Source organism: Dendrobates tinctorius, unplaced genomic scaffold, assembly GCF_039654945.1.
Source record: "Dendrobates tinctorius isolate UK_male_01 unplaced genomic scaffold, ASM3965494v1 ptg000067l, whole genome shotgun sequence".
Taxonomy (NCBI): Eukaryota; Metazoa; Chordata; class Amphibia; order Anura; family Dendrobatidae; genus Dendrobates; species Dendrobates tinctorius.
This window is the reverse complement of record NW_027361735.1, coordinates 4,244,911-4,389,089: the sequence shown is the minus strand read 5'-3', so window position 1 is coordinate 4,389,089 and position 144,179 is coordinate 4,244,911. Positions and strand designations below refer to the sequence as shown.

At 42.9% G+C, this 144,179-nt stretch overlaps 1 protein-coding gene across 2 annotated transcripts; it reads left to right on the top strand.

The window, feature by feature from the left end:
* Positions 1–49,352: 49,352 nt before the first annotated feature.
* Positions 49,353–101,530, top strand: GABRA6 (gamma-aminobutyric acid type A receptor subunit alpha6). 2 transcript variants are annotated; one of them, XM_073581009.1, is made up of 9 exons: positions 49,353–49,612; positions 49,733–49,848; positions 50,037–50,104; positions 53,184–53,404; positions 56,964–57,046; positions 75,178–75,321; positions 81,103–81,255; positions 83,152–83,408; positions 96,928–101,530. In XM_073581009.1, exons 1-9 carry the CDS (start codon positions 49,572–49,574, stop codon positions 97,216–97,218), a joined length of 1,374 nt encoding a protein of 457 aa, XP_073437110.1. In that variant the 5' UTR covers positions 49,353–49,571; the 3' UTR covers positions 97,219–101,530. The 2 variants fall into 2 exon arrangements, with proteins under 2 accessions (XP_073437110.1, XP_073437111.1); XM_073581010.1 differs by lacking the exon at positions 81,103–81,255.
* The last annotated feature ends 42,649 nt before the right edge of the window (positions 101,531–144,179 follow it).

Sequence of the window (144,179 nt, the reverse complement as noted above, 5' to 3'; positions counted from 1 at the left end):
GCCCAGGATTACAGCACTTGCAAAGTTGAAATACTGTGCAGTGAGATGGAAGATGGGGACGACGAGGAGTCCAGACAAGTACAGGGATTCCCTAGCGAGGAGACTTATTTGATTGTTTTCAATGTTGGGACAGCAATTTTTGGGGAGCACTATACTCTGGAGAATGATAGATGGGGCCCACCATACACTGGAACATTCCAAAGGTGGACATCAGACACTGGAGCAGCATTTACAGGGCCCATTATACACTAGAGCATTAGAAATGGGGCCCATTATGTTTGGAGCATTATTTGGGCCCATAAGACAGTGGAGCTTCATCCATGGGGACCAACATATACTGTAGCATTATGTGGAGCTCATCATATACTGTTTCAAACATTATATGGGACCAATGATTCTGTATGGAGAAATAGATGGGCCTCGTCATGAGATGTAAAAAGTGCGTTATTTTTCATTGTACTTTGCCGCTATTTCTCTGCCGTATCGGAGCATGATGAGTTGTGGTATGTGTTAAAGGGGCGCTCTTTCACCCAGGGCACATGAAAACCTGGAGCCAGCCCTACCCCCCCCACAACTTTAGCCAAATAACCCCCATTTTTCAGTGCGTAACTTGTATTATGAAGTTAATTAAGGTTGACAAGCTTAAGTAAGAAGAATTGATGCTTTTGGCATTCGAATGGGCACTGTAAGTGTGTTTCCTGTCCTCCTCTCACTGCCGACTTTTATTCCCCATTGACTTACATTGGGTTTCGTGTTTCGGGACCCCGACTTTTCCCTATAATCGGACGATCTTGCTCGACCCGACTTTTGGAAAAGTCGGGTTTCACGAAACGAAACGCGACCCTAAAAAACCAAAAGTCGCTCAACTCTAGTCGTCATCCTTCATCATTTTGGCAATGCGGGGGTCCCTTTTTAGGATCCGCAAGGCATAATCGCACATGTGGGCCAATGTTCCAGGTGTCAATAATGCACTGCCACTGCTGGGTGGATGAGCACTTTCTGGAAAATCCACATCCCTACAGTCACGCACAAACCCTGTACCTGATCTTGGAATGCCAACATTTTCTCTTGCCCCATGAGAAGCATCCTCCTGCCCAAAATAATCATCCCCCTCATCCTCCTCCTTCTCCTCTTCCTCCACCTCGTCCAGGACAGGTCCCTGACCAGACAAAGGCTGACTGTCAGCAAGGCTCTCCTCCTCCTCCTACACCTCCTGTTTCTCCTCCGCTGCAGACGCCTGTTCCTTAATGTGCGTCAAACTTTGCATGAGCAGACGCAAAAGTGGGATGCTCATGCTAATGATGGCATCATCAGTGCTTACCAGCCGTGTACATTCCTCAAAACACTGAAGGACTTTATAGAGGTCTTTCAGCTTTGACCACTGCACACCCGACAATTCCATGTCTGCCCTCAAACTGTCTGCCTGTGTATCCTCCCACAAATGCATAACAGCCTGCCTCTGTTCGCACAGCCTCTCAACCATGTGCAGGATGGAGTTCCACCTTGTTGCAACGTCTATAATTAGGCGGTGCATGGGGAGGTGAAGCAATCGCTGCAGCTTCTGCACACAACTGGAGTGTACGGGCGAGCAATGGATGTGCGAGCACAGTCTTCACACCTTATGGAGCAGGGATGTTAACTCCAGATAATTATTAAGGAAGCACTGCACCACCAGGTTCAAAGTGTGAGCCAGGCAAAGTATGTGTGTGAGTTTTGCAAGGCCTATGGCTGCCACAAAATTACAGCCATTATCACTGACTACCTTGCCTGCCTCAAGATGTAGGCTGCCCAGCCATGACTCAGTTTGTTGCTGCAAGTAGTTGGCCAGTACCTCCACGGTGTGTCTGTTGTCGCCCAAACACATCATCTTTAACACAGCCTGCTGATGCTTACCACTAGCTGTTCAATAGTGGGACACCTTGTGTGCAACACTGCCAGCTGCGGATGGAGTGCTCGTGCGACTGCGCTCTGTGGATGAGCTTTCGCTTATAGAGGAGGAGGAAGCTCGAAAGCCTATAGGAAACTGTTTTCTATACCGTAGGCTAGGCAGCACTGTTCCACCGCTGCTGTGCCCTGTGGAGCCTGCATCCACCACATTAGCCCAGTGCGCAGTGATGGACACGTAACGGCCCTGGCCAAGCCTACTGGACCTTGCATCTGTTGTGAGGTGTACCTTTCCACTCACTGATTGCTTGAGGGCATGAACAATGCGGTCTTTCACATGTAGGTGGAGGGCTGGGATGACTTTTCGAGAAAAGAAGTGCCGACTGGGTAGGTCATAGCGTGGGACAGCGTTGGCCATGAGCTCGCGGAAAGCTTCGCTTTCAACCAAACGGTAGGGCATCATCTTTAATGAGATTAGTTTGCAATGTAGGCGTTCAAACACAGTGTATGCGGATGAGAGGATGAGTACTTTCTTATCCTACTCAGAGTGTCTGGTAGGGTGAGCTGTACTGGAGAGCTGTATATGGGGGAACTAGTGGTGGACTGGACGGAGTGAGAGGGGGTTGTTGATGTTATTGGTGTTGATGGCCTAGATTCAGTGTTGTGTTGCAAAACCATTGTGATTCCCTGAGTGCATTGGCCTTGCGACGACACCTCAACATTTTGAGCTCGTGGTGTGATTAACGGTGGCAGTGGTGTTACAGTGGGGAAGTGAAGGAGCATTGCTGGCTACCTTTAGTCGGAGCAGGTGCACATGTGCTACCTGACGTTTTGTAGTCCATCCACGCTTGCAAGTGCATGTAGGTTGAATGTCTAAGCATGCAACTGGTATTCAAATTTCTGAGTTGTTTACCTCGGCTAAAGGTTCTTCCGCACTTCTTACAGGTAACCTTTGCCTCATCAGTAGGATTTTGGACAAAGAAGTGCTACACTGCACTCTTCCTACTATGGTAGACATTTTCTGGCCTTACAAGCTCTGCTAACTAACTTGACCGTCTGGCCAAGCTGTCCTGCAACTCTTTTATTTTTTTTCCACGTTTTTGGACAGCTACGGGCCTGCCAGATAACCGCTGCTGCGATGTCAATGCCTGCTGTGGATCCTTCTCCTTATCTGAACTATTGCCAGCACCACCCTCCTCCCGCAATGGATGCCAATCCGGGTCAAGAACTGGGTCATCCATCACCTCCTCTTCAAAGTCATCTGCACCTTCCTCTTTTCCTTCCTCTATGTCACCGTGTAAGGTGGTATAGTATGCTGGAAGGGGCACCTGAGTTTCATCAGGGTCAGATTCTGGCTCAGTAGAGTGCGAGGGCAATGTAGTGGTCTGGGTCAATATACCAGCAGAATCGCCTAGCAGTGGCTGTGCATCAGTTCACTCCATGTCAGATTCATCTTGGACTGGGGAATTCAGGATTTGACTGGATAACCCAGGCATGGTATGTGAAAAGAGCTCCATAGAGTAATCTGAAGTGTTGGCTGCCGCATCCTTCACTTTTGGTGGGGGTGAAGGACACAAGGAAAGGTGTTTTCCTGACCAGAACCCTGCACTGATGACTCCGTGTTAGCAGGTTTGGAATGTTCAGAAGAGGAGGCAATAAAGCTGATGGCTGTTTCGGCAATGTATGCCAAAACCTGTTCCTGATGCTCCGACTTTAAAAGCGGTTTTCCTACTCCAAGAAAAGGTAACTTTACAGGCCTTCTTTGGCCAGACGATGACACAGGCTCAACACCTCCTGCCTTAGCTGCTATTGTGCTTTTGCCAGAACCAGCCGATGCACCACCACCATCAGTACCAGCCGCGCCCCCCTGCCCACGTCCGCAGCCTCTTCCACCATACTTCCTCTTGTTTGGGAAAATGTACCCAAAATACCAGCAGAGAGATGGTACTGTATGAGCAGCGTCCAGCTGTGTAAGGTGTATTAAAAAAAATTAAATCTACGTTTATCTTTTGTTAGTCACAGACGCTCTCCCAGTATGTATTTGACCGTAATACAACAAGCAGATATACGGTACTGTATCAGAAGTGTACAACTGGATAAACTTTTTGTGTAACTAACAATCTCCGTATATGTATTTAAAGAGTGTCACACACACCCACTGTCTCTGTACAGTTTTGACCATTATCAAACAGCACATATACTAAACTGTTTGCAAAGCCGACAGCTCTGTACGGTGTAGGTCTGGAAAACTGGCAAATCACCTCGGCTTATTTCACACACAGATAGCTTTTATTTGTCCGTGATCCCAGCCGGTTCACGGTAGAGTGTGAGGAGCGTACACCGCTATCCGGTGTCTGTATGGAAGATTGTAAATCTCAGGCTATGTTTATACGGAGTGACACACGCTGTCTCTGTATAGTTTGGACCGTTATCAAACAGCACATATACTAAACTGTTTGCAAAGCCGACAGCTCTATACGGTGTAGGTCTGGAAAACTGGCAAATCGCCTCAGCTTGGTTTTCCAGAGTCACACAGTTACACATAGCTTGTATTTGTCCGTGATCCCAGCCGATACACTGTACTGTGTAGGGAGCGTACACCGCTATACGGTGTATGAAAAAATGAACGCTCGGTAAATGAGCAGCGCAAAATAATAAAAGTTGGAGTGCTTTGAAAAAAGCAGTTTGAGCAGCAGTGTGCACACACCAATGCAGCTATCAGGTAGCCTTAAAAGGCAGCCTAATCACCACCAGCGCTGCTGCACACAACTAAAATCCTCCACATTCACTGCACAATAACTGTTCAGTGAAAAGTGCTAGCAGCAGAAGCTATTTTTTTTCTTCTTCCCTGCCTAACGCTCTCCCTATTCAGCTTCAGCAGCAGCACCTCTCCCTGTTCTAAGATCTGCAGAAGTAATATGGCGGTTGATGGTCACTGCCTTTAATTGCCCCTGTGACGCCACACAAAGCCAGCCAATCACTTCAATGCCCTTCTCTAAGATGGTGGTGGCCGCTGCACATGTCATCGCGTTGCCCACAGTGTGCGTCCTCCATCATTGGCTGAAAAAAGGCGCTGGACACATTATTTGAAACGCGACTTTGGCGCGCGGATCGGCGACCTCATGGCCGACCTCACGCTATGGTCGGGTTTCGTTTCATGAAACCCGACTTTGGCGAAAGTCGGTGATTTTTTAATTTAACCGACCCGCTTCACTCAATTCTATCTGCAGCGAAAATGCTGAAAAAAATTGTGATGCTGCAGATTTAAATCTGCAAGTTAAAGCTAACTGTGGGACATCGGGATTCTCATTCACTTTTCTGGCACCAGGAAACATGATTTTTGTGTCGAATCTGCACTGAAAAAATGCAGCAAAAATGCAATCCTTAAGGATGAAAACCTCCACTTTAGATAGTTGAGTTGAGCTACTCAATTCTCTTGACCACTATGGATGCAACACAATGATTTGTTAAAAAAAAGCTAATAAAAGACGAAGCATAGAGCTATTATATTGGGAAATGTGGATTATGCTAGATTAGATTATGAAGGCTCTTTTCAGAATCATGTGCTGGCATAAGCACAACACTATTTAGCAGCATATAATGGGAGTCTGCAGGTGGTATCTTCTACCTTTTGCCATGATATCAGAGCCAACGCTGGCAGAGAACATACATCCAATGAAACACATAAAACCATAACTGGAAACCTGAAAAAAATCTACACCTTTTTTGTTCCCAGCTGCTTAGAAAAAAAGACATAATGAGTGGCTTGCCCTAATGAGATATTCATTTTTCCATTGTCTAATTCTGTTTTCTTAGATGTCTCTTCAGTGTAAGGTATGGTATATATGGTTCTGTCATAACCATTAAATCTATGACTAAATTGTAAGACACACTTGGTACTTTCTACTTCAGTCTTTATACTACCTTGCTTAGCTTCTTCTGTACATTTCGAATGAGATGTACTCTTTTGTAGTAGTGTTTTGCCTTTGAACAAATTAATTCAAGATTTAAAGGGGCCTTATGACTCAACACTTCCTTATGGTGCTGAGGAGTGAGTATAAGGCTCGTTTCACACTAGCGTATGGCCGAGCTGCGGAGGGCTGAGGACTTCCTAAGTGAAGCTCCGCCCACGGTTGCACCTCCTCCAGTCAGCTCCGCCTACATTGGCATGTGGCCTGCGTACCTTTCTTTAACATTAGGTATGAAGGCCGCATGCCGATGTAGGCGGAGCTGACCGGAGGAGGGGAGGCCGTGGGCGGAGCTTCACAGAGGAAGTCCACAGCCCTCCACAGCTCAGCCATACACTAGTGTGAAACTAGCCTAAGGATCTTCCTGGATGGCAGCAATAGTGACTGCGGCATCTAGAAGACTCCCTCATTAATCCATAACACAGAGATCATGGGGTGCCTATGGTTGCCAACCCTAGGCCAGTTAATGGATTCAGAGTCTGCCAGCTATAGTGACCTGTTAGTCCCTGCCATAAGCAGGGTCTAACAGTCGATGCATGAATATGAAACAGGTCTAATGAACTGCAAAGCACGTGTATTGCGGTGTTTAGACCAAAGTAGTTACATAGTGGAACTAAGTAAAAAAAAATGAAAATGAAAAGTTAATTTTATAATTTTCTAAATTTGTTTAAATATGAAAAAACACAAAATAAAGAACAAAAAACAATTATAAATGAAGAATATCATATTATTATGGTCACATTATTTGAAGAAGCTCTCTCATGAACATTTTTTTTCATTAAGCCTGTGTATTTGTTTATGCAGTTTAGTGTGATTGTGTTAATATACTCACATATCACTGTGTTCTCTGGTATCCAGCACCACTACGGTCCCCTTCTAAGCAACGTCACTGCTCGTCCTCAGAACGAGGCACCATAGACCTAAATTCTAATGCCACATTCACACGTTCAGTATTTGGTCAGTATTTTAATCCAAAAAAAATATTCCAAGTACTACTATGTTAAAAATATATAGATTTATTAATAATTAAAACATGATTACACAAAAATATATACCAAAAAGATGATGTACACAAGAAATATAATTATAGTTAAAAAATCTTTATTAAAAAATATATGTATAAAAACAAAAATCATATACGTGTGATGTAGCGGTAGCGAAACGCGCGTTGGAGTGGTGTGTGTGTGGGGCAGTGGATTGCCGAACTGGTTGGTATTTGATTTTTTATCCACTGATACAATTGCACCATTGGACCTTATCTTATTAATTACGGTTGATCAATTTTAGTATATATTTTTCATATCATGTGCACTTTATTTTTGTATGGAAATTAATTATCATTATTTGATCATGTTATTCACTTATATTTTTCCCATTATTTTATTTAATAACTAGCATATAATTTGTCACATGGTAGTTCACCATTGAATCATTGCACTTGTGCACTTTTTACTTTTTATATGCAATAGTATACACTGATATGTATTTCACATATAATACTGCTTATATATGATTTATACTTCTTATATATATATGAGATTGATTTTTTACTGATTTGTCTGCCATTCCATGCCCCTTAATAAAAAGTATATGATATTTGTTTTTATACATATATTTTTTAATAAAGGCTTTTTTAACTAGAATTACCATATGTTTCGGACTAAAACACGCAGCGGACCAAAGATGCACCGCAAATTTTCAAAAGGAAAATGGGGAAAAAATGGGTCAAATGGGGCGTGCGTCTTACAGTTCTGAATTCAGCTTACCCGGGGGGATCGGCAGCATTAGTGACAGCAGGGATTAGGTGATTCTTTCGGTGGTCCGATGCTGGGCGGTGATCTCGCTCCCATCCCAGGCAGGTGCGGTGGTGCGGGGGACTCCGACAACATTTTACGAAAGCCTGGAGCCCCCACACTTCTATTGCCTCGATGTTGTTGTCTCTGGGAAAATGGCCACCGGAGGCGGCGCATGTGCAGATTGAGATCTGGGCAACGAGATCTCTTCCCGAGATCTCGGGAGACAAGATCTAGGAGCCGATATCTCAATCTGTGCATTTGCTGCCTACATTGGCCATTTTCCCAGTGGCCACAGCATCGAGACAATAGAAGTGCGGGGCTCCGGGCTTTCATTAAATGTCGCCGGAGTCCCACGCAACACTGAGCACAGCCACACCAGGCTAGGATGGGAGCGAGATCATCACACTGCAGTGTCGGAAAACTGGAAGAATCGCCTGACTCCTGCTGCAACCATGCTAACTGTAAGTACATTCTAACTATAAGATGCACCCCCGTTTTCCCTGCAAATTTTGATGGAAAAAAGTGTGTCTTATAGTCTGAAAAATACGATATATTTTTTATGTACATCATCTTTTTTGGTATATATTTTTGTATAATTATGTTTTAATTATTAACCCCTTTTTGATCGCTGATGGGATAGTACATCAGCAATCAGACTCCCCTGCTTTGATGTGGGCTGCGGCGGTGAGCCTGCCTAAAAACTGCAACATGTCAGCTGTGATAAACAGCTGACATGTGCCCACAATAGGCATGAGCAGAATCGCGATCTGCTTGCGCCTATTAACTAGTTAAATCCCGCTGTCAAAGCTGACAGCGGGCATTTAACTAGCACTTAAGGCCACCGGGCCGGAAGTGAGCGTATCGCCCCTGGGTCGGTGATGCGTTGCCTTGACAGCCAGAGGTCTCATAGAGACCTCTATGGTTGTTGCAGGCACATTGCTATGAGCGCCGCCTGGTGGTCGGCGCTCAAAGTAATGCAGTAAATCTGCTACATATGGGCAATCTGCAAGTGGGGTATTGCTACACTTGGGAGAAATTTGTTGATTTTTTCTTAATTTCTGTTTTGAAAATGAAAAATGTGGATTTAAATTGACTTATTTGTAGAAAAAGATGAATTTTTATTTTTTTTAATCCATTGTGTGTTAATTACTGTGAAGCACATGAAGGGTCAACAAACTTCAGAAGCTTCTCAACAAGCCAAATCAACTGTCCTGCTTTGCACTGATGAGCGGGAAACACCCAATAAAACATGACTGCAAATGGAGTTTCCGGACGTCATATAGCATGGCTCTTAAAAGGGTTTGATATTGACTTTTACGATTGCTACTTCAAAAAGGTGGCACTAGAGTTCTAGGCCTCTTCATCTCAGAACAGGCAATTTGCATATATTTCCCCTTAAAGGTGTTTTCTGATCCAAATCGATAAGTCTGCAGTCACTCTGTGTGACTGCAGAATTATGAATCTCCCCAGCGCATGCACTGTGCGCTGCGGGAATTCACTGGTTTCTGAGTCGGGATGATAGGGTATGTGTGAGTCATACATTCTCCTGGCCAGTGGCCGCGGTGTACGGAGCGCCCACTATACGGGCTCTGGCCAGGAGTATGCATAATTGCATACATACTCTCCAGTCCTAACTCAGTAACTAGCATGAAGTGGGACTCCATCCATGACAGTTAGCTAATTAAATGCAACTGTCAAAGATTAAAAGTGCACAGACTTTTCAACGCATCATTCTATGAGCCCATTGACGTTCTCGTGACGCAATCATGGGGTTCCATTGGGTTGTAAAGAACGCCGGAGATCTGTTAAAGACCTTCGTGCCTGTCATGGAACTCGCTTGAAACCCAGCCTATGACAGGGATTCAAAGTATACCAATCTGTTTTACTGTTGCTGCTTTACTATGGCATTTCTGTATATAATGCAAGTAATCAGATGATCGCCGGTTCTAGTCCACTGAAGTGACTAATAAGTGCAGTTAAAAGTAAAATACTTGTTTTTTTCGTTGACAAAGTGCCACAAAATGATCAAAATGTCAAATCTATCTCAAAATGGTATCCATAAACACTTTTTCTTGTTCTGTAAAAAATGATCCCTCAAATATCTCTATCCATCAAAAAGTGAAAGCGTTACAGGTCTCGGAAAATAGTAACGTAATCAAAAATATTTTATTTTAAAATTTCTGATTTTTTTTTTACCACTATAATATTAAAAAAAGAGAGTCCTATAGCCAGGTCATTTTTACCACCCAATGTGCACCGTAAAAGCAATCTCAAAAAACAATGTCAGACTTGCTTTAATTTTTGCAATTTCACTGCACTTGGAAATTTTTCCTGTTTTACAGTAGACTACATGGTAAAATGACTGGTGTTTTTGAAAGTGCGACTCATCCTGCAAAAAGCAATACCTCATTCATCTATGTGAACAAAAAAATAAGAAATGTTATGAGGAGGAAAAAACTAAAATGAATAAAGGAAATTTGCCGTATCGGGAATGGGGAAAAAAATAAGGGTACTTTTTTCCCTGCGTCCATAAAAGTGAATTTTTTGAAAATATAAAAATGATTCAAATCATAAAGTTATTATATATTAAATATAAAATAATTTACTTACATTCAGTGCAATATTTGTATTGCTGCTTATGCATTAATTTGAATGGAGTTGTGGAGAAAAGAACAAGATAAGGATGTGGGTATTCTAGGTGCAAGTAGAATGAGCATCAGGATCCAATATGAAGCAGCTGCTGCAAAAGCAAGTAAGGTACTAGGGTGCATAAAAAAGAGATAAAACATGTAATCTCAATTACTCTATTACATTATTAGTGTTCCGGCATTGCGCTGCTGACACCTTATTCTCCACTCCAGGGCAGCAAAGTGACAGCAAAGGTACAGGTAGACAGGTGAAAAGTGTCAGTGAATCACATAAATAATTATGTGCTCCATCCATCACTGAGAATGAGCACAACAATTATTTTGAAGATTAGATATACCACTAAAATCTACCGAAGAACATGTAATACTCTATGGATAAGCAATATAAGTATGAAAATTTTTTAATAATATTTTGGAGGGTTAGATATCCCCAAAATGCACCCAAGAAGGCATAAAATCCTATGGATGAGAAATATAATGCTGATACATTTTTAACAAGTTTTTTGAGGGTTATATACCTACAAAATGTACCCGAAAACACGTTATACTGTGGGGATGAGCAATATAATACCAATAAATTTTTGAATATGTTTTTAGAGGCTTTAATAGCAACAAAACATACCCAAGAACACAGTATACTGTGTGGATGAGCAATATAATACAGGTATATTTTTAACAAGTTTTTTGAGGGCTATATAGCAAAATAATCCCCTCAAAAACAAGTCATACTATATGGGTGAGCAGTATAATATGGATACATTTTTTAACAAGTTTTTAAAGGGTTATATAGCAATGAAATGTACCCAAGAACACATTATAGAATGTAAATATTTTGAAAGTGTAGTTGTACTTATATAGTCCTATGGGCTTTTTAAAAGTGCAAAGCCAGGCAAAAATTTTAAGGAGGGTCATCCATAGACACCTGAAAGGCAGCAACTGGTAGGCCTCATTTAAATATTGAATATTTAAAACACATTATGTGCTGCTATCATCTGGTGGTGTGGAAAAGTGTGGGCTAATCCAGGCTTTGTTCATTTTTAACAGCGTGAGCCTGTCAACATCCTCAATAATCATAAATTGGAAAGTTAGCGTGCACTCTAGTCAAAATAACGAGGTGCAGGTGCAACTGACCAATAGGTCCCAATCTCAGATTAGTCTAATTCACCGCACACTCAAACAGATTATATGCAAATGGGTGTTCATTTTATTACATGTGGCAGCTAGAGTTGAGCGATACCGTCCGATACTTCAAAGTATCGTATCGGATGGTATCGGCCGATCTTTAAAAAAAGTATCGGTATCGCCGATTCCGATACCGGAAGTCCCATTCAAGTCTATGGGACTTCCGGTATCGGAATAAGAAAAACCCTTTCCTGCCCTTGTACAGCCTCTCTGGGGTCTGTACGGGCCTTTCGGGGGGCTGTGCCGGCCTGCCAGGGGGTCTGTGCAGGCTCCGGTGGTCTGTGCCGGCCTGCCGGTGGTCTGTGCAGGCTCCGGGGGGCTGTGCCGGCCTGCCGGGGGGCTGTGCCGGCCTGCCGGGGGGCTGTGCAGGCTCCGGGGGGCTGTGCCGGCCTGCCGGGGGGCTGTGCCGGCCTGCCGGTGGTCTGTGCAGGCTCCGGGGGTCTGTGCAGGCATCGTCCGATGGGACTACAAGTCCCATCGGGCGATGCCTGCTACCATGACAGTGATTGACACATTAGCCAATGATGGGACAGTAGTAGTCCCATCATCCGGCTAATGTGTTAAATGTAAAAAAAAAAAAAAAAAAAAAAAAAAAAATTACATGCTACATACATACAACATGCATACTACATACATGCTACATTCATACTACATACTACATACATGCTACATTCATACTACATAAATACTACATGCAACATACATACTACATATATACTACATGCATGCTACATACATACTGCATGCTACATACATACCACATATATACTACATACATACTACATGCATGCTACATGCATGCTACATACATAACACATATATACTACATGCATGCTACATACATACTACATGCTACATACTACATATATACTACATGCATGCTACATACTACATGCTACATACATACTACATATATACTACATGCATGCTACATACATACTGCATGCTACATGCATGCTACATACATACTACATACATACTACATGCTACATACATACCACATATATACTACATACATACAATACATTCATACAATACATACATAGACATACAGTACATATAACATAGAGTAACATACTTACCAATACTTGTCACATTGTTCCCCGAAGCCATTGTCTTTTCCGGAATAAATATTAACATAACAAACCACAAAAATACTCACCCACGATCCGAAGCAGTCCACGAGTGTGTCCCACGACGATCTTGGGTAGAGAACTGCAGCATCAGCTGTTGCTGCCGTTCTCTACGGGCTGCAGGAATCCAATGACGGAAGGTAGGTATCCTTCCGCACTGTATTCCTCCGCCACTTAAAAAAAAAAAAGTCCCTAGTCTCACTTTATGCCATTGCTGTGTGGGAAATGGGATGCTGCAGTTCTCTACCCAAGATCGTCGTGGGACACACTCGTGGACTGCTTCGGATCGTGGGTGAGTATTTTTGTGGTTTGTTATGTTAATATTTATTCCGGAAAAGACAATGGCTTCGGGGAACAATGTGACAAGTATTGGTAAGTATGTTACTCTATGTTATATGTACTGTATGTCTATGTATGTATTGTATGAATGTATTGTATGTATGTAGTATATATGTGGTATGTATGTAGCATGTAGTATGTATGTAGTATGTATGTAGCATGCATGTAGCATGCAGTATGTATGTAGCATGCATGTAGTATATATGTAGTATGTATGTAGCATGCATGTAGTATATATGTAGCATGTATGTAGTATGTATGTGGTATGTATGTAGCATGTAGTATGTATGTAGCATGCATGTAGTATATATGTAGTATGTATGTAGCATGTAGTATGTATGTAGTATGTATGTAGTATGTATGTGGTATGTATGTAGCATGTAGTATGTATGTAGCATGCATGTAGTATATATGTAGTATGTATGTAGCATGTAGTATGTATGTAGTATGTATGTAGTATGTATGTGGTATGTATGTAGCATGTAGTATGTATGTAGCATGCATGTAGTATATATGTAGTATGTAGTATGTATGTAGTATGTATGTGGTATGTATGTAGCATGTAGTATGTATGTAGCATGCATGTAGTATGTATGTAGCATGCATGTAGTATGTATGTAGCATGCATGTAGTATGTATGTAGTATGTATGTAGTATGTATGTAGCATGCAGTATGTATGTAGCATGTATGTAGTATGTATGTAGTATGTATGTAGCATGTAGTATGTATGTAGCATGCGTGTAGTATATATGTAGTATGTATGTAGCATGCATGTAGTATGTATGTAGTATGTATGTAGTATGTATGTAGCATGCAGTATGTATGTAGCATGTATGTAGTATGTATGTAGTATATATGTAGTATGTATGTAGCATGCATGTAGTATGTATGTAGCATGCATGTAGTATGTATGTAGCATGTATGTAGTATGTATGTAGTATATATGTAGTATGTATGTAGCATGTAGTATGTATGTAGCATGCATGTAGTATGTATGTAGTATTTTTTTTTTTTTTTTTTAACATTTAACACATTAGCCGGATGATGGGACTACTACTGTCCCATCATTGGCTAATGTGTCAATCACTGTCATGGTAGCAGGCATCGCCCGATGGGACTTGTAGTCCCATCGGACGATGCTTGCACAGACCCCCGGACATCAGCACAGCCCCCCGGCAGGCCGGCACAGCCCCCCGGCAGGCCGGTACAGACCCCCACAGGGTGCACAGCCCCCCGGCAGGCTGGCACAGCCCCCCGGCAGGCCGGCACAGCCCCCCGGCAGGCCGGTACAGACCCCCACAGGGTGCACAGACCACCGGCAGGCCGGCACAGCCCCCCGGCAGGCCGGTACAGACCCCGGGCAGTCCACACAGCCCCCCGGCAGGCCGGCACAGCCCCCCGGCAGGCCGGCAGAGACCGCCGGAAGGCCCGAAATGACGGCGCATCATGATGCGCACACACCGCGCATCATGATGACGTCAGGCCGTCAATCAACTGAACTTCCGATTCCGATGCCGAATTCCGATATTGAAAAAATATCGGAAGTCGGTATCGGAATTCCGATACAGCAAGTATCGGCCGATACCCGATACTTGCGGTATCGGAATGCTCAACAATAGTGGCAGCCAAACAAGAATATACAGTATAGCACACAGTAGAAGCCATATAAATAATACGTTTCGGCTCAGCCCGAGCCTTTATCACTTTATCGCTTAATCTAAAGTTGGAAATTTGCATAAGGTGCAGAAGGAGAGGAAAATCTCCCAAGAAGACAGCCCAAGATAAGTGGCTAAAAATGTGCTTTGGAGGGAAGCGCTCCCGCGAATGTCAGTGATGGCATCCACAGCTATATATTCTTGTTTGGCTCCCACATGTAATAAAATGAACACCCATTTGCATATAATCTGTTTGAATGTGCAGTGAATTAGACTAACCCTGCATCCTCAATAAAACACCTGTCTGCTATGATCCCCTCCTCCCAGGAGCACTGAAAACCCACTCAGACAAAATGCTAGCTGCAGGGGAGCACAGCACCTGCAAGTCATAGAAGGACAATTCATACCAGGTGTTCAACTTTGAGACCCAATAGTTGAAAGTCGCAAAAGAAGTAGAAAGTATGCTGGTTTTGTCGACCAGGTATTGCATGACCATTTTTAAAAACTTTTCCTTCCTTGTCAAAAATGCCAGGTCATCAGGCCCTGGATGCTATACTGGAGTCATGAAATTGGCTCACACCTTTTACAGTGTACCTCTGTTTCTGCTGTGTGTCTCCCTGGCCTCTCCCCCATGGTTGGGTAAGAAAAATTGCCCCCTGCCGCAAGTGTTGTCTCATGGTATTTTTTTCAGCATATTTTCCACAATGACCTTCTGGTACAGCACCATTTTCGAAGACCTCTCCACCTCAGGAAGAAGAGATGCAAAGTTCTGTTTGTAGCAGCCGGTCATATGTGCCAAGCTCCATAGAGCCAACACTTCCCTATCTCCACCATGATGACGACTTTCTATCTCCTCATCTTCCTACCTCTCATCCCCCTCATTCCCATCATAAAACCATCCAAATAGGACATATGGGACAAAGGTTTTGTGACTACTAGCCTCTGGTGCACTAGCCACCAGCTCCTTTCCTCCTCTTCCTCATCCTCAGCATTTACCTTCTCATTGTTACCCAATCTGCTATAAACAGCTGAGATGAGGCTGGGCTGGCTAGAATTTCTCTATGTTATGTCTTCCTCCATCCCCTTCTGGTCCGCATGCAAAGTTTCATGTTGAATTGTGAGCAGCGACAGTTTGAATAGGCACAGGATTGGGATTGTTGCATTGACTATGGTGACATCGCTGCTCACCATCTTTGTGGAGTCCTCAAAGTCTTGGAGAATCAAGCAAATGTCAGACATCCATTCACAGTCTTCACATGTTATGTGCAGAGGCTGTTATGAGTGGCGGAAGACACTAAATAAAAAATAAAGTGCCTTCGCCACTCGGGGTCCACCGTGCGGTGGATGGAATAACCGCTGCTAAAAGAGGCAGAGCACTAAGGCGGTAATGTGCACAGGGTTTTAGCTGCACCCAGTGCACTGAAGCAGACTCTGTTATATGCACAGAGCTGCAAACAAAAACATAAATAACGCTGAGTCTGTACAGGGTCACAGACTTCCAGCGATGCAGATATGGTATTAAAGGTCACAGAAGTAGCCTTAAACACCAGGACTACTCCTTCTAGACCTACCGTAAAAATAGGATGTGGAACGTCGCAACTGCGAACGCCCGACAGGCTGCAACCGCAGCGTGGCGTGAACTGAGCTGCAGAGAAAGCACCGCTACGATGCAAGCGCGATGCAGGACGCTAGCTGCTGGCAAAGATGAAGCTTGAGCGCGCTGGCGCTAATACTGGCTGAAGCCCAAACACTCACACAGACGTATTACTGTATCAGAGGGAAGGGGTTCTTAATAAGTCAGTCACCAGTCCAAGCATCCATCACCATACATATAGCAGCCGTATGAAAATACTAGCGCATGGCGGAATGGCTATGCACGCTTTTTATAGCGTACGGGACCTGCCGGAAATCTCCAGGTCTCCAAAAGGAGCCAATAGGATCCGGAGCAGAACCTGAGCACCTGACTCCTGAATTCCAATGGGAGCTCGTCCCGTGAGCATGCTCAGAAGATGGCACAAAGGACTTAGCCTCTGGAGATAAATGTAAGAATCTGGATTCCTGCATAGGCATGCTAGAAACCAGATTCCTAACAGAGGCTGACCAGAATACCGACTAGCATGTTGAAATTGTTACTCGACTACTGGTCTCTGCTGCTCACAAAGCCTTGCCAGCATGTGCAATGTGGAGTTGCAGCTCATTGGGATGTTGCACATCAGTCTTTGATATGGCACTGGCATGTGCTCCTCCAACACTGTCAAAGCAGTAGCAGCTGTAGCTGACTTGCATAAATGGGCACTGATGTGGTGTACAATGACCAGATGCTCTGTCAAATCTGGGTAGGTTTTCAGAAACCACTGAACTACCAAGCAAGGTTCGTGTGTGAGCTTGCCAAGCTTCAGAGCCACCACCATGCTATGTGTATTATCACATACAACCATGCCTTGTTGGAGGTTCAACAGCAAAAAACACAGATCTGTCTGGTCTGTTATTTTTCCAAGTAACTCTGCTGCGGTGTGTGGTTTATCACCAGGACAAATTAGCTTCAGCAGAACCTGTCGCTTCTTTGCTGAGGCAGGGCTGCAGAGCTTCCAGCTTATGGCTGATGGGGATGGCATGCTCTGAAATAGCTCATTGGAGATGGAGGATGAGGAGGAGCAGGAAGCGTACAGGAACTGCAGTAGGAGGTGGAGGAAATCCTGATTATAGTAGAGCCAGCAATCCTCAACGATGGGAGCACATGTGCCATGTCAGGATGTGACTCAGCCCAGTCCTCCACTATGTTTACCCAGTGTGCCATCAGGGAAATGTAGCATCCCTGGTGACAAGCGCTCTTCCACGTGTCGGTTGTTAAGCGGACAATCCCAGTAAGTGCGTTGGTAAATGCATGAGTGATGTTTCTGGACACATGCTGGGAGAAAAAGAGGCAGTTGGAGTACTGAGTTGTGAGGGATGGCTGCCACAATGAGTTGGTGGAAATCCTAAGTGTCAACAAGCCGAAGCAGCATCATTTCTATAGCAAGCAACTTGGAAATGTGTGTTAACCTTTGGGCCTGCAGGTGGTTGGTTGAAAACTTTCTCTCCAAGGCCTGGGTTAGTGACAGTTGAACGCTATGCTGGGACAAGCATTTGGAATTGCCTGATGATGGTAAGACAAAATGTGCAGGATAGGTGCATGGCAGGAGGCATCTGCACCAGTGTTTTGGACAGCACCTAGCACAGGGGAAGAGGCAGTGGTGTAATCCTATGGCACTAATAGTGGACCCAGTCGTTTGGCTCACCGAGTTGGGTGCTCAAATGACAAGTCCTTATAAAGCTGGTGGTGGTTAGATTCTCAGTGGTCAGGCCCCTGCTGACCTTCGCATGGCACACGTTGCAAATGGCCATTTTGTTTGTCTCAGAACTCTCTTTAACCCCTTCGCACCCGAGCCTGTTTTTGCCTTCGTGACCGGGCCAATTTTTTCAATTCTGACCAGTGTCACTTTATGAGGTCATAACTCTAGAACGCTTCAACGGATCCTACTGATTCTGACAATGTTTTCTCATGACATATTGTACTTCATGATGGTGGTAAAAATTTTTAGATATGATCTGCACTTATTTGTTAAAAAAATCAAAATTTGGCAAAAATTTAGAAAATTTTGCAATTTTCAAACTTTTAATTTTTATGCCCTTAAATCAGAGAGTGATATCGCACAAAATAGTTAATAAATAACATTTCCCACATGTCTACTTTACATCTGCACAATTTTGGAAACATATTTTTTTTTTTTAGGAAGTTATAAGGGTTAAAAGTTGACCAGCGATTTCTCATTTTTACAACAAAATTTGCAACACCATTTTTTTTAGGGACCACCTCACATTTGAAGTGAGTTTGGGGGGTCATTATGACAGAAAATACCCAAAATTGACACCATTCTAAAAACTGCACCTCTCAATGTACTCAAAACCACATTCAAGAAGTTTATTAACCCTTCAGGTGCTTCACATGAATGAATGGAATATGGAAGGAAAAAATAAACATTTAACTTTTTTTCACAAACATTTTACTTCAAAACCATTTTATTTTATTTTCACAAGTGTAAAAAGAGAAAATGAACCACTAAATTTTTTGTGCAATTTCTCCCGAATACGCCAATACCCCGTATGTGGGGCTAAACCACTGTTTGAGCACACGGCAGAGCTCAGAACGGAAGGAGTGCCGTTTGACTTTTTCAATGCAGAATTGGCTGGAATTGAGATTGGATGCCATGTCGCATTTGGAGAGCCCCTGATGTACCTAAACAGTGGAAACCCCCCACAAGTGACCCCATTTTGGAAATTAGACCCCCCAGGGACTTATCTAGATGTGTGGTGAGCACTTTGAACCCCCAAGTGTTTCACTAAAGTTTATAATGTAGAGCCGTGAAAATAAAAAAAAAATCATTTTTTTTCCACAAAAATGATCTTTTAGCCCCCAATTTTTATTTTCACAAGGGTAACAGGATAAATTGGACCCTAAGAGTTGTTGTCCAATTTGTCCTGAGTATGCTGGTATGCCATATGTTGGAGAAAACTACTGTTTGGGCACACGGTGGGGCTCGGAAGGGAAGTAGTGACGTTCTGAAATGCAGACTTTGATGGAATGGTCTGTGGGTGTCATGTCGCGTTTGCAGAGCCCCTGATGTACCTAAACAGTGGAAACCCCACACAAGTAACCCCATTTTGGAAACTAGACCCCCCAAGGAACTTATCTAGATGTGTGGTGAGCACTTTGAACCCCCAAGTGTTTCAGTAAAGTTTATAATGTAGAGGCGTGAAAATAAAAAAATCATTTTTTTTCCACAAAAATGATCTTTTAGCCCCCAATTTTTATTTTCACAAGGGTAGCAGGAGAAATTGGACCCTAAGAGTTGTTGTCCAATTTGTCCTGAGTACGCTGGTACCCCATATGTGGGAGAAAACTACTGTTTGGGCACACGGTGGGGCTCGGAAGGGAAGTAGTGACGTTCTGAAATGCAGACTTTGATGGAATGGTCTGCGGGCGTCATATTGCATTTACAGAGCCCCTGATGTACCTAAACAGTGGAAACCACCAATTCTAATTCTAACCCTAACCCCAACACACCCCTAACCCTAATCTCAGCCCTAACCATAACCCTAACCACAAACCTAACACCAACACACCCATAACCTTAATCCCAGCCCTAGCCCTAGCCCTAACCCTAGCCCTAGCCCTAACCCTAGCCCTAGCCCTAACCCTAGCCCTAGCCCTAACCCTAACCCTAGCCCTAGCCCTAACCCTAGCCCTAGCCCTAGCCCTAGCCCCTGCATTTTTTTTTTTTTACTTTTTTTTTTTACTTTTTTTTTATTTTTGTCACAAGATCGCTGCCCTGCGATCTGACTCATAGTAACGCCACTTCACCTCTGATCATCTGTCAGTGTGAGATCAGAGGAGAAGCAGCATTACTATGTGACAAGATCGCTGCCTGGCACATAATAACGCGACTTCTCCTCTGATCTCACACTGACAGATGATCAGAGGTGAAGCAGCGTTACTATGTGAAAAGAACGCTGCCTGGCACATAATAACGCGACTTCTCCTCTGATCTCACAATGACAGATGATCAGAGGTGAAGCAGCGTTACTGTGTGACAAGATCGCTGCCTGGCACAGCTGTGCCAGGCAGCGATCAGCTGTGCCAGGCAGCGATCTAGTCACACAATAACGCTGCTTCACCTCTGATCAGCTGTCAGTGTTAGATCAGAGGGAGAAGCCGCGTTACAATGAGGGAGATCGCCGGGAAACAAGCAGCTTTCCCAGCGATCGCTCCCATTGGCTGCTGTGACGCTGATGTCATCGGGACCTGAACCAATCAGGTCTCGATGACGTCGGGGGTCCCAGCATGCATTGCGCACCGGGATCCCCGCGTTGGAAGGTATGTGGGGGTCCTGGGGGGCACAAAACCGCCGACAGTAGATAAACGTCGGCGCTGCACAAAGCCCAGCAAGCGCCAACGTTTATCTACTGTGGGCGGTCGTGAAGAGGTTAAAAAAAGTCCCAGATGGGGGAATACCTAGCTTTTTGATGGAGAAATTCAGGCCTGTCGGTGCTCTGCGGAACAGTTACGCACCTTCTCTCTCTTGCCACCCCACTGCCTCTTCCTATCTGTTTTGGTGTTGCCAAACCCTCCCCCTCAGCACTACTGACCTCACTCTGGCTGGGTCAGTGACTTTGTCATCTACCATCTCTTCTTCCATCCCCACACCCTGGTCCTCTTGACTTTGTGACTTAACAACAACAACACTTAGTTTGTGACTGTGTCTCATCATCATCGTACTCGTTAGCAAAAATTTGCCATTCCCCACCATCATCTTCGTGTAACAGTGGCTGCTGTAAGTGTTGTGCATCACTAAACAGAAACATCAAAAGATATACCAACATACACCAACCTGGCGCAAGCCAAAGAGACTTTCATTTCGCTTCCATTGAGTGAAATGCATATGAATATGTTTATCATATGTGCTGGGAGCAGTAAGTATGTCATACCAGTAAAGTAAGTATGGCATATCAGTTCTTATGCTGATATATTTGAGATAGTAAAGGAAAGTGATCGGGTGTCAATATCGCTTAGTAAATATGCCAGTTCTCTTCACTGAGGACTAAATTATAATGACTTTGCCTAGTTAAATGTTATTTTAAGATGTCTAAATCTAAATCTTAACAAAAGGAAAGCAAACATTTAGTCACACTCAAAGTAGATATAGAGGAGATAATTACTACTGGGAATATAAGAGTCAAAACAACGGCTTTTATTACTGCGTAAACAGAAACACAAACAATCATCAGATTCATCGAAAGTGCATATAGCTTGTTTAGCATGGTCTCCGCAATTTAGAAAAAGGGTTGTTTTTATCTTTCTCCTATTGTCAGTGGAACTTCATTGCTGCTTTTTAGTGTTCTTCATTGAAAGGCAATCCATTTCTAATTGTGTGGCTCCCACTGCGCCACACAGCAGAGGACATCTTTATGGCTTTATGTATGTAAAACTTATTTAGGCTTCACTTAGCAAATACATAAAAGCTGGGTTTTTCAGATTTAAAATTGTAAGAAACAAAAAGTCACCTACGTTTTGTAGATTAGCGAATTTAAAAATTGTTATATTTTTTTATTTTGTTTATTTTTTTTTTTTAAAAGGACACATTTTAATTTTTAAATATCTTTTCTATACCCCACAACCAAACTATATGCTGTTTGCTCTTGCATCCATGCAATGTTTTAGGGCTAGTTTGCATTTCTGGTCAAGAGTACATTAATTTAAAAGAAAAAGAATACAAACATTATAAAATTTTCAAATTGTTTTACTAGTTTGTTTTCATATGTATATGCGCCACAATAATAATGTTGCTTAGTGATGAGCGAGCGTGTTTAGCTCGATATTCGATTGAGCATCAGAGTGCTCGGCGCACTCGTTACTGGATCAAGAATCGGGGTGCTCGAATGCAATGTTCGAATTCCCCACCCCAGCATGTTAGCTCTTCCAGATTGCCCTGTTGTGGTGGAAATCAGGGTGTTATTTTTGGGGGTTGATGTCAGCTGTGAAATGTCAGCTGGCATCAAGCAGCAATTTACTGCTGTTCACACACACCGGAGACATATAGGTGAAAGTGTGAGAGTGTGGGGACTCTTTATTTAAATAGAGCATTTTTACTCTGTATTTTGTATTTAAATACTTGGCTAGTCTCTGATAGATGACTCTCTTTTACTGACCCCTGGTTTCCAAATGCAAGCACCACACCTCAAATCAACTCCAGGCCTTTTATCTGCTTAATTGAGAATGACATAACAAAGGGATTGCCCACACCTGTCCATGAAATAGCCTTGGAGTCAATTGTCCAATTACTTTTAGCCCCTTTAAAAACAGGGTGGCACATGTTAAGGAGCTGAAACTCCTAAACCCTTCATCCAATTTTAATGTGGATTCCCTCAAATGAAAGCTGAAAGTCTGAACTGCAACTGCATCTGAATTGTTTTGTTTAAAATTCATTGTGGTAATGTCTAGAACCAAAATAAGAAAAACGTTGTCTCTGTCCAAATATATATGGGCCTAACAGTATATATATATATATATATATATATACATATATATATATAAAAGACGCCAAAAAGTTCTATTGCATAACAGTTTTACCATTCCAATTTAACAAGTGTACATGCTAAAACAATATTGCGGTCTATCACTGCATCATACTTTATGAGCATCTATCTACCAACCAACATAGTATTCTTGGTTACAGTGTTTTATTGCGGATATAATAGTGTTTAAAAGACATTTATTTTTAATCATTATACACGTTTTACATACCAGTTCAAATATTCCAATTTGGCAAGTGTACATCAAACAACTATATTATGAGCTGATACAGGATTTTTGTGCCATGTTCCTACCTACAGACATTTGTTTTGACAATGTCCTTTTTAATCAGGGTTAATATCAGCTTAAGGGCTCGCTCACACTGGTATATAATACAGAAGAGTGCAATGCGAGCAAAGATCGCATTGCACTCGGGCCTATGTAATTCAATGAGTCAGTGCTCATCTGCTAGTTATTTCCTTAGCTCTAATCAGACTGAGGAAAAAAAATTGCAGCATAGAGTGATTGGATTCGAGAGCCGGATGCATTCACCAAGCAAGTCAATGGGTGCAAGAAAAAAATCAGATGGCAAACAGATCATGTGTGTGTACCGCCCCATTTTTACGCACACATCTCAAAAGAAACCCAACATTTCATCCACCAAGTACAGTATATTCACAGCCTGAACCATCAAAATAGAACAAATAGAATGGATATATATAGATATGGCCAGAAGCGTTGGCACATTTGAAATTTTTCTATAAAATGAAGTATTTCTCCCAGAAATTATTGCAATGACATATCATTTTGTTATACAAATGTTTATTTCCTTTCACAAAAAACTGAGACAAAAATGCAAATTGGACATAATTTCACACAAAACCTCAAAAATGGGCCACACAAAATGGTTGGCACCCCAACTTAATATTTGGTTGTACAACCTTGGAATAAATAACTGCAATCAATCACTTAGAGTAATGACCAACAAACTTCTTACAGCTCTCAATTGCAAACTGTCTCAGGTCTCTAATATTTAAGGGTACTTTCTCCCAAAAGCAATTTTAAGATTTATCCACAGGTGCTCAATGGCATGTAGAGCCGACCTCATTGCGGGCCACTTCAGAACTCTCCAGCGCTTTGTTTCCATCCATTTCTGTTTCCTTTTTGAAGTATATTTGGGGTCATTGTCCTGTTGGAACACCCATGACTTAGGGCACAAATCCAGCTTTCTGACACTGGGCGCTACATTGCAGCCCAAAATCTTTTGGCAATTTTCAGATTTCATAATGCCTTGCACACAGTCAATTCAACCAGTGCCAGAGACAGCAAAACAACCGCAAAACATCTTTGAACATCCACCATATCTGACTGTAGGTACTGTGTTCTTTTCTTTGTAGGACTCATTCCATTTTTTGGTAAACTGTAGAATGATGTGCTTTACCTACATTGGTCTCATTTGTCCACAAGACTCTGTCCCAGAATGATATTGGCTTACTCACATACATTTTGGTAAACTGCGGTCTAGCTTTGCTATGTCTCTGTGTCAGCAGTGGGGTTCTCCTGGGTCTTCTGCCAAAGTGTTTCATTTCATTTAAATGTCTATGGATAATTTGCACTGACACTGATGCAACCTGTAGGGCAGCTTGAATTTCTTTGGAACTTGATTGACGCTGCTGATCTACCATCCGGATTACCCTGCATTGTAACTTTTCATTGATTTTTCTCTGACGACCATGTCCAGGGAGACTAGCTACAGTTGCATGGGTTGTAAACTTCTTGATTGTGTTGCACACTGTGGACAAAGGAACATCAATATTTTTGGAGATGGACTTGCAACTTTGAGATTGTTGATATTGTTCAAAAATTTTGGTTCTCAAATCCTCAGGCCATTCTCTCCTCCTTTCTCTGCTCTTCATGATTAGTGTGTTCATTGAACACATGCGGAATCACCGCATCCTATACATAGACAGTGATATTTATCTTGTGGAGACTGAGCATCTCCGCATGATAAATAGACATGCTGGGGTCTATAAAGACGCGCCGCATGTGCGAATGCGCATGTTTGCCACCTGCATCTTTAAACGCATAGTGGAGATAGGATTTCACAAAATCCCATCCACTATGCTGTAACATCTGGCCGTTGCGGATTGGACGCTGCAGCTGTACGCAGCGTCCAATACGCAGCAAACACTGAACGTAGAAACATCCCAAAATATGTTTGCCTTATTTAACCTATTAAATAAATAATGTAAAAAAATGAATGAGTCCCCCCTATTTTTTGATAACCAACCAAGGGAAAGCAGACAGCTGTGGGCTTATATTATCAGGCTGTGAAGATCCTGGATTATTGGGCCCTTTCTCAGACTACAAATACATGCAGGCAGCCTTCCCAGAAGTGGCGCATCACATGAGTTAAGCAAATTCTGGTGCTTGTCTTGGCTATTACCAATTTCCCTAGTGCAATGTCAATTGGGGTAATGGTTTATGAGGTGGATATCAGCTGTCTAATGTCAGCTGGCATCAAGCCTTGGTGTTAGTGATGGAGAGATGTCTGTCAGACACCCCCATTATTAACTAAGTAAGTTCAAAGAAAAAACACAAATGTTTTATTTTAAAGAACACTCCCAGTCTTTAGCCCTGTTTCACCAATTTATTGAAAAAAAAAATCCAGTCCAGGAATTCCTACGTAGTCCACCGAATCCAAAGTAGCCCACAAATGGGAATCTGAAACACATTAAAAAGAGGCAAAGAAATCAAAATCAGAAACACTCCCTCATTCAGTTATCATTAAAAAATAATCCCTGCATTTATGACGTAATCCATGGCATTCCTAAAATGTCCACCGATTCTGTACTGCAACCTATAGAGAGTCGTTCTGTGAGCGACGCTTCACAGGTCACTCCCGATCATTTCTCATCAGAGATAACATCAGTAACTTACTTGGTGTGACCTATGGTTGCAGTACAGAATCAAAGTTGCAGACTCCCATGAGACCCGCTCATCAGAGTTGTTGAGTCATGCTGCCCTATATGAGACCTGGCGACTCTGATGAGTGGTGTAGTTACTGATGTCACCACTGTTCAGAGACACTGTATCATACCAGAGTGGGAAATGCCCAGAGTGCGACACAAAGGGAGGGGATGAGAGAGCTGTTAAAGGGGAACCCTGGTGGTAGGGTGAAAAGGAAGATGGTGACCACTCACCTTATGCTGACACCTGCGCTTTCTCTCACCCTAGATGGGTCATTCCCCCTGTGCGACGTTAATGCTTAAGCCCTGGCTGTCCCTGGGTCTTAGTCTTAAACAGTGAGCTGGGCAGCAAGACATTAGTCTTACTACTACAATAAGACAACACAGGGAAAGGGACAGACAGGGGAAGCATACAAACAAACCGAAATCCACAGAAATCAAAAGGAACACAAACAAATTCTCTTAGAACCCAACGGCTTCTCCAGGAACACACCACCTATTACAAGTAAGTAAGAATCAGGATAAAAAACCTATTGTTGCCATGGGAGAGAGCCAGAAGTGAGTTTAAATAGTGAAGGGGGAGTGCGCCAATAAGCAGCAGCTCAGACCATAGCCAAATGGAATCTCAGCAGAAGTAAACAAAGGACTCAACCCCTTCCGTACTAAAAGAAACAGTAAACCTGTACCACTCTAAGCTCCAAGGACCTGTGATCAGCTGACCTCTGTGATCTTCTGATCCCAGGTGGACCACAGGTTCCAGCAGGGTGCTGCACACTTGTGACACACTAGGTATGGCTGGAGACAGTGCCTTTGCAGCTGTACTGCTGTAACGGAGGCTAGGGAGGAAGTTATGGCTGACAGTGGCAGTACTGGCACACCCTGCGTCCCCGCCCACCACATTATCACATTGTAATCCACTCACTTGTAAATCAGGGTCTGTTCCAAAATTGTCAGGGCTTCTTTTCTTTTAGCACCACACAATGATAATCAGAGTCCAAGTTCATTTTCAGCAAAACAACTTTACTCAGCTCATCCAGTTTAGTCACAGAAACAGCACAACATTCTTCGCAGAATATAACCATTTTGTTCCCTGTACTGTCCCTCACTCCTCCAGTAATATCACATCTCCGTACCTTATCTGCCGGTACCACAGCTTCCTAACTGGTCAGACTAACCCGCTTCCCTCTCCGAAGGTGAAGTTGAAAGTAGGCACTTCCATTATTTTCAGGCCCTAGGCCTCCGACGTTTAGGGTTGTTCTCATGAAGCTAGCTGCTACCATTCTTATGCTGCCCTGATATTCCTTCATGACTGTGTGACTGTCAGCTCTTAGGCCCTGGACCGCTGGGCTCCTCTGCTTAAATGTTCCCCCGAACACGACAGTCCTGTCCTTGCTCCTGGCTCACACTAACTAACTCCAGAAAGCTCCCCAATTACTCTTTCCTAGCCCCTCCTAACCAGACAAATCCTCTTGTTCTAACTAATCCCTATCCTAATCTATTGTGCTCCCCATACTGGTCTAAGTCCTTCACTATCCCTATATCTTCACAACACATAAACATAGGTACAATGCAATATACAATATATCAACATTACACGCTTTTAACAGGGACATTTGCAAGGAGTGCAGGGCATGAAACTAGGCCCCCGTAACCCTTATACTGCAACCATAGATCACTATCAGTTATGTCTCATGAGAGATTATGTTACTGAGTTACTGACATCCTCACTCATGAGACATAACTGGGAGTGACCTATGAAACATCGTTCTGAGAATGACACTCCATAGGTTGCATTACAAAATCATTGGACATCATGAGAACGTCATGTAATACATCGGTGCTGCAGGGATTAATTTTTCTTCTTTTTCTTTCTCTATCTTTTTTCATGTCTTTCAGGTTCCCATTTATGGACTATTTCGGATTAAGAGGTCTAGGTTGATATTCCTGGACTGGATGTTTTTTTTTTTATAAATTGGGGAAACATGGCTAGAGTCAGGGGGTGTTTCTTAAAATGAAATATTTTGGTATGCTTTTTTCTTTTACTGGGTTAGTAATTGGTGAGTCTGATAGACATGTCTCCATTATAAACACCATGGCGAGATAAACAGCTGACATCGACCCCAAACCACATTATCTCAATTGCCATTGCACCAGGGAAGTCAAGAAGAGCAAAGGCAAAGAGCCAGAAATGGCTAATCAAATGTGACGCACCACATCTGAAGTGACTGTGGGCTGGTATTTTTAGGCTGTGAAGTGCCTAAAAACTATGGACCTTCCCAGCCTGATAATATAAGCTCGGAACTGTCTGCTTTACCTTGGCTGATTATCAAAAATATGGGGGAACCCACATCATTTTTTTTTTTTTTACAAATTATGTATTTATTTAATAGATTAAATAAGGCTAAACACCCTTTAGTGACACATGAAAAGCACTAAAGTGTGAAAGTTTACTATATGCAGGGGTATATGTCTACAGGATATCTATATATTCTATCAATCTATTTTTATATATAAGATTGCTTTATTAGATTGCAAATTAGCTTTAAATTACATGGAAAACCACAGTATGTAAAAATAATGTCGCAGCTATTTTTTATTTGCTGATGTGAGCATGCCCTTAGTCAAAAATCTGCAGACAAATTATTACAGTAGATTGAGACATTAAAATGTGTAGGGCTGTTTTGACAAACCTGTTTAAATTGTCACATTGGAGACACATTCACAAAACACCGATATTGCATTGATATAGATGTCAATCCGCATTTTTAATGCTTTTTTAAATACTACAGAAGAGCTTTGATTCTGCGCTTAAAAATACAACCATGTTTTTTTCCTTGTCTTTTTTCAGGCTCCACACAGAAGCCTATGTAGAAGAAAAGCACAAAAATCGCACAGTTCAGAGCATCTCAAATCACAGGGGGAGAAGTTTTCATGAAATCACATCCACTTTGCTTGGACATTTAGACTGTGTCCACATGTAGCGTAAATGCTGCATATTTTCTGCTGAATTTTTTGCACAGAAATTCTGCTGTGTTTAACTGTCCAAGTAATGTAAATGTGATTTCATGAAAACTTCAAGCAGTTACTTTTTTAAGTGCAGAATCAAAGCTTTTCTGTACTTTTCTTTTCTGCAATGAAGACGCATCAAATAAGAGGAAAAGGCATAAAAAATGCAGCAAAGATGCAATAACCAGAGAAGAATGTCATTGTGTAATTTGGTGCAGGCACCTACAGAAAGCAAAAAACACAGTATTTATGCTACGTGTGAACACGGCCTTACAGACATAACAAAGCCAGATGTTATATAGTGACACTACATAAAGATGAGAAAGTTCTGGCAGCTCCGATTGTGAATGAAGGAAAAAAAAAATAAATCCACAGGTCCCAACTAGAGATGAGCAGGACGCAGAGATGACGTTCCGCCAGCCCTAGATAATCAAAAGCCACAAGGGGAATGCTGGGAGGTTAGAGATTTGTGGCCTCCCATTCACCTTGTAAACTGGCAGCTATTAACCCTGTCATCCTCAACTGTCCAGTCTGCTACAACCAAAATTTAACATATTTCAATCATGGAGCACCCCGCGCCCCATGATCTACGCAGTATAGGTATTTCAGATGACCTGACCTGTTCTCTGATGTCTACTGTTGGTGCATTAGTCACTACGCTATAAGTAGACTTGTGTAATACAGGAATTCTAGACTGCCTTCTCTCTACTCCTAGACTCACCATGAGATTGTCAGATTCGCTGTTAGCAAGGGACAGATCTCCGCATTCCTCTGCATATGGTATCTGTTACTGGAGCCATTTCATTTAGAGTCTCTTCTTCATCTGGTGCAGTACGCTGATGAAAAGTTAGGACTGTTACTACTATTGCTTGATTTACTTGTGTCCACGTTCGAGGAAATTCTCCAAGTATAGTTTGAATCTTTTCTTCCACCTCTACTATGGGTTGTGGAGTGCCTTGGACTTCTTTCTTGTCCTTCAATTGATCAGGGCACATCTTTAGATGATCTTTTGAGACTGCTTTGAAGGTTTCTCCTCCATCTTTGCTAATGATGCATACTTTGGTGTTATTAAAGTCTGAAGGTATCACAGTGTATGGCTCTGCTTCCCACTGGTCATCTAGTTTGTGAACACGTCTCTTTCTTTTAAGTACTTATTCTCCTGGTGCCAAGGGAACTGCTGGGGCGTGTTGGTTGTAATTTCTTTCCTGCCTCTGTCTTGCTTGGGACAAACTTTTCTCCACACACTCTTGCACTTTGCGGTATTGTTGCTGCCGCTCTGTGTCCCAGTCTGCATCTAGTGATGTTGCCTCTGGTGTTAAGACTCCTAGGTCTAAATCAATGGGTAACTTGCCAGGTCTTGCTCTCATCAAGTAGGCCGGAGTGCAATTTGTGGAGTTTACTGGTATATGATTATATAGATCTACCAGATCTGGCAACTTCTCTGGCCACTGGTTTTGTTCTTCCAGAGGTAAGGTCTTCAATAAGTCAATGACCACTTGGTTCATCTTCTCACACATGCCATTTGTCTGTGGATGGTATGGCGTTGTTCTGATTTTCTTGCAACCATACATGTTACAGAACTCATGAAACACTTCTGCTTCAAATGCTGGACCTTGGTCGGTGAGCACTTGTTCAGGGTATCCGTGCGGTCGACAAAAGTGTTGCTGAAATGCCTTGGCTGCTGTCTTCGCTGTTTGGTCTTTAACAGGCACGACTACCAAGAACCTTGAGTAATGGTCCACGATGGTCAGAGCATAGGTGTAGCCATTCCTACTCGGAGTTAACTTCACGTGATCTAAGGCAACCAGTTCAAGCGGCTGTTTTGTGATGATTGGCTGTAATGGGGCTCGATGGCTGTTTTGGTCTTTTCTGCGCAGGTTGCATGGGCCACATTCTCAGCACCACTTCTCAATGGAACTCCTCATGCCAACCCAGTAGAACCTTTCACGAAGTAGAATTTCCAACTTCTTCCAACCGAAGTGTCCTGCTCCATTGTGGTATGCCACTAAGACCATTGGTGCATCCCTCTTCGGGACTACCACCTGCCAGACCAGTTCATGTGTGCGCGAGTTGATGTTCCTCCAACACAGTTTACCCTCATTGATGAACAGCTTGCCTCTCTCCTTCCATAGCTGCTGTGCTTCCTGTGTGTCATCCGGACCAGGGTGTGCATCAGCTTGTGCCAGGCACTCCTTTACGAGACGAACAACTGGGTCACTGTCTTGTGTCTCTGTCCACTCATGATGGGGTAATGGATTCAGCGTTACCTCTCATATGACAAAGCACTTATTCCTCACTCCTTGAGAGCGATGGGCTGCAATTGGACAGTGGAAGGCTGGTAACTCGATTTCTTCGAGTTCTTATGGATCTTCTCCCCCATCTGGTGAATTGGGCATCCTGGACAACGTATCTGCATTAGCGTTCTTATGTCCTGCTCAGTAATTGATGGTGAACTCATAGTTGGACAGCCAGGCCATCCATCGCTGCTCAAGTGCCCTGAACTTTGCCGTTTCAAGGTGGGTTAGCGGATTATTGTCCGTGTAGATGGGGAACTTTGCAGAAGCCAAGTAGTGCTTGAAGCGCTCTGTTACCACCCAGACTATGGTGAGGAACTCCAGCTTAAAGGAACTGTAGTTGTCGGGGTTCCTCTCAGTGGGACGAAGCTTCCTGCTGGCGTACGCAAACACTCTCTCTCTGCTTTTCTGTACTTGTGACAGCACTGCTCCCAATCCCACGTTGCTGGCGTCAGTTTAAAGAACAAATGGTTGGTCATAATCAGGGTAGGCCAGGACCTCATCTCCTGTGAGGGCCAATTTCAACTTGGTGAAGGACTCTTCCATCCTTTTGTTCCACTCGAACGGAAGATTTTTGTCCTTGGCCTTCTTGGATTGGCCCACTAGAAGATCTTGCAGCGGTGCTGCTATCTTGGTGAAGTCCTTGATAAATCTTCACAGCAGAACGGTTTCAAAGTTTTTATGCCAAGGCAGCATTCCATTAACCGCTGAAATGTCCCTGGTGCATTGCTGAGCCCGAACGGCATGTAGTTAATCTCGCAGAGGCCCATTGGTGTTGTAAACGCTGTCTTCTCTTTGTCTGCCTCTGCCACAGGAACGTGCCAATACCCACTGGTGAGATCTAAGGTAGAGAAATAGTTAGCAGTTCTCAGTGCAGCTAGTGATTCCTCAATTCTAGGCAATGGGTACGCGTCTTTATGTGTAATGCTGTTAATCCGCCTGTGTGGTGCCCCTGAGGCTCAGTTGCCAAAGAGATATTGCACCTTCTCCTAAGGTGTAGTGCCCCGCCATCCAGGTAAGGTGGGAATTCCTTTCCACACTCCAACACTCGCACCCCACACAACAGGGTAATTCTGCACAACCACAATGCAGCTCAGTGCTTAGAGAGTAGCAGAGCACCTCTGGTGGTTCCTTGCATTGAACACTGGATGTGCTGGGAGGTGGGTGGAGTTAAGATACATAAAAGAGTGGGAAAGTATAGGATGTGAGGTTCAGTATGGCAGAAGGTCAGGCGGGTAAGAAGTCACTCAGACAGGAGTGAGGATCCCTGGAAGATGGGATGGGGGAAGGAGTGCTGTAGCTGCCTCAGTGATCTGAGCCAGCTGGCACGGGAAAGGAACAGAAAGAGAAAGACATAGAACTGCAACCTAAGCTTCCATAAGAGAGAGAAGGATCAGTGCGGAACGAAGGAGTAGGAGAACAGAGAGGAGATGAGGGTTGGAAGAGGAACCCTGCCTATAGGTTCTCAGCGCAAGGCCGGGGCCCGGTCCCCGAGGTTGTATGGACACTTATGGTTCTGCAGCAGACACCGGTGGAGTAGTAGGCTGTAAATGCACTACTCCCATCTAAGACTTGGGGCACAACAGCAACTGAATAGAGAGCCGGGGCTCAGGAGAAGGGAATCCCCAAAGCAGGCTACAGCTGTCTGATATACGAGTAGAGTTCTTGGGAATATCTGACAAGAGGAACTCCAGAGTACCTCGGTACTGGAGCTCTTCACCCTTTAAGGCGCAATAGAGGAGTCGTTCAGGAAAGGTACATGTTGGTGGAGTGTTGGAGAGGAGCTTTCCATCTGGCCTGGAGGTTGGCTGAGTCTCTGACCAGGAGGACATGGCTCGGAGGCAGGCACCCTTGTGTACCGCAGACTGTGAGTAAAGTTTTTGAACTTCAAGCCTCGGTGTCTTCCATTCATTCTCGCACCAACCCGCTCAGCACCACTACATCTGGGTACCATCCTTTACACTGCCTGCGCCTCTTGACAACCATTGCAACTACACTGCCCTGGGACGTGGAGGGCTATACCATCACTGCTGCATCCTGCCATCTGTCCCAGAGGATTTGTCTGCAGCGTCGGCTTAACACCTCCCTTGCCGAGCACCACAGGTGGCGTCACGAACTATTCCATTCCACATAAACTACATATACATTCCGCCATTGACTTGGGTGCCCAGGGCCACGGTCTGGGTCACCGCTGCTGTGACACTTTCCCCTGACACCGGCCCGGTACCGAGTACCCCACGGCCCTGGGAGGGCGACCCACCTGTAGTCTACACACATTCTCATAGAACCGTCTTTATTCTTAACGAGGACTAATGGAGCTGCCCAGGGGCTACAACTATCTCTGATTACCCAAACCTCCTTCATCTCTCGCAACATACTCTTGGCACATTGGTATTGTGCTGGGGGTACAGGCCTGTGTCTCTCTTTAATGGGTGGATGATCTCCGGTGGGGATATGATGTTGAACCCCTTTTGCCTGCCCAAAGTCTAGAGGATGCTTGCTGAAAACCCGTTCAAATTCTCGAGCCACCCGGTAAGCCCCATGCTTTTGGTGTGAAGGGGTGGAGTCAGTGCCTACGTGTAGCTGCTGACACCAATCCTCCTGTTGCCCTTCAGAGCCATTCTCTTCCACCTTGTCAGATGGAAGCAAGGGTTCTAGTGTCTCGATTGCATTGTTACTGACGGTGAACAATTTAGCAAGGGTGGCAAACCGGGGTAACTGGACCGCTCTCTCCCCACAATTTAAGATGTGTATTGGTACTCTCCCCTTGCAGACATCAACTACCCCTCTGTCTGTCAGGATAGTGGGCCTACTATCAGAATACATGGGTTCTACCAAGGCTTGGTAATCTTGACCCCTTAGGCCTATTGCTGCCCAACACCAAATTAACATTTCACTTCTGAGAGGTACTGCAATGGGGAAAGGATCACTTACTCTGACACTGCCGACTTCCCTACCAGACAGCTCTAACTGTTGTCTCTGCATCAGGGCTCTGATCTCCTTTTTCAGGACCCATTGCTGACTGGAGCTGGCGGTCTCGGTTACCTGTTGTAACAAAACAATAATTTCTCCAAGACAATTTTCAATTCCATTAGTGCCTAAAGTGATCATAGGATGGCATTCTCATTTGCCAATATAAACTATTATCAAACCTTGCGATTGCATTCTACTCAGCCAATCTTGATGGTCACCTCTTTATATCCCATCTGAGGCAAGGGCTGACCATTGCTGGCAAAAATGGTAAGGTCTTTATCTGGGCTATTTGTAATGTCTGAATCTGCCCAGTACTGCTTAAAAAGAACATATGGTATCGTTGTCACCTGGGAACCGGTGTCCAGTAAAGCATTCATCGGAAAACCGTCAATCACAACAGGGAAGACTGGTCGTCCTCCTACGAACTTGTCTAGCCAATTTGATGGGCCTGGTCGTCTTAATCCTGGGGGTTGGCCCTTTGCCCCAGGGGTTGCTTGTTTAAATGACAGTATCTTGCTAGGCGTCCTGCCTTGTTGCAGCGGCGACAGATGGGCTGTCCGTCCTCGTCGTAACGATCACTGTCTCTCCCTCTGGTCGGTGGGATCCTCTTCTGCTGTTGCCACGGGACATCTTCTGGACTGGAGGCCAGCTGGATCTTCTTCTTTGGAATCACTTGCAGGGACTGCACAGTTTTTGTGAGTGTAGCCACACTTTTAGTTAGTTCCTTGACTTGGAGACGTAAGTCTGCAGCAGAATCATCATCTTGGGACAGCTTGTCAGTCTCAATAGAGGTCTTTGGAAAGGATGCTGTCTCCTGCTGGTATGTAATTGCAGGATGCTTAGAGGGATCTGTGCTGCTAGGATTCGGCTCAAGCAGCACTCTGATGGCTCTATCCTTAAAGTGTGCAAAGTCCAATTCAAGATTTTGTAGGGCCATTATGCGCAGCTGTGTCCTTTGGTTGTTAGACTGGAGTCCCTCTATGAACTGCTCTGTTAGCAATCTATCTTAATCTTGCACGCTCTCAGGATCAACCTGCTTTACAGCCCGTAGTGCCTCCTGAAGATTAAGGGCATAGTCCCGTATACTGTCCTGCACTCTCTGTTTGCACTCAAAAAATCTCATTTTTATCTCTGCTGCAGTGCGGGTATCAAAAGTGTCTTCCAGTATGGCTAAGATTTGTTTGACAGTCCCTTTATCAGTGTCTGGCCAGGACTTTACTTCCCTCTGAGCCACACCAGTTAACTGGCCAATGAGGATACTGACTTTTTGGCTTTCTGACAGGGGGTACTGTTATGAATGAGTCACCGAAGGAGGAAAAAGCAAAAATACAAGCTAAGTCCAGAAAACCGGAGAGGTTGGTAGCTATCGGATTGCAGACCCCTGATCCTATTCACACAACTAACAGTAGCTGTGGGGGGTTCCTACGGTGCCCTAGACCCCTCGTTCACAGCTGGAGAACTAAATAAGCCTAAAGAAAGGAAGGGGAAATCTAAACTGCCCCAGAGCAGACCCCAAAGCAATAGACAGCCCCCAACATGTATTGTCATTGAAAAGCAGATGAAAACACAAACACAGACAGAAAGACAGGTTGAGCAAACGATGGGACCCAACTAACTAAATAGGAAAGGACAGAAAAGATGCTGGCTGCAATCCGCAAAAATACTGCCAAAATAATGTCCAACACGTCTGATAGAAAAAAGGCCCTGAAGTCACTAGACTTCAAAAACACAATATCAGCACTCGGGTATATTCTGAAGACTGAGCAAAAGATCAACTTGACCAAAGACAAAAATGGAGCTCAGCCTGTACCAACAAGGGCAGGCAGAACACAAACACTAAGTAAACAGACAATATCTCATGGAAAAATAAGAGAGCAAATACTTAGCTTTCAGAAGACAGGTACTGAACTGGTTTGCAAGAGCTCAGAGCAGAAAGGATCACCAGCACCCCTGTAGGGCGTCGGCTGCCTTATATCCACTCAGTGATTCTGGGTGTCCAATCAGGCTCCACCTGTTCAGATAACAGGTTCTTCCCAACTCAATCAATTTCACTACCTCTCTTCACCAGCAGAGGGAGTTCATCAGACATCAACAGTGAAGGGGAAAATGAACTCACAACAGGGTACACTTTGAACAAACTACATAGTCTTTCTTTAAAATAGCTCAGGATGTGCGACTCCCCTGAGTACTGTGGTAACCAGGCTGCTCCTGGTATATACGGCATTGATAGCGGCATTATGGGGGCTGCAGCTGCGACCACTGCTGAACCTTCACCGGCGTTGAGCATTTTCTTCCTGTTTTTTCACTTGCTCACTAACGTCAGAGCACAGGCAGGGGCTTCGCGTCATGCTTTATTTCTGGCTCTGTCCACAATTGCACGTCCCTCTCTGCTTGCACGCACTGTATGACACAGTTATGGCGGTTATTTGAAGGCTCAGTAAAGTCTTTAGCATCCAATTTAATAAAGTCTATGGCGCACAGTACCCAGCTTTGCCAGGCTCCTTGTACCCAACTTTGCTAGGCTCGCTTAATCCTGTTTGTGACGCCAGTTGGAGCGCCCCACGGGGCCTGGGGGTATTCGATACCGGGCCCGTCGACTTCCATGGGGGACGGTGTCACGGCGGCGACCCGGTCCGTGGCCCAGAGGCGTCCAGTAATAAAATTGGGAAAATTTGTGTGGTATTTATGTGGTAAAAATGAAAATAAAGTTATTAGATGGTGAAATATGTGATGCCACCTGTGGTATTCTAGTCAGAGGTGACTAGTTGCTTCTCTGGGATGGATGTTGGGCGCAGCTATGATGTTGTAGCCCTCCACAGGTAGGGCTGAAGTCCCAGGGCAAAGATGTTAAATAAATAGTAAAAATGGCTGTAAACGTTGGGGTGCAGAAAAATGAGAGAAAGACACAGAGAGGTGCAGTTTCTTTACCTTTTACTTGTAATAGGTTGCAGTCCGGAGTACCACATACAGGTGATGGAATGAGTCCGGCTCGCCTGGATGCATTCAGGGGATCCACCTTGCCAGTTGGGGATTTAGGACCTTCCTTTCTGCACTTTGTGTGTGGGTCTCCGCTGTATATAACTATGCTGAGACCCTCTATTTGTGATGGTTTCACTAACCAGTACGGCTGTCAGCGTGAGACTATTCCACGGGTACCGTTCTCTTCACCGTCTGCCCCGGGCTCCTTATCCACTGTCGTGCCCTCAGGTGATTAATGTGCACAGGAATTTGCAATCCCCTGTACTTTCAGATTCGGCTATCAGGACGTACAATTCCTGTCAGCCTAGGACTCTGATGTCCCTTTTCTCTTTATTAGCGCTTCACTCAGGGGTCTATACTATACTATACTATACTATATGCAGTATTTTAGCTTCCCTAGAGTCTCTCAGTCTTTGCTTGTGTCCTTTTCCTCTTGTCAGATCAACTGCCTGTCTTGAACTCACAGGATCTTCCAGAAAGATCCTTTTACCTCAGGTCATCACGTTTAACTGTCATTATAATTTCTCCTCACAGCTCACAGCTGCTTTCGTTTCCATGACAACTCCCTCAGCTGATTTCTAGCTGACTCACCAACCCCCCCTGCTGGCCTGAATTTATAAGGCATCTCCCTTTTCTGACAAGCAGGAGGAAATTGTGATTAAATCTATGCTGCCTGGCATGGGGGTCCCTTTCTGCCTCCAAGCATGACTTTACGGTAATGTCACTGTGACAACCGGACTCTGGGGTGTCACAATTACATCACATAAAGTCTTGAGTGGGTGTTAGATAGCTTCTCCTTTACAATGGGAACCTATCCATTGTTATCCAAAGGAGACATCTGTAACAAGTAAACTGTGCAGCAGGAAACCTTCCTAGTGTGAAAATAGCCAATTCAGCCATATACTTCAATACAGCGAAAGCGTGATGCCAATGCCAGCCTTTGAAAAGCATGCCATCGAGTCTATCATCCTAATGAAGATTTGAAGACCTATTAAAAAATATCAGGATTTGTAAAAATGTAAAAATTGATGCACATGCAACAATCCTCTCAGGCTATACCATATGCTGGCTCAGTATAAATACTTTGTCAGGGATTTATTAATAATAAAGCAAAGCCATATGTTGTTTCATTCATAAATGCTTCCTTATGAAATCTGTCACAATTGGAAGTACAGAATGACCCCATCTACTTCTAGGGATGCTGTGCTTCAGTTCCTTAAAAGGATTGCTCACATTCAAATAATTTTCAGAAATATCCATATAATGTATTCTCCAAAGCATGCCAATCTCTTTACATAAAAAGTGCCCCCACCTTTCAGACAGTCTTCAGGGTCCAGAACATGTGGGTATGTGACCAGAATTGTCCATTTGGACATCTTATAGTCTTTAATGCAATGTGCAGTGCTAAGACAGCACAAACTTTATGAAGCTACATTTTCATCTAACCTAATTAAAACATAATTATTACTGTTTTTCAACTAAAATATTTCAGTCACATAAAATAAAATAAATTTTAAAGTAAGGCAGTGAACCTAAATATTAATGCAATATTTATCTCTGAATTTGAATGTTTCAATAAGTACAATATTAGACCACTGTCCATAATTCTAGCTTGCTTAATAAATACTATTGTCCAGGGCAGCGAAAACCACCATCATTACATGAGTACATCACCAGAAGCACCATCAGTACATGAATACATATCCAGAACCACCATGAGTGCAAGAATAAATCATCCGAACTATCATCATTGATACATGAATACAGTACCAGAACCATAAGCAGTACAGAAATATATCATCAGAACTCCCATCAGTACATAAATACAGCACCAAACTCAACAGGGCTGTTCCTTTCCAAAAAAAATCCATTCTCCAAGCTCAGTTTGTTAAAAAGACAAACTTGGCATTACTCATTGTTCCCAGGTCCACTGGTGAGTTTTACAGCTGTTCCACTGTCTGGAATTGGCTCCCACTTTACAAGAACAACAAAGTGCTTATCACTAAGAAACAGAACACCACCTGAGGTGAGATGTTCATCTTGCCTCATAGCAGAAGTGTACATGGATGTGAGTCATTCTGCAACTTCATGTCTTCTTGGGAACCTAGTAATCAGAAGTACCCAGGATGCTAGCATTTGAGTGTTGCTCTGATCCGGCTGCCATAGTGTTCTGACACATTTTGCCTGATCCAGCAAATTTTTTCACTCAACACTAGATGTTGGGCTTGCTTGCAATAAACTCAGTAACAGTAAAACAATCCAAAGAATTAGGGTAATAATGTCTATCAAATATATGTCACTAGATACAGCAAAGAGTAGATCTCTAAAGTATAACTTTTAACAAGAAGCAATAAAAAAGCCTCCTGGCTAAATATACAACACATCAGAGGCATAGCTAGGTATTAAGCTCAGGTAACCTTGATTACAAATATGGTGGTGCATAGGAGGTAAGTTGCAGACACAATATGGAGAGTGGGAAACATTTGAAGCCACAGTATGAGGGGCAAGTGGGGAGATGGGGTATGTATGCGGAAACAGCATGGGGGGCTGGGTGCATCACAGTATGGTGATTTTGAGAGATGGAAGCAGACATAAAATGGGCAGTATGGGTGCAAATGAAGTATGGGGAGTGAAAGGGGATGGGTGCAGACACAGTATGGGAGATGTGAGAGAAGACAGCATGAGGAGGGAGGGGAAATGTGTGAGGAAACTATTGAGGGGAATAATATAAGGAGACACTATAGGGAGAAAAGTGTTGCGGGCACAGAATAAAGACTGAGTAGCGTGGGGGGTAGCATGGGGGCATTGTAAAGTCACAGCCAAGGAGGAGGAGTGTGGTGAGGGGGCATAGTATAGGGGGGACACAGAGTGAAAAAGAGTCCCAGTATGGAAAGGACAGTGTGGAAGGTATGTACCATAATAAGCACAGCGTGGGGGTTATATTTTGTGCAGGGAACATAGTGTGGGGCAACTATTTATTCAGGGGCTCAGCATTGGTCAGATATTTTTATTCAGGAGCATTATAATGACACTGCTATGTTTAAGAACATCGTGTGGGGATGTACTGCACAAGACTGGAGAAGATTGAAGTGTCTGAGACGAGCTATGGATGAGAAAAGCCATCATGGTGTCTGGACAAAATGAAGATGAGAAGAAAGAGACGTCTCTAGAGTCATTCATCAAAAAAGCTACCTGGTTGTATATGTTTTTATTTCATACTATTTAATTTATACTATCAGCATTAAAGGTGTTGTTCAAGTTTGTGATGAGTCTTGCGTCATTCTATGTGACTGAAGGCTTCTGAATTCTCACAGTGCGCACTGCACTCTGTCAGGATTCTCTCATGCCAGCGATTTGCATCCATGCAGTCACATGCTGATTAGACATGAATGGCCTCACTCAATGAAAATGAATTGAGTGAGGCCAGACATGCATAGTCAGAATGGGCCAGAAGAATACAAATCGCATATGTGTGCTGATATGATCATCCACTCTTGCTACCGGCAATGGAGAATCCTAAAAATGTGCAGTGCAGGTGCTTTGAGAATTCGGAAGCCTGGACAAGCCCTTTAATTATAAAATAAAGCCCTGTAGCCATTCCTAACTCTGTGTCATATACACACTGTCAGGATTCAGCTATGCTTGCAGGTTCCAGCAGTCATTACATTGGCACTTCACTTAGGGTCACGTGACAACTAGCATTTCTTCCTGCTTCTCTCAGTTTTTCACTCACTGAACATTTAGAAAATTAGGGGGAGCAGTTAGCTGGCACGTGACAAAATGTGTAAATCGCATATGTGCTCGGTGGCTGTGTCATCAAAATGAATTCTTGCCCTGGGTGCCACAAAACCTAGATACATCTCCGTGCACCAGCTCCTCATCCTGCTGTCACCCTAACTTTAAGCCGCTGCTGCCGTATGTGTCCCAATTATTGCACCTGCTGTTTAACACAATAACAGTGCTCTGCTTACTGCCCTTCATAATATGCCACCACATCAAACTTACTATTTATTAATGCAAGTGGGCATTCCTATGCAGATCTTCTCTTACAATGCATTTTTGAGTATTAGTGTTACTGTAATGAATGTATTGAATGAGTTTTATATCAGTTGGCTCTTTAGACAGCCAGGTAGTGGATTGCAATTCCAACCAGCGCTAACATCACTATAAATGCTAGCTAATCAGAGTCTCCCCAATAAACATTTCCACAGCAGCATTATTAACAGCTACTGGAGCAATGGCGAGGGAACACTGCTCTAATGACCTTTTATAAACTTTTATCTCCCTCCAGATGTGATGAAACCAATAACTATGTCCTTCCTTGACCAAAAAATAGATATTCCTATTATATAATATGGCTATTTCTAAAGCCAATATAATGTGTGTTCAAATGAATTATTATTGTTCATCTCAACACACTGGAATAAATAGGTTACTTCACATTTTTTCACAAAAAATTACTTTAGACCCAATTTTTTCAAGGGTAACAAGAGAAAATGGACCCCACAATTTGTACAATTTCTCTTGAGTATGCCAGTACCTTATATGTGGAGGTAATCCACTGTTTGTGTGCACGGTAGGGCTCGGAAGGGAAGGAGCATCATTTGACTTTTTAAAAGCAAAACTGGCTGGAATCAAGAGCGATGTCGTGTTTTGTGAGCCCCTGATGTTCTGAGAAAGTGGAAACCCCCCACAAGTGACCCCATTTTGGAAACCATGCCCTCAAGAATTTTATGCAGGGGTATAGTGAGCCTTTTGAACCCACAGGTAAGACACAGAATTAGATAACATTAGGTAGTCATATTGAATATGTCATCATTAGTGTTGCGCGCAAGTGCTTGCTACTCCAGTTTGCATCAGGTGCTCGGGTATGCACCGAAAATCATGGGTGCTTGTGGAACATGCTCGAGCATACTCCATGCATACCCGAGCACTCGAAGTAAACTCAAGTAGCGAGCAATTGCGCTCAACACTAGCAGTTATATTGTCATCATTTTGTTTTTATAACTTTTAAAAAAACTCCAATTCTAACTCTAACCCTAACACAAACCTAACCTAAACCCTAACCACTCTAACACAACCCTAACCACCATCCTAACCCCAACCTCATTCTTAATAATAATAATAATAATAATGATCTTTATTTATATAGTGCAAACATATTCCGCAGCGCTTTACAGTTTAACAGTTTCAAAGCACAAGTCATATCATAAGTAAAAACTTTAACAATACAATAATTAAAGCAAAATAAGACGACCCTGCTCGTGAGAGCTTACAGTCTACAATGAGGTGGGGGAGATAAAGAGTACAGGTGTGTATTTACAATGGTGTATTTACAATGATGGTCCAGCCATCTTGAGGGAGTGAGGGATAGATGGAGATAGTGAATGGGCTACTCACGCACACTTACACATAGAATGATTTTGATTAGTGAACGTGACAGGCCGCTCTGAACAAATGTGTTTTGAGGGCGCGCCTAAAACTATGCAAATTGTGGATAGTCCTAATTTCTTGGGGTAGAGCATTCCAGAGGATTGGCGCAGCGCGGGAGAAGTCTTGGAGTCGGGAGTGGGAGGTACGGATTAGTACAGAGGTTAGTCGAAAGTTGTTTACAGAGCGCAGCGGTCAGTTAGGCCTATAGACAGAAATGAGGGAGGAGACGTAAGGGGGTGCTGCACTGTGGAGAGCCTTGTGGGTGAGAACAAGTACTTTGAATTGGATCCTATAATGAATGGGCAGCCAGTGTAAGGACTGGCGAAGAACGGACACGTCCGAGTACCGATTAGCCAGATAGATGACCCTGGCTGCTGCATTAAGTATGGACTGGAGAAGAGATAGTCGAGTAACGGGGAGGCCAATTAATAGAGCGTTGCAGTAATCCAGGCGGGAGTGGATCAATGCTACAGTGAGGGTTTTTGTTGTTTAACCTCAAACCTAACTCCAATCCTAACTATAAAGAATGGAAAAAATTACATTTTTTTAATTGACAATTTTTATCTAACTAAGTGGATGATAAAGGGGGATTCGATATACTACTTTTTTAAAAAATTTTCATCACTGTGATAGGTCTATCACAGTGATCAGAAGGAACCAATAGGAAAAATTCTCTATTGTTGCTGGGAACCAGCTGGCAGATCTCGATGGTTGCACTTCACCCACCATTTTTTCCAGGAAGATAAAGCGGAGGGCCAGGGGATGGAGCAGGAGGGTCCAGGAATGGTGGAGGTATAGGGGGGGGCTCAGGGGACCCAATTTCTCTCTTCACTGATATATTAGATCACATTAGAGGATATAGAAATTAATATTTAATCAGACTTTTCTGTGTTATTCTGTGAATAATGGCGATCATGTGACAAAGGACTGTAAAAAACTTCCCTGATCATGTTCTCCAGGGTCTCAGCTACCCCTGGTAGCTGAGACCCCAGAGATTTTCTGACACTGGAGGGTGTTATAGCCTTTTTTCTCAGTGCCATTAAAATGAGGCGCAGAGGAATAAGTACCCATAACAGCCACCATTAAAAGGCATATCAGTTGGCGTTAAAGGGTTAAAGAAGCATTCCCATCAGTCTTTACCCTCTTTATATATTGCACTCATCATAATATATAGCACTGTGTACTTACAATTGCTCATTTTGCCTTACTTCCCAGTTAATCCTGTTTTCTCTGCTCTATATAAAAACAGGAAGTTTTTTGTCCCTGCAAAAATCATTCCCCTCTTCAATTCCTGATCCAACTGCTCCACCTCTACCCCCTGCTATAGACTTTTGCAGTGATCTATGACTCATACAGTGAAAATTGACCTCTTACTTCTACATAGAGCTTAGAGGGATTCAGCTACTCAGTTTTAATCACGTGATGTCATATACCTAATGGAAAACAGAAACATTAGCTGTGTAGAAAGGTAAAATGAGAAATTGTAAGTACACAGTGTTATATAATATGATTGCAATATATCAATATGATACATTTTTGATGGATGAGATTCTTTACTTTTACAATTGGGTTTGTAAATGTTTTTGAAGTAGAAATTGAAGAACTTTCTCCAGTGTAGAATGAAAAGTAGATTGTAAGATTGTAAGCTTGCGAGCAGGGCCCTCATTCCTCTTGGTATCTGTTTTGATCTATGTGTTTATTTTTATGCTGTAAAGTCTATTGTCTGTACATGTCCCCTCTAAAATGTAAAGTGCTGCGGAATATGTCAGTGGTATAGAAATAAAATTATTATTATTATAAAGGTAAAACTTCAAAATCATTCTGTATTTGTTAAAAGAAAGACATGTCGGGTACACCAGTGAGCGTTCCAGGGCTATCGACCATGTCTAAGACTATCTAATCATGGGTTTTGCCCCCTCTGGAACACTCACTGGTGTACCTGACATGTCTTTCTTTTAACATGTACAGAATAAATGTGAAGTTTTACCTTTCCTTTTGCGCTGGAGAAAGTTGTTCTTCAATTTCAGTTTCAGATATACCGAGTACCAGGGTAGCTCTGAGCGTGGTCTCCATTCCTTATCAGGTGTATGGAATACGGTGAGCTGACTATTCCCTCTCTACCTATGTAAATGTTTTTGTCTTCCCAATTAAAGAAAAAGCAATGGCAACATTAAAAGATGCAAAACTGAGAGAGATTGATAGTCTTCAGAGGAGCATGCTTCTCAATGAGCAAGCTATTAGTCGGGTACACATGGAGGGCGAAAAAGTTGGTCAGAAGAAAAAGTATATGAATTACTATAGTAAGGGATTGCGTTTGTTTCTGTATTTTCAAGCAAAATTGCCAACTTGCCTGATGATGTCTTAGAAATGTCAACCATCCACAACATACAGACACAAGGGCTTGTGTCATTGGCTGTTGAAATCCCATATCCCTCTCCATATAAAGAGCGGACATGTTGTTTTGATGCCATTTTGTCAGTGTAGCAGCACAGAGAGCTCCTGGTGCTGCTACTGGATAGTCAGAAAGTTATTTTGACGGATGACTCTCAGTCAGCTAGTTCAGAAACATAGGATCCTGTGTGTCTGTGAATTCGTCCTTGCAGCAGATCAATCATTTTTGCTCAGTGTGTGTGACACCAGGGCACATTTCAGCATCTACCGTATTTTTCGGATTATAAGACGCAATTTTTTCCCAAAAAATTTTGGGAGAAAATGGGGGTGCGTCTTAAAATCAGGATATACCTTACCGGCCGCATGCTGAGATGAGGGGTGTTTGGATGTGTGGTGCCGCGCGCCACTGTGGTGCTCTGTGCTGCAGGTGTTCGGTGCTGCAGGGCTCCGCCAACATCCTGTGAAAGCTCAGAGCCCCCGCAGTTACATGGTTTCCTTTGTGGTGGACTGGACTCCGGGAAAATGGCTGCCAGCCAAGGGCGGCACATGTGCAGATGGGGATCTCGGCACCAAACACTTGGCAAATGAGGTTTTATGTAGATAAATGTAGATTAATGCACTTAGGGTGGAATAATCCTATTGCTGCATATACAATAAATGGGAGTATACTTGGGACTACAGAACAGGAGAAGGATGGGGGATTCTGGTTTACAAGTAAGCTGAGCTCAATGTCAAGTAGCAGCCACGAAAGGGAACAAGATTTTAGGGTGTATAAAAAGAGAGTTAACCCCTTAGTGACAGAGCCAATTTGTTACTTAATGACCAAGCTATTTTTTTAAAATTCTGACCACTGTCACTTTATGAAGTTATAGCTCTGCAACACTTCAACATATCCCACTGATTCTGAGATTTTTTTTTCGTGACATATTGTACTTCATTTTAGTGTTAAAATTTTTTTGATATAACTTGCATTTATTTATGAAAAAGATGAAAATTTGACAAAAATTTTGAAAATGTTTCAAACTTTTATTTTTTGTACCCTTAAATCAGTGAGTGGTGTCACACAAAATAGTTACCATATATACTCGAGTATAAGCCAACCAGAGTATAAGCCGAGGCACTTAGTTTTGCCACGGAAAACTGGATAAGCTTATTGACTGAAGTATAAGCCTGACTGAAGCTTAAGCTTATTGACTGAAGTATGCATAGTCCCCTCATCCCTTGCATGGTATGTGTGGCTCTCCCTATCTTGTCCTGGTATGTAGCTCCCCCATTTTGTCCTGGTATATGTGGCTCTTCTCATCCTGTCCTGGTATGTGTGGCTCTCCATGTTGTATGCATGGCTCACCCCCTCCCATCCTTGTATGCATGGCTTACCCCCATCCCATCGTTGTATGCATGGCTCACTCCCCTCCCTTCCTTGTATGCATGGCACAACCCATCCCTTCATTATATGCATGGCTCACTCCCCTGTACCATCGTTATATGCATGGCTCACCCCCTCCCATCCTTGTATGCATGGCTCACAGCCCCCATCCTACTCACCCTCCTTGCACCGTCACTGCATCTCCTTTCTAGTGCCGGCAGCTCTCCTGTGCTGAGTGGTCACATGGTACCGCTCATTAAGGTAATAAATATGTGCTCCACTCCTATGGGAGTGGAGATGCATGCATATTCATTACCTTACTGAGCGGTACCACGTGACCGCCAAGCACAGGGGAAGAGCTGCCAGCACTGGGACAGAGATGTAGGGACAGAGATGCAGCGATGGCGTGAGGAGGGTGAGTATGATGTCTTCTTGAAGCTGGTGGCTGCAGCTGTCACTGTGCCACAGCCGCCGGCTCCTGCCACTGCGCCGCCGCTCCCCCTTCCTCACCAGCTTTCTGGACAATGACTCTTGTATAAGCTAATTTTTCTAACAAAATTACAAAACCATTGTTTAGGGACTACCTAACATTTGAAGTGAGTTTGGAGGGTCAATATAACAGAAAATACCCAAAAGTGACACCATTCTAAAAACTGCACCCCTCAAAGTGTGCAAAACCACATTCAAGAAGTTTATTAACCCTTCAGGTGCTTCACGAGAACTAAAGCAATGGGGAAGAAAAAATTAACATTTAACTTTTTTCACAAAAAAAATTACTTTGGAACCAAACTTTTTTATTTTCACAAAGGTAACAAGAGAAAATGGACCACAAAATTTGTTGTGAAATTTATCCTGAGCAGATGATATCCTGTATGTGGGGGAAAGTCACTGTTTGGGTGCATGGCAGAGCTCAGAAGGGAGGGAGCACCGTTTGACTTTTTGAATGCAAAATTGGCTGGAATCAATGGTGGGTGCCATGTCACGTTTGGAGACCCCCTGATGAACCTAAATAGTGGAACCCCCAATTCTAACTCCAACCCTAATCCCAACTCTAACCGTAATCCTAACCATAACCCTAACCCTAAAACAACCCTAACCCCAACCCAAGCCCTAACCCTAGCCCCAACCCTAACCACAACCCTAGCACAACCTCAACACTAGCCCAAACCCTAACGCTAGCCAAACCCTAACCCTAGCTATAACCCTAACCCTATCCCAACCCTAATCCTAATGAAAAATTGGAAATAAATACATTTTGTTTATTTATTATTTTTACCTAACTAAGGGGGTGATAAAGGGTGGTCTAATGTAGTATTTTTTATTTTGATCACTGTGATATGATCTATGAAAAATGAACCAATAGGTAAAATTTCCTTATGTTGCCGGGTTCTGGCAGGCAGATCCTGGTAGGCGCACTTCGCATGTACCCACCATTTTCTTCCTGGAAGAAGAAACCGACGGCTGGGGGACAGGACCGGGGGATGTAGGAGGGTCCAGGGACACCAGAGGTACAGGGGGCTCATAAAAAAGTCAGATTTCCCATTTAATTTCTCTCTTCTCTGATATGATCTAGTACATCAGAGGAGAGAGAAATTAAATGGGAAATCTGACTTTTTTTTTGCAGTCAACGTTATTCCGTGAATAACGGTGATCGCAACACTGGAGTCGATAATAACTGACTCAAATCATGTTTTCCGGGGTCTCAGTTACACCCAGTAGTGGAGAACCTGGAGAATTTCCAATGCTGGTGGGTGCTATAACCTTATTTCTCAGTGCCTTTAAAAAGCGGCGCTCGGGAATAAGTACCCTTAACTGCCGCCGTTAAAAGGTGTATCGGTGGTCGTTAAGGGGTTAAAATCCTATGATCTTGACCTATTTTACCCCTTTATAAATCATTTGCAAGTCCACTTCTAAAATATGGGATGCAGTTTTGGGCTCCACATTTTAAAAAGGATATTTAGAAGTTATAATCAGTTCAAAGGTGACAACTAGATTATCACAAAGGATGGAAGGCCTTTCATATGATGGAAAAGTTGGACTTGTTTAGCTTAGAAAAAAGACGCATCAGAGGGGATCTCCTTTACATGTTTAAATATATATGTGGTGAATGCAAAGGAATGGCACATGACTTATTCCTTCCAAACACCATACTGAGGACCAGGGGGCACTCATTACGGGTGAAAAAAAGGTGATTCCGGCACCTAAATAACAAAAAGGGTTCTTTAAAGTTAGTGCAGTCAGACTGTAGAATGCCCGACCACAAGAGGACATATTGGCAGACACTAACAGCTTTTAAAAAAGGGTTAATTGATTAATTTAGCGACAAAATGGATGAGTGGTGGAGAAAGGTTAAACTTGATGGACCTAGGTCTCTTTTTAATTCTATGTAACTATGCAACATAAAATAAGCTAAAATCATTGCCAGAAATCTTACATTGACCTTATTGAGCAGCACAGCCTCAGAGAAATGTATTGTTTTAATAATTAGACTCATTGCCTTACTTTTCAACTTGTTTTGTTTTACGTGATAGAAATGATTTATTTCATGAAAATTAATAAACGCTACATTTTAATTACGGGAAAAATTGATAATTTAGTTACCGTATGCCAAATTTTAAGTAAGTAATATTAGAAAAACACATTTCTAATAATTCCATGACATGTATATGCGATAATTGACAGCCATGAAATCCTTATATGCGAATTATAGAGGTGTTTTGAAGTCACAGAAACATGGTTAACTTTTCCTAAAACATTGCTACTCAAGTCATTGGCTGTGTCTGATATTATATCTCAGCCCTATTTACTCCCACACTCTCCAATAACATTTCATACAGCTTTGGGTTAATAACTAGTAACAAGTTGTATAGATAAAACTAATTACTGTATTTATTACAGCATGCTGAAATTATATGTATGATTAATATCACAAAGCTGATTTGGCATCCATTGCCTTCATGGCGTTCAATCTTTTTTTTTTCCATACAACAGTGAAAATGCAACATATTGTAATATTAATATTGAATCCATTTCAGTTCACATGACCAGAGCGAGGGCCATTCCTTCATCAGCGAGATACCGTGGTTTGTCCAGGTTTCCTAACGGGTCCCTGCTAATTCTGTGCCAAAACTGGCTGTGGATATCTTCCTTTTAATCTCCCATAATGCCTCATTCGATTATTGTCAATGCTCTCCAACCGTGTGCTGTCCCTTCAAACATCTAATTCCCTCAGCTGAGCAAGTCAGTTGAGTCTTTGCCTTGCAAAAGGAAATCAAAGAGCAAAAAAGGGGGAGAAAACATAGAAAACCTCCTTCTGCACTACACAGATTTTCATCAAAATTAAGATGGATCATTGAAAAAGAAAAGGAAGACTTATGGCATGTGAAGCTTACCACGGGTGACCGGACACAGAGATCTTACTGGAAATTTTATCAGCACGGAAGCATGGCTTGGCTAATCTTTTGGATGTACTACACTGCTTCATGGTAAGTAGAAAAATCAACTTGAGACATATGTTGTGTATGATACATACATTTACAGTCTTTTACAGAAACTTGTATGAATGTAGATCAAAATAAAGATTTAATATATCCATATGTTCACAGGACAAAAGGTTTTGGAGATTCTTCTGTCTATGACAATGTTTTCTCAGAAAATATAACACGAATCTTAGACAGATTACTGGATGGGTATGACAACCGGCTGCGTCCTGGATTTGGAGGTATTTTTCTTTTTAAGGGCAAAATGCTAAACTTTTAATTTAGACTGATCGCTGATATTCATTCTATCATTGCATTTGAATTTCTGTTAATGTTTTTGTTAGTTTTCATTTTCTATAATCCAATCGTCATTTTATGCAAATGAGATTATTTCAAATAATCACAAATGTAGTTTTAAAATAAATTTCAGGTCGCGTCACTGAAGTCAAAACTGATATATACGTAACAAGCTTTGGTCCAGTTTTGGATGTTGAGATGGTAAGAGTTTCATTTCACTGTTTCAGTTTTTTTCTGTATGTTGGGTAAAATGTATACCATAGTAAATAGTGGTCGTTACTGTGTTATTCCCGCATGTTATAATGCATCGGCAGTGCTTAAGCAAACTGATTAGAACAGATTACTTAGTATAATCTTCTTGTTGGTATATTCTAGGGAAGGAATTTGTGCCCTATTTCAACAAATGTGCTTTATAGACAAACGTTAGTTAATCAGAAATTGGTAAATGATTGCATAACACAACAATATTACCTATTTTATTCAGGGAAAAATAAAATAGTTTCAATGTGTTAGAAGTCTAAAGTTTTCAAAGTGTTTGTGTAAAAAGGTTTTTTGCATCATAATGTAATAATAATTGAAATAAATCTCAATCAGGGGAATAGGAGTAAGGACAAACAATACCTAAGATCAAAAAAGTAGATTAATGGTAACTATGTCATCACCCCCAAAAAAGCAAGGAGGAAAAAGTAAGAAAGGTAGAAAAAAAGATTGTTTACATAATGTAAATATCCATGAATCAACATACCAGACCCATGGAGTCGAAATTTGAACAAACCGCCCATTGTTTTTAAAGTTTTCAAGCTTATATATCAAGCTACAATAGATGTTGTCTAAATAAGACACAAACTAATGCAAAGAGACAAACTAAAATAGTCATGAGCAATATTAATGAAAAATAAATTAGGCCTTACATTATTTGGATTCAATGAAGAAAGTAAGAACACGTGATTTGGTAATATATTGATTTAATCTTTATTATGTAGTAAAGTTTTTACATTTAGATTATGGTGAGTCTAAAATTGGTATTACTCCCAATGCCTTTACTCTATCCCACAAACATAAAGAATCTACCTGAAGCTTAAAGAACAACTTCATGGTGTATATTTTACATGAAACAAAGTATTAATTTATGTAAAAATATAGATGTAATATTTCTTTAACTTAATATGCAACATGTTACCTATTTAGTTACGGTACATAGTTACGTAGGTTGAAAAAAGACCTAGGTCCATCAAGTTCAACCTTTCTCATAGTTGATGATCAGAAATGATTTGGAAGCACAAAACTAATTTGACGCACAGCACTAGCCATTGAACATGTTAAATTTAGAAGATGAGTAACAGTTTTACAGCAGTTTATCTTGATTCATTATGTTAAGTGTGGGAAGTTGGAAAATATGAGTAAATCTAGAATGACAAAGGAGCGAAAATTAGAATGTAAGCCAGACGACAGAATTTTATAAATGTGTAAATTGGTCATGTTGTGAGTAGAGATGAGTGAATTGTTCGGATTTTGACCCCGAATCTGATTTTGACATATTTGTGCCTTATTCTGACTCTATTTGCGCCGAATATATGTCTTATGATCGGTTCTGAACATATTCGGTAATTTCTACTCCCATTTACTCTAATGACGTTCGTCTGTGTTCCACAAATATTGCAAAAACAATATTCGATTCCAATCGTATTCGGAACTGAATCCGAACAAATTCGCTCATCTCTAGTTGAACGGACCTAGAAATAAAGGGTCAAGCTGCAGCTACTCAGCAGGTTGGCAAACTCAACTTTGAAATGAATAGATGTTGATAAGCGGATATGCTAATCTGCTGAATAGACACCGATGTTAGAAAACACAACCCTTGAAATAGTAGAACAGGTAATTCAGTTTTATTCTCAATGCGCTTCAAAGTGTACGAACAGGTCTTCTGGTCTCCTGATGAAGAAGTGAGTACACTTCAAAACCCGTTTAGAATAAAACCACATTAACTGTTCTACTATCTCAATTGTTTTCTGACCTTGGTATCTAATGAGACATCGGAAGCGCAGCATATCCAATTCTTGACATGTATTCAAGTTGGAAAATATGACATCTCTGAGAAGATTTTTAAATTTGCTGTGCAATCATATTTACTCAAGATCAGTCATTCATAAGATGTTCACTGGTGGCCATTGATGCAAGTAATGGGAGGTATCGGTATAGATAACAGTAATGTGAGCCAAACATTGGACTGTGTATGACAATGCTTAAAACAATGAAAATCACAATATTATCCAATTGAGATCATAAAAAAATTGGGATTTGTGATAGAGAATGAGTATTTGCTCATGAGCTTAAGATTACAAAAATGTTGGTCTACATCAAAGGGATTCCTAATAAGATGTGTGAGAATACCTAGAAAGTAACATATTCTAGGGTGTAAGTAAGTCATGAAAAAAGCCCCATGAAAGTGTATAAAAAGATGCAATTATAAATACTAGATTGGTGCTGCTCAAACTTTATCTAATGGAGCCCTATCGAGAAGAACAAGGTGACATCTGAGGTATGATCAAAATTCATGCAAGTAAAATCTTGTTGGGATCACTAATAGTACAAACATATATTTTTTAAAAATTGGATAAAATGGTAAATGCTTTTGTTCTATTGATTCATACAGAATTGATAGAAAAAAATGCTATATTCCTTTAAAGAATTATTGCACTAATGTTCTACCTTATACTGTGCCATAAAGAACCATGATAGTGTGGCATCCTAAGAACGTATGACTCTGTGGTGTCGAAACAAAGGAACTCATTCAAATTCCCTCCATTTTTACAATATATTTATATATTTTCCATGTGACAGGACCAAATTATATAGTGAAATGTGTTATGATTGTATAATATACAGATTTACATAATTAATTTGATAAAAAGTCAATAGTTTTCATAATATAAAACATAGTATAATAAAGCTTCCTTGTCCTTTATTTTTGAAATTTGTACAGACTTTTTTAAAGTATATATTTGCATATAATTATTCCACAGGTTTTCAGCTAATTTGCCTTAAAACATTCAAGCCATTTTGTACTGCTTGATTAAGTTTTTGTTCAGCGAGACGTTAAGTAAAAGACTCATTCCCTCTCCCCCTGTCATAGCTTTTTTAAGTAACTGCTTAATGGTAATAGGATTAAAATCATTAAGCAGTGACACAAGTGTGGCTAACATGCTAGTTAAGTTGTCTATTAAATTACTGGGTCTGGTGTTGTGGCCTGAAACCTTTAATGGACTTAATTTTTCTCTAGGAATACACAATGGACGTTTTTTTCCGGCAGACATGGATTGACGAGCGGCTAAAGTTTGAAGGCCCGACGGAAATATTAAGGTTAAATAACTTAATGGTCAGTAAGATCTGGACTCCAGATACCTTTTTCAGAAATGGAAAAAAGTCAATCTCTCACAATATGACAACCCCCAATAAACTTTTCAGAATCATGCAGAATGGGACCATCCTCTACACCATGAGGTGAGCAAATTGCATCCCAAACAACTGTCTACGTCTGAGGCGAAACAATTTTGAATGCATTTAGAATACATTTTCTTTCTGTTTCCATTTGACATTTTCACGTGATACATACTAAATCACCCGTAAATGTCAAAGCATGACATGATATTAAACTTTAGCTGACCCTGATAATTAGTGTTAAAAGACAGACTAAAAGTAGGTCATCTGGAAGCATCTCATATTGTTGTGGACCACCAATTAATTCATTTAGTAGAGGGGATATTTGGCCAATTTGAAGCCTCAAGAAATGACGAGAACTAGCTATGATGGCAAGCATAAGTATAGTGGTGCATTAGTGAATAATGGCAGCTAGATGACTTAACTCTTCCAAGCCCAACTGTTTAATGTTAAAGTAAAAGCTGAAAACTTTTTTTCAATTATAAAATGTAATACATATCACTCTTTTCTCTGATTAAAATAGTGAAATGTTTTTGAAATATGCAATACCTTTTTTCACCATTAGCATGCGTGTAGTACTTTCCATAGACAGCATTCAAAACAGCATCACACCAATCACACCACTTTTTCTTTATCTATTTACGGTAGATTGTTTTTAAAATATATTTTTTTCAAACTACCAAAATACTATTTTTTTCAGAACGTTTTAAAGCCTGTAAAAGATTGTGACTCAATTTGTCTTTATTAATATTCATTTTATACATATATATACTGTATGTTTTGATTTTCAGCAAATTGGGTTGGTCTACATTTAGAAAATTGAAATTTTTAAAATATTTTCATATCCTAACAGGCCTACATTTTCTAAACCAATCTTATCACAGAGAATTTTCATTTTTGCACTTTTTTTAACTCCCTATTTTCCAAGAGCTTTTTTTTCCCATCAGCATACCGTACTGTAGTTATATAGTGTCTTGTTTTTTGCAAGATAAGTTGTAGTCATAAATGTCGTAATTTTTGCTTGTACCATATTGAGATTCGTGTGACTTTCTCTTTCTATCATTGTTTGGGGCAGTAGTGGTGATTGAAAAATTTAATTTCTATCATTTTTTTGACCATGTGTGATAAATAATTTTATTTTTCAAAACATCAGACTTTTGCTTACAAGATGATGCCAAATATGCTTTTATATATACATTTTTCTTTTAATTTTTACAATGGGAAGAAGGCGTAATTTGAGCTTTTAGGTTTTTTTATATTTTAAAACATTTGTAACTGTTTTTATTCTATTTGGCGGGGTCTTCATTTGATTGCCTTTACATTTCAAAGCATTATATTAGTGTTATAGTGTATTGTAAAACTACTGATATATACATACTGTAGCAGTCGTGGGGTTATTCAGTAGGTTCTTGTCTGCATGGCAAAGATTTCAGCACCCTGTGATTGTTTTGTCTGGTGGTGGGCAGATGGGAGAGTAGATGACTGTAAGAACTCCCTGTATCTAACTGCTTAAATACCACTGTCAGTGATTGGCAGCTTTATCTAATGTAGGTTAGAGGCAGATGTTGGCTGTATATAGGCAGTTTCATGTTCCATACACCAATACTCAACATGTTTAGTCCATTGTAATAGAGAGATATTTACCTTATCAATCTTTGTATGTACAGTGCTTGGACCCTGTAATCATGTGACTAGTATGTGTAGCTGAGGGAACAGATGCTTCTGGGTCCTAGGAGACTCCGTCAGCTCTGCTACACAGGCAGGAAGCTGAAATTCCCCTGTAACTGGGGAGAATGTACCAGCCAGAGTTACAGGAAAAGTCAACAATAAAAAAGAATGCATTTATATTTTAAAATTCTCTTCCTCCCATAAAGGTCTTTCTTGTAAGATCTTAACCCCTTAAGCCCCGGAGGTATTTTCAATTTTGTGTTTTTGTTTTTCGTTCCCTTCTATTCAGAACTATAACTTTTTTATTTTTCTGTCAATATGGCCGTTTTTGGGCTTGTTTTTTGCAGGATGAGTTGTACTTTTGAACGATACCATTGGTTTTACCATGTCATGTACTAGAAAATGGGAAAAAAAACAAGTGCAGTGACATTGCAAAAAAAAGTGCAATCCCACACTTGTTTTTTGTTTGGCTTTTTTACTAGTTTTACTAAATGCTAAAACTGATCATTATAGGCACCAAACGTGTCAGTTCTTCTAAGTGGTGAAAAAAAATCCAAACTTCGCTGAAAAAAAAAATTGATCCATTTTCCGATACCCGTAGCGTCTCCATTTTTCGTGATCTCAGGTTTCGGTGAGGACTTATTGTTTTCATGCCGAACTAACATTTTTAATGATACCACTGTGGTGCAGAAACAATCTTTTGATCGCCCGCTATTGCATTTTAATAAATGTTGCAGTGACCAAAAAACCCTAGTTCTGGTGTTTTGACTTTTTTCTCGCTACGCCATTTAGCAATCAGGTTAATCCTTTTTTTCATTGATAGATTGGGTGATTCTGAATGCGTTGATACCAAATATATGTAGAAGCTGCCATAACCCGATCGGCTCTGCTACATACAGGTGATGCTTAAGGCCCCATCTCACATAACAAGATCGCTAGCGAGATCGCTAATGCATTACCGATTTTGTGATTTTTGCGATCTCGCTACGTGTAACATGCAGCAGCGACTGGCCTCCCTGCTGGATATCGCTGATCGTGCAGTGATATCCTGGGCCATTTTTTCGGCATTGGCGTCCCGCTGGCCAGCGCGCATTGCTGTGTTTGATCGCTGGATCATTGCTGCGTCACTGAAGAGATCTGCCTGTTTGTCAGCTTACTAGCGATCATTTAGCAATGCACCAGCGATCCCTACCAGGTTATATCGTTGTCGGGATCGCTGGTGCGTCGCTAAATAAAACGGGACCCTTAGTTCGACTATATGCAGCTGAATTACTCACTTGCTACAAGCGCTGATCACTGGGCGGCGCTCACAGCCAGCTAGCAGTGACAACCATAGAGGTCTCCAGGATACCTCTGGTTGTCATGCCAACCCACCAATGATCCGTGAGCAGGTGATGTGGGTCACTGGTGAGCGGCTCTCCGGCGCGATTGCCGAAAGCGCTTGTTAAATGTCACTGTCAGCATTTCACAGTGGCATTTAACGGGTTAATAGCCACGGGTAGATGGTGATTCTACCAGCGGCTATTCTGGGCACATGTCAGCTGTTCAAAACAAAAATAAAACAGAAAAAGGCATAAAGAAAAGAAACAAAACTAAAGAAAAAAAAGCGTCACTGCCAGTCTAAATAGAAAAAAAAATTAAAAAAGCAATTTATCTTCTCTTTTACTCTGCATTTTCCCCCAATATCAACAAGAAATGAATATAAAATGACATTAAAATTAAGCCCCAAAGTATTGAAAATAAGAGGCATAAATTATTTAAATATCCGAACAAGAACTTTTTTTTAGAGCCATTAAAACTGCTTGTATGATAAAACATGATAATATGCCTGGATCAAAAAGGGGGGAAATGGCCCAATTGAACTGATTAAACTCTCACAGAAAGAAATTGTATGAATTTAATAGCAATGATCTAGTGCAAAATCTGATTTATGCCATCATTACCTTTATTCCAGGTTGACTATCAAAGCAGAATGCCCAATGAGGTTAATAAATTTTCCGATGGATGGACATGCATGTCCTCTCAAGTTTGGCAGTTGTAAGTAAAATGAATGCATTTTGACAACTTTATTGTGGCTATGGAATGAGTGGATCCATAGTATGAGAAGTGTATCTCTGGATGGTCTCAATGAGCAGCTTCAATTTGGCTGCTTTCTGTGATCCCTCACTCTCCTCATTTCTGCATCTTTGGGTTGGTGCCTGTTTTCCTTTTTTCAGACAGAAATGTAGAAATTTTTGCAAATTTATTAAAAAGGAAAAACTGAAATATCACATGTTCATAAATATTCAGACCCTTTGCTCAGTATTGAGTAGAAGAACCCTTTTGAGCTAGTACAGTCATGAGTCTTCTTGGGAATGAAACATTGGTGGACAGCCATTTTCAGGTCTCTCCAGAGATGCTCAATTGAGTTTAGGTCAGGGTTCTGGCTGGGCCAGTCAAGAATGGTCACAGAGTTGTTCTGAAGCCACTCCTTTGTTATTTTAGCTGTGTGCTTAGGGTCATTGTCTTGTTGGAAGGTGAAGTTTCTGCCAAGTCTGAGGTCCAGAGCACTCTGGAAGAGGTTTTCATCCAGGATATCTCTGTACTTGGCCGCATTCATGTTTCCTTCAATTGCAACCATTTGTCCTGTCCCTGAAGCTGAAAAACACCTCCATAGCATGCTGCTGTCACAACAATATTTCATTGTTGGGATTGCATTGGGCAGGTGATGAGCAGTGCCTGGTTTTCTCCACACATATCGCTTAGAATTATCACCAAAAAGTTCTATCTTCGTCTCATCAGACCAGAGAATCTTATTTCTCAGTCTGGTAGTCCTTCATGTGTTTTTTTAGCAAACTACAGTATGCGGGCTTTCATATGTCTGGCACTGAGGAGAGGCTTCCGTCGGGCCACTCTGCCATAAGGCCTGATTGGTGGAGGGCTGCAGCGATAGTTGACTTTGTGAAAAAACACCCCTATAACATGATGTTGCTACCACCATGTTTCACTGTTGGGATTGTATTAGGTAGGTGATGAGCAGTGCCTGGTTTTCTCCACATATACCACTTAGAATTATCACCAAAAAGTCCTATCTTCGTCTCATCAGACCAGAGAATCTTATTTCTCATAGTCTGGGAGTCCTTCGTGTGTTTGCAAACTGTATGCGAGCTTTCATGTGTTTCGCACTGAGGAGAGGTTTCCGTCAGGCCACTCTGCCATAAACGCCTGACTGGTGGAGGGCTGCAGTTATAGTTGACTTTGTGGAACTTTCTCCCAACTCCCTACTGCATCTGTGAATCTCAGCCACAGTGATCATGGGGTTCTTCTTTACCTCCCTCACCAAGGCTCTTCTCCCATGATTGCTCAGTTTGGCTGGACGGCCAGGTCTAGGAAGGCATCTGATGGTCCCAAACTTCTTCCATTTAAGGATTATGTAGGCCACTGTGCTCTTAGGAACCTTGAGGGCTGCAGAAATTCTATTGTAGCCTTGGCAAGATCTGTGCCTTGCCACAATTCTGCCTCTGAGCTCTGTGACCAGTTTCTTAGATCTCATGATTCTCATTTAGTCTGACATTCACTGTGAGCTGTGAGGTCTTATATAGACAGGTGTGTGCCTTTACAAATCAAGTCTTATCAGTTTAATTAAACACAGTTGGACTCCAATCAAGGAATAGAACTATCTTAAGAAGGATCAAAAGAAAATGGACAGCATGTGACTAAAGGGGGTTTTACACATAGCGATATCGCTAGCAATGTCGCTAAAACATCACTGGTTTTGTGACGTTATAGCGATATCACTAGCGATATCGCTATGTGTGATACTTACCTATGACCGGCTCCCCCGCTGTCCATCGCTGATCGCGCGAGATTGGGTGGCTCCATTTCTCGTCGTCTGCTTCCTGCCGAGACTTCCTGCTGTGACGACGAGCGACGTGTGGAGGCGGGCGGGAGGACGTCAGGATCGCTGTGTGTGAAAGGTGAGTATCATGTGCTGCGTCGCTGCTGCATCGCTGTGAGATCTTTCTGTGTAAAAGCTCACTAGCGATCATTTAGCGATGCACCAGCGATCCTGACCGGGTCAGATCGCTGGTCGGATCGCTGGTGCATCGCTAAATGTAAAAGGGCCTTTAAATATGAGTGTCTGAGCAAAGGGTCTGAATACTTATGACCATGTGATATTTCAGTTTTTCTTTTTTCATAAATTTGCAAAAATTTGTAAATTTCTGGGGTTTTTTCAGTCAAGATGGGGTGCAGAGTGTACAATAATGAGAAAAAAATTAACTTTTTTGAATTTACCAAATAGCTGCAATGAAACAAAAAATGAAAAATGTAAAGGTGTCTGAATACTTTCTGTACCCACTGTTGTCCCATTGACCTGGATTGGTTTTGGCCTGACTTGATTATGACTAGAGTTGAGCGAAACGGGTTGAATAATTTCAAAAGTCGCCGACTTTTGGCAAAGTTGGGTTTCATGAAACGAAACCCGACCCTAGGATGAGGTCGGCCACGAGGTCGGCGACTTACGCGCCAAAGTCGCGTTTCAAAAGTTTGTTTTGCGCTCTTTTTCAGCCAATCAGGATCCACGGACACTGTGGGCAACGTGATGACATAGGCACGGGTCACCACCATCTTTCAGAAGGGCATGCAAGTGATTGGCTTGCTTTGGTGGGCGTCACAGGGGGTATAAAAGGGCGTGCACGCCGACCGCCATTTACTTCTGCCGATCTTAGCATAGGGAGAGGTTGCTGCTGCTGATTCTGTAGGGAGAGCGTTTGGCAGGGAAGAAGAAAAAAAAACTGCTTCTGCTGCTAGCGATTGTGCCTGTACAACACACCAGTCACTGTGTGTGGAGTGCAAGGGGAGGCTATATTGTGGTGTATCAGTGGTGTTGGTTGCTGGGCTGCCTTCTAAGGCTTCCTGACTGCTGCATTGCTGTTTACCCACTGCTCTGCAAACTGCTTTTTTAAAAGCAATCCAATCTCCCTTATCCTCTCGTCACTTTTGTCACAGCTGTGCCATCGAGCCTGTGACATAGCGCTCAGATATCAGTGGGCCTCACACAATCCAAAAGTGTCCAGTGTCCACAAGTGTCTGCAGAAATTCAAAATCTCACTTATCCTCTAGTCACTTTTGTCACAGCTGTGCCATCGAGCCTGTGACATAGCGCTCAGATATCAGTGGGCCTCACACAATCCAAAAGTGTCCAGTGTCCACAAGTGTCTGCAGAAATTCAAAATCTCACTTATCCTCTAGTCACTTTTGTCACAGCTGTGCCATCGAGCCTGTGACATAGCGCTCAGATATCAGTGGGCCTCACACAATCCAAAAGTGTCCAGTGTCCACTAGTGTGTGCAGAAATTCAAAATCTCCCCTGTCCTATAGACACCTTGTACTTTGTTTTACATTACTATATAGTTTGTTGGATTTTGTCTACATTTCTACAAAAAATGAGGAAGTCTGGTGGAAGAGGCCGTGGAATTGGGCGGGGGTTGGCAGCTGGTAATGATGGTGTTGGTGGTGGATCTGATGGTAGTGGCAAGAGCAAAATAGGACCGAATGCAGGAGGTGTTGAGCCTGCGTCATCGTCTGGCTCCATAAGGCTTCGAAGGCTTAGTTTTCTAGGAGTTGGCAAACCGCTTTTAAAGCCAGAGCATCAGGAAAAAGTTTTGTCTTACATTGCTGACTCAGCCTCCAGCTCTATCGCCTCCTCTTCTTCAGTTGTAAAAAGTAAAAGCACTGAGTCGTCATTGGAGGCTCATGTTCATGAACCACACCTTTCCTTGTGTCCTTCACCCCAACCAAGCTTGAAGGATGACGCAGGCCATACTACTGATTACTCCATGGAGCTGTTTTCACATACCATGCCTGGATTATCAAGTGAAATGGTGAATTACCCAGGCCAAGATGAATCTGACATGGAGTGCACTGATGCACAGCTGCTGATGGATGATTCTGCTGGTAAATTCACTCAGAGCACTACATTGTCCTCGCAGTGTACAGAGCCAGATTCTGACCCTGATGAGACTCAGGTGCCCCTTCCCGCACACTATACCACCATACACGGTGACACAGAGGAAGGTGCACATGACATTGAAGAGGAGGTGATGGATGACCCAGTTGTTGACCCAGATTGGCATCCATTGGGGGAAGAGGGTGATGCTTCCAATAGCTCAGATGAGGAGCATCCACAGCAGACATCGACATCGCATCAGCTGTTATCTGGCAGGCCTGGAGCACTCCAAAGACAGGTTCCAAAAATCAAAAGAGTTGCTGGACAGCTTGTCCAGAGGGTCAAAACATCACAGCGTGCTAGGCCGCAAAATGTCTGCCAAAGTAGGAAGAGTGCAGTGTGGCACTTTTTTGAACAAAATCCTCATGATCAGGTCAAGGTTATCTGTAAGAAGTGTGCAAAGACCTTTAGCCGAGGGAAAAATCTGAAAAATTTGAATACCAGTTGCATGCTTAGACATTTAACCACCATGCACTTGCAAGCGTGGACACAACACCAAACCTCATGTGCAACTGATCACAACGAAGGTAGTCAGCAACGCTACATTGTTTCCCCCACTGTAAGCCCACCGGTTAGCACAGCAGCAAATGTTGAGGTGTCGTTGCAAGGCCACAGCAGTCAGGGAATCCCACTGTTATATCAACGAAAGACTGATTCTAGGCCATCAGAAAGAACACCAACTCCATCACCATCATCAACCCTCTCTCAGTCCGCCCTGTCCACCGCTACTTCCACCATATGCAGCTCTCAAGTCCAGCTCACCCTACCAGACATTATGAGTAGGTCAAGAAAGTACTTAGTCTCTCATCCGCGTACACTGGGTTTGAACGCCCACATTGCCAAACTAATCTCGTTTGAGATGATGCCCTTTCGGTTGGTGGAAAGCGCAGCTTTCCGCGAACTCATGGCCTATGCAGTACCATGCTATGACCTACCCAGTCGCCACTTCTTCTCTCGCAAAGCCATCCCAGCCCTCCACCATCATGTGTGAGACCGCATTGTCCATGCACTCAAGCAATCAGTGAGCGGAAAGGTGCACCTCACAACTGATGCATGGTCCAGTCGGCATGGCCAGGGCCGTTACGTGTCCATCACTGCGCACTGGGTTAATGTGGTGGATGCAGGGTCCACAGGGGACAGCGGTGGTGGGACAGTGCTGCCTAGCCCACGGTATAGGAAACAGTTGGCTGTAGGCGTTCGACCCTCCTCCTCCTCCTCCTCCAGAAGAGAAAGCTCGTCCACAGAGCGCAGTTGTACGAGCACTCCATCTGCAGCTGCCACTGTTGCACACAAGGTGTCCCCCTATCGAGCAGCTAGTGGAAAGCGTCAGCAGGCTGTGTTGCAGATGATGTGTTTGGGCGACAGACACACCACCGAGGTGCTGGCCGAGTACTTGAAGCGACAAACTGAGTCATGGCTGGGCAGTGTACATCTTGAGGCAGGCAAGGTAGTTAGTGATAACGGCCGTAATTTTGTGGCAGCCATAGCCCTTTCAAAACTCAGCCACATACCTTGCCTGGCTCACACCTTGAACCTGGTGGTGCAGTGCTTCCTCAAAAATTATCCGGAGTTAACAGCCCTGCTCCAGAAAGTGCGAAGACTGTGCGCGCACATCCGCTGGTCGCCTGTACACTCTGTTCGTATGCAGAAGCTGCAGCGATTGCTCCACCTTCCCAACCACCGACTCATTATCGACATTGCAACAAGGTGGAACTCCACCCTGCACATGGTGGAGCGGCTGTGCGAGCAGAGGCAGGCCATAATGCATTTGTGGGAGGATACACGGCCAGGCACTTTGAGAGCAGACATGGAGTTGACAGGTGTGCAGTGGTCGAAGCTGAAAGACCTCTGTAAAGTCCTTCAGTGTTTTGAGGAATGCACATGGCTGGTAAGCGCAGATGACGCCATCCTAAGCATGAGCATCCCACTTATGCGTCTGCTCATGAAAACTTTGACGCACCTTAAGGAGCAGGCTTCTGCAGCCAATGTTGATGAGGAGGAAGAGGAGGAGGGAATCCTTGATGACATTCAGCCATTTTCTGCTCAGGGACCTGATGGGGATGATTACTTAGGGGAGGAGGATGCATCTCATGGGGCAAGTGAAAATGTTGGCGTGCCAAGGTCTGGTACAGGGTTTGTGCGTGACTGGAGGGATGTGGATTTTCCAGAAAGTGCTCCTCCAACCAGCACTCGCAGTGCATCATTGACAACGGGAACATTGGCCCACATGTCAGATTATGCCTTGCAGATCCTAAAAAGGGACCCCCGCATTGCCAAAATGATGAACGATGACGACTACTGGTTGGCCAGCATCCTGGATCCACGCTATAAAGGCAAATTACAAAACATCATGCCACAGGACAACCTTGACCTAATATTGGCTAATAAACAAGCAACTCTGGTAAATCGGTTGCTTGAGGCATTCCCAGCACACAGCAGCGGTGATGGTTCTCACACGAGCCGTACGGGCCGGGGGCAGCTTGGCAGAGGTGTTCGTGGTGCACACAGCAGAAGTGGTGTTGGAGACAGGGGTTTCATGACAATGTTGTGGACTGATTTTTCAAGTACCGCTCACACAACTGGTAATACTGCATCGATGGAAAGTGACAGGAGACAGCAGTTGTCAACTATGGTTACAAACTACTTTTCCTCCCATATCGATGTTCTACCACACAGGTCATTCCCCTTTGACTATTGGGCCGATAAACTGGACACCTGGCCTGAATTGGCACAATATGCCTTACAGGAGCTCGCTTGCCCAGCTGCAAGTGTGCTATCGGAAAGAGTCTTCAGTGCAGCTGGATCAATCCTGACAGAAAAAAGGACCCGTCTGTCAACCCAAAATGTGGATGATCTAACCTTCATTAAAATGAACCACGCATGGGTTTCCAAGGATGTTGTCCCACCTTCCCCTGATGACACATAGGGTGACAGAAAAATGGCTTGCTTTGGTCCACCTCTTCCTGGGACTTGACCTATTTCACCTTTTGCATCAGCTGAATGTCCAACATCAACATATGCCACTTTTTAAAACTCCCTAACTGTGCTGCCTCCCCCCCATGGCCGGGGTCACCACCTAGCGCACGACACCGTGCGAGTGCCGTTGCCCTGGACAGGTGGGTAGGCCGACTATTGGGCGCGGGCACTGGCACAGGGTCCCTCATAGTGCAATCAAGTGTCTCTGACGGTGGTGGTGCACACCCGCCGTCAGACACACCACCGTACTATGAGGGGCCCAGTGCCAGTACCGACGCCCACGAGTGGGCCCCCCTTGCTTGGCAGGGCCCCAGCATTTGCAATCTTTACCTCTCCCTGCTCCTCCGCTGTGTAGTCTGGGCCGTCAAATCCATACTGTGCCTGACACCGTCTGAGCCTGCCTCCTGATGTATAGACATATATTTTGAATGTGTACGCTATCCATACATGTTATCCGGGGATACGGTACCCTTTCTAACCTTTGTGCAATCACGTGCAATCCATACTGGGCCTAGCACCGTCTGTGCCTGCCTCCTGATGTATAGACATATATTTTGAATGTGTACGCTATCCATACATGTTATCCGGGGATACGGTACCCTTTCTAACCTTTGTGCAATCACGTGCAATCCATACTATGCCTAACACCGTCTGAGCCTGCCTCCTGATGTATAGACATATATTTTGAATGTGTACGCTATCCATACATGTTATCCGGGGATACGGTACCCTTTCTAACCTTTGTGCAATCACGTGCAATCCATACTGGGCCTAACACCGTCTGAGCCTGCCTCCTGATGTATAGACATATATTTTGAATGTGTACGCTATCCATACATGTTATCCGGGGATACGGTACCCTTTCTAACCTTTGTGCAATCACGTGCAATCCATACTGGGCATAGCACCGTCTGTGCCTGCCTCCTGATGTATAGACATATATTTTGAATGTGTACGCTATCCATACATGTTATCCGGGGATACGGTACCCTTTCTAACCTTTGTGCAATCACGTGCAATCCATACTGGGCCTAACACCGTCTGAGCCTGCCTCCTGATGTATAGACATATATTTTGAATGTGTACGCTATCCATACATGTTATCCGGGGATACGGTACCCTTTCTCACCTTTGTGCAATCACGTGCAATCCATACTGGGCCTAGCACCATCTGTGCCTGCCTCCTGATGTATAGACATATATTTTGAATGTGTACGCTATCCATACATGTTATCCGGGGATACAGTACCCTTTCTAACCTTTGTGCAATCACGTGCAATCCATACTGGGCATAGCACCGTCTGTGCCTGCCTCCTGATGTATAGACATATTTTTTGAATGTGTACGCTATCCATACATGTTATCCGGGGATACTGTACCCTTTCTCACCTTTGTGCAATCACGTGTAATCCATACTGGGCGTGAGAACGGCTGGCGCGCTGTTAAGCAAGCTACAGCACCTGTGGTTTGCACACGTAAGTTTTTCATTTTTTCAGGAATGACGGTTAGGCCTAATTCCGGAACTGCGGTTGACCTGCACTTACTGGGAAATCATCGTTCGCGGGTAATAATTGTAATCACAGATCCTCATCACTAACGTTGTTCAGCGGGTTATCTGCACCTGTAAGCAACAAACGCTGGCCTTTTCAGTGTAGCGCACATGCAGCCACGGACATGTAAGGGCATGACACACCAGTTATTGGCCAATCTCATGTGCCAGAGCCTCACGTGTCCCTCTAGTAAGCCAGACTCGGACCGCGGGGCATGACGGAGTCTCGTTCGTTAACGGAATTAAGCTTGCAATGTGTGCATCTGTTCTGTAGCTGGCATGGTTGAGGTTGCCCGTGTTGAGTCAAATTACGCCGTAGGCTCCACTCCTGGTGGTGCCCTTCTGGACATTCCTTTAAGGTTCAGCTTTGCAACCATACTGCCCACGTAAAACAAACACTTTGCCTTCATGAACGCTGTTTGGAGGGTCATGACTCGTGGGAATAACGCCGCCCAATCAGTTAACCTGCTAGAGAGATCCTTCGTTGCTCCCAAGCATGACATCACACTCCCTAGGAGGAAGGTAATGCCACTGTGGCGACCATACTCCTGGGGGCGACACAAGTGCACTGATGCCCAGCCACTGCTCGATGAATCTGCTGGTACATTGACCCAGACCACTACATTCCCCTCGCACACTACCCGGCCTGAATCTGACCCTGATGAAACTCAGGTTACCCTTCCCATATACAGTTCCATCTTACACGGTGACAAAGAGGAAGCTGCAGATGAAAGTGCAGGTTCGGCCCACCCGCCATCAGACACACCACTGTACTATCAGGGGCCCTGTGCCAGTGCCATCGCCAACGAGTGGGCCCCCCCTGCTTGCTCAGGATCACGGCACTTGCAAGGTTGAAATACTGTGCAGTGAGATGGAAGATGGGGACGACGAGGAGTCCAGACTATTACAGGGATTCCCTAGCGAGGAGACTTATTTGATTGTTTTCAATGTTGGGACAGCAATTTTTGGGGAGCACTATACTCTGGAGAATGATAGATGGGGCCCACCATACACTGGAACATTCCAAAGGTGGACATCAGACACTGGAGCAGCATTTACAGGGCCCATTATACACTAGAGCATTAGAAATGGGGCCCATTATGTTTGGAGCATTATTTGGGCCCATAAGACAGTGGAGCTTCATCCATGGGGACCAACATATACTGTAGCATTATGTGGAGCGCATCATATACTGTTTCAAACATTATATGGGACCAATGATTCTGTATGGAGAAATAGATGGGCCTCGTCATGAGATGTAAAAAGTGAAGTATTTGTCATTGTACTATACCACTATTTCTCTGCCGTATCGGAGCATCATGAGTTGTGGTACGTGTTAAAGGGGCGCTCTTTCGCCCAAGCACATGAAAATCTGGAGCCAGCCCTACCCCCCCCACAACTTTAGCCAAATAACCCCCATTTTTCAGTGCGTAACTAGTATTATGAAGTAAATTAAGGTTGACAAGCTTAAGTAATAAGAATTGATGCTTTTGGCATTCAAATGGGCACTGTAGGTGTGTTTCCTGTCCTCCTCTCACTGCCGACTTTTATTCCCCATTGACTTACATTGGGTTTCGTGTTTCGGGACGACCCCGACTTTTCCCTATAATCGGCCGATCTTGCTTGACCCGACTTTTGGAAAAGTCGGGTTTCACGAAACGAAACTCGACCCTAAAAAACCAAAAGTCGCTCAACTCTAATTATGACTATTGCATCATAATATTTATCTTTTATATTCTGTTGACTTACACCCTATATATTTTTTACTCACATCCCTCTTTTGCTTATATTGAGATTTATAGGTTCAGTCACCTCACCTAAACAAGTGAGTCTAATTGCATTGATTATAGAAATAAATTTATGTATCCCCTGTGTTTATGGGTAAGGGCTCATACTCACTTGCGAGAGACTCGCACGATTCACATGCGACTCCCTCGCATGAAAACCTGGCACTGCCACCGGCACTGGGACCAGAGCGTGCGGCTACATGTATTTCTATGCAACTGCACGCTCCGGTCACAGTGCCGGTGGCAGTGCTAGGTTTTCATGCGAGAGACTCGCATGAGAATCGTGCGAGTTTCTCCCAAATGAGTATGATCCCTAAAACCAACTCCTGATGCTATAAAATCAGTGGCTGATTGATAAATGACATTGAGAGGTTGTTTATATGGGGAAGTAATAATAATACCTACCTTAGGTGGAAGCGAACACGACGCATGCGCACGATGAATTGCATCTGCATCCCAGCAGCATGGAGGGAAACTCCGCAGCGATTGCGTAAAATGACACTCGCCCCATGTGTGTGGTGAACCGCACTTGTGTTCCACCAACACAGGAAGTGGTTGCCGGGATTACCTGTAAATGCCTTAACTTGATGTCTCAAAGGAAGGGGATGCGGTAAGGTGTGAGTATGGCGGACACTGATTCCCTGGCTCTCGCTGATGGGCACTATTCCAATGCTGTCTTTCTGATCTTTTACTCTAAAGATATAAGATAAGTACTGATCTTTTTATGGATCTATGCCAGTATGTTCTCCTCATGAACCAAATGGAGGGGAAGCTACTGGGCTTTCTTTGTATGTTATATAATGACAGTAGTAAGGGAATATTAATCCTAAAAACTGTATTTACTTGGAATTTAGGGATATATGCAAACCCTTTGGGTGCGTATATTAAGGCACCTCTCTTTCCACTGAATTAGAATTTCATTACCCTTTATATTTAACCTGGACTATGTGCAATATTGAATATTGATATCTGCCTGTAATTTGTAATCTTTCTTTTTCTTGTGGTATACTGAAACTAATACTAAACCAACTTAAGGCAGAAATTATTTTTGGATATATACCTATCTAATTTCCCCAGTATAACTATATTATTTGTGAAAACTATTTTTGTCTGTTTCTCAGCTATACAAGCCTCTCTCTCTGATACAGTACACATACCATATGATATATCAGAAGCAGAGTGCTTTGTTGACCTGATTATAAAGATATGGTACCTTACTGCTGAGCTCTCTGTAGCCTATATCTTTTCAACAGGGTCATATAGGGTGAGGGAGGGGTAGTCATCGATGAGTGGGGGTGCCACTGTACACTTGGGCAATCTTCTTTCTCCCTCCTCCCACCTCACTATACAGACGTTTTTACGTGACTGTTGGAGTTATGATCATTTTTTAGACGATGAGAATGAACAGTCAGCGGAGCGCAAGGAATACAAGGGCAAAGTAAATGTTTCTTCTTTAGTTCACAAGGCGTTTCGACGGCAACCCTGTCTTCATCAGGTGGCAGTTGCCACCTGATGAAGACGAAGTTACCGTTGAAACGCATTGTGAACTAAAGAAGAAACATTTACTTTGCCCTTGTATTCCTTGCGCTCCGCTGACTGTTCATTCTCATCGTCCAGTTCACTCTCCTTCATTGAAGGCGTACGGCTGGAGCTGCAGTGGTTCACTGATTTCCGTTCACTTTATTTATCGCCCTCCTTGCGCTCCCTAGTGACCGCTTTAGCTATTGACTTCTTTGATCGTTTTTTTGGTGTATATGCATAATATTTTTAACATTTAACATTAAACGTTATGTTTTATATGATTTATCTTTGTAAAAATTTGGTACTTCAGTTGGTGATTCAGTCTCAATATTTGCTACTTTTTTACTAATACACAGTGATTTTTTTTTTGGGCTGTACAATAGCTTTTTAATGACACATCTAAAAGTGGTTTACAAAAGTAAAATGAGCATCCTCATTTAAAGATCTCTGGACACTTCTGCTCCAATGTTGTCTGATGCTGCATTCATGTCCACGTCCTGCTGCGGCTCGGAAATCAAATCACACATGTGACCATTTCATCTAGTCCTTGGTTACAATGATGACCTAATAAAGCCAGTGATTGGCTTTAAGAGTGATATGTCCATCTGTCAACACATTAATCCCATAGCAGAAAATAAAGACCGACCGAGAGATAACATGGCATCATCACACTAAGAGCACCAGGGGATCGGTGCTTTTATATTTTTATAAACCTTCCTAGAGCTGTTTCAAAGCACCTCTAGACCAAATGAATGGCGTCTTGTTCCCTATACCCTTTGAGTGATTTTAACCTCCCTCTTTTGGGGCCCAAGATGCCTTGTTATTGTGTGTAGACAATGACCTTTGACTTGTCTGGTTTATTATGATTTTTTTGAACTGTGGTCCCATCATGACTGTCAGCTTAATATTGTTACTTTGTGAAGGTTGCTAATTTCTCATTAAGTTAATGTTGCTCTTTGTTGTGCTGAGAATTTCTTTCACTTAATGTTATAAGTCTTTCTGTAATTTTTCATGCTACACTATGATGTGTGGGCTGTTCAAGGGCTCTGGAAAAAACAGCACTCAGTAATATGATATTAAAAAAAAAATTAAAAAATGTTGTTGAACAACCATTTTAATTTGACATCAGGATTAATCTCTAGTTTTAGTGGTGCAGATTGAAAGAGTATACTTAGACTATAAATATTTGGATCTGATGATCAATTGTCTCAACTTGTTTTTAATTATTTCCTATTAGAATTATCAGGAATGATCGTGGTCCATTGGGTTTTTTATTGAAAAGGATAGAGCAGCATATGTATATTATAAACAGAGCCAAAAGGGATTAAGCTCTGGACACACTGGCTTTGTGGCTTTGTTTTTATAGGATCTATGAGGGATATGAAAGATTAGTTCAGTTAAGTCAGATTAGATTAGTTGTGATATATTATAGTATGATCTTTTTTTTCAATAGACTTATAGTGGATCCATGAGTAGCCCCTTATAGGATCAAAGAGTGAATCTATCTAGAACAGATTTGAACACAAGCATATGCTGGTGCAGATAACGTTTCACATATAATTACTTTAGAACTTGTTCTGGAGGCTAAATAAAAAAGGGCAGCAGAGCAGGCAACCACAAAACCCTCATACTAAAAGTTGAATGCTTGCTAAAATTAAAAAAGTTCTATGGGTGCCCTTTAGTGATGATCCACTGTGCTCGTTACTTGAGATTTCCGAGCATGCTCGGGTGTTCTCTGAGTAGTTTGGGCGTTCTCTGAGATTTTGTTTGTGTCGCCGCAGCTGCATGATTTGCGGCTGCTAGACAGCCTGAATAAATGTAGGGATTTCCTAACAAACAGGCAATCCTCACAAGTATTCAGGCTGTCTAGCAGTTTCAAATCATGCAGCTTTGGCGACACAAACTAAATCTCCGAGCACGCCCAAACTACTCAGAGAGGGCCGAGCATGCTCGGAAATCTCAAGTAATGTGCATACTAGATCATCACTAGTACCATTGTGATATTTTAGGGCTTTATTATTCATAGAGTTTATATTAAAAGGGAAAAGAAAGAAGAAAGTTTAAGTTCCTAAATTAGTAGAAGTTTTCGGTATTTAAATGCATGCCATGATCTGGATATTCAATCAAACAAATTGAAGGAGAAATCAGTGCAAAATAGTTTCTTATCTGGTAGACAAATTAGGGTTATACTTGAGGCCCCATCACACACAGCGATCTCGCTGGCGAGATCGCTGCTGAGTGACAAGTTTTGTGACACAACAGCGATCTCACCAGCGAGATCGCTGTGTGTGACAGCCAGGGCTGCCACTAGGAATTTCGGGGCCCCATACTGGCAACATTTTCGGGGCCCCTTGAAACTCCGCCCAGGCTCCACCCAGCCCCGTCTCCACCCCTCGAACCTTCCAAAGTCCCACCGCTCTCTTGGAACAACTCCACTTCTGCACCATGTCCTCACAAATCACACATTAACAGTTCCCATCACCACATACATAGCCAGCAGCTTTTGTTTTAGCCAAAAGATTTTTTAATCCACCACCACGACAAAGTAGACTCTTTTGGCCGGGCCCTACTCTACTGTAACTTACTAAACATTTGCTAAAATATCCAATACAATTTATGAATATTTTTATTTATTTTTCCATTTTTAAAATTACCAATAATGCCACATACAAGGGACAAATACCACCGCACCATGACCAGCCACCATATTACCACCACATGGTGAACTAAAATCCCATATACAAGGAACAAATACCATCACGCCATGACCAGACCACATTTTACCACCACATAGTGACCGGGGCCCCACTCCGGTCATTGGACCCTATCCAGTAAGGGCAGTAATACCCTGATAGCGCCCCTGCTTAGGTCAGTGGGTTTGGGAAGAAGGATACTTATATTATAAAGTTTTCGGGAATATAAGGAATAATTAAGGTATATAAAATAATTGTCCAGCTGAAAAAAGTGTATGGCCGGGGTCACACGAGTGATGATTCTCTCATGTGAGAGAATTAGCTTAATTATGCTACTGACACTCAGCTCAAACTCTCATCCAAGTGTCATCTGATTCTCTTGCATGAGATAATCAGAGCACATTGAGAAGACAGGGAACTTAATTTCTCCATCTTCTCCATTGTCTGAGGTCGTGGATTCAGACTGCACTCAGCTGACAGCTGCACGGCATGCTGCAGATTATTTTTCCACAGACGAATTCGGTCTGTAGAAAAAATCACAGATCTGCGATGCCCCATAGTATTACACTGTGCCGAGTGTTATGCAATAAAACATCACATAGCACTCAGCCGTGTTATACGCTTGTGTGAGCGAGGACTAAGAGCCTTCATTTCCCCTGCAGATCTTCTCATCAGCCTCTCATGCTGGAGTCCGGCCTCAGTTACTTTTCTGTTAGGCTGGTTTCACATTTGCGTTAAAACAACGCTGCGCCTTGCGTCGTTAAGCCCCGCCCCGAGCCGGCTCCCTGCCCGCCCCATCCGGGATCACCGCCTATTTTCGCATTTGCACGCATGCGATCAGCGCACCCTATCTTTAGCATAGGGTGCGCAGATCATGCGCTGCCAGTGTGAAAGTAGCGTGCTGCGCACTTTTGACGGTGCGCCGTGCGCGCCGAAATGCAGCATGTTGCCGAAAGTAGGCGGTGATCCCGGATGGGGCGGGCAGGGAGCCGGCTCGGGGCGGGGCTTAACGACGCAGGGCGCAGCGTTGTTTTAACGCAAATGTAAAACCAGCCTAATACTGTGGAATTTTTGCATACTTTTAGGGTGTGTGCACTTGTTGCGGATTCTGCTGCGGATTTTTCCACACAAATTTCACTGAATCCGCCAGTAAAATGACCTGCATTTTACCTGAGAATTTTCTGCAGATTTTGTGCAGATTTCCACAGCGTTTTTACACTTGTGGATTCCTATAATAAAAGAGGTGTAAAAATGCTGTGGATCCGCACAAATAATTGACATGCTGCAGATTTAAAGCCGCAACATGTGCACAACAGTTTTGGTTTTAGATAGACTTTTGGGCTATGTGCACACGTAGTGAAACATGCTGCAGATTTTTCTGTGCGGATTTGGAAAAATCCACAGGTCAAAAGACTTGCGGTTTACCTGCGGATTAGCCCTGCGGTTTCACACCTCACAATGGAGAAGGTGTGAAACCGCTGCGGATTCCGCATAAAGAATTGACATGCTGCGGATTGTAACCCACGGAAAAATCCACAGCATGTGCACTGCGTTTTTCATTTTCCATTGAAAACAATGGTACTGTACACCGCAGCTCAGCTGCTGTTCCACAGAGCCAAAACCGCTGCAGATCCGCAGCAGAATCCGCAACATGTGCACATGGCCTAAGGGTACAACGCAGCAGAATCTGCCATGTGTGCATATACCCTAACATATACTGTGTTTGTGATTATATATATATAGTGTGTGGTTGTGTTACATAACATCTCTGGGAGATGCTATAAATCCTGATGAGCAGTGTCCTGGCCCCCTGTCCCCTCCAGAGAAGGATAAGGCTGTTGTGCCCCCTCTGCCCCTGACAGGACACCACAGCTCCATTCTGAAGACTGAAGTTTTTTTCACATAAGTTTGGAGAGTAAATGCAGGGAATCCTAAGAGGGGGCTGCTGTCCTGTCAGGGGGCAGGCTGTGCTCAGCGGTCTTATGCTTCTCTGTAGGAGGTGAGTGGGAACTCAGCTCTGCTGTTATCTTGGTCTATAGCTGATACAGGCAGGGGTCAGACTCAGGACATAGCAGCGTCCTTCCTTGGTGAGTGGCTGCTGTGCTGATAGTGTGACTGACGCTGTCACTGAGCACACAGCCCACTCACTGAGGATCCATCTGCTACAGGGGCTGGACTACAGTAGATCCTGGCAAGACACTGGCCATACACTTAAACAACACAGGCTCAGACACTCACCGGGGGGGGGGACTGAGGGCTGCACTGCTGCTCAGTGACTCGCTCCAGACTGTGTGATGGGAGAATACTATAACTGCACTGCAGTAAGCCCGCGCTCAGCCAGGATTGGTTGCTGGAAAGTCCCGCCCTCCTGTTGCTCAGCACTGGCTGCCTCTCCCAGCTGTCTGTCACAATGACTCCTGCTTCCTCCTCACACTCAGCGCTCCGGTTTATGAAAATTCTGAGCGTGGGGCCCCTCCAGCTCCCGGGGCCCCTTACACCAGTAAGGCTAGTAATGCCCTGATGGCGGCCCTGGTGACAGCGATCAGTGACCGGCCCCCCTGCCGGTATCGCTGATCGCTCTGGGAAACCTCTGGACTTTTCTTTGGTTGCTGGTCTCCCGCTGGCCAGCACCCATCGCTGCGTGTGACAGGCGGGAGACCAGCGATTTGCTGGTAACTAACGTACACATCGGGTATCTAAGGGACAGCACAGCAATGCTGAGCGCGCGACGTCGCTGTGTTCTTTAGTTACCAGCGCGCTGATGCAGGGAGCTGGTAACTAATGTACACATCGGGTATCTAAGGGACGCACGTCCCTTGGATACCCAATGTATACTTTAGTTACCAGCTCCCTGCATCAGCGCGCTGGTAACTAACAAACACAGCGACGCCGCGCACTCGGGTCGCTGTGCTGATCGCTGGTGAAGCTGTCTGTGTGACAGCTCACCAGCGATCACATAGCGTCTCACCAGCGATCCTGACACGTTGATATCGCTGGTGAGTTGCTATGTGTGACTCCAGCTTTAGATTAAACTGACCTGATGTATCCATTGAAAAAAGCATGGAATGTGAGTATTAACTGCAGCAGATCCACGGGTCAACCACTGACCATTAGAACATCAAAGCAAAGGATTTTTTTGGATGGTTTCCGCTCTGCTGGATGAACTGAGACATATATCAAGGAAGATGAGTTAAAAAGGTAATGGTTTATTTGACACATTTCAAAGTAGACGTTACTTCTTCATCTGGATTGACCACATGTCCAATTCCTGAGGAAGAAGTTAACTGTACTTCGAAATGCGTCGAATAAACCACTACCTTTTTAACTCATCTTCTGTGATATACATCTCAGTTCATTCAGCAGCGTGGAAACCATCCACAAAAATCCTTCCCTTTGATGATCTGGGTATTAATACTTGAAAAAATTGCTGCAGTGGCATTGGTTTTTCAATTAAAAATTAGGTACTTGCGCAAATTTGATCTGAGCTCCTGATTTTATGTGTGCCTCCCTTCAAAAATTATTTAGGCATAAATACTGAAAAATATCCTAATCATTTCACCATATGACATTCGTTGAAAAAATGCTATTTCTTTTATTGTATCTATCGAATTAGCAGCATGTTTGTGACTGTCGTATTTATCACTCACTCACAGATGCCTATCCCAAATCTGAAATCATTTATACATGGAAAAAGGGTCCTCTGTATTCAGTTGAAGTGCCACAAGAGTCTTCAAGTCTTCTACAGTATGATCTTGTTGGACAAACTGTTTCCAGTGAAACATTGAAGTCTAATACAGGTAACTGAGATTGAATCGATTATTTTAGGTAGAATCTATTAGCATTCCTTAAATCAAATTTCAAGTGAATATTTTTTCATTTGTATAAAAAAAGATAAATAAAAAAATTGCAACGAAAAAGTAAAAAAAAAAAACTGAAAAAAATAATATACACTACTCAAAAAAATAAAGGGAACACTAAAATACCACATCCTAGATATCTTGGAATGAAATATTCCAGTTGCAAATTTTTATTCATTGCATAGTGGAATGTGTCCTGAATAGTGTTGAGCATTCCGATATCGGGTATTGGCCGATATTCGCTGTATCGGAGTTCCGATACCGAGTTCCGATATTTTTACAATATCGAATACCGGAATCGGAAGTTCCCATAATGCAATGAGCCAGTTGTGTTACACATGTTAACTAATGGCATGGCTGTGATTGGCTGCTGAAATGATGTCATCATGATGCGCGGTCTGTGCGGGCCTGCCGGGGGCCTGTGCGGGCCTGCCGGGGGTCTGTACGGGTAGCCGGTAGTCTGTGAGGGCCTGCCGGGGGTCTGTGCAGGCTGCTGGGTGTCTGTGCGGGCTGCCGGGGGTCTGTGCGGGCCTGCCGGGAGTCTGTATGGGCCTGCCGGGGGTCTGTGCGGGCTGCCGGGGGTCTGTGCGGGCCTGCCGGGGGTTGGGTGTGTGCAGGCATTGTCCGATGGGACTACAAGTCCCATCGGGCTATGCCTGCTACAATGACAGTGATTGACACATTAGCCAATGATGGGACAGTAGTAGTCCCATCATCCGGCAAATGTGTTGAATGTAAAAAAAAACATACATACTACATACATACTACATATATACAGCATTCATACAACATACATACATACTACATACATTCTTCATATATACTACATTCATACAACATGCATACATACTACATACATACTACATATATACTACATTCATACAGCATACATACATACTAGATAATACATAATACTACATATATACTACATTCATACAACATACATACATACTAAATACTACATAGATACTACATATATACTACATTCATACAACATACATACATGCATACTACATACTTACTACATACATACAACATACATACAACATGCTACATACATACAACATACATACAACATACATACTACATACAATACATTCATACATTCATACAATACATACATATATACATACTGTACAGTACATATAACATAGAGTACATACTCACCATCACTTGTCACTTTGATCCCCGAAGCCAGTGTCATCTGTAAAAAATATTAAAATAACAAACAACCAATATACTCCCTGATCCACAGAAATCCACGAGTGTCCCATGACGATCTCCTGCAGTGCATCACTGAGAGGTTACTATAGTTCACTGGTCTCACTTTATGGCAAAAGCTGCGTGGGAACTTTCTCACACAGCAATGCCAAAAGTGAGACTAGGGACTATTTTTTTACAGTGGCGGAGGAATACAGTGTGGAAGGATGCCTACCTCCCGTCATTGTATTCCTGGAGCCCCTAGAGAGCGATCGCATCAGCTGATGCTGCTGTTCTCCACGGGAGATCGTCGTGGGACACTCGTGGATTTCTGCGGATCAGGGAGTATATTGCTTGTTTGTTATTTTAATATTTTTTACAGATGACACTGGCTTCGGGGATCAAAGTGATAAGTGATGGTGAGTATGTACTCTATGTATATGTACTGTATGTCTATATGTATATATTGTATGAATGTATGAATGTATTATATGTAGTATGTAGTATGTATGTAGTATGTATGTTGCATGTCTGTAGCATGTTTTATGTATGTTGTATGTATGTAGTATGTACTATGTATGTATGTATGTTGTATGAATGTAGTATATTTGAAATATGTATGTAGTATGTATGTATGTTGTATGAATGTAGTATGTATGTAGTATGTATGTATGTATGTTGTATGAATGTAGTATATATATGTAGTATGTATGTAGTATGTATGTTGCATGAATGTAGTATATGTGTAGTATGTATGTATGCTGTATGAATGTAGTATATATGAAGTAAGTATGTAGTATGTATGTATGTTGTATGAATGTTGTATATATGTAGTATGTATGTAGTATGTATGTTTTTTTTTTTTACATTCAACACATTAGCCGGATGATGGGACTACTACTGTCCTATCATTGGATAATGTGTCAATCGCTGCCATTGTAGCAGGCATAGCCCGATGGGACTTGTAGTCCCATCGGACGATGCCTGCACACACACACAACCCCCGGCAGGCCCGCACAGACCCCCGGCAGGCCCACACAGACCCTCGGCAGCCCTCACAGAACCCCGGCAGGCCCGCACAGACCCCCGGCAGCCCGCACAGACCCCCGGCAAGCCCGCAGACACCCCCGAGAAGGCCCGTACAGACTCCACCTGCACACACGCACAGTCTCTGCCCACGCACCGCCCACACTCTTCCCCCCTCCCAAACTGGATGTGCAAGTAAAGAAAGGGTTTATTTTCATTCCGATATTTGTGCCCCATTGACTTGCATGGGTTTCCGGTATCGGAATCGGCGATACCCGATATTTTTGGGGTATCGGTCCGATCCAATCCGATCCGATATTTCCCGATATCGGAAGGTATCGCTCAACACAAGTCCTGAAAAATAAAACATAACAATTTTCAATGTAAATCAAAATGAATATCCCATGGAGGTCTGGATTTGGAATGATACTCAAAATCAAAGTGGAGATCAAATTACAGGCTGATCCAACTTCAGTGGAAATGCCTCATGACAAGGAAAAGATGCTCAGTATTGTGTGTTGCCTCCACGTGCCTGTATAACCTCCCTACTGTACAACGGCTGGGCATGCTCCTGATGAGGCATTGGATGGTCTCCTGAGGGATCTCCTCCCAGACCTGGACTAAAGCATCCGCCAACTCCTGGAAGTATGTGGTGCAACATGACATTGGTGGATAGAGCAAGATATGATGTCCCAGATGTGCTCAATCGGATTCAGGTCTGGGGAATTGGCGGGCCAGTCCATAGCTTCAATGCCTTCATCTTGCAGGAACTGCTGACACACTCCAGCCACATGAGGTCTGTCATTATCCTGCAATTGGAGGAACCCAGGGTCAACTGCACCAGCATATGGTCTCACATGGGGTCTGAGGATCTCATCACGGGAACTAATGGCAGTTAGTCTACCTCTGGTAAGCACATGGAGGGCTGTGCGGCCCTCCATGTGAAATGCCACCCCACACCATTACTGACCCACTGCCAAACTGGTCATGCTGAAGGATGTTGCAGGCAGCAGATCGCTCTCCATGGCATCTCCAGACTCTGTCATGTCTGTCACATGTGCTCAGTGTGAACCTGCTTTTATCTATGAAGAGCAGAGGGTGCCAGTGGCGAATTTTCCAATCCTGGTGTTCTGTGGCAAATGCCAAGCATCCTGCATGGTGTTGGGCTGTGAGAACAACTCCCATCTGTAGACGTTGGACCATCCTCATGGAGTCAGTTTCTAACCGTTTGTGCAGTCACATGCACATTTGTGGCCTGCTGGAGGTCATTTTGCAGGGCTCTGGCAGTGCTCCTCCTGTTCCTCCTTGCACAAAGGCGGAGGTAGTAGTCCTGCTGCTGGGTTGTTGCCTTCCTACGGCCCCCTCCACATCTCCTGGTGTACTGGCCTATCTTCTGGAAGCACCTCCAGCCTCTGGACACTACGCTGACAGACACAGCAAACCTTCTTGCCACAGCTTGCATTGATGTGCCATCCTGGATGAGCTGCACTGTCCGAGCCACTTGTGTGGGTTGTTGAGTCCGTCTCATGCTACCACAAGTGTGAAAGCACAACCACCTTTCAAAAGTGACCAAAACATCAGCCAGAAAGCATTGGTACTGAGATGTGGTCTGTGGTCCCCACCTGCAGAACCACTCCTTTAATGAGGGTGTCTTGATAATTGCCAAAAATTTCCATCTGTTGTCTATTCCATTTTCACAAGAGCATGTGAAATTGATTGTCAATTAGTGTTGCTTCCTAAGTGGACAGTTTGATTTCACTGAAGTTTGATTTACTTGGAGGTATATTCTATTGTTTAAGTGTTCCCTTTATTTTTTAAGCAGTGTATATTTTAAAGTGTGAATTAATTTGTAAAGAAATAAAGTAATATTTATATCAAGGGCATGGCCAAAGCGACTGGTAGGACATGTGCCTGAAGTGCAGATACAGCTGAGAGGAGCACGAGTGCCAGCCAAAAAGTATGCCTATAACAGCCACATAAGTCTACGCTCATCCGCTGCGCCACAAGCTGCTTTAGTCCTGTAACTCCTACAACAGTTGAAAAACACGGTTCTTTTTTAATTGAATGAGCCTGTACATTGCAGTGGGTGGTCAGGAAGAACACTATGCAGCAAACTTTTTAGGAGTACAAACTTATGACAAACTCAAAGCAGGGATAAATGTGTCACAAGGAATTGAGCAAAGTGTTCCTCGGACCTTTTGGAGGCATCCCATCCCTTTAATCCATCCCCCTAAACCCCACACCAGACATCAATCAGGGGGCAATAAAACTTTCACCCTCCTTTTCAATGAACTGCTCCAATATTTACTGTCACAACTGTTTTCTCCCCTTCCCATATTGATAGTTCTGCTTCACGTCACTTGTCTTATTTACTTGTCTATTCTATGTTTCGTTGTGTATAAATATCTGACTCTTCAGGTATTGTTTTCATCTCTGCCTGATGAAGAGACCTGAGTGGTCTCGGAAGTTTGCTACTTGTTACCATCTTTTTTATTTGCCATTAAAAGGCATCAACCACTGAGAACTTTCAAATTTTAAAAGCTTTGCACCTACTGGCTAGCACAGTACAAAGATATATTTTTCCTAAAATTAAGCTGTACAGTTAAATTACCCGATATGGTATTTGTGATCTACTCTGATGTTTTCAATCTATTATACAGATTCCTGCAGTGCTGCTTGTACGTTATGACTACTCAGTATTTTCATGTGATTAGGCAGCTCGCTATAAAACTAAATTGAAAATAATCTGGCAAGATCCCAGTGCATTTAGACTGCAATCAATAGCTGCTGTGTATCATTTATGGTTCTTTGAAGTGAACCTAGATGTGGTAATATCATGTTATATAACCACTAAGTAACTAAAGAGAAAATGTATAACTTAGCAAAAAATGACAAAACTATTAGTACAACATAAAAGTACATATATTTTATAGCAGTTGATTGACTTATGTAGGTCCCTACTCTAAATATATAAGCCTTTCAATTTCATGCTACGGCTTGCACCATGTGCTATACATAGGAATTCCTATCCTAAGTGTAGGAATCTGTACATAGGTATGTTCCCATAAAAAATATGCTCTTTGATATATGGGGTTGTGTAGAGCACCATATATTGTTCTTCAAGATGATTGTAGCTAAGCTTTAAGGATGGAATCCCAAGTGGTAGCAGCCATTTGCGGCTGAAATCGCGTCCACACGTGGTGGCCAATGGTCCAACGATTTTGTAGATAAAATGATCAATTGATGCAGCTATTGGCCATTGTAAGTAGGTGCAATTGTGGATGCAATCAGCATCCATATAAGAGAGCGCACAGTCAAGGGAGTCAAAGGAGCTCCATGTCCCATCACATAGTGAAATGCACCAGGATGTAAAGACTAAGTGTGGACATTTTTCTTTTTCAATCCTAAATTTGTCAGCAGTTTCAACCTTTTGTTCGAGATAATTAAAATCCTTGTTAGCATAGCATTGTAACCTTACTTCTTTTTCGTTAACAGGTGAATATATTGTTATGACGGTACACTTTCATCTGCAAAGGAAAATGGGTTATTTTGTAATACAAACCTATATACCTTGCATAATGACCGTCATTCTTTCCCAGGTTTCTTTTTGGATCAACAAGGAATCTGTTCCAGCCAGAACAGTTTTTGGTACGACTACTGTTCAGTGGTATTTCCATAAAATCAACGTCACTGCTACTCATTTGTCATCCAGTGCTTATCTGTTGTAGGTGAATATTCTCATCAAGTTGTGCTGTTCTTCCTGCGAAGGAAAATAGGGTATTACATCATCCATACATACATCCCATGCAGCATGACCGTTGTCTTGTCTCAAGTTGTGTTTTGGATCAACAAAGAATCGGTCCCAGCAAGAACTGTTGCTGGTATGGATCTTGGACTCAATGTGTATCAATGTTATCCATTTATTAAAACAATCCATGCATTCAACTAATAAACAGGTTGTTTCAAACTAGAAATTCATGATGTATATTTTTAGAAAAAGTATCATGTTAGTCCATGGAGTAATGTTTGATGCTATAGCAAAATTTCTTCTGAGTAAAGAGGGTCACCACCAAGAAACTATTATTGGATTCATGCTGCCTGAACCATGGCAGCACGAAACAGGCACTGGCTGAATTATAGCAGCCATGAATATTTTACTCTGAAACCCCGTATGTTTCAGAGGAAGCATACTTTAAAATGCCAGCCATAAACTTTACAGTATGTCTTGTTAACTTGTCCAAGGCAGGTCCCCAGGGGCTTCTTCCCACCCCAAGCTTTAAAACTAACAGGTGTCTCCTTATATGGATCTACAGTATAGAGAAAGACCTATCAGTTAATCAATATTTGGATGTGATGACGATACTGGGGACCAGTCAGCCAAGACACATATTCCATGGCAGGCATTTCGAAGTATACTTTGTATGAAATTCTGTCTAATATTTGAATAAAACATTCACAGCTCCATTAACGCAGCCAGGATCTGATTCATGCTGCCATTAATTTGGGCAACATGAATCTCATGATAGGTCCCCTTTAATGTTCCTTCACACTCATTTGCTGTTTAGTTTTCAGATATAGTATGCAGATTTTGAAAGTAAGAACATTCATCCAAGCAATATGCATGTCACTACTATCTCATAGTACTGGAGTCAATAGCTTGCAATGGAGCAAGGCAACTTTCCTTGACATTTATATGCCCAACAGGTATTTTATATTGTTTTTCCAGTTTTTCCATAGAGTTAAAATCTGCTGTTTGCTCAAATTTGTTGAAGGACTCTAAATACTTATAAAACTAATACAATACAATATTACTGCATGATACAAAAACTCTTTACAGGCTGCTATCTGCATCACAACATCTAGGTGACCATCCATAGAAATGTAAAGCATAATTAAACATCTCATGCAAGAGTATTCTAAAATTTTAATTTACCAAGTTTGTCAACTTCTGCCACACTTCTCTGGATATGATGAGTCAAGGGTAGATCTAAGGTGGGACACATCGGTATTCAGTATAATTACCTTAAGAAAATAACCATGTTTTAATCAAAGAAAGCTTTCTCGTTATGTCAACTTCTCTAGTAGAGGCCTTATATTCGATGTAAAGCATACAGACAGGTATGCACAGGGGTAAACTGACCTGTTAATGATGATCCCTGAAATGTTAAGTTAGAAATAAAAGCTTTGTCCCTCATTCGACCCCAACCGAAACATGATCAAGATCAACTGCTCCTAACACATGTTATTGATCTTGTAATTGGGTCTGTTGTGCTTCAGTCATGGTGGAAGTCAGTTGACTGTATAAAATAGAGCATCATGCTGTTCTGTTATGTCCTACATTTTTGACAGAATCTGGAATAGAGACTTACACTTTTTCTTAATTAAAAATAACTTTTATCATTCACGCATTCAAATTTCCGTTCATTAAGTTATCAGTCTCTGAGGTTTAGGAATTGTTTTATATTTGTCAAATTTTAAATAAAAATGAATTAATTCTTTAAAAAAAATGCCATACCTGTAACTGTTTGTTATGTTATGTTTTAGGAATTACAACGGTTCTGACAATGACTACCTTAAGTATTAGCGCAAGACATTCCTTCCCGAAAGTGTCCTATGCCACTGCTATGGATTGGTTTATAGCTGTATGCTTTGCCTTTGTCTTCTCTGCACTCATTGAGTTTGCGGCTGTGAATTATTTTACCAATCGACAGACTCAACAGGCAATGATGAAAACAGCGAAAGAATCTTCTCTGGCAGCCGTGTCTGTAACAGCGTCCACAGAAGGAGGAGATATTGTCACGGTAAGGTCTCAGGACAATTGCATTGAAAATTTTTTAGTACTGTGCAAAGTCATTATAGGACAAGGTTCAATGATGTAGCAGTGACCACCCCAAGAGTGGTCAACACTTTACAAGAAAATAGCATGTATGTCGAGAAAAAAAACCTGTAAAAGCATAACGGCTAGTGTTGAGCGATACCGCTCGATACCCAAAAATATCATATCGGATGGTATCGCCCGATACGAAAAAAATATCGGGTATCGCCGATTCCAATACCGGAAGTCCCATTCAAGTCAATGGGACTTCCGGTATCGGAATTTAAAAAAGCCCTTTATTTCCTTGTTGGCTAATTCTACGTAATTGAAAACAAATAAGAGTCATGTAGAATGTATTGTGGGAGGTGGAGGAGACATTAAAGGCATAGTGGTTTATTCAAATCACATGGCATAGCATAATTCCAATTTTTTTTTTCAAGACGTTTGGAGTTAAAAAGATATTGCCTATGTTAACTTTTTTATATTTTGTCAGATAGGTATGTTTCACAACTTCCATGCTCTTCTCCTTCTTTTGTACTTCTCCCACACTTTCTCCTTCATGATCCGCAGCAGTAGCATTTTTTTCATCAACTTTTTCTTCACCTTATTCATCTTCTTTTTCACCTTCTTCCCATTTTTTTTTTCCATTCTTCATATTCTTCTTATTCAGCTATTATTAATTTTCATATGCTATTTCTTCATCTTCTCCCTATTTTTCTTATGGTGACAGGCATTCCTGTAGTACTTATCTATAAAAGTTATAAGATTACACCTTACGTTCTGCCTGTCACAAAAGATTTACAACAGGATTTGTCCGTGTTCATTTTGGCCTGCAGCAGCAGGCATTTTCCAGGGGCACCACGAGGAGGAACGGACTCACCCCCATTTACTGCTTAGTCTTCTTCTGCTTATAATTTTGATTTCTTCTATGCTGATTTTTAGTCTTATACTTAATGTTCTTCTGCTTTCTGTTCTTTTGCTTTTGCTTCTTCTGCTTCTTGTTCTTCTGTCTTTTGTTCTGTATCTTGGTGGTTGTCTTCATGTTCTTTGTCCTCTTGGTCTTATTATTTAGGGTCATATTTCTGGTCTTCTTTGGTGTGGTCTTCAGGGTCGTCGTCATCAGGGTCGTCGTCATGGAGATCAATAAGGATTACCAAAGACAATTTCAAAAAGCTTGATCTTGGAAATGTAGCAGAAGGTGCAAGAAGGCTGAGAAACTGGCGAGAACCAGCTGACAGTACTGGAACCCGTAGTGGCAGCAGAAGGAACAAGAGCCAATGGCACTACTGAGGAACAGCTGATGGTGCTGGACCCCGGTTACTATGCAGGAGGTACCTGTGCTAGAAACCACTACCAAGGACCAGCTGACGGTGCTGGACTTCGGATACCGAGATGGAGGCACCTAGGCCAAAGGCTCTGGTGAGAACCAGCTGACAGTGCTGGCACCCGGATGGGTAGCAGAAGGAACAAGAGCCAATGGCACTACTGAGGACCAACTGACGGTGCTGGACCACGGTTACTAAGCAGAAGGTACCTGTGCTAAAAAGCACTACCAAGGACCAGCTGACGGTGCTGGACCTCGGATACCGAGATGGAGGCACCTAGGCCAAAGGCTCTGGCGAGAACCAGCTGACAATGCTGGAACCCGGGTGGGTAGCAGAAGGTACTCATCCAAAGCAAAGTAGCCAGGCCGCAAGCCGGCCGCAGTTACCGAAACCCACAGTCCTACAGGGGGTCCATGTCCCATTGGCACTACGGATCCAGCCTTCAGTGCCAGTTCCCACAGCCCACATAGGAGTCACCTAAACTGCAGGCACCGTAGAGTCGGCTAACCCGGCCGCAAGACGACAGGACAACGGATTGGTGGCATAGTGACCTTGACACTACCCGGAAACAGCAGGCGTGCTGAAAACAGGCTGGGCAACAGGGAGTACTTGTGTCAAAGACACTGCCGAGAACCAGCTGACGGTGCTGGAACCCAGATGGGTAGCAAAAGCTACAAGAGCCAATGGCACTACCGAGGAACAGCTGACGGTGCTGGACCACGGTTACTAGGCAGGAGGTACCTGTGCTAGAAAGCACTACCAAGGACCAGCTGACAGTGCTGGACCTTCGGATACCAAGATGGAGGCACCTAGGCCAAAGGCTCTGGCGAGAACCAGCTGACAGTGCTGGAACCCGAGTGGTTAGCAGAAGGTACCCATCCAAAGCAAAGTAGCCAGGCCGCAAGCCGGCCGCAGTTACCGAAACCCACAGTCCTACAGGGGGTCCATGTCCCATTGGCACTACGGAGCCAGCCTTCAGTGCCAGTTCCCACAGCCCACATAGGAGTCACCTAAACTACAGGCACCGTAGAGTTGGCAAACCCGGCCGCAAGACGACAGGACAACGGATTGGTGGCATAGTGACCTTGACACTACCCGGAAACAGCTGGCGTGCTGGAACCAGGCTGGGCAACAGGGAGTACCCGTGCCAAAGACACTGCCGAGCACCAACTGGCATTGTTGGAGGCCAGGGACAATCATGGTGCAGGCCGAGGCCTACTACTAGCCAGGTGTAAATCGGAGGTATTTTGACTTTGGAGGCAGCAGGAGAGTTTGCCGTACACACAGCAGGGGATCAGCAGACGTTACCGAACCCCACTTTCACATGAACAAGTGTGTTTTTCTGTGTGGACAGCACTTCCGAGCACCAACAGGCGTTGTTGGAGCCCAGGGACAATCATGGTGCAGGCCGAGGCCTACTTGGTGGCAGTTTTAGATTGTTTGTAGGCTACAACAGACTGTCAACGTGCTCCAATTAGGCATCTGTCTCCACTCTGTTTCCAGGATTTCACGTGACCACCAACACCGCCAGTATATGCGTACAGCAGCCGTCTGCCCAATCCACACGTGTTCCTGTGTTACTGGGGTTCTGTAATGTCAGCAGATCTCCTGATGTGTGTCTGCCACTGTCTCCTGCTCTGTCCACATTCCCACCGCTTGCAGGTGGACAGCGCAGGAGACAGTGCCGGACACACATTGGGGGATCTGCTCACGTAACAGAACACCAGGAACACAGGAACACGTGTGGAATGCGTGGACGGCAACTGTGAGCAGGAACTGGCAGTGTTGGAGGTCAGGGGAAATACTAGAGACAGAGTGGAGACAGAGGCCAAATCAGAGAATGTTTAAATCTGAAGTAGTTACAATTTGGAGGCAGCAGCAGTTTGCCCTCCACACAGCAGGGGATCAGCTGACGTTACCGACCCCCACTTTCACCTGAACGAGTGTTTGTTTCTGTGTAGACAGCACTTCCGAACAACAACTGACGATGTTGGAGCCCAGGGATAGTCATTTTGTAGGCCTACTTGGAGGCAGTTTAAGATAAGAAGTTGTATGAATTTGGAGGCAGCAGGAGAGTTTGCCGTACACACAGCAGGGGATCAGCAGACATTACCGAACCCCACTTTCACAAGAACAAGTGTTTTTTTCTGTGTGGACAGCACTTCCGAGCACCAACTGACGTTGTTGGAGCCCAGGGACAATCATGGTGTAGGCCGAGGCCTACTTGGAGCCAGGTGTAAATCTGAGGTTGTTTGACTGTGGAGGGAGCAGGACACTGCCATACACACAGCGGGGATCAGCTGATGTTACCGAACCCCACTTACACATGACCAAGTGATTTGTCTGTGCGGACAGCACTTCTGAGCACCAACTGGCGGTGTCGGAGCACAGGGAAAATCAGGTAGTAGGCCGAGGCCTACTTGGAGCCAGGTGTAAATCTGAGGTGGTTTGACTGTGGAGGGAGCAGGACACTTTGCCATACACACAGCAGGGGATCAACTGACGTTACCGAACCCCACTTACACATGAGCGAGTGTTTTGTCTGTGCGGACAGCACTTCTGAGCACCAACTGGCGGTGTCGGAGCCCAGGGAAAATAAGGTAGTAGGCCGAGGCCTACTTGGAGCCAGGTGTAAATCTGTGGTTGTTTGACTGTGGAGGGAGCAGGACACTTTGCCATACACACAGCAGGGGATCAGCTGACATTACCGAACCCCACTTACACATGAGCGAGTGTTTTGTCTGTGTGGACAGCAGTTCTGAGCAACAACGGGCGTTGCTGTAGCCCAGGAAATAAAGTTCAGGTCATAGAAACATGAACACAACAGGAGACCTGGATCCTGTTGCCAGCCAATTATTTATTCTGGAAGAGGACTGGCAAATTCAGGTGAGATCCAGGCCTTGTTCATTTTCAGAAAAGGAAGCCGGTCAACATTATCGGCAGATAGTCGTATGCGACGGTCTGTTACCACACCACCTGCAGCACTAAAGACGCGTTCCGATAATACACTGGCAGCAGGGCAAGCCAGCACCTCCAATGCATACTGGCTAAGCTCTAGCCATGTATCCAGCTTAGAGACCCAATACTTGAATGAGGAAGAGCCGTCTGGGAGTACACTAACAGGGCAAGACAAGTAGTCTGTCACCAACTGACGGAAACGTTGCCTCCTGCTGACTGGAGCCGTCTGTGATGGTGTAGCTGTTTGTGGCGGTCCCACAAAACTTTTCCACCTTTGGGCCATACTGGCCTTGCCTTGTCCTGCGGCACTGCCTCTGCTACCTCTTTGTGCAGAGCTTCCTCCACTGCCTCTACCCACATGGCTGCTTTGAAAAGCACTACCAGCAACACTTGCGGGGGGAATGGAGAACATGATGGCCTGCACAAGTGTTTCTTGGTACTCCCTCATTTTTCGCTCCCGGTTCAACTGTGGTATGAGGCTTTGTAAGTTGTCCCGGTAGCGAGGATCTAGGAGGGTGTACACCCAATAATGTGTGGAGAATTTTGGCGATGCGGCGGTCATTTAACAAGCACTGCAGCATGAAATCAACCATGTGCTGCAGACTGCCAACTGGACCGGAAACGCTGTCCCCAGCTTGAGGCAGCATCTCAGCCTGCTCAGCATCACCCCACCCTCGCTGTACACACTGACTACTAGAGCCTTGTGTACCTCCCTCCTCTGGAGAGATGTGTTCCTCCTCCTCCATTGACTCCTCGTCATCCTCCTCACTAAGTGTCCCCTGCCTGGGCCTTTGTGTGGAAGCACGTTGCACAGACTTGCCAGAAGCAGATGGCATTTCTGACTCCTCATCCTCGACCTCTTCAAAAACCTCCTCACTTAGTGCTTGTAAGGTTTTTTGAAGCAGACAGATGAGGGGGACAGTCATGCTGATTAGTGCATCATCTGCACTGGCCATCCGCGTGGAGTCATCGAACGCACGCAAAGCTTGGCAGATGTCCCTCATAGTGGCCCACTCAGTGGTGGTGAAGTGTGTCCGGCGCACAGTGCGACTTGTTTGCGCCTGATGCAGCTGGTACTCCATTACTGCTGCCTGCTGCTCACACAACCGCACCAACATATGTAACGTTGAATTCCACCTGGTGGGGAGGTCACATATGATGCGATGTTCTGGCAGGTGGAATCGGCGTTGCAGAGATGCAATGCGCGATCTTGCCATGCTGGAACGCCGCAAGTGAGCACACTCTAGGCGAACCTTGTGCAGCAGTGCATCAAGATCCGGATAGTCCCTCAGAAAGCTCTGCACGACCAAATTGAGCACGTGTGCCAGACATGGTATGTGAGTGAGGTTGCCTAGGCCCAGAGCTGCCACTAGATTTCGGCCATTGTCACTCACTACCAAACCTGGCTGGAGATTCGTTGGCACAAACCACACATCGCTCTCCTGCTTGATGGCATTCCAGAGCTCCTGTGCTGTGTGGCTCCGATTCCCCAAAGAAATTAATTTAAGGACGGCCTGTTGACGTTTGGCCACACCTGTGCTCCTATCTGGCCTAACAGGCTCATGCAGTGCTGATTCCGAGGAACTAGAGTAGGAGGAGGACTCAATATGTACAGACTGCATTCCTGCAATCCTTGGAGTTGGCAGAATACGTACAGAGCCACTCTCCAGATCTGTACCCGGCTCCACAACATGGACCCAATGGGCAGTGAGGGAAAGGTATCGTCCCTGTCCATGGCTACTGGTCCACGCATCGGTGGTCAGGTGGACCTTGCTACTGACGGCGTTTAGTAGCGCATTTTTAATTTTTCCCTCCACATGCTTTTGCAGGGCAGGGACGGCTTGCCTGCTGAAATAAAAGTGGCTGGGCACATTGTATTGTGGAACTGCCAATGATATCAAGTTCCGGAAGGTGTCAGTCTCCACCAGCCTGAATGACAGCATCTCAAGGGCCAGTAGTTTGGCAATGCCGGCATTCAGAGCCAGTGCTCGGGGATGGTTTGCCGAGTATGGCCGCTTTTTCTCCCATGCCTGTGCTACCGATTGCTGGTGAGTGGCCTGGGAGTGTGCTGATGACTGAGAACGTGGTTCAGTGGGTGGAATTTCACTGGGTCTCTGGACAACAGTGGCAGTGGTTCTTCCATGGCGTTCCAGTGAGGAAGCCGAACCAGCTGTGTGTGAGCTGGAGGAAGAGGCCCCAACACAAGCTGAAGAGGGTAGGTGCTGCTGAAGGTTGGCCTACATCTTCAGTGTGTCTGTGTAACTCCACCTCGTGCTTGGTACAGACATGTTTCCACATATTTGTGGTATTGAGGTTGCTCACATTTTTCCCTCGTTTAACTTGCTGATGACACAGCTTGCATTTGACAAAGCAAATGTCATCTGCAACTGTGTCAAAAAAGACCACGCACTGCAAGTCCTGGGAGCGCCCGTTTTGTGTTTTGGAAGAGGATTGCTCCTCACGGGTGCCAAAGTGGAGGCTACAGGCAACCAAGTCTGCCCCCGCCCTCTCCCTCCTCTTTTGGCCGTTCGGGGAATCTCTTCCTCAGAGCTGCTCCCACCACCTTCCTGTGGCTGACGCCATGATGGGTCAAGGACCTCATCATCTCCACTCCCCTCTTCAAGCACCGGCTGGTCCTGGGTTGTCTCGCCAGCACAGTACGCACCAGAAATTGGCAACTGAGTCTCATCATCATCAGATGAGCACTGAGCTGTGCTGACAATAGGCACTGGCCCACCCACCTCTTCAGATTCAGAGGGACAAAGCAGTTGCGCATCACTGCATACTCCCTCTTCTTCACGCTCTAGAATGCTGCTTGGCTGGCCACCTCTTTCCAAGCCAACAGATTCTGAGAACAGAAGTAAAGATTGAGATGGCTCCTGTCCAGGGCTCTCAGACTGCCTGGGCAATTTGGCAGGTGATGAAGAGACAGATGGTTGCTCTTCAGTGCTCTGGCCTTGGGAGGATGCGGAAGTCATTGAAGTGGATGCGTTAGCTGCCATCCATCCGACAACGGCTTCAATTTGTTCGTCACGCAGCAGTGGGGTACGGCGAGGTCCTACAAAGCTGCGCATGAAGGACTGTTGCCTGGTAAAAGAGGGGGATGCCGGGTCACTGGTGGCCACAGCAGACACCGAATCCCCACGTCCTCTCCCTGCTGAATCCCCCCGTCCTCTCCCTGCTTAAACTCCACGGCCACGACCATGTGCCTTACTCCCTGCCTTCTTCATCTTGGTAGACTGATAAAGATAGGCAGAAAAGTAAAAAAGGGGTGGCTTAGTGTTCTTATTCCTGAACACCTGCTAACCAGTATAAGAAACACTAATTTGGCTAAGAGTGTGTGTACTACACTTTAATATGATCTAATGTGGCCTACACAACTGTAAAGTGGAGTGTTTGGTGAACTTTATTTTCTTTTTTTTTTGGGGGGGGAAGAAAAGGATGTGACCAAAGTTTGAAAGCTATAGTATCACAAACTTTTTGGAGCGATTACAATGCAGGAAGCTAACCTACAATGCAATTGATGAGGCTCCAAAAAATAGGGTGATACTAGTCTGGATGGCCCTGAAGGGCACAAGCCAGCAAAAAGGCTCCTCTATCTAATCCTATATAGTGTTTGCAACCAACCAATGACAATGGATGCGGATGGAAGCACACTAATATAGGAACAAAAATCTGGATAAATTAGCTGCAAAAAAAGGACTATGTATGAGGCAGTGACGCACACTGAGCGGACTACAGCTAGCGGTGGCTGTAGAACACACTGCAACGTAAGCTGCACTCACACACAGAGAGACCTATCAGACAGCCAAAAACAGTGCAGAGAAATGGGCTATAGCACTGAAAGGCTGCTGAAAGGCTCCGCTGTCCACTCCTTTAGTGTTTGCAACCAACATATATGGATACATATGGAAGCACACTATACAGGAGAAAAAAAAAGCAGCAATAAAAGAAAAATGTGTATGAGGCAGAGACACACACTGGGCGGCCTACAAGCAGACGTGCCTGCAGGACACACTACACAGCGTGGGTCTGCACTCACACAGCCCTTGCAGACAGTTATTAAAACAGTGCTGCTGGGCTACAAAAATGCTACAGTGGTGGATTATGTAGCCTGGGTAGAGCTATGTTTGATGATCGCTATTTCTAACTGTCCCTCACAGTCTTCAACAGCAGCCTGTCCCTAACTGAATTCACAGCAGAGTGACCAGAAATGGCGGCTGCAGCGGTTTTTATAGTGCATCATGACATCATTTCAGCAGCCAATCACAGTCATGCCAGTAGTTAACATGCCTACATGCCTAACAGGATGTGCCCACACTTCTGAAGATCCCCATTGGCTGAATCAAATCGAGCGGGCTCCTAGCATTATTGGAACTTCCGATTCCGGTATTCGATATTAAAAAAGTATCGGAACTAAGTATCGGAATTCTGATACAGCGAATATCGGCCGATACCCGATACTTGCGGTATCGGAATGCTCAACACTAATAACGGCAGATTTATCCAATAACACCAGCCACTTTGCACTATACCCCAGCTGCAATTTTCAAACTTTTTCAGTTCCACTCCACTGTTCACAATATAAGACTGGAGTCACACACAATGTATAAAAATACGCTCCGTTTTCTATGGACGAGAATCGCAGAAATGTTCCCTGAACAGTGATCCGTATGTCATCCATGTGCAATGCGAAGATTCGACTTTCTCACATCTAAGCATCCGTGTGAAATCCGTATGGCATCCGAAGGCGAGATTTTCTCGCCGGCTTGCAAAATGGACATATGATGGATCCCTGGCCTCAAATATTTGTGAAAACATATATACAGTCTATATATATATATATATATATATATATATATATATATATATGTCAGTGAGACACACACATATATATATATATATATATTTATATTTCGTACAGAGGTAGATAGCAGAATAGCCAATAAATCAATTGTTGGCTTGTGTAAAGTCATTGCAGAACCCGACAGGATATGAGAAATGGTTTACATACAGTAAACCATTGCATATCCGTTAGATTTATGTATGTCCCTCACTAATAATGTTAGTAGTGGGTTTGTAAAAATTTGGAGCTGTAGTTGTTAAATTAAAGGATTAATTCACGGAAAAAACTTGCTTGGGCTCCGGCACAAGTTTCTCCACAAGAGAGGGCAAGCCAGTGAGTGAGGGCAGAAAGTAATAGACTAGAGAAGGACCATTGTTTTTGGGCCCCCCTGGCTAAAAAAATATCTTAAAAAATATTAACAAGGCTTAATGTCACCTTACAATAGCAAGGTGACATTAACCCCTTATTACTCTATATGCCACCCACTACATGGCAATGGGAAGAGAGAGGGTAAGTGCCAGAATTGGCGCATCTTACAGATTCATCTTTTCTGGGGTGGCTGGGGGCAGATTTTTTTAGCCAGGGGGGGCCCAAATACAATGGTCCCTCTCTAGACTATTAATATCTGTCCTCAGTCACTGGCTTGCCCTCTCTAGCGGAGAAAATTGCGTGGGAGCCCACGCAAGTTTTTTCCTTGAATTAATCCTTTAATTTAACACCTACAGTTCCAAAATTTTCAAAACAAACCAAAAAAGGCAAAACAAGTAGAAGGTTGCCAAATCAACCAACAGCCATAATAAAGTCATACATTTGCTCCCTAAAAGACACTCCTTAATACAATGTTGAAAACAGAGAGACCACATTGGAGTATAAAGTCCATAATTATTTATAAAAAATATGGATTTATTGAACTCAATGACAATACATAAATACAAGGATCAGGTAATGATGGCTACAAAGGACAGCTATTAAAAACACATAAAGTGCTAAAGTGCCTAAAATATATGCATACTAAAGGGATAGTGTGCAATATTCTAAACCAGCAAAGTCATTTGCATGTGCATAAGTATAAGCTGGTATACATCATATTATAAGTATTGCTTACCCATAGTATGCCAAACTGGACCCGAGCCCATCGGTTATGTATTGTCATTGATTATATGATCAATAAATTCATATTTTTTATAAATAATTATGGACTTTATACTCCTATGTGATCTTTCCGTTTTCAAGCTCCAAAATTTTACACACACATACTACTAACATTATTAGTGAGGGACATATATAAATCTAACGGATATGCAATGGTTTACTGTATGTAAGCCATGTCTCACATCCTGTCGGGTTCTGTAATGATTTTACAGAAGCTGACAATTGATTTTTCACCTATTCTGCTATCAATATCTCTATGAAATATACTGTATATATATGTTTGTCAATGACATATATATACAGTTGTGGCCAAATGTGTTGACACCCCTGCAATTCTGTCAGATAATACTCAGTTTCTTCCTGAAAATGATTGCAAACACAAATTCTTAGGTATTATTATCTTCATTTAATTTGTCTTAAATTAAAAAACACAAAAAGAATTGTCCTAAAGCCAAATTGGATATAATTCCACACCAAACATAAAAAAGAGGGTGGACAAAAGTATTAGCACTGTTCGAAAAATCATGTGATGCTTCTCTAATTTGTGTAATTAACAGCACCTGTAACTTACCTGTGGCACCTAACAGGTGTTGGCAATAACTAAATCACACTTGCAGCCAGTTGACATGGATTAAAGTTGACTCAACCTCTGTCCTGTGTCCTTGTGTGTGCCACATTGAGCATGGAGAAAAGAAAGAAGACCAAAGAACTGTCTGAGGACTTGAGAAACCAAATTGTGAGGAAGCATGAGCAATCTCAAGGCTACAAGTCCATCTTCAAAGACCTGAATGTTCCTGTGTCTACCGTGTGCAATGTCATCAAGAAGTTTAAAGCCCATGACACTGTGGCTAACCTCCCTAGATGTGGACGGAAAAGAAAAATTGACAAGAGATTTCAACGCAAGATTGTGCGGATGTTGGATAAAGAACCTCGACTAACATCCAAACAAGTTCAAGCTGCCCTGCAGTCCGAGGGTACAACAGTGTCAACCCGTACTATCTGTCGGCATCTGAATGAAAAGGGACTGTATGGTAGGAGACCCAGGAAGACCCCACTATTTACCCCGAGACATAAAAAAGCCAGGCTGGAGTTTGCCAAAACTTACCTGAAAAAACCTAAAACGTTTTGGAAGAATTTTCTCTGGTCAGATGAGACAAAAGTAGAGCTTTTTGCGCAAAGGCATCAACATAGAGTTTACAGGAGAAAAAAAGAGACATTCAATGAAAAGAACACGGTCCCTACAGTCAAACATGGCGGAGGTTCCCTGATGTTTTGGGGTTGCTTTGCTGCCTCTGGCACTGGACTGCTTGACCGTGTGCATGGCATTATGAAGTCTGAAGACTACCAACAAATTTTGCAGCATAATGTAGGGCCCAGTGTGAGAAAGCTGGGTCTCCCTCAGAGGTCATGGGTCTTCCAGCAGGACAATGACCCAAAACACACTTCAAAAAGCACTAGAAAATGGTTTGAGAGAAAGCACTGGAGACTTCTAAGGTGGCCAGCAATGAGTCCAGACCTGAATCCCATAGAACACCTGTGGAGAGATCTAAAAATGGCAGTTTGGAGAAGGCACCCTTCAAATATCAGGGACCTGGAGCAGTTTGCCAAAGAAGAATGGTCTAAAATTTCAGCAGAGCATTGTAAGAAACTCATTGATGGTTACCGGAAGCGGTTGGTCGCAGTTATTTTGGCTAAAGGTTGTGCAACCAAGTATTAGGCTGAGGGTGCCAATACTTTTATCTGGCCCATTTTTGGAGTTTTGTGTGGAATGATCAATGTTTTGCTTTTTGCTTCATTCTCTTTTGTGTTTTTTCATTTAAGACAAATTAAATGAAGATAATAATACCAAAGAATTTGTGTTTGCAATCATTTTAAGGAAGAAACTGATTATTATCTGACAGAATTGCAGGGGTGTCAATACTTTTGGCCACAACTGTATATATATATATATATATATATATATATATATACCTATACTATGTGTACATATGCATTCTTTCTATTCTTTATTAACCTGTCAGTGTGATTTTACAGTATAGCACACTGAATTGCCAGCTTTTCTAAAAGACACCGGTGCGCATTTCTCGCAAGTCACACGCATGGTCCGTGTGTAATTCGGTTTTGTCTCACACCCATAGGCTTGCATTGGCGAGTCTCGGGCGTAATATGGTGCAAATCACAGCATGCTGCGATTTCACCCCCATGAATAATACGGGCGAGGAAAAAAATAGATGAGGAGAGCTGCCCCAGAGATTAACATTGGTCTGAGTGCTATGCGATTTTTCCTCGCATAGCACTCGTCCATATTTCTCTCTAGTGTGACTCCTGCCTAATACAAAAGCTCTATTCAAACTGAATTTAGGAGATCCACTGAAAAGTATTTTTTTATCTTTTTAGATCAGAAGTGAAAATAAATTTCAATAGAAAAGACAAGTGGAAAATTAAATTTTTGAAAAATAAAAAAGATAGATAAAGGCAGCATTATGTAGTTCAAAGCAGAAGTGAGACTTAAACGGGAAAAATATAGTAGAATACAAAAATATTTTTTGTTATATCATAACAGTAAAACAAAAGCATGGCATAAAGAAAAAGAAAGCAATAAAGGTGCAGTTTAAAAGTAGTCTACTATGATACCACATAGAAACAAAAAGTAAAATGTATATTTTTTTGCTATTATGAGATCATTTTCTCTTTAATAGTTTTTATAATATATATTTAGGAAACATTCCTAGAAGACTTTGTTATCACGGTTTAGTTGCGTTAAATTGTATTACATCTGTGGGCCACAGATGATATAAGGTCTTACCAAGCAAAACAGCGACAGCCAGTACACTCTGTATTAGAGATTGGCGAACCTGAACGGTAAAGTTCAGGGTCCGTACTGAACACCTACTGTACCAGCAAGTCCGTGTTCCTGTTCGGGTTCGGCCCCCTGAATACCGGGTGTTTGTCGCGCTGTCATGTGCATGACAGCGCGGCAAAGACCGCTTCTGAACGGCGGTAAAATCATCACCGCCGGTCAGAGAGCCGCGATTCCCAAGCTGTCAAATGATAGCGTGAGTGTGCAGCTGTGGTCGGAGGTATAATATTTGCCTCCGGTCACTGGTATCGGCTGATGGGTCTTCTGCTCTTTTATTTTATAGCACAATATATTTTGTTAATAATTAAAATAAATCAATGGCATATTAAACACTACTGAAAAATGTGATGTGTTCTGTCTTCAGCATTCTGATTCCAACTGCAACTTAAAGAAGAGAGTCAACTCAATGGTCTCTCAAGGAAATGTGTCAATTGAAGACAACCTACCATCTTTTGGGGCATCCTACTGCTCACAACTAGAAGCTCCACCTGCAGACCTTTCACAGCTAGGAATGTCTACAAGCACTTTAAATGGAACTAGCAAAATAGACCAATATGCAAGAATACTATTCCCAGTAGCATTTGCAGCATTTAATTTAGTGTATTGGGTTGTTTATCTTTCGAAAGACACAATGGAGATAAATAGCAGTGTTTAAGAGAATAAAAGGTAAGCAACTCCAGAAGTACATTTAGTTATACGAGGTTAACACTAACATTAAATTTGTTTTTATTTATTTACATACCCTAATGACTAAAATCACACTTCTGAAGATTATATGAAATAAAGCAAAACGTAATTTGTCATTCAAATGTCCAGTGAGTCAATGGGCTTCAAAAGTTTTGATAACTCAAATGTTATTATCTAGCTCAGTGCATAACCAGACCATCTTGAGTATCACGGGGTTGTGTGGTTTTCTGGTGAAAGTGTGAATACTTCTGAACCCACAGATGCTCACACTGCATGATTTCAGGATTCTCTGCTGTTGGGGATGAGACATTCAGACTAGACATGCTCAGCTTCACTCAATTCACTTGTATTGAGCAAAGCTGGACACATCTATTCGGCAGGTTACTGCACGTATGCAAATCACATTCTTAAGGCACGTAACCACCTGCTTTCGCCAGCAACATTTCAGAAGTCTTTAGTCACATCGAGTGACTGCAGAATTTCTTCAGAAGACCGATTAACCCCTTAACATTAGTCTTGGGTTACAGCAGTAGACATTCAAGATTGTAAACAAAGGCGAAAACAATTGAATATCAGATTTAATACAAATAATAGAAATATAGCCTAGCAATATAAGATACCAGCAATCAGGATAGATGTTCACCAAATCCAATTTTGAAAAGCCACTCAGAGTTTGGACTTAAATAGCAGAGATGTGTTTCCTACAAGAACTATAATCAAAAAGTTAGCTAGGCCATACAGTATGAATAAAATATATACTAAGCAAAGTTGCAGAAGGTACTGGTGAGCCTAGTTAGCAATAGCAACATAAGATTCAGGATGCAGGTTCCCAGTTTTATAGTTTTTTACCCAAAAAAGTGGACCTAGGTTTTTGGTAAGCAGAGTGGTCTTAGGAGACCCATATTCGGGGTTTAATGTACAACCATGGTTATTTAGATCCAGGGTAGACTGTAGAGTTGTATCTGTAGCAGGCAGCAGCAGGGTCTCAGTGGCTTCACATTCAGGTCACCAAGCAGAGATTACAGACTTCTGGATACATGTGTGCTAGGTTCACAATAGGCAGGAAGCTGGGTTCAAATTTGGCATACATGTTCTGAACTGGATACAGAGATCAAGTCAGATACAAAGTTCTCAGGATACAGGTGGCTAGTAATGCAATGGTCACAGGCTTAACATCTAGAGTGCTTGGGTATCAAAGTACAAGGTTAACTCAATACACCTATTCACATAAGTGACTGTGCACTGACCAGCTGTTATCACTTGGTAATTAGACAAACACTCAATATTAAAGAAAAGTCTGTGGAGTGGGTAACCAGTACTTAGGGAACCAACTGAAATATTGTGGAGATACAAGAGCAAATGATCAAGGCACTTGACTTTCCTACTGTGTCCACAAACTCCATCCTATGTTGTATCATAAAAATTTATTAGAAACCTGAAATAATATATTCAATTCACCTCAAGCACAGTTACCCATTAATTTTCAATAATGAATAATTTGAACATTATTTAGTAACTTACGTCCATAAAATACTCAATATATTGTGAATTTTTGAAGAAAGAGGAATTAAATACTATTTGGGGCTTAAACATTTATACTGATATGCAATTACCCTATTAATTAATAAATTAATAGCCCCATGAAGTGCCTGATTGAAACTGAGTACGTGGCAGCACGAACTTAGGACATCAGTTCTAAACAAATTGAGTTTCATTGGAATCTACCAAAATTCATGTGTTCTAGGAAAATGGAAATTTGTGGAATTCAATTCATGCGAATCCAGGAAAAGGGTTAAAACCGATTAATTAACATACTCACCTAGCCCCTCACATGTTTTGACTACTGTAGCTCCCCAACAAGACTCCACTGGATTCCTAAAATTCTCATTTTGCTTCATCGCTTAGTCTCCTCTTCACGTTTCCTGTGTTTCTGGCTTTGGTTAGGCCTTGATTCACATTCTGGTGCCTTGATTCACATTCTGGTGTCATGAAATCACAACATGTTTCACCCCACACAGTCATGTGAGATGGCTCATGTCATCACATAATAACTTGTGTTGAGGCCTAGCTGGCTCAGGAAGTGCCTGTGAAGAGTGAGAAGGAGACCAAATCCAGAGAAGAGTGGCTGGCTTAAGAAGTGAGCGGATTACTGGTGGGAGCTGTGGTGGTAGGGACAGGTGAAGGACTAGCTGAGTATAATAATTTAATATTTTTTACACCCTTCCAGCTCATCTATTTATAAAGATTTTGGCACGTGAGACCTCAGACCATTTTTTAGCTGCCATCGAGGTTCAATCAATTGCAAATTGATATTTATAGTTTATTACATCTAGAAGGGACATTTGTATTCATATTTAAAATATGTTGTTAAAGCATTAAATTATGTTAAAAGTTAATCTATATTATTTTTCACTGCAGCAAGACATGACTGATAGAAGTATTATTAAGTAAGATAGTACTACATTTACATCTGTATTTATGTTTTGCTTTTTTTATATTGAAGGGAATGTGTCACCCCAAAAAACGCTATTTACATACAGATATAGGGTTAATCAAAGTGCGAGGACATGCTTACACCTGCCACTCACAATGCAGTGAACAGTGACTCTAGCTACTCTACACCCTTGTTACTGAATGCCAGTGACTCCCGGGAGAAAGCAAGTTAGTTTCTCTCCCTAGCCACAATTTCAATAAAGTGGCTGAGCAGAATTGAAATGCTCTTTACCAAGAGATTAAACCTACATCTACCTGTGAAGAGTTTTTTTGAAGGTTCCCTTTAAAGGTATGGCTTTGGCAGCTCAATTAATTCCTACATATTTGAAATTAATGTAGAATTAAAGAACAAATATTCAAAATGATACAGCATCAGAAAACTTTCTGCTCTGCCCACACTGCTATTTTATTTTATGCTTGTAGGTTATCTGTATATATGTTATCTTTGAAAGACAATCAGTGCATGATTGGTGGAACGCAAAACCCTTGAGAAACCCCAACATGTGCAACCAGCAATGTACTGTATATAGCACTGAGGCTGTGCCTACTATAACTCAAAATCTGTTTATGGAATCATTTCAAAAGAAAATCTTATTTGTCCCTAAATCTTAGCATTTTTCCCATAACTTGTCATCTACACTAACTAGAACAATAATGAAGACATAATTAACAGTGGTTCTGAATTTTGAGTTTGCCTTAAAAATATGCACAATTGTTCTGGTTTTTGAAAAACTATTGCTATTCTGTTATCGCTATTTGTTATGACAATTGTAATAATCATAATAAACTATTTACTAAAATGTAAAATTGCAAATGAATCATTTTCTGTTAAAAAGTCATTTTGAAAATTACATAATTTATCTTAAAAAGTCTAAACAAAAACTACATTTTGGAACACAAACTTCCAAACAACATTTGTGCCACAAAACCCTTTTAAGTTGCCATAAAGAATTTGTGTTTTCACCATTTCCCAAACTTGCTGAAGCATCAGAGAGCTCTCTAAGGTCATTCTGCATTGCAGTGCAGGTCTTCCATAATACTCTTTTGCTATTATAATTTATGGATTATCATAATGTAAGGGGGTACCATGCCTCTACCCCCTTAAAGTTGTGTATTTAGTTATGCTGCTATGTATATAGTGTTTGTTATGTGTTACTGAGTAATGTATATAGTATGTATATACTATTCAATGTAAATATGAATAATAGGGAAAATATAGTACTCATGTATGGCCACTAGATGAGGCATTATAGTGTATGTAATATAAGCTAGGAGTTCAGTATAGTTAACAGTTAAATGTAGGAGTGGTTCACTGTGGGTAAGTTAGGAACATTCCCTGAAGTGGAATAGTAGACAGGGCACCCAGACAGCTCGGGTGGGCTTAGAGCCCGGGATATACAGAGACAAAGCAGTGACCCCACAACTTTGAAGCATTGGAGCCCAGCCAGCCAGCAAAGACAACAGTGACAGCAGTAGTGGGAGTTGGAACTGCAGGAGAACAGTTTAGATGGGCAGGTCGCTCATCAAGTGGCAGATCATTGCATGAACTGACACCCTCAGATCTGGGGCGAAATGGCTGAGAGAACCCCCAAGCGCAGAGATTCTGAAAGGAGAGGACATTGAGGAACCGTGTGATATGGTGCTACCTGGGAATGTGCTGTATAAACAGGAATGAAGTACAGGGAAAGATGAAGAGATGCACTATGCTAAAACTGATGTTGATGCTGTGATGAATATGGATGTGCTGTGTGTGAAGACCAGTAAAGTTATGCATTTAAAAGTTGAAATGGATTGTGTCTCAATTTGTGCAAAACTGGACAGCAGGAGCCTCCAGCAACATAGAGGAGTCCCCGATGGTCCAGAAAGTGAAGCCACAGGTATGCTGAGTAATGGACACTGTTTGCATGTGCCAGGAGGCCAGATCAATTAATCTCTGCCATGACTATGGCCCTGGCCATCCCTCTCAATACCTTGTACGGTGGGGTGTATTACCTGGGTCATAGGAGAACACCATTCTCATTGAAGCACACTTTGCACCGCAGAACCATTTTCCATCTCCAGAGTCACTGGGTAAGTTTCTCTGCTTTGTAGAGCGTAAACTCATACGGCTATTGGGGTCCATTCTATCTCTTTCCTATAGAGTTTAAGCTGTTATGAATGATCAGTGGGATCTATACTCTATCTCACATTTGAAGTAGAAGCTCCTATTGTCAGCGAGATTCTCTCTTTCTCTTTCTTACTCTCTCCTAGAGTGTGTAATCTATCACCAGCGGGGTTCTCTCTCTTTCTCATGCAAAGTGTATTGTAAAATTTAATGGTCTGTAGGGTATCCTCTCACTCTTTCTCTTTTCTGTAGACTATAAGCTCTTATAGTCAGTAGAGCTTCCTCTCTCCAGTAGAGTGTATGCTTTATGGTCTGTAGGGTATCCTCTCACTCTTTCTCTTTTCTGTAGACTATAAGCTCTTATAGTCAGTAGAGCTTCCTCTCTCCAGTAGAGTGTATGCTTTATGGTCTGTAGGGTACCCTCTCTCTCATTTTCTTTTCAGTAGAATGCAAATTTGTACAGTCAGTGGGATTCCCTCTTTCCAGTAGAGTGTAAGCTTTATGGTGTGTAGGGTACCCTTTCTCTCTTTCTCTTTTCTGTAGACTGTAAGCTCTTATAGTCAGTGGGGTTTCCTCTCTCCAGTGTAGTGTAAGTTTTTATGGTCTGTAGGGTACCCTCTTTCTCTCTTTTCTTTTCTGTACAGTGTAAATTTGTATCGTCAGTGGGGTTCCCTCTTTCCAGTAGAGTGTAAGCTTTATGGTCTTTAGTGTAACCTCTCTCTTTTTCTTTTCTGTAGAGTGTAAACTGTTATAGTCCGTGGGGTTCCCTCTCTCCAGTAGAGTGTAAGCTTTAAGGTCTGTAGGGTACCTGCTCTCTTTCTCTTTTCTGTAGAGTGTAAACTTTTATAGTCAGTGGGGTTTTCCCTCTATAGTAGAGTGTAAGCTTTATGGTATCTAGGGTACACTCTCTTTTTCTTTTCTGTAGGGTGTAACCTCTTATAGTCAGTGGAGTTCCATTTCTCCAGTAGAGTGTAAGCTTTATGGTCTGTAGGGTACCTTCTCTCTTTCTCTTTTCTGTAGAGTTTAAACTCTTATAGTCAGTGGAATTCTCTGTCTCCAGTAGAGAAATCTTTATGGTCTGTAGGGTACCTTCTCTCTCTTTCTCTTTTCTGTAGAGTTTAAACTCTTATAGTCAGTGGAATTCTCTGTCTCCACTAGAGAAATCTTTATGGTCTGTAGGGTACCCTCTGTCTCTTTCTCTTTTCTGTAGAGTGTAAACTCTTTTAGTCGGTGGGATTCCCTGTCTCCAGTAGAGTGTAAGCTTTATGGTCTGTAGGGCAACTTCTTTCTCTTTCTCTTTTCTGTAGAGTGTAAACTCTTATAGTCAGTGGGGTTCCATTTCTTCAGTAGGGTGTAAGCTTTATGGTCTGTAGGGTAACCTCTCTTTCTGTAGAGGGTAAACTCTTATAGTCAGTGGGATTTCCTGTCTCCAGTAGAGTAAGCTTTATGGTCTGTAGGGCAACTTTTCTCTCTTTCTCTTTTATGTCTTATAGTCAGAGGGGTTTCCCCTTTCCAGTAGAGTGTAAGCTCTCACTTTCTCATTAATGATGTGTAAGGCCTTATGGTCAGCAGGGTTGTCTTTCTCTCCCTCTCCCTTCCCCATGTGTAATTTCCAAGCAATTACAAACTTTCCTGCATTGAGAGTCTCATAAATTTGATCACAGTGAATCAGATTTTTGGGGGTGATAATTTGACAATATTCAAATTTTAAATGGTCCTCTCATTTCTTGCTATTAGTTTCGAAGTGGTAAAAAAATCTGGACAGTTTGTGTCATAGATACTATCTTCAATTTAAGCAACATATTTGACTTAAAATGAAATGTTACATACACAACCACATTAATCATAAAGGTATGTTTGACTAAGAGCAAATATCAATGTGTTTCCCTTGTCACCCATTTTGCCTTTCGTCCTTTATCTCTGTCTCTTTTGCAGGCTCTCATAAATTATTATAGCTGCTGTACAAAGACTTAATAGTGAAACATACATGTGTATCTATTTATATTTGCTGAATGTGCTCTTTTCTGTACAGTTGATGGATAGTTTCCCAGAGGAAAATCTCTCTTTTTTGTGTATATCTGCAGAGCAAACTAGGGTCAACTTTTAACAAATAGGGGCAGGAATCAACCAGGGAATTCTATATAAATAGACCTGCAAACTATATAAGATCAGAGACCTACCATTCAGATGTGTTTGAAGTTTTGTTCTGGTATTTTCTTGTAGACGTTTGTTTTCTGCTAACTAAAGTGACCTAACTATTGCATACAGAAGTACATATAAACCTCTACATACTATATTATGTACTATTGTATAACACATATACTAGCAGCAAATAATCTAATATATAAAGCTCAAAGTGTGTGTGTATGTGTGTATGTCCGGGATTGGCATCCGCACCGTCGCAGCTACAGCCACAAAATTTGGCACAGTCAGACGTCTGGACCCCGAGAGCGTCCTAGGCTATGTTGTGAGGCGAAACTTTAAACCTGCGCATTCCAATTCACCAAACAATTTTGCCCCTATCTACATACTGGGGAAAAAGTGTGTGCGCGTCAAGCCCCGCCCCTCATTATGATGTCACAATGCCCCTATTTGCATACTGGGGAAGCAGTGTGTGCGTGTCAAGCCCCGCCCCTCATGATGATGTCACAATGGTTGCCATGGCGACGCTGATGTCATCAAAGGTTGCAAGCCCCGCCGCCGCTCATTATGATGTCATAATGGTTGACTATGGATTGGAGGATGTGTGATGAGTATATGGGCACCGGACTATGGGATGGAGGATATGTATGACGGGTATATGGGCACGGGACTATGGGATGGAGAATATGTATGATGGTATATGGGAACGGGACTATGGGATGGCGGATATGTATATGGGCATGGGACTATGGGATGGAGGATGTGTGATGGGTATATGGGCACTGGACTATGGGATGGAGGATATGTGTTAATTATTGTATTGTTAACATTGTTACTTATGACTTGTGTTTTGAAACTGTTAAACTGTAAAGCGCTGCGGAATATGTTGGCGCTATATAAATAAAGATTATTATTATTATTATTATTATTATATGTATGATGGGTATATGGACACGGGACTATGGGATGGCGGATATGTATATGGGCACAGGACTATGGGATGGAGGATGTGTGATGGGTATATGGGCACTGGACTATGGGATGGAGGATATGTATGATGGGTATATGGGCATGGGACTATGAGATGGCGGATATGTATGATGGGCATATGGGCACGGGACTATGGGATGGAGGATGTGTGATGGGTATATGGGCACTGGACTATGGGATGGAGAATATGTATGATGGGTATATGGGCATGGGACTATGGGATGGAGGATGTGTGATGGGTATATGGGCACTGGACTATGGGATGGCGGATATGTATATGGGCACTCGACTATCGGATGGAGGATATGTATGATGGGTATATGGGCACGGGCCTTTGGGATCGTGGATATGTATGATGGGTATATGGGCATGGGACTATGGGATGGAGGATAATTATCATTTTCTATAACTAACCACAGTTAGTTACTATGCCCGGGCAGCGCCGGGCTCTTCAGCTAGTTGCTATATAATTTGGAACAAAACAATACAATTTATACATTGGATAGCTATAACAATAAAAACATTGGTAAAGGGAACTTTGATTTTTCGTTACATTGTTGTTAGGAACGGTGGAATGCACTAAATAAATAAATAATAAAGTGCGTTCGCCGCTCGGGGTCCACCGTGAAGGAGATGACAAAACTGCTAATTAATGGCAGACGCGCTATATGGCGGTATAATGCGCTCGGGTTCAATGTCACCCGAAGTGCGCAGAGCAGACTCTGTTTAACTCACAGAGGCGCTGGAACACGTAAACATACACACTGAGCCAGTTAGACTTCACCGGACTCAGTGAAATTGCACGCACGGTATCTGGGTCACAGGACGGTCCAAGACAGGGGATGGTGTCCGTCTAGACCTACCATGCGTGCGACGTCGCTGCTGCAGATGCCGCTAAGTGCTGCTACGTGCAGCGCGGCGGCAGAGACAGCCGCTAAGCGATGGTGCCTTGAGAGACGTGACACCACCGGACGCGAGTGTAGAGGTGCGGTGTGCACAGTGGCTTATGGCTTGCCACTGACTGGCGCGGACTCTTTCTATAGTTCCCTATCCACATACGTAATATCAGAGGGAAGAGGTTTCAAATGAGTCAGTCACCAGAATCATACATCCATCACAAATCACACATCTAGCAAGAAGAGTCTACACTAGTGCATGGCCGTTCGGCCATGCGGTCCTTTTATAGCCGTGCGCTGCCGGGACCATCCAGATCTCTGAGATGGACCAATCAGATCAGGAGAAGGACCTAAGCACGTGACTCCCGACCTCCAATGGGAGATCGTCTCATGAGCATGCTCAGTGGAGCGGCAGTGGGACTTAGCCTCAGGAATAACTTGCTGCAAAGCAGTATATGAGGCTCTGGACTCCTGTTGTGTAGCTGCAGGAATCCGATGCCTAACATTTGGTCCATATGAAGAATGTGGGATGTATAAATAAGGATACAATGGAAGTCAGTTATTAAAAGGGTATTTCCATAATTTCAAGTTATTTTCTATCCATACAAAAAGAAAGTAACATACAAAAACAATAATAATATTAATAATATGCATCTTTTTATGGTAAGAAATAAAAAGTGCTATCTTAAGTCAGACCACCAAAGCAATACAAAAATAGGGTATATAACAAAAGGGGACCATATATGATAAAGTATCAGTGCAGGATATTTAATTTACTCATTTATATTTATTTTTTTATCGCCATTAATTCCACAGCGCTTTACAGACATTATTGGCACTATCCCCAATGGAGCTCACAATCTAAATTCCCTATCAGTATGTCTTTGGAGTGTGGGAGGAAACAGGAGTACCTGGAGGAAACCCACGCAATTGCAGGGAGAACATACAAACTTATTGCAGATATTATTCTTGGTGGGATTTGAACCCAGGACCCCAGCACTGCAAGGCTGCAGCGCTAATCACTGAGCCACCAATCAGATCAGATCAGATCTCTCCATTTTGCTGCACTATAGATAAACCATCAAAGAGGCAGGTGCTTTAGTCTAGGGATGAATAATATGAAGTGGGGAAAAAATTTTTAGTCAGTCACCAATTGTGCAAGTTCTCCCACTTAAAAAGATGAGAGAGGCCTGTAATTAACATCATAGGTAGACCACAACTATGAGAGTCAAAAAATATGCAAGATTTCTGGCTCTCACAGACCTGTAACTTCTTCTTTAAGAGGCCACTCATTACCTGTAGTAATGGCACCTGTGTGAACTTGTTATCGGTATAAAAGACACCTGCTCACAACCTCAAACACTCACACTCCAAACTCCACTATGGTGAAGACCAACGAGCTGTCGAAGGACACCAGAAACAAAATTGTAGCCTTGCACCAGGCTGAAAAGACTGAATCTGCAATAGCCAATCAGCTTTGAGTGATGAAATCAACTGTGGGAGCAATAATAAGAAAATGGAAGACATACAAGATCACTGATAATCTCCCTCGATCTGGGGATCCATGCAAGATCTCACCCCGTGGGGTCAAAATGATCACAAGAAAGGTGAGCAAAAATCCCAGAACCACACAGGGGGACCAAGCAAATGACCTGCATAGAGCTGAGACCACCATAACAAAGACTACCATCAGTAACATATACAGTGGGGGAAAAAAGTATTTAGTCAGTCAGCAATAGTGCAAGTTCCACCACTTAAAAAGATGAGAGGCGTCTGTAATTTACATCATAGGTAGACCTCAACTATGGGAGACAAACTGAGAAAAAAAAATCCAGAAAATCACATTGTCTGTTTTTTTTTCATTTTATTTGCATATTATGGTGGAAAATAAGTATTTGGTCAGAAACAAGCAATCAAGATTTCTGGCTCTCACAGACCTGTAACTTCTTCTTTAAGAGTCTCCTCTTTCCTCCACTCATTACCTGTAGTAATGGCACCTGTTTAAACTTGTTATCAGTATAAAAAGACACCTGTGCACACCCTCAAACAGTCTGACTCCAAACTCCACTATGGTGAAGACCAAAGAGCTGTCAAAGGACACCAGAAACCAAATTGTAGCCCTGCACCAGGCTGGGAAGACTGAATCTGCAATAGCCAACCAGCTTGGAGTGAAGAAATCAACTGTGGGAGCAATAATTAGAAAATGGAAGACATACAAGACCACTGATAATCTCCCTCGATCTGGTTCTCCACGCAAAATCCCACCCCGTGGGGTCAGAATGATCACAAGAACGGTGAGCAAAAATCCCAGAACCACACGGGGGGACCTAGTGAATGAACTGCAGAGAGCTGGGACCAATGTAACAAGGCCTACCATAAGTAACACACTACGCCACCATGGACTCAGATCCTGCAGTGCCAGACGTGTCCCACTGCTTAAGCCTGTACATGTCCGGGCCCGTTTGCTAGAGAGCATTTAGATGATCCAGAGGAGTTTTGGGAGAATGTCCTATGGTCTGATGAAACCAAACTGGAACTGTTTGGTAGAAACACAACTTGTCGTGTTTGGAGGAAAAAGAATACTGAGTTGCATCCATCAAACACCATACCTACTGTAAAGCATGGTGGTGGAAACATCATGCTTTGGGGCTGTTTCTCTGCAAAGGGGCCAGGACGACTGATCCGGGTACATGAAAGAATGAATGGGGCCATGTATCGTGAGATTTTGAGTGCAAACCTCCTTCCATCAGCAAGGGCATTGAAGATGAAACGTGGCTGGGTCTTTCAACATGACAATGATCCAAAGCACACCGCCAGGGCAACGAAGGAGTGGCTTCGTAAGAAGCATTTCAAGGTCCTGGAGTGACCTAGCCAGTCTCCAGATCTCAACCCTATAGAAAACCTTTGGAGGGAGTTGAAAGTCCGTGTTGCCAAGCGAAAAGCCAAAAACATCACTGCTCTAGAGGAGATCTGCATGGAGGAATGGGCCAACATACCAACAACAGTGTGTGGCAACCTTGTGAAGACTTACAGAAAACGTTTGACCTCTGTCATTGCCAACAAAGGATATATCACAAAGTATTGAGATGAAATTTTGTTTCTGACCAAATACTTATTTTCCACCATAATATGCAAATAAAATGAAAAAAAAAACAGACAATGTGATTTTCTGGATTTTTTTTTCTCAGTTTGTCTCCCATAGTTGAGGTCTACCTATGATGTAAATTACAGACGCCTCTCATCTTTTTAAGTGGTGGAACTTGCACTATTGCTGACTGACTAAATACTTTTTTTCCCCACTGTATACTTATATGGAAAAGAAATACCAAAAATATTCTAAGAGAATTATCTAAAAAAAACTATGAATATCTATTACACCATATATCCCAAACAAAAGACATTGAAAGTACTGATGATAAAAATTGAGTGATTTGTTTGAAAGTCCAGCTCACCACCGTCTGACCTCACCGCACCTCAGACTCGGATCCGGCCCTGTCCTGGCCGCACAGCAATAATAAAAAAAGAAGTGATCCAGCTGAGTGCTCTGGTGATTTATTGAGTGCTGTTCAGACAATAGAACGTTGTCTACGCGTTTCTGGCTAGACGCCCTTAATCATAACAACTAGTTATCACCAGAGCACTCAGCTGGATCACTTCTTTTTTTATTATAAAAATTAAGTATATTGTATCACAAAAAAGACAGTATAACATAGAATAGGTAATTAATAAAAAGACAAGATGCTTACAAAAGAAATTTATTCATAAAAAATGATATTAAAAACACCAAGGTGTGCAGAGGGCATGGAATAAGCCACAATGGTTGTGGTAATAAAGATATGCGTGTACAAATCAGAAAAAATCAATATATATTAATTAATAAAAAATGTGTCTCCTTATGTATTGTAGTGCACATCTGTTAGTATATATAGCCAATAAAGTGATCATAGAAATATTTAGTGCATATTCATGGCAAATATATTATATAAATAGATGTGCAAAAAAAAATATATATAGTTGATTACTGAGCCATTTTTCTGAAGATAAAGTGCATGTGCATGGTTAACCGCTCAGTATAAACAGCCACTGGTATTAAAAAGTGCAATGTGCAAATAAAGGTGCTAAAAGTACATACCAACCAAGGGGTTCATCCCTGCCCCCTGCACACACCACTCCAACATGCAGAACAGGTGAGTGCACCCTTTTCTCCAACCCCGGACAGGAGGTCCTCCCTGCCCTCCTATGGAAAAACCCACCCCTTCACCCTAGCCATTGGAGGTTCAATCTGTCTCCTATTTGGCCACAGCTCTGGGGGCTACCCATTCCCAACCGGCCACAGAGGGCCCCTTTCCCATGCCCAGGCAGGCCGCCTGGGTGGAAAGGGTGATCCTTAATAAGAAACATTGAGAGGAAGTCTGGAGAGAGCTGCGACAGCCGGGTGGGGTGCTCTGGCAGAATGGCGCACCAGCGGCTGGCTGGTGTATACCGACACCAACCGGGGCTATGGCTTTATTCGGGAGAATGGGATGGATTCCAAGGTCTATGTTAATGTGATGTCTGTCAAGTCTGGGAGATTGCGTACCATGGGAGACCAGGCCTCCTTCTTTAAGGAAGACTGTCCACGTGGGTATTACATGGTAGCGGTTACCCACTATGGTGAGGACGACATGGGTCTCTTCCCAGAGTCAGTACAGACCCCATCATCAGCTGACACCCAGAGATCTGATGGTGCTGTTGTAGCTCCATCCACATTCTCTGTGGCTGCAGGGATGACACCTGACGTAGCGACACGCGGCACGTGCCATTGAAGTTTGCGGATCATCGTGTTATGCTTGTTGCATTGGTTTATATATTGGGACTGTTCCGCATCCCTGTGGGCACTGCATCCCTAATAAAAAAAGGTCCCCCCCCACTTATGGTGAGATGAAGTTTTTCGATTTTCTTTTGGCTGCACTGAAGCTAAGCGTTGTCTGAGGTGTATATTTATGGCCTAGAGGACTGCGGGATAGGCAGAACATATGGAGCCTGTGGACTCTTTGTTTTCTTGTTTGTTGCACTTGTTGTGCCCATTCTGCTGGAAATAGGATAGACTGTCTCTTTAACCAGAGACCTCTGGAAAGTCTGTACTCCCCTCAAGGGAAGGAGGAGCATTTCTCCTAGGACTCTTTATCGTTGCAATCCTGAAAGACTGGGAACTTGTAATGATACTTGTGCTCCGTGGACTACGGTGCATACTGGATGTGGCTTATATCAAGCCAAATGACTTGCAGTTTTCTTGCGGTTTTTACTATTATTGGTTTTTGCATCATACCTTAGTTGGGGATGACCAAGTTCAAGGAAAGATGGGTGTAAGGAAGTGAAATGTGATGTTTTCTTATTCCCTTCCCTCAGAGTTATCCCTTCTATGTTATATGCATAAATTGCTGCATCTTAGTGTTTCTGATAAATGTCTGCGGTCCTGCTACATAGAAATATGTATTATTGCCAGTCTCTAATGGTGTTGCCACATGTATAAGTTACCATTGTGTATTGTAGTGTATTATACTATGTGTCTGTTGTCTATGTATAGTTAGGGTAAGCTATTGCATTCTCCTTGGGACATTAGATTCTTAGTACATAGCTCCCCCCATAGATCGGGTAGATGTAATTATGTTGCGGGCCACTGGATGGGGGCATACTAGTGGGGCCTGATAGGATGTTCACAGAGGGTTAATTGTAGGAGGGGCTGCTGGGAGTTAAGGTTAGTGCTGAAGAGCAGTTTAGTCAGATGGGGCCAGGGCGCCCAAGTGTCCACATGGGCTGTAGACCCAGACAGCTCGGCAGCCACGTAACTTTAAGTCGTTATAGCTCATGTTACCCATGTCCACTGTGTGTCTTAGCAGTGGGCCAGAACAGGAATGGAAAGATGTGGCATCTCATTGCCTGCCCCAATGCTTTTAGGGCAGAAGTTGGCTGGACTAAGAAAATGAAGGGAGTTGGAGCTTCAACGAGATCAGTAAAGATGGACTGGATGCTTTACCACTAAAGGTAGTGACTGATGAATTTGTGCCTGGGGCGAAACAGGCTGAAGGAAATGTCATTATAGCGAGGTCAGGCCAGGAAGGAACTAGGAAGCAGTCTAAGACAGTCTGGTCCGGGCAGGAACTGCACAAAAGTGACAATAAGCAAGGGAAAGATGAGGAAGCAAGCAAATGTTATGATTTATAAACTGTTGATGTAACGAGTGAAATTGTAAGTAAAGAAAGTGTTAATGTTGTCTCGGACTGTGTCTCCATTGATGGGGTCGCCTAGAAGAGGGAGGGTTATGGCCTGGGAAGTGCCCGGGTGAAGCTGAATCTGGAGATGCAGGTATGCCGAGGAGAAGAGTATTATTTCATGTAGGGGAAGGACTGGACACAGCTGCTACAGTAATACAGGTCACGACTACACATACACTTCTCAACATTTTTGATGTGTTGTTTAAAATCAGAAGTCCGCCTGTTTCTCACCATGGAAACAACAAAAACCCTCACTGTAGCATTGATCCACTCCCGCCTGAATTACTGCAACGCTCTATTAATTGGCCTCCCTGTTACTCAACTATCCCCTCTCCAGTCCATACTTAATGCAGCGGCCAGGATCGTCCATCTGGCTAATCGGTACTCAGACACATCGGCTCTTCGCCAGTCCTTACATTGGCTGCCTATTCATTATAGGATCCAATTCAAAGTACTTGTTCTCACTCACAAAGCTCTCCACAGTGCAGCACCCCCCTACATCTCCTCCCTCATTTCTGTCTATCTGCCTAACCGACCGCTGCCCTCTGCAAATGACTTTCGACTAACCTCTGCACTAATCCGTACCTCCCACTCGCGACTCCAAGACTTCCCCCCGTGCTGCGCCAATCCTCTGGAATGCTCTACCCCAAGAATTTAGGACTATCCACAAGTTGCATAGTTTCAGGCGCTCCCTCAAAACGCATTTGTTCAGAGCAGCCTATCACGTTCACTAATCACATTCATTCTACGTGTAAGTGTGCATGTGTAGCCCATTCACTATCTCCATCCATCCCTCACTCCCTCAAGATGGCTGGACCATCATTGTAAATACATCATTGTAAATACACACCTTTACTTTGTATCTCCCCCACCTCATTGTAGATTGTAAGCTCTCACAAGCAGGGTCATCTTATTTTGCTTTAATTATTGTATTGTTAACGCTGTTACTTATGACTTATGTTTGGAACTGTTAAACTGTAAAGTGCCGCGGAATATGTTGGCGCTATATAAATAAAGATTATTATTATTAGAAGTCAGTGGCTGCCCACTGTTTTCTTAAAATATCTTAAATAAAATGGGCAGCTACAGACTGGTGATAGGTAATCATTAAATGGTAACCATTGAAATAACATAGGGAATATTATGCAGTGGCCCACCAGTGCTATGGATCAAATGGCTCCATATGAAGTGGGAAAACAATGAGGACTTTGCTGAAGTGCAAACATCTAAGGTCATCAAAAGAAAACATCTGACACAATGCATATAGAAGATGTATTTTATATATACTGGATTTCTGATCCTTATCTATCTTTTGTTTATTATATGGTACAATGTATCTGATACAGCTATTGGCAAAAAAAAATAATAATAGACAACTGTATCATCAAGGTCAGACAACTGGGACCCCCCAGCAATTCCAAGAAGAGATTATGGATTCTAGAACCTAGCTTTCTCTCGTTGCCTCATGGTCAAGAAATGAAGATGTTTTCAGTATTAGTTCATGGAACTGATGTATGTCCCACTTGCCAAATTCCTTATGTTCAAGCAGGTTATCCTTTATCCCACAGATAGCATATAAGTTTAAATTCTATTAAAAATACTTTATCTGGTTCCCTGAACCTGAGCACTAACAGCAAAAGACAGAAGTATGTAGTAAACCTCTCCAATACTGTCTTGTACTCCCTTCTGAGCACCATACTTCAAAGGTAGAACTTGTTTTCCTCTGCAGTACTTCATTTTAAAGAAGTTGTCTAAATTAAGTAAAAAGTGTCTGTTTTTTTTCATAACCTGCTCCATTTCTGTGCATAAGTAGTGCCTGGTACTTCAGTTCATCTCTGTTTATGAGACAGGAACCCAGCAGCAATCCTAGAAATAACCTATATACAAAAGTGGTGCTATTTCACAAAGGAAAATAAAATATTTTCTCTAATTCTGGACAATTTCCTTAAAAAAACCTCTTTGCATATATTAACTTGCTTAAAGGGGACCTGTCATGTGAAAAAAAAAAACACTACTTGCCTGCATATATGGGGTTGTTCTGCAGGTTAGTAGCATTCTGAAGCCACACTGAAAGCCCAGGAGCAAATGAACTTTCAGTCATAGAGGTGGGGCCAGCGTGGCTTCAGTCACAGTTCTGTGCATAGGGAGTGGCAGCTGTAACCACGCCCCCGACAATAACTGACAGCCGGCTCTATACTGATGCACTGCTGAGCCTGCTGTCAGTCAGATCTGGGGCTTACAGTCACCAATCACTAGTTTCGATTAATCAGCAGATTGACCCTGTATCTGCAGTTTAATATGCATTTTTTCACATGACAGGTTCCCTTTGAGTTGTAGTATAGTATGTATAACTAATTTTGGTATTTTTTTCCCTGTAAACCATTGCTAAATTTGTAATAATTGCAATAATGTAAAAAAAACTAAAAGGAAATTATTAGAATCTTTATTCAATCTGGGTTAGTTCTGTGCTCTTAAATTGACATCAGTAATTCCTGAATAGTTATGAATTCTATAATGGTAGTTCCCTGTAGGCAGCATTATTCCTCTGTGATTGATTCTGATGTCCATAGTAATTTTATATAGTCAAACGGCCTAAGCTGGTAAAGGTCATGAGTTTGTACATAGGTAATACGTTCTTATCACCAGAGGCCATATGTCTGCTCATGGCGTTTGTTTCTCTCTTATGAGTATCATAAAAAAGTGAAAATAAACTAATAACTCACTCGGTGCTAAAGAAGTACTTTGTATCCAAAGCGAGGATACTGAATGTCTGAACGCAGAGTGTGAATGTGAGCTGGAGGCAGGATGTTAATATTGATACCGATTTGTAAGTTTTAACTTTTCTCCATATTTTACTGAAATTCATGACAGGGAGTCTCTAAAAAAAATGATAAAATAGAACTGTGGAGACATGGGGGTCAGTGGGTGCTCTCCTCTGCTGGCCCGGCTGTCTTTAGAAAGACTGCATGGACCAGGACTCATTCTATTGAATGCCTGCTCTCTCTCTCTGTGGGCAGAACATTACTCAGAAAACACAGGATGAGGGTAAAACAGTTTGGCAATAATTTATTGAACCACAATAGCATATAGAACTGTTCCAAAAGCAAATAGCCAAGATGGTGCAAAATACAGAGTCTCATCCTTCCGAGGACTCACCGGGATTAGAGCTGTTTCCAGGGCCGAGTACCCCCACCAGTGACTCCCTGCTTTTGGCGGGCCCCCACAGTGAAGATGTAACGACAAGCTTAGAAAGATGACAGTCCATAGATGTATGAGGCCAGGCGACTTGATTGTCCCAACCTGGACTCTCTAAACATCTTTGAAGGTTCAGTGATGGTCAATAAGGCAGCTCTATTTCTTCAGTTGGAGCCATGATGCCATAACTTCTGTAATGTCTCTGAACACAGGCAGATCCTCCTTTATATAGGTCACAACTTTTCATTTAGGCATTCCACCACAGGCTTGGGTGAAGGTGGAAGGAAGCCGCCCTCACAACTGGCATGTTCAAACAATATGCATAGATTGTCCTTCATATTGCAGAGCACAAATGGGTCATCAACATATTAATAAACATTCAAACATTGTGCCTTCCAAAGATAGTAGAACAATACTGGGACTGCAATACTAGGACAGATACAATAGCTAGTCAGCAGCCACCAGTTAACAAATGGCAGCCAGTGAACATTAATTCAATGACAATAAGGGTCAACAGTCATTCTCACATGAACTATAACTCATGTCCCTGGGCCTACTGAAATAATATATCTGGATAATTCAGATTAAATGTGGTGTCTCCACAAGAACATTTAGTATATCCCTCACATTTGAAAAATACATACAGACATACACTAGAATTGTACAGTATCTCTCATGCAACACAAACCTGCTTGTGATTCCAGCCTGGAAGCCACAGTCACTATGTTCTGTGGGGTCAGAAAATGCCTGAGTGGTATTTCCCAGGGGGTAGCACAGTAATTGTATAGCAAAATCCCAATCACCCCTGAATGTATGTGCACAATTATTAGGAAATTTATTATTATTATTATTATTATTATTATTATTATAGAACAACCTCAGTGCTGTCGGACAGAAAAAAAATTATAAACCTGAAAGCTGAATATTTAAGGTAAAAGTGAGGTTTTGTCTTTCTTAGAAGAATATCTGTGCGTGCAGAATTATTATGCAACTATATGAAAAATGTAAATTTTACCATGTCAAGTGTTTATTTTCATCTGCTAGAGTGAGAATAACAACTAAACAGCTGAGAATGTGCAAATACGTTCTTGACATTTCAAAATAAATATTAGTGACCAATATTGTTAACCTTCTTTTCAATACCAATCATATGTCTTCCATCCATGGAGTCCCTCAGTTTCTTAATTGTATTAACCATTAACTTTTTGGAGAGCAACAATCACAGCCACCCACAAACTGTTCAGAGCGCTGTACTGTTTTCCTTCAATAAATCTATAAATAATTATATCTCATTTAAAAAGAGTCCACAACTTCTAAATAGGATTTAGGTCAGATCCAGAAGGGGACTATGATATTATTCTTTAAGCCCTTTGTGACATTTGATGTACTATACCGTCCATGTGCCCTGGGACTTAATGCCAATGGACAGTATAGTACGTTATGTGCGATCAGCCATGCTCACGGGGGAAGCGTGACTGATCGCGGCCGTGTGTCAGCTGATTCTCAGGGACCGCTCCCAGCACTTAAACCCCCCGTAACACTGTGATCAAACATGATCGCAGTGTTCTGGAGCTGGCAGAGGGACTGACAGCCACTCTGCCTTTGGATCGGAGACCCCGCGTCAAGACGCAGGGTCCGGATCGCTAACATGGAGACTCGATGTGTTATAGAAGCTGCAGCGCTGACAGTTTCTATAGCATGCAGATCTGCATGCTATAGAAGCGATCAGCCTGCACAAAATGAGTGTCCCATAGTGGGACACAATGTAAAAGTAAGAATTAAATTAAAAAAAAAAAAATTGTAAAAATATTTAAAAATAATAACAAATTTTAGCTCTCTTTATTAAAATAGTTTTTTATTGTATAAAAGCGCCAAAACATAAAAAAGATATAAATGAGGTATCACTGTCATCATACTGGCCCGATGAATAAAACTGCTTTATCAATTTTACCACATGCAGAACGATATAAACACCCCCCCTCAAAAGAAATTCATGAATTGCTGGTTTCTGTTCATTCTGCCACCCCAAAAATCGGAATAAAAAGCGATCAAAAAATGTCATGTGCACGAAAATGGTACCAATAAAAACGTCAACTCGTCCCACAAAAACCAAGACCTCACATGACTCTGTGGGCCAAAATATGGAAAAATTATAGCTCTCAAAATGTGGTGATGCAAAAACTATTTTTTGCAATTAAAACCGTCTTTTAGTGTGTGACAGCTGCCAAACCTAAAAACCTGCTATAAAAACCTGCCAAAAATAGTAAATCAAACCCGCCTTTATCACCCCCTTAGTTAGGGAAAAATAATAAAATAAAAAATTTTATTTATTTCCATTTTCCCATTAGAGTTAGGGTTAGGGCTAGGGTTAAGGTTAGGGTTAGGGTAGGGGCTATAGTTAAGGTTAGGGTTGGGGCTAAAGTTATGGTTAAGGTTGGGGCTAAAGTTGGGTTAGGGTTGGGGCTAAAGTTGGATTACGATTGCGGTTGGCATTAGGGTTAGGGTTGGAATTAGTGTTAGGGTTGGGATTAGGGTTAGTGGTGTGTTGGGGTTAGGGATGGAGTTAGAATTGGGGGGTTTCCACAGTTTAGGTACATCAGGGGCTCTCCAAACACGACTTGGTGGTTGATCTCAAATCCAGCCAATTTTGCATTGAAAAGTCAAACAGCACTCCTGCTCTTCCGAGCTCTGCCATGCGCCCAAACAGTTGTTTACTCCCACATATAGGGTATCAGGAATACTCAGGACAAATTGCACAACTTGTGGGGTCAAATTTCTCCTGTTACCCTTGGGAAAATAAAAAATTGGGGGCGAAAAGATCCTTTTTGTGAAAAAAATATGATTTTTTTTATTTTTATGGCTCTACATTATAAACTCTTGTGAAGCACTTGGGGGTTCGAAGTTCTCATTACACATCTAGATAAGTTCCTTTGGGGGTCTACTTTCCAAAATGGTGTCACTAGTGGGGTTTCCACTATTTAGACACATCAGGGGCTCTCCAAACACAGCATGGCGTTCGATCTCAATTCCAGCCAATTTGGCATTGAAAAGTCAAACGGTGCTCCTTCCCTTCCGAGCTCTGCCATGTGCCCAAACAGTGGTTTACCTGCATAAGTGGGGTATCAGCGTACTCAAGACAAATTGTACAACAACTTTTGGAGTCCAATTTCTTCTGATACCCTTGGTAAAATAAAACAAATTGCATCTGTAGTAATTTTTTGTGAAAAAAGTTAAACGTTCATTTTTTTTAATTTGAATTTTGAATTTTTTTGTAGAGTTGGAAGGGACCTCCTGGGCCATCTGGTCCAACCCCCTGCTCAAAGCAGGATTCGCTAAATCATCCCAGTCAGATGTCTGTCCAGCCTCTGTTTGAAGACTTCCATTGAAGGAGAACTCTCCACTTCTCGTGGCAGCCTGTTCCACTCATTGATCACTCTAACTGTCAAAAAGTTTTTTCTAATATCTAATCTGTGTCTCCTCCCATTCAGTTTCATCCCATTGCTTCTAGTCTTTCCTTGTGCAAATGAGAATAAAGATGATCCTTCTACAATGTGACAGCCCTTTAGATATTTGTAGACAGCTATTAAGTCTCCTCTCAGTCTTCTCTTAAACATTCCAAAAATCATGTGAAGCACCTGAAGGGTTAATAAACTTCTTGAATGTGGTTTTGAGCACCTTGAGGGGTGCAGTTTTTAGAATGGTGTCACTTTTCGGTATTTTCTATCATATAGACCCCTCAATGTGACGTCAATGTGGTCCCTAAAAAAATGGTTTTGTAAATTTTGTTGTAAAAATCAGAACCCGCTTGTCAAATTTTAAACCATATAACTTCCTAACAAAAAAAATTTTGCTTCCAAAATTGTGCTGATGTAAATCAGACATGTGGGAAGTGTTACTTATAAATTTTTGTGTGACATATCTCTGTGATCTAGTGGCATGAAAATTCAAATTTGGAAAATTGCGAAATTTTTAAATTTTTTTTGCCAAATTTCCATTTTTTCACTAATAAACGCAAGTATTATAAAAGAAAATTTTCCACTATCATGAAGTTCAATATGTCATGAGAAAATATTGTCAGAATCACCAAGATCCATGGAAGCGTTTCACAGTTATTACCTCATAAAAAGACAGTGATCAGAATTGTAAAAATTGGCCTGGTCATTAACATGCAAACCATCCTTGGGGGGGTAAAGGGGTTAATTTTAAGGTCCATGCTGTCTGCCAAGTGGTGGGAGACTTTGATACATGTGATGGAACATTGTTCTGCATAAAAGTCTTCTTGAAAGATGTAGACTTTTTCTTGTGCCACTGCTTGAAGAAAGTGTCTTCTAAAACTGCCATTAGGTTTGGGAGTTGATTTTGAGTCTATCTTCAATCTTCAGAAGCACAGTGCAAAGCCTGCCAGAAATTTAAAGCATGGTCTTCCATACATTATTAAAGACACCAACTGGAGTGCCTCATTCAAATATTAAGAAAGTGTAACTGTGGAACTTCTACACTCATAAAGGCTCTGTATACAGTGCAAATCCCCAAAAATTATAAGGAGGGTCATCCATACACCCTTTAAAGCACCAATAGGAGTGCTTGATAAAAGAAAATAAGAAACTGCAGTTCTGCTACTTCCACACTAATAAAGGCTCTGGACACAGTGGAAAGCCATAAAAAAATAAAAGGGTTATTTAAGGCACCAACTTGATGGCACCAACTGGAATGCCTCATAAACAAAAATAAGAAAGTGTAGTTGTGGTGCTTCTACACTCATAAAGGTTCCGCACATTGTGCAAAGCCAGAAAAAATATGTAGAGAGGGTCATCCATTCACACTTTAAGTCACTAAATGGAGTGCCTCATAAAAAATAAACAAATACATTTGGTCAACTGTAACAAGCCAACAATTTTTAAAAAATTTAAACCATCATACTTTCACACATGCACATTAAACTGTACAGATGACAATATGTTCAATTAAAAAAAATGTGGTCACCGGCAGTAGCTATTTATTTAGCAACGGACTGCAAAGCCCTAAACCCTGCCTAGAGGCTGCATTCAGGCACTTTCCATGCTCCAGCTTTTCATATGCTAAATGCAAAATGTATCTCATAGAAACAGCAAAGCCCAACATTAACCATAAGAAGGTTTTTTATTATGATGGTTCAACAAAGTACCACCACTAGAGGACTCTGATACCTAAAAATGTACAGTCAAGCCTGGAGAATACTCTCTCCCTCCAATAAAAACTGTGCCTGAGCTGTGCAATGGCATCAGTGTGCCATAAGTAGCTCCGACAGTCCTTTTATAACATTTGATGAGGTAATGCCACCAATCAATCACAGTAATGCCACCACCAAGATGGCTAGGCAATTACAGTGACTGGCATGCAATCTCCCCTGTTTATTAGCTGTATAACAGTCACCAAACATGCTGGAGATATGAGCATTCAATCCGTGCTCCCAGATACTCAAGTGATATCCAAGTACAGGGGCGTACATAGAAATCATGGGGCCCCATAGGCCTATGTGGCCAACCGTAAATCGGATGGGCGGAAGCCAGTCACCGCCAGTTGGAGAGGGGATAAGCATGCAACTAACCCCAGTGCCCCTGCCAGCCGACACACTGAAGGCCCTGTCCCCATGGCCAACAGCACCACACTGACCTTATCCAGTGTTGCATCGGACTGGTCATATCAGCGCCAACTGTCCGGAGAAGCAGAAGAACCCCCCAGCCAAGGCGTCCGGACCTAATGCAGCCGCTCTTTTGGTGGGTGAGATGGTTGGGAGGGTCGATGACAATGTGCAGCAAGTCTGCATGGGGGCCCGTCTCCCTACTGGCCTCAAGGACATCGGGGCTGAACGAACCCTCACCCGACCTGGACTGGTGGCCCCTGAAGAGATTATTCTGGGAAAAGCCCTGTCACTGGCATTGGGGGTGTCTACTGCACCTTGCTGATGGCCTGGGTTTTTATTCATTGGGGTGTCGGGAGCGGGGTGAAGGAAGTGGGGTTGAATGAGCACTTGCCCCACCAACGTTTTACTGGGGACTGATTTGGGGAGGATGGTTGCATATTACGTCCCTGACACCCCTCCCCAATCTGATAATAAGGGTAATGCTACCACTGATGATGATGATGATGATGAAGGGGAACTGTATGTGTTATCTGACAATGCTTTATCGAGTAATGATGCATCTGATAACTATTTTTCCCCTAGCAATGGTGATAGTGATGTAAATGTGCAGGCTGTATCTGCTAACAATCTTTCTGAAAAGGTTGATGTGTCCACAGGTGCAGGAGTGCACAGCCACGTCACTCTGTGGGGTGACATGGCTGAAGAACCCATAACAGGAGCAAGCGACGGTGCTAAAGGAATTGGGGAGGTGCATGGGAACCATGAGAGAGCTGATGCCATTCAACTGACCAGTGCCACCGAGGAAGGTAACTTGCCCATAAATAGCACTGCTGCTGAAGTGTTGGGGTGGATGGGGAGGTAGAACCCAAAGTGCTGGCGGATGGGTCTGTAGGAATCCCCAGGGAGACAGCCTACGTAGCCGCTGCCATCAGAAGTCAGAGTGCCAGGAACGCAGGTAACATCCTGCCTTTCAGACCCTCCACCGCCACAGGAGTGACTGAACCAGAGCAGGTCCCAGAAGGTCCCAGTGAAGAAGGGACCTTGACCTTGCTACTGGCTGCCTCTAGCCAGGAGTTCCAGGCCGCTCTGCACTCAGATGCGAGCCTGGAGAGCTTGAGACGCCTTGCCGAGACGTCCACCTCCGTGACTAATGAGGAGAGGGTGTTCTGGGAACAAGGAAGGTTGTACCGGGAGACAGTACCCAGAGAATCCCAAATGGAGTGTTTGAGGGAAAGACAGCTGGTCGTCCCCTATCAATTCAGGAGTGAGCTGCTGCAGGTTGCTCATGAGATCCCACTTGATGGACATTTGGGGATCAGCAAAACAAAGGCCCGGCTGTCTCAACACTTCTATTGGCCCAAGATGGGGACAGATGTGACCAACTACTGCCGCTCCTGTATCACCTGCCAAAGAGTGGGGAAAGCGGGGCCTGATCTTAAGGCTCCCCTGATCCATTTGCCAGTGATAGAAGAGCTTTTCCAGAGCAATTCTCCTTTAGGCAATTTACCCTTTAGGTTTCAGGAAATCTTGGTGACAACCCCTGCAGAATCGGTAATGATTGCTTTATTTGCGGTCACTCAGCTTTCCCACACCTCTAAATATTTGTCTAGGGGTAAAGGGACTACATTGCTGCACATCTAGGCAGATTTACCATACAGGTGATGGGAAAACTGGCTGAGAACTTCTGTGGGTGATTTATTCGCAACCATATTGCAACCATTTTGGTTGTCACCCAGCTTTCTCAGACTCCTGAAAGCCAGATGCACCTTTTTATACAGAACTATGATGGTGAAGGCTGCATAAATAATTTCCTGTACATGAGTCAGGGCGTGACAACCTGTACATCACTGGTAATTCTGACTATAGTGGTTGTCACCCAGCTTTCCCAGGCTTCTGAATGTGAAACCCACCCACTAGTGTAGTGATATGGAAGATATTAGAGCGGTGGCAGATTTACCACTCAGGAGGTGGGGAGAGATGGCTGACAACCTCAGCAGACAGCAGGATTGGTAATGGAGACCATATTGATTGTCACCCAGCTTTCCTAGGAGAAGGAGTGACATCTCCCAGAGTATGCAGTGCAGTGCCCTGTGATACTCCAGGTACAGGCGGAGAGGTGCAGCCCGGGGGCGATAATCATACAGGAGGACATGTCCACTCCTCACCATTTAATAGCAGCCCGGTGTGCCGCCGCATCCTGTCCTCCTCTGGGGACGGATCCCTCACAGAACCTGCTGGAAACCTTGCAGGGCTCCGAGATCCTCCCGCTCCATTCTGGGCTGTCCTCACAGCCGATCCTCCTCCTCCTGCTCACAGGGCATCTTTCGGGCTCTGCTGTCAACAAATTCTGACGTCACTTCCGTTTTGCCCCCAGTCATCCCCCCGGAAACTTGGAAATAAGCACTTAAGTTCCCCCTGAAAAAAAGGAACAGATAGAGGGGCAGTGAGGGCTTAGAGGTGGTCAGGGGGCCGGCAGGCCCCCTCACCTGTCCGGGCCCCGTAGCAACTGCGTGGTCTGCTACTATTGATGGTACGCCCTGTCCAAGTATCACTGAGCATATTCGCTCATCAATAAACCTCATCAGTCAAAGGACTTGTGTCCAAAATGCATAAGGCTTGTTTAGATGTTCTACTGCATACTGACTCTGAATTTTATTATGAAGATGCAGAAGATGTTTCCTTCCAGTGACTCTTCCATGAAAGTCATATTTATGTAGGTGTCTCTGAACAGTAGAACAATGTACCACAATTCCAGAGTCTGCTAAATCTTTCTGAAGGTCTTTTGCAGTCAAGAGGGTGGTCTGATTTACCTCTTTAGCAATTCTACAAGGAGCTCTCACTGAAACTTTGGTTGTTCTTCCAGACCTTATGTTGACCTTCTGGGCCTGTTAACTGCAATTTCTTAATTACATTTTGAACTGAGGAAAGGGCAAATTGAAAATGCTTTCATATCAGCCTTCGCCTGCTGTGGGCCTCCACCTAGAGAGAAACTGTGAATGGACATATTAAATTAGTTAATTTTGCCTGCTTTGATGAATTTCTGAGTACAGATCACATAAAAAGCATAAGTCGGTCAATGAGTGCATGGAAAAAACAGCAGGAAGCTTAAAATTTATAAGATGCCTGTCATACCTCACTGTTGATGAATTACAGATGTGAGTGTTATTATTGGAGAATATAGAAGGGATTTGAATTGGCCATGAAAAGTTTTTTTTCTTTGTACGTGGCAGCAACAAACTCTGAAGTAATGCAAGTAATACTGCCAGCTTTCATGATTTTCTGAGAACAGATCACAGTAAAAAACATGAATCGCTCAATGAGTGATGGAAAAAAAACAGTAGCAAGGCTTAGAATTTAGAAGGCAATAATCCCTGACTAGATGCCTGTCATATGCTATACCTTCTGCAACACTTTCAGCAAACCAATTGAAGATAAGAGAGGAATTATTGTAGAATATAGAAGGGATTTGTATTGGCCATTAAGAAAATGTTTCTTGTTCGTGACAGCCAGAAAGTCTGGAGGAACACAAGTAATACTGGCAGCTTTGATGAATTTCTGAGTACAGATTACCGTAAAAAATGAATTGATCAACGAGTACATGTAATAAAACAGCAGCAAGGCTTAGAATTCATAAAGCAATAATCCCTAACAAGATGCCTATCATATGCTATAGCTATTGCCACACCTCACCCTACATGAATTGCAGATAAGATCAGTATTATTGTAGATTATAGAAGGGTTTTGAACCGGCCCCAAAAAGATGTTTTCTTGTATGCAGCAGCAACAAAGTATGGAGCAACCCATGTAACACTAGCAGCTTGGATGAATTTCAGAGTACAAATTACCGTTAAAAAATGAATCGGTCATTCAGTCCATTGGGTTAAACAACAGCAAGGCTTAGAACTTATAAGGCAATAATCCCTGACTAGATGCCTTTCATATGCTATACCTACTGCAACACCTCACTGTAGACAAATTGCAGACAAGGCCTCTTTCACACTTCAGTTTTTTACAATCAGTCACAATCCGCCAGGTTTTGAAAAAAACGGATCCACAAATTTCTTTTGAGGATCCGTTTTTTCCCCATTGACTTCCATTATTGGCGGATTGTGACGGATTGCCGTCCGTTGCATCCTTTTTTTTGCGGATCCGCCAAAAGTTGCTGTCCGTCACCATCCTCAAAGGTTTCAAAATGGAGCTTGCAATGTTTTTTTCTCTGGCGGATCCTCCAGACACTCATTTAACCCCAAATTCTTTCTGGGTGCCGGACAAAAAAAAATTCTCTCTCTCTCTCTCTCTCCTTTTCCAGGCTGCGATTCCTTTAAAATTCTCCATCTGTCGGATCCGTCAAAAAACGGACGGGTGCCATCCGTTGTCATCAGTACTAAAACAGATCCGCCATCCGTCCTTTTGGCGGATTTTGACTGATGCAAAAAACTGAAGTGTGAAAGAGGCCTAAGAGAGGTACCATTGTAGAATATAGAAGGGATTTGAATTGGCACTGAAAAGATTTTTTGTTCATGGCAGCACCAAAGTCTGGATTCTGGAGTAACGCCAGTGACACACCCCAGGGGCCATGGGAGACTCAGTATCGGACCGGGGTCTCAAAGGGGAAGTGTTACGGTGGCTGTGACCCGATCCGTGGCCCCAGGCGGTAATATAAGATGGGTGGAATTAAATAAGGATAGAGTTTGTATGAATTCATGACGCCACCTGTGGTATTCTGGTCAGTGGTGACCAGCACTGCAGTGTTGCTTCTCTGGGACAGATGGTAGGGTGCAGCAGAGTTGGTAAAGCTCTCCACAGGCAGAACTGTAGTGCCAGGGCAGTTGAGATGAGTTTGTAGATGGTGAGGTAGTGTGGAGTAGAGTATGTAGCAGTGCTGGGTGAGAGGCGCAGAAAGGAGGCAAATGACACAGTTGCATGCAGTTCCAAGGCTTTACTTACAGTCTGGCGCGCACAGATGCCCACTTCAGCGCTGTGTTCTCCAGGTAAGGGGTCGAGCCAACTTCAAGGTAAAATGAAATACACCCTTCCAGCACTCCCTGTCAGTATGTATCTTTCCTGGCCGTCTCCACACAATATGCTGCTTTCACCTTTCCTTCATTTCCAGCACTTCACAATTATCATCCCAGGCCAGCAGCTGCGAATCCTGTCAGACAATGCATACACTTCCATTTCTTTGATCCTATGTCGCTGCCTTTCCAGTTGGAATAACTGTGGTAAGGGGCTGTGGTCCATAAAGTCACCACAGCTATCGGCTTGCTAGTAGCTCCCTGAAGTACACTCACTAAGCTAGGGGCCGTGACCCTTTGTGACCAGTGTTCTTCCTCCACCTGATTTCCATCAGCGTGGAATGAGCACCACGGGGAGTATGCTCCAGTCGTGTCTCAAGAAGAACCAACTTTCCTTTTAGAGAGCATTCTGTCAAGCTATTCAGTCTGGCAACTCCTGTTGACTAGAGCTGCACAAGACACGTCTGTCTCCTTTCCTTCCTCTGATGGAATCTATCCTAACTTCCTATGTTTCTCCCTCTCTCAATCTACGCTTCACCCACCTCCCAACCCCTTCATGTTCCAAGCAGGGGACAAAAAGGGTGCTCTGCTATTCTACGTGTGTGTGTGGGATGTGGGATGGAATGATGGTCAGGTGTCTCCATCTTACCTGGTTGTGGGATACCACACCTCTGGGTGAGGTACAGTACCTCTGTGGCGAATGAACCCTCAGTGGCGCCACACAAGTAACCCTGGCAGTCTTGTTGAAATTCAGAGTGCAGATTACCTTAAAAAAATGAATCGTCAATGAATGCATGGAGAAAAGCAACAGCAAGGCTTCAAATTTCTAAGGCAATAATACCTGACTAGATGCCACTCATACACTATACCTACTGCCACACCTCATGGTAGATGAAATGCAGATAAGAGCAGAGTTATTATAACAGAATAGAATATATTTGAATTTGCCCTGTAAAAAGGGAGTAGTTTAATGTAGCAGAAACAAGGACTGTTATTTTATCAACTGGAGAATATAATGGAGCGTTTCGCATCTACTCAGCCTGATATGGAGGATGCCAGGTTCTTCTGTCCTTACTATACAAACTCTAGTCCCAGTTGTTAAATCCTGTATGCAGCGTGGAAACTCCCTATGTGACGACCACCTGACAACCCACAACAAGGCACTGGATCATATACTAATACTGTAGAACTCATTGGCTCTTTTGGTTTCAAAAAATTTTTCCTCAACTAGAAGGTGGATCCACAGAAAAGTATTTTTTCTCATTACTAACAAGTGGGTCTCCTACACTTGTAAAGTGTATGCACTATGTGGATGCCAAAAATTTAAAGGAGACACTCCAATACCCCTTTAAAAAGATGCAGTGGAGGGCCTCATAAAACATTTTTTCCATTGTTAAGGAGTGGGTATCCTAGACTGTTAATACCCATGGACTAAGTGCAGAGGCGTATCTAGACTTTCTGGCACCCGGGGCAAGAATTTGGTTCGGTCCCCCCCCAAGTACATATGCGACTTGCACAGTTAGTCATGTACCCACGAGCTGCTCTCCCTAATCCTCTCAATGTTCAGTAAAAAACTGAAAGCAGGAAGAGAAGCTCGTTGTCACAAGACCATAACTATGAAAATCGCATATGAGTGAAGTGTCCATGTGATGAGTCCTGGAACCTGCAGAGCTGAATCCTGACATTGCAGCTTCTGAATTCTCACAACGAATGCACTGCACACTTTTAGGATTCTCCCTTGCCAATACACAGTGATGTCAGCACAAGTATGTGATTTATATACTTCTGGCCGCATTCTGACTAGACGTGCCCGGCCTCGCTCTGTTCATTTTCATTGAGTGAGGCCATGTATATCTAGTCAGCATGTGACCGCATGTATGTAAATTACCGGCATGAGAGAATCCTGACAGCGTTCAGTGAGCACTGTGAGAATTCAGACGTCTGCAGTCACATAGAATGATGGCAGATTCAGCACAGACCCGGACAACCCCTTTAATGTTCCTAACAAATAAAAATATGAGAATTAGTCAGTATCACAAATAATATTTACATCCAGGTACCTTATAGATGACGTCGTCTGTGGAGTCGGTCTCCTTTTCTTCTTCTTGTCCAGACCCCAGAGATGAGTTTTCGCATCCACATCTCATCTCTGCAGACTTCCATCTTCTCCGGTCTTCTGCAGCAAATCTCCACATGACACCCTTAAGGATAGAATTGTCATTATAATGCTCCTAAATATAAATGTCTGCAATATACTGTCGCCTCACACTATTCCCCTCCCTCATACTGTCTCCTCTAACATCCCCCCTGTTCACCATACTGTCTCCTCATATATTTACCCCCTCACTCTCTATACTGTCTGCTCACACATACCCCCGACTCCCCATACTGTGTCTGCACACATCCCATCACCCTCACTCCCCATACTGTGTCCACATACATTTACCCGTTCGCCTCCCATACTGTGTCTGCACCCATCCCCCATACTGTTTCCTCATACATACTCTTCATTTTGTGTCAAATCTCCCCACACACATTACATCCCCCCCATCCCGACTCCAAATCCCCCATCCCCAATCCCTCACACACATTAAATAACCCCCATCCCCACTCCAAATCCCCCCACACACATTAAATCCCCCATCCCCACTCCAAATCTCTCACACACATTAAATAACCCCCATCCCCACTCCAAATCCCCCCACACATTAAATAACCCCCCATCCCCACTCCAAATCCCTCACACACATTAAATAACCCCCATCCCCACTCCAAATCCCTCACATACATTAAATAACCCCCATCCCCACTCCAAATCCCCCCATTCATTAAATAACCCCCATCCCCATTCCAAATCCCCCCACACATTAAATAACCCCCCATTCCCACTCAATAACCCCCTGTCCCTACTCCCAAATCCCCCCACACATTAAGTATCCTTCATCCCCACTCATTAACCCCCACACACATTAACCCCCTTCCCAACTCATTAACTCCCACACATTAACCCCCATCCCCACTTATTAACCCCCCACACACTAACCCCCATCCCCACTCATTAACCCCCACACACTAACCCCCATCCCCACTCATTAACCCCCCCACACATTAACCCCCATCCCCACTCATTAACCCCCCACACATTAACCCCCATCCCCACTCATTAACCCCCCAAACATTAACCAACATCCCCACTCATTAACCCCCCACACACATTAACCTCCATCCCCACTCATTAACCCCCCCACACATTAACCCCATCCCCACTCATTAACCCCCCACACACATTAACCCCCATCCCCACTCATTAACCCCCCACACATTAACCCCCATCCCCACTCTTTAACCCCCCACACACATTAACCCCCATCTCCACTCATTAACCCCCACACATTAACCCTCATCCCCACTCATTAACCCCCAACACACATTAACCCCAATTCCCACTCATTAACCCCCCACACACATTAACCCCCCACACATTAACCCCATCCCCACATTAACCCCCATCCTCACTCATTAACCCCCCACACATTAACCCCCATCCCCACTCATTAACCCCCCCACACACATTAACCCCCATCCCCACTCATTAACCCCTCACACACATTAACCCACCCACACATTAACCCCATCCCACTCATTAACCCCCCACACACATTAACCCCCATCCCCACCCATTAACCCCCCACACATTAACCCCTATCCCCACTCATTAACCCCCCACACATTAACCCACATCCCCACTCATTAACCCCCCACACATTAACCCCATCCCCACTCATTAACCCCCCACACACATTAACGCCCGTCCCCACTCATTAACCCCCCACACATTAACCCCCATCCCCACTCATTAACCCCCCACACACATTAACCCCCATCTCCACTCATTAACCCCCACACATTAACCCCCATCCCCACTCATTAACCCCCACACACATTAACCCCAATTCCCACTCATTAACCCCCCCACACACATTAACCCCCCACACATTAACCCCCATCCCCACATTAACCCCCATCCTCACTCATTAACCCCCCACACATTAACCCCCATCCCCACTCATTAACCCCCCCACACACATTAGCCCCCCACACATTAACCCCCATCCCCACATTAACCCCCATCCTCACTCATTAACCCCCCACACATTAACCCCCATCCTCACTCATTAACCACCCACACATTAACCCCATCCCACTCATTAACCCCCCACACATTAACCCCCATCCTCACTCATTAAGCCCCCCACACATTAACCCCATCCCCACTCATTAACCCACACACACACATTAACCCCCATCCCCACTCATTAACCCCCCACACATTAACCCCATCCCCACTCATTAACCCCCCACACATTAACCCCCATCCTCACTCATTAACCCCCCCACACATTAACCCCCATCCCCACTCATTAACCCCCCACACAATAACCCCCACACAATAACCCCCATCCCCACTCATAACCCCCACCCCCCACTTCCCCACATTAATACCCCCATCTCCCATCTTCGGCACCTTCAGCTCCACAGTGGAGCACTTACCACCAGCGCTGAGCGTCCGCTCTGGACGCCGGGGAGTGCCGTCAGCAGCGTGATCACATGACATGTCACACTGCTGACATCGCTCTGACCTGGCGGTCAGAGCTTCAATTGTACTGGCGTCTGTATAGACGACGACACAAAAAAGATGAAATCCTCAAGCTTATACCCATGTTTGGGTGGGAAGAGGTGCATGGGAATAGATGAGAAAAAAATATCTATTTGAGTTTATTTTCTGCCTCTGTCATCTGGTGGTATACAGAAGTCTGGCCCAATCCAGCCCTTGTTCATTTTGATAAGAGTCAGCCTGTCAGCATTTTTAGTTGACAGTTGGATGTGTCTATTGTTTTAATACCCCTGGCGGCACTAAAAACCTGCTCTGACAAAACGCTGGTGACAAGACCTCCAAGACACAGAAAGACAGTTCATGCTCAGGTCCAGCTCCAGGTTTTTGAGGGCCCCGGGTGAAAAAGTCTCAGTGGGTCCCCCCTTTAACACATACCATGATTCATGATGCACAGATACAGCAGAGAAATATAGGTATTGTACAATGCCAGATTTCACTTCTTACTTGAGTGATAGCCATTGTAAATTCTACAATACCATAGAGAAGAGGGGCGTTATATAAGTCAACCCCTTATATGCCACAGAGGAGCAGCATCTGCTGAGCATCAGGCAATGCAGCTCGAGGGAGAGTGGCGGCGGCGGAGACCGTTGGATCTCACGGGCTGAAGCTGCATCTCCACCAAGAAGTGATCATTGCTCAAGAATTGGGATCAAAGCTGCAGCCCATGAGTATCCGGGCAGGGGTTCGTTAATTAACCTTTCCCACAACTGCTCCCATGTTCTGTAAGTCTTCATAGAGGATTGTGCACTGATTAGGATCCAGGAGGGAAGTTTCAGGAGTCCACGCTGCCAATGTCAGGTGTGAATAGGTCATCCTGCCCCAGTGGAGATGCAAATTTCCAGCAGTCAGACACAATGAGGTCCTGTGCTGCCGGATCTGGAGCTCAATGACAAGATAAGTACCAGATGTGCTGGAAAGTTAACTCTTCCTAGCCCAGCCACCATCACTGTGATCCTCAGCCTGGATGTAACATCTCCCTGGGATCTCCTGGATTATACTGGATCTCCATCTCCAAGGGTTTGATGAGCTCATCAAGCCTCATTGGTCTGAGCCCTCACAGACCACTAAGAAATGAGAGGGCTACATACATCTTCATCCTGGCCACTGGGTCACATCCTTCACCGGTGGCTACTGTAGGACCAGTAAAGGTAGAGTGATGGATGGTCCCAGGCATGATCATGGAGCTTGGCTAATCTTCCTTGTTCCTACCACCTGCCACCCCCTTTCCTGGGCACACCACTCTTTTGGAACACTTTTTAGCTCATTGTGGACAATCTGCAGGATTTAGTCATGCTCCCGGTTATCTCTGACCACCAAATCATGTACAACGTCCAGAAGCACCAGGTCCATTGAGCTGGAAGTTGATCTCTTGTCTGTTGGGTCTGGTCTGAACATCTGGGTAAGAAGCTGATCCTGGTGACATCTGTGTCCTGGTCACTGTTACCCCGGGGCAGAGAATGGCTTGTCGAGGTGGCTGTTGCTGCTGTGGATTTGGTCACCTGAATGAAGACAATGGTCGTTTCTTGTTGTTGGCCATCCTGATCATCCTGTACATGCTGTGTGGAGCAGCTGTCTTCTCAGCCATTGAGCAACCGATGGAGAAAGAAGCCAAGGGCAGGTGGCAACAGAAGTTTGACAACTTTATACAAAAACACAGCCTCAACACAAAAGACCTGCGTAATTTCCTCCACGACTATGAGGAGGCTAACGTGGCAGGGATCAGGGTATACAACATAAGACGCAGGTGGGATTTCACTGGAGCCTTCTACTTTGTTGGAACTGTTGTCTCAACCATTGGTTAGTGGTGATTGTATGTGTGGTGTCCAAAGGGGGCTGGTGAGGGTGTATTATGCATGCACCATCTGCAGCTTCAAATAATGATTTTCTATATAGCACCATCATATTTAACAGAGCTGTACAGAGAGTGTTCTTATATCAATACATGTCCCCCTGGGGGTCCATGATCAAAGAGGAGGAAAATAATCGCATTAGGTTTTTGGATAGTTGGGAAGAAGACCATATTAAGAACGGGTTAGATCCTGTCCCTGATTGGATTCACAGTCATGGCCCCAAAGTGCAAAGGTTCAGTGCAAAGTAGAGAGCCACTGAATATATATAAGTATCCCAGGGGGGCATAAACGTACTCTCCAGTGCTGGTTATAGGGGCACATGCTTAACACTTCTCCAATTTCAGAAGTGACTAGAATTGAACATTGTAGTCAACCATATGTCATCCACCATGTCTTTTGACTGATGGAGACTTTGGAGTGGTGGAGTTTGATGAGAAGTTGTCAGTATCTTCTCACCATAGATGAGTCATGCTGCAATCAGACACAAAGGGCTGTTTGTCTTGTGTCAGTGTCCGCTGCTGAAGGGTCTGTGTTTGCTGTTGTTAGAGGTCCTGTGTCCCCTTCTGGAGTTTCTGTGTCTGTGATACAATGAAGACAATCCCCCTCCCCCTGCACGGAGAAGAAATATAACCCAGCCTCACTGTCTGTACCTCATTCCACTGCGCAGATGTCAACTCCCTTCCTCCTCCTTGAGTCCTCCCCACTCCTCTGCCCTCCATATGAGTAAGAAACACACTTCCAGGTTGTGTCTTCTCGAACACTGACCCTCCCGGAGCAGAGATTCGGCAGCTCCATCCCCGTGATGACTGGTTCCGCCCACTGCGTTCCACATTGTAACATTCCAATGTAGGTATCCCAGTCCAGACAGCGTGAGTGGGCCCCCTGTCTTGCCAGGGCCCCGGCACTTGCCAGTGTGCGCCGGGTGCTGATGCCGGCCCTGTTCATACCACATGTCTAGGTTTGATACCATTAGTAGCAAGGCACAGAGGAAAGACGGAGGATCCTTCAGCATATTTCAAAAATTTTCCCTCCTTAGCAAACCAATCAGAGCACGAGTGCCCGGGCGCTGGGAGGGTCTGAGAAAACTGTATCAGAACTTTGAGAATGTTTCCCTGCCTCTGCTGCATCTGGTGTGTGTCTCCCTAGTCTCCACCACTAGATTGTCCAAGGAACTGTGCCTTCGGCCGCTAGCGTTGTCAGATGGGAATTTTTAAAGTAAATCTTAGTTTGGTTAGATGACAGCTATGACTGGGCGGCTAACTTGCTATGACTGGGCGGCTAACTTACAAGGATATGATTTGTTTAGGAGGGATCGTAAAAAAAGGAAGGGGGGTGGAGTTTGTCTATATATAAAATCCACTTTAAAGCCCACACTAAGAGAAGATATACAAGAGGGAAATGAAGAGGTGGAGTCTCTATGGGTGGAGATACAAGGAGAGAAAAGTAATAAAATCCTCATAGGGGTTTGTTATAAGCCACCAAATATAACAGAAACCGCTGAAAATGTATTATTGAAACAAATAGACAAAGCAGCAAATCACAATGAGGTGATTATTATGGGGGACTTCAACTACCCCGACATAGACTGGGAAACTGAAACCTGCGTATCTCAGAAAGGAAACCAATTTCTGTCAGTAACCAAGGATAATTATCTGTCACAACTTATGCAGGGCCCAACTAGAGGGACAGCCCTTCTGGACTTAATTTTAAGCAACAGGCCAGATAGAATAACAGAAGTACGAGTCGATGGGCACCTAGGGAACAGTGACCACAATATAATAAAATTCCACTTGTCTTTCAGTAAGTTGCCCTGGAAGCGGGTTACGAAAATGCTGAATTTCAGGAAAGTAAAGTTTGATCAGCTTAGAGAGGACCTTCGCCGAATTGATTGGGACAATGTCCTCAAAAATAGGAGCACAGAAAATAAATGGGAAATATTTAAATCAGTTTTACACACCCACTGCGAGCTAGCCATACAGTACAGAAATAAAAGGGCTAGGAACAGGAGAACACCAATGTGGCTAAATAAGGATGTAAAAAAGGCAATAAATAACAAGAACAAGGCATTTAGGAAGCTAAAACAAGAAGGCAATGAAGAAGCATTAAAAAGTTGTTAGCAGCGGATTAATCAGCGTAACATCCAGAGTCAGCAACACAGAATGTAGATTTATTCATATCCAGGTTGAACAGCTTACAGCATGAAATGTGATCAGTCTGGTATCTGCTGTGGCTTGCAGCATGGGAGCATTAGAACAACAAGAAGGGAAGAGAAGGAGGGGGTATCCTGTCTTTTTTTTTTTTGTCACTGAACTTTGTTAACAATCTCACAATATGCATAATATATAAAACAGTACAGTAGTAGTTGTTGCAATACATACAGATCAATATGCATTATTCCAACACCCCCACTCAACAACTACTTATCCTCTTAGTCCCAGTGTGGTTCTCAATTCTTGGAACCTGGCTCGTGGCAATGGCTTTGTCATAATGTCAGGTGCCATCTTATCAGTTTCACAATAGACGAACTGAATTATGCCACGATCTATCAAATCACGTAAATTATGATGTCTGACGTCAATGTGCTTGGTTTTAGCACTGATCTTTTCACTGCATGCAAGTTTAATGCATCCTTGGTTGTCCTCATAAATCACCGTCGGCTGAGTTGACGGTGTGCCAAGATCATCCATCAATTGTCTTAGCCAAATGACCTCCTGGCTTGCATAGGCTGCGGACACATACTCCGCTTCTGTAGATGACAAGGCAACAGACACTTGTTTCCTACTAGACCAGGATATTAAACTTTCTCCAACTTTAAACAAGTATCTGCTTGTGGATTTACGATCATGCGAATCACCAGCCCAATCTGCATCTACATAGCTGGTGAGTTCTAGATCTCCCGTTGCAGACAGCTTTAAATTTACATCTTGCGTTTCTTTTAAATATCGGAGAAGTCTCTTAACAGCATTCCAGTATCTTTGGCGTGGTTTTTCCACATATCTGCAAAGGATTCCAACTGTTGTTGTGATATCCGGTCGAGTCATATTTGATATGTATAGAAGTGCCCCCACTGCCTGACGATATTTCTTATTGTTTGGCAACAGGTCATCTTCTCCTTCCAGCTTCAGGTAGGATGGTTCCATTTGGGTTGATATACCTTTGGCTTCTGACATTCCAAACTGATTCAGAATCGAATTAATTTTTGCACTTTGGTTTAGAAGAAAACTTCCATCTTCCTCTCTTTGGATTTGGATTCCTAGATAATATGTCACATTTCCAAGGTCTTTCGTTTCAAAATGCTGGTTCAAAATTTCAGCCATTTTTCCAATTTCTGCGTCTTCCTGATGAACTACAATCACATCGTCCACATATACGAGAATATACATCCACTTTCCATCTGTATATTTTGTGTATAAGCATGGATCCGCTTGACCTCTTTTAAAACCTTCTTCCAACAAGACCTTATTCATCTTGGTATTCCATGCTCTTGCTGATTGCTTAAGACCATAAAGGGATTTTTGTAGTTTGCAAACAAGATTCTCTTCACCCCCTTTTTCATAACCTTCAGGTTGAGTCATGTATAAGTCCTCCTTAATGTCACCATTTAAAAAGGCAATTTTTATATCCAACTGTCTGACATTCATCTTTTGTACAGCAGCTACAGCTAACAAAGCTCTGAACATGGTCTGTTTAGCGACTGGAGCAAGCGTAGCATCGTAATCTTCACCATACTTTTGAGAATATCCTTTTGCCACCAACCTTGCTTTAAATCTGTGGACTTTACCTTCAGAGTCATATTTGGTTTTGAAGACCCACTTGCACTTGATTGCCTTTTTGCCCTGTGGCAGCTTGGTGAGTTTCCAAGTTTGAAGTTGATGAAGCGATTTGATTTCCTCATTAGCAGCATTGATCCACTTTGTTCTTTCATGGACAGGTAGTTCTTGCATTTCATCCCATGACTGCGGCTCTGATTCAGGTAGTGTCTTGACTATGTAGGATAGACGTTTAGGTGGTACGCCTCTGTTTGATCTTGAAGATCTCCTGATTTCAGATTCACCAGATTTTTCTGTTGTTCCTTCAGTGGTTGAAGAATCCAGCCAGACCCCTACATCCTCCTTGTTATTGTCTTGTAATTGTGACTTCAGCTGGACTACTGGCGTGATGTCACAAAACTTGGGGGACACAAAGTTCTCATCAATCACTACATCTCTACTTATTGTGACCTTGTTTGTTTCTGGGTGTAGAATCCTATAACCTTTCTGGGTTTCACTGTAGCCTACCAGGATCCCTTCCTTAGCGTGAGATTCCCACTTAGTTCGCCTTTCTTTGGGAACATGTACAAGCGCTTTACTTACGAATATTCTTATATGATGTAGTTTTGGCTTTCTGCTGTTCCATTGCTCAAATGGAGTTTTCTCTGTAGCTTTACCTGGTAGTCTGTTCTGAAGATAGCAAGCTGTCATGATTGCTTCACCCCAATATGCTGTGGGCAGATTTGCATCAAACAACATACTTCCACTTTCACAGAGTGTTCGGTTCCATCTTTCCGCGACACCATTTTGCTCAGGATTGTACAGTACAGTGGTCTGAAATAGGATTCCATTTTTCTTTAAAATGCTCTGTGTCTCATTACTTGTGTATTCAGTCCCATTATCTGCACGTAGAATCTTTGGCATTCTCCCAAATTTATTATATACCTCAGCTAGATATAGGAGAGGGAGGACTGGGAGCTTGCATCGCATCCAAATGAAAACCACTTTGGGCTGAGTTCATTAATCCACAGGTGGGTGCACGAATTCGCTGGTGAGCACAGCAGATATCCACAAGAAGAGGAAAGTTCGTTCGGCACACCGGCATAAATGAAAAAAAAAAAAAAACTTTATTAGGCTAATATGCCATATTAAAATGCAAAAAACAGCTGACGCGTTTCTGGTGCACAAAGGCACCCTTAGTCATGGGTAAATAAAAACAATATGCATAGAAAAATATATGCAGGTTACAAACCAATCACAAAGCTTGCAATTAATTACAAAAAGTGGCAACACATGAAAGGAAGAGTGAGCGGTTCCTTGCAATGATACAGATCACTCCAGGATTGAAGTTCCCAAGGAAATAAATAAATAGATAAAAAAATAAATCAATCATACAGTCAAACATATAATTAGTCGATATTAGACAGATCATACTTGAATTTTATACAACTGGAGAATTTAATAGTACATAGAGAAAAAATTTTTTTTTTACAATAATATAAATGGATATATCTAAGAGTAATTAAATAACTCCAAAGTGATCTTCCAATGGAAAATGGAATTTCTGCAAAGAAATAAATGATTCCATGCGAAGGGTGTGATTGAGTGCCTACGGACAATATATAGAATTAGTCAGAATCAAAAGGAATTTTTTACACCTCAAAAATAATTTATAGATGCGCAGGAATGAGTGGTTCCATGCAAAAGGTGTGAATAAGTACCTACAAACAATATATGGAATTAATAACAGATGGAGTTTTTTGCACATGAAATAAAATATTTCATGCAAAGAGTGTGAATTAGTGCTTGCGAACAATATATAGAATTAGTCACAATAAAAAAAAAAAAAAAAAAAAGTTTTTTTGGACTTAAAAAATAATTTATAGAAACGCAGGAATACAAGGTTTCATGCAAGAGGTGTGAATGAGTGCCTACAAACAGTATATCAACTTGGTGACAATCAAATGGAATTTTTACCACATAAAAAATAAAAAATAAATAATAAATTATAGACACATAGCAATCAATGGTGGAACTATTGCAGAATGCTTGATAAACATATGAATAAATAGGAGCTATGAGATAAATTCTATGCTTTCCTACTATAACAAAATAAATGCGCAAAATAAATTAAATGCGGATCACTGTAAAATTATTTTTGCTAGAAAAAACTAATAAGTACATAAATTTCATTAATAAATATAGAACAAATCGTTCCTAAAATTCATACCATTTGGAGATTTAGTGTCTAATTTTAATATTCAAAAAGCTTCATGTATATTTAATAGCTTGTGTCTATCACCACCTCGTGCAGGAGTTTTAACCTTTTCTACACCATAGAAGGCAAATTAATCCATATTGCTATGATGAGCATGAACGAAGTGTTCACGTCAGGTGTTTTTTGCATTTTAATATGGCATATTAGCCTAATAAAGTTTTTTTTTTTTTTCTTCATTTATGCCCGTGTGCCGAACAAACTTTCTTCTTCTTGTGGATATCAGCTAGATATACTTCAAGTTTCTCTGGAACTTCTTTCTTGCTGTGAAGCAGATGGACAACTGTATATCTTGAATGATCATCAATAAATGTGAGAAAATATCTCTTCTTCCCAGGAGTCTGAGTGCTCATTGGACCACAAACATCTGTATGTATTAAATCTAGTGTCTGTTCTGTTCTTGTAGTACTTCTCTTAGGAAAAGCTTTTCTAGACATTTTCCCTTTGATGCAGCTAGTACATTTCATTATCTGCTTACATAGATCAATTGTAATGTCCTCAGCTAGTTGCTTTTGAACTAACTTCCTTATTGCTTCTGGGTCTCTGTGTGCTAGGCGCCTATGCCATACATGAATGCAGTTATTGTTCCTTTCTTCCTGAGCAGTGTACACACACTCTTTGCATTTAAGCTGAAAAAGTTCATTTGTGATTTTTCCTTCTGCTAGTGTGTGGCCCTCTTTTGAGATGATGCAGCTATCATGCTTAAATGTAACTTCATTTCCTTGTTTTGTGAGTTTCTTCATAGATAGTAAATTACTCTCAAGACTAGGCACATAGAGCACATATTTTACTGGGATCTTCTTGCTTTGTGTTGGTGAGATTTGACAACCAATATAACCATCTCCTATACTTTGTGAAGTCATGTACTGACCATTAGCCATAATCACTTTCTCTGACTTACTTTGGTTAAGCTTAGAAAAGAAGTCCCTGTTATTAGTCATGTGACTAGTTGCTCCAGAGTCTATACACCATGCATGCTTTGATGTATTTACCCTGACAGTAAATGCAGTTTCAGTATTCACAGAATCATTTTCTGCAGACACAGCACTTTTAATCCTTTGAAGACTGCTTTGCTTTTTCAGCTGATTCTTTCTAGCTTTCCAGACTCTACAGTCGGCTTTCAAATGTCCTGATTTCTTGCAAACAAAACATTCACGTGTTTCCTTTAGGTGCTTTCTGTGATCATTTTGATTTTGTGTCTGTAAAGCAGATTCTGCATCGCATGTCCTGCTGTTTACACCTTCCGCTTTCCGCTTATATTCATCTATGAGCTTCCCTCTGACATACTCCAATGTAAGCTCATCATCTGGGCGCGCATCTAGTGCGGTTACAAGCGTGTCATAGTTTTCTGGAAGACCACTAAGCAGTAATGCGGCTACATGAAAGTCCTTCAAATCTTCCCCAATGCCTCTCAGGCATTCTACAATCTCTAGAATGCTTGTTATGTAGTCCTGTATATCCTGGCCATTCTGTAGTTTAGACTGGTACAATTTTCTCATGAGATAAAGTTTATTGCTTAAATTTATCCTCTCATGCACCTTTTGCAGCTGCTCCCACATTTCTCTTGCAGTTTCACTTTTACACACATGCACAATCTGATCATCATCTATACTGAGTGATATGGTACTTTGTGCTTTCTGATCCATCTCTATCCACTCCTGTGATACTGGGTCAGGTTTAGGCTCCTGTGTGTATTTCCACGTACCTTCTCTTATCAGCAGCATTTTCACTTTGAATTTCCAGGATTGATAATTATGGTTAGTGAGACTTGGTACTGTAAACTTCATGGAGTTACTGCTGCTGGTGGCCATCTTTGCTGTCTTCCTTTCTTTTCTTTTCTCTGTGCTCTGTGGATCTGGGACTCAAGGACTCTGGGCCCATAACCTGTTAGCAGCGGATTAATCAGCGTAACATCCAGAGTCAGCAACACAGAATGTAGATTTATTCATATCCAGGTTGAACAGCTTACATCATGAAATGTGATCAGTCTGGTATCTGCTGTGGCTTGCAGCATGGGAGCATTACAACAACAAGAAGGGAAGAGAAGGAGGGGGCATCCTGACATTTTTTTTTTTTTGTCACTGAACTTTGTTAACAATCTCACAATATGCACAATATATAAAACAGTACAGTAGTAGTTGTTGCAATACATACAGATCAATATGCATTATTCCAACAAAAGTTATAGAGAAAAAAATAAAATGTGTAAAAAACAAATACATTTAGCAAAAGTGGAAACTGAGAGACTCATTGCTAAGGAAAGTAAAACAAACCCCAAACTATTATTTTATTATATAAACAGTAAAAAGATTAAAATTGATGGTGTCGGCCCTTTAAAGAACAATGAGGGTGAAATCATAGAGAGCGATGTGGGAAAAGCAAATGTTTTAAATACTTTTTTCTCAACAGTGTTCACACAGGAAAAGGATTTGCCTGGGGAAATGCAAAGTGATAATGTAAACTCCCCATTATGTATTACCTGCCTAACCCAGGAAGAAGTGTAGAACTGCCTTAGTAAGATTAAAATTGACAAATCACCAGGCCCTGATAGCATTCACCCTCGGATATTAAGGGAGTTAAGTAATGTGATAGACAGGCCTCTATTCCTTATATTTAAAGACTCCATAGAAACAGGGTCTGTTCCTTTTGATTGGCGGCAAGCAAATGTGGTACCAATATTCAAAAATGGGTATAAAAGGGAACCTGGAAACTGTAGGCCGGTAAGCTTAACATCTGTTGTGGGTAAATTTTTTGAAGGGTTTCTAAGGGATACCATTATGGAATATCTCAATGTTAATAAATGTTTAACTCCATATCAACATGGATTTATGAAGGATCGCTCCTGTCAAACTAACCTGATCAGCTTCTATGAGGATGTAAGCTCTCAAATGGACCAAGGAGAATCATTGGATGTCATTTATCTCAACTTCTCTAAAGCATTTGACACTGTCCCACATAAAAGATTGGTAAGTAAGATGAGAAAGCTTGGGCTAGGGGAAAATGTGTGTAGATGGGTAGGAAGCTGGCTTAGTGATAGAAAACAAAGAGTGGTTATTAATGTGCATACTCAGATAGGGCCAGGGTTACTAGTGGGGTACCACAGGGTTCTGTATTGGGCCCCCTACTATTTAATATATTTATTAACGATCTAATGGATGGCTTGCACAGTAAAATATCAGTATTTGCAGATGATACAAAGCTATGTAAGGTAGTTAACACAAAGGAGGACAGTTTGCAACTACAGACAGATTTGCATAAATTGGAGAATTGGGCTGAAAAATGGCAAATGAGGTTTAACACAGATAAGTGTAAGATTATGCACATGGGAAGGAGAAACAGATGCTACAATTACTTACTAAATGGGAAACTGCTGGGGAAATCAGACATGGAAAAAGACTTAGGCATCTTAGTCAATAAGAAGCTAAATTGGAGTGCCCAGTGTCAGGCAGCTGCCACCAAAGCAAATAAGGTCATGGGATGCATTAGAAGAGGTCTGGGGACATGAGATGAAAACATAACTCTCCCTCTGTACAAATCACTCGTCAGACCACACTTGGAGTATTGTGTGCAGTTTTGGACGCCGGTGCTCAAGAAAGACATTACTGAATTTGAAAGGGTTCAAAGGTGGGCTACTAAAATGATAAATGGAGTTGGTTCACTACAATACCCAGAAAGGTTATCAAAATTAGGTCTATTTATTCTAGAAAAGAGAAGACTTAGGGGAGACTTAATATATATGTACAAGTATATCAGAGGGCAATACAGAGATCTCTCCAATGAACTGTTTGTACCAAGGACTGTGACAAGAACAAGGGGGCATTCTCTTTGTTTGGAGTAAAGACAAATTCTGCACCAGCATTGAAGATGGTTCTTCACGGTAAGAGCAGTGAGGCTCTGGAATTCTCTTCCTGAGGAAGTGGTGATGGCCAACTCACTGAATGAATTTAAGAAAGGAATGGATGCTTTTCTTGTGAGTAACAGTATAGAAGGTTACGAATAACAGAATATTATAGGTAGATGGTTGACCCAGCTTAGGGGAAGGAATTTTTTTTCCCTATGGAGAAAATTGGCTTCTACTCTGTGGGTTATTTGCCTTCCCCAGGATCAACAATGCGGAACAGCTGCACTAAAAATAGGCTGAACTAGATGGACATAAGGTCTACCTTCAGGCTTCAAAACTATGTTACTATGTTACTATGTTATCTTCAACTAGGGCCTTCTGGTACTGCACCATGGGAAGGAGAGTTGCAAAGTTTTCCCTGTAGCATGGGTCTAGAAGGGTGGATGGTTTCTGCTCCCTGATTGGCTGCCAGAATGTACACACATTAAGTTATTAAAGAAAAAAAATTACTCTCCATAGCTCCTTTGAACTAGACACACCCCCTCCCCTCATCAAGCATATCCCATCGTACCCTCACTCATCATACAGCACCACTATCCTAGTAATAGTCATAACAAAAGCTTCATTCAGTGGAAACATGATGATTTACTGAACTGTGACCACACTTTGGTGACTTTAAGTAAAAATGCTTGGGAAACTGAAAACTAATATGAATATGATGCGTTCGTGCCAAATTTGAGATTGACGAAAGATTTTCTAAGAAGTTCAATTTTTCTCTACTCACCATCAGCATCACGTCTACTGCCCTGTCCCTTACTATGCTCCTTACCCATTTTAAATTATGTATGATATATCCCTGTTGAGAAAACATTGCAGACAGTATTACAATGCCAGAAAAATTTGCCCACTACAGATCGACAAATAAGACTGCAGTGTCAATATAGCAATGGGATTGTTTTAACAAACTATTTTTTTTTTTGGAAGAGGGAGGGGGTTTTGAGGCTCATCTCTAGCACGATAAATGCAGTATCAATTGTCACTGCTGGAAATCGTGAGCACACTGATGCTCGTGCGATTAACGATTAGGAATGAGCACGCTCGCTGATCACTAGTAATAGTTTTTTGAGCTTATTGCTTCACGAGCAGGACAAGAAAAGTAATTCCTTTATTCTAACTGTAAACATAGCTTTTTTAGCTTTCTCTTATTGTTGTCAGTAAGGTGGCTAAGCCATTCAATAGCATGTAATTATAATTTAAGTGTCATCTTTAAAAGATAGCTATCACAAAATGACTGTATATGAAGATGGCATTCATGTACCACTGTCTTAAAAAGATCCACAAGGTTCAGAAAAGAGAACATCACATGCAACCTATTATAATGTAAAGATGACATTGCTATCTTTTGTATATGAAGCAAGCGTGTCACCTGGCTCATTCTGTTCCTGTGTTAGGCTATGTGCACACATTGCAGATTTGTTGCATTTCCACAGCGTTTTTTCCAGGTGGAAATGCTCCAAAAACGCAATAGATTACTTAAACAATGTTAATCAATGGCATTCCTGAATTGTTGTGCACATGCTGCGGAAACTTCCATCCTTATTTGCAGCGTTTTATTTTCCGCAGCATGTCAGTTTTTTTTGCGGATCTGCAGTGTTTTTCACCCATTGACTTCCATTGAGTCATTCAAATCTGCAGCAAAAATGCAGGTGTAAAAAGTTTGCAGATTTGCTGCATATTTGCTGCGAAAAACGCTGCAGAATTGTCGAAGGAAATTATGTCATAAGAAGAAAGAGCGTGTGGGTGAAGAATATGTGTGAGCAGAGAAAA

Coding starts and splice junctions, on each gene's coding strand:
- GABRA6 (XM_073581009.1), top strand. CDS start 49,572: ATGGCTTGGCTAATCTTTTGGATGTACTACACTGCTTCATG. Junction 81,256..83,151: donor TCCAGCCAGAACAGTTTTTG/GTACGACTACTG, acceptor GTTATGTTTTAG/GAATTACAACGGTTCTGACA. Junction 83,409..96,927: donor AAGGAGGAGATATTGTCACG/GTAAGGTCTCAG, acceptor TTCTGTCTTCAG/CATTCTGATTCCAACTGCAA.